This window comes from Hyperolius riggenbachi, chromosome 1, assembly GCF_040937935.1.
Source record: "Hyperolius riggenbachi isolate aHypRig1 chromosome 1, aHypRig1.pri, whole genome shotgun sequence".
NCBI classification, from domain to species: Eukaryota; Metazoa; Chordata; class Amphibia; order Anura; family Hyperoliidae; genus Hyperolius; species Hyperolius riggenbachi.
The window spans coordinates 470,487,381-470,631,039 of NC_090646.1; the positions used below are offsets into that span (position 1 = coordinate 470,487,381).

The 143,659-nt window shown below is 44.5% G+C and overlaps 1 protein-coding gene and 1 long non-coding RNA gene across 2 annotated transcripts in view; both read right to left on the reverse strand.

Moving 5' to 3' along the window:
* LOC137521346 (uncharacterized) overlaps positions 1-6,559 on the reverse strand; it is a 485,899-nt gene extending 479,340 nt beyond the window's left edge. Inside the window, exon 1 of the long non-coding RNA XR_011022104.1 lies at positions 6,406-6,559. This is a non-coding gene — a long non-coding RNA (uncharacterized lncRNA). The remainder of the gene's footprint in view (positions 1-6,405) is intronic.
* A 28,771-nt stretch (positions 6,560-35,330) lies between these two features.
* CASTOR1 (cytosolic arginine sensor for mTORC1 subunit 1) lies at positions 35,331-116,524 on the reverse strand. The gene is made up of 9 exons (XM_068240459.1): positions 116,335-116,524; positions 107,486-107,556; positions 75,032-75,210; positions 59,587-59,713; positions 48,245-48,368; positions 44,739-44,849; positions 43,000-43,082; positions 39,899-39,993; positions 35,331-37,186 (listed from the first exon to the last, which is right to left on the reverse strand). The coding sequence occupies exons 1-9, from the start codon at positions 116,445-116,447 to the stop codon at positions 37,121-37,123; spliced, it is 969 nt and encodes a 322-aa protein (XP_068096560.1). The 5' UTR covers positions 116,448-116,524; the 3' UTR covers positions 35,331-37,120.
* Between the last annotated feature and the right edge of the window lie 27,135 nt (positions 116,525-143,659).

A 143,659-nucleotide genomic window follows, 5' to 3' on the forward strand; every position in this document is an offset into this window, starting at 1 on the left:
GAGGTGAAAGTCTACTGAAGCAACATTTTTTATTAGAAATTTTCAATAATATTAATAAACAGTTTACAATAAATGGTTATCAAAGCATACAGAAACTTGTTGATTGGACAAGTGGATGACAAGAACATGTGACCAAGCGTAATATCCTTAACCACTTGAGGACCCACCCTTTACCCCCCCTTAAGGACCAGCGCTGTTTTAGCTGATCTGTGCTGGGTGGGCTGTGCAGCCCCCAGCACAGATCAGGGTGCAGGCAGAGCGACCAGATCGCCCCCCTTTTTTCCCCACTAGGGGGATGATGTGCTGGGGGGGTCTGATCGCTCCTGCCTGCCTGGGTGTTGCGGGGGGGGCACCTCAAAGCCCCCCTCCGCGGTGAAATTCCCCCCCTCCCTCTCATCCCTGTCCCCCCTGGCAATCTGGGCTGCACAGGACGCTATCCGTCCTGTGCAGCCAGTGACAGGCTGTCCCCTGTCACATGGCGGCGATCCCCGGCCGCTGATTGGCCGGGGATCGCCGATCTGCCTTATGGCGCTGCTGCGCAGCAGTGCCGTACAATGTAAACAAAGCGTATTATTTTCGCTTGTGTTTACATTTAGCCTGCGAGCCGCGATCGGCGGCCCGCAGGCTATTTACGGAGCCCCCCGCCGTGAATTGACAGGAAGCAGCCGCTCGTGCGAGCGGCTGCTTCCTGATTAATTAGCCTGCAGCCTGCGACGCAGAACTGCGTCGCTGGTCCTGCAGCTGCCACATTGCCGACGCGCGGTATGAGTGCGCGGTCGGCAAGTGGTTAAAGGGAAGGTCCAAGCAAAATAAAAAAATGAGTTTCACTTACCTGGGGCTTCTACCAGCCCCATGCAGCCATCCTGTGCCCTCGTAGTCACTCACTGCTGCTCCAGTCCCCCGCTGGCAGCGGGCCGCCTTGCGTACATTTTTACGCATTCCCGATAGTGCAGGAACATTAACACATACATTTTTACGCGTTACTGGTTCAATGCGTACATTTTTACGCATTGAACCAGTAACGCGTAAAAATGTATGTGTTAATGTTCCTGCACTATCGGGAATGCGTAAAAATGTACGCAATGGGGCCCGCCGACCTCCGAGGTCGGAAAGCTGCCAGCAAGGGACTGGAGCAGCAGTGAGTGACTACGAGGGCACAGGATGGCTGCATGGGGCTGGTAGAAGCCCCAGGTAAGTGAAACTCATTTTTTTATTTTGCTTGGACCTTCCCTTTAAACAACATTTACTCAAATCTCTGAATCAAAATCATATCTAGTGGTTATTATTATATGACTAAAAAAGAGATGAGAGAGTTTCACAGCTGGGCCCATGTTGACAAAGTCTAATGCGACCATATCTTAGTGAAGACATATAGTCTGGATTTCAGTTTATGAGAAATATACCGTATATCACTGCGGATAAGCCCACCTCCACTTTTGGCCTCTAAAATAGGCCAAATGCTGTGACTGGCTGATTAGCCGGTCAAAGCATTGGAGTGTGTTGGTTAAAGGACAACTGAAGCGAGAAGCCAACATTTTGTATGGAGGCTGCTATATTTATTTCCTTATAAGCAATACCATGGTGTGATTGAGACACTTCTGCAGCCAAATAGACCAGCAGGGCTGCCAGGGAACTGGTATTGTTTAAAAAGAAATAAATATGTCAGTCTCCATATCCCTCTCGTTACAGTTTTCTCTTAAAGCAATGGTATTTCTCCTCGGTACAGCTTGCATTCTCGCTTCTCCAGCAGCTACTTTACTTGCCACTAGAGCTCTAGGCTCACTATCATGTGACCAGAGTGAGCCTGGTGCTCTAGTGGCTAGTTAAGTGGCTTCCAGGAAGAATCAAGGATGCAAGCTGGAGCACATATCACCCACAGTACATCACCCACACACCCCCTTATACATACACTTTTAGCACAAAATTTGGGTGCAAAAATGTTGGCTTACATGCAAGGATATACAGTAAAGCTAATACTGGAGGCAGGGCTGATTTTAACCAATGGCATTCCAGGCTATTGCCTGGAGTGTCATTGGTCCTGGGGGGCTACAGAGAAGCCCCCTGTAGGTAAGTAAATGCTGCAGCTCCAAAAGCCCACTCAAATGATGTCACTGCTTTAGGGAAGGATCGTTTGACACATTTTTACAATACAGTGGCTTGCAAAAGTATTCGGCCCCCTTGAAGTTTTCCACATTTTGTCATATTACTACCACAAACATGAATCAATTTTATTGGAATTCCACGTGAAAGACCAATACAAAGTGGTGTACATGTGAGAAGTGGAACGAAAAACATACATGATTCCAAACATTTTTTACAAATAACTGCAAAGTGGGGTGTGCGTAATTATTCAGCCCCCTGAGTCAATACTTTATAGAACCACCTTTTGCTGCAATTACAGCTGCCAGTCTTTTAGTGTATGTCTCTACCAGCTTTGCACATCTAGAGACTGAAATCCTTGCCCATTCTCCTTTGCAAAACAGCTGCAGCTCAGTCAGATTAGATGGACAGAGTTTGTGAACAGCAGTTTTCAGATCTTGCAACAGATTCTCGATTGGATTTAGATCTGGACTTTGACTGGGCCATACTAACACATGGATATGTTTTGTTTTAAACCATTCCATTGCTGCCCTGGCTTTATGTTTAGGGTCGTTGTCCTGCTGGAAGGTGAACCTTCACCCCAGTCTCAAGTCTTTTGCAGACTACAAGAGGTTTTCTTCCAAGATTGCCCTGTATTTGGCTACATACATCTTTCCATCAACTCTGACCAGCTTCCCTGTCCCTGCTGAAAAGAAGCACCCCCAGAGCATGATGCTGCTGCCACCACAATATTTGACAGTGGGGATGGTGTGGTCAGAGTGATGTGCAGTGTTAGCTTTCCGCCACACATAGCGTTTTGCATTTTGGCCAAAAAGTTCCATTTTGGTCTCATCTGACCAGAGCACCTTCTTCCACATGTTTGCTGTGTCCCCCACATGGCTTGTGGCAAACTGCAAACGGGATTTCTTATGCTTTTCTGTTCACAATGGCTTTCTTCTTGCCACCCTTCCATAAAGGCCAACTTTGTGCAGTGCACGACTAATAGTTGTCCTATGGACAGATTCCCCCACCTGAGCTGTAGATCTCTGCAGCTCATCCAGAGTCACCATGGGCCTCTTGACTGCATTTCTGATCAGCGTTCTTCTTGTTTAGCCTGTGAGTTTAGGTGGACGGCCTTGGCTTGGTAGGTTTACAGTTGTGCCATACTCCTTCCATTTCTGAATGATCGCTTGAACAGTGCTCCATGGGATGTTCAAGGCTTTGGAAATCTTTTTGTAGCCTAAGCCTGCTTTAAATTTCTCAATAACTTTATCCCTGACCTGTCTGGTGTGTTCTTTGGACTTCATGGTGTTGTTGCTCCCAATATTCTCTTAGACAACCTCTGAGGCCGTCACAGAGCAGCTGTATTTGTACTGAAATTAGATTACACACAGGTGCACTCTATTTAGTCATTAGCACTCATCAGGCAATGTCTATGGGCAACTGACTGCACTCAGACCAAAGGGGGCTGAATAATTATGCACACCCCACTTTGCAGTTATTTATTTTTAAAAATGTTTGGAATCCTGTATGATTTTTGTTCCACTTCTCACCAGTACACTTTGTATTGGTCTTTCACGTGGGATTCCAATAAAATTGATTCATGTTTGTGGCAGTAATGTGACAAAATGTGGAAAACTTCAAGGGGGCCGAATACTTTTGCAATCCACTGTAATTTGCGCTACAATTGGTGATGGATCTGTCCATTTGTATATAATGCTCTGTGTATGTTCTTTAGTGTTTTTTAGTTTTTTTTTTTTTTTTTATTCAAGCAATTAATATCCAATCAGGTCAGCTGGCCAAATTGCTCCTTCTGGTGAATGGGGATACAGATCATGAGTACCGTTGCTGGGTTATATGGATGCTATAAGAGTTTGCCAAAGTAAGTTTGCCAAAGTGTACATGTAAGTTTCCTACTTACATGTACACTTTAAGACAGGTCCTTAGAATGACCCCTAACAATCTTGAGATGGTATACTCTTTCTCACAGCTTCCAGATGGATTGGATTCTATGACAAATTATGTTGTGGTATCAAAAGCATCCAACTCTTTCTCAGTCTATAACAAATAGAGATGGCCCGAACCTCCGATTTTCGGTTCGTGAACCGCGAATGCAAACTTCCGCAAAAGTTCGGTTCGCGCGAACTTCCGCAAACCGCAATAGACTTCAATGGGGAGGCGAACTTTGAAAACTACAAACATTTATGCTGGCCACAAAAGTGACGGAAAAGATGTTTTCGTTTGTATAAATATTTATGTTAATTTTTTTAAATAAAATGTACTATTTCTTTTTTCCCCCTGAAAACCCTCCCCACCCCCAGCCAGTGACGCCATCGGCTCTCATAGGCTTCAGCCTATGAGAGCCGATTGCTCTCCTGTGTGCCAGGGGGACAGCCGTGCCACACGGTTGTCCCCAGTACAACGCTGCTGCGGATCGCAGCGCTGTACTTAGTGAAAAGAAGGACGTTTAGCCGTCTAACAGTCCCCTGAGTGGCGATTGCCGCTCGGAGACTGAAGGCAGGGCGGAGCTCTGCCTCCCAAACAGGAGATGTGCGCGTGATCTCCTGCAGTAGCTGGCCCCAGGACTTGACGCCAATTGGCACTAGGCGGTCCTGGGGCTGCCGCTGTGGTCACGCCCCTGGGCGTGACACGGTCGTTAGGTAGTTAAAAAAAATGGTTGCTTGATCATAGATGATAATGTTACAAAGCTCGCCAATTCCGTCTAAACTGCTCCCGTTTCCATTTGGGGAATAGTTGCAACTGAAGGCTTGAAACACGGTGAACAGACTGATGCTAGAGATTAGTCGCACCACTGCCGACAATGTAAAAAGACAACCACCCGCCAATCCCATATTACTAGGCCACAGTTGCCATGCAGGTCTAAGATGGCGCCGGGTGCGGACGCCACGGCCACAGGGCTCCGGCCTTTTTTCCTTTTTTCTCTTTAATATCTCCCAACTGCTCTCACCTATAATTTCCATCTGCCTGGTGAGATGCAGGGGACACAGGCGTGCAGCGCAGGCTGCCATCGGCTGGTCGGGTGCTCCGCCGCGGGAGACCGACTGCAGGGGAAGCTCACCAGCATGTGGAGCATCCGCTGGGACCTGTGAGCGGGAGAGACGCGGGGAGAGACGCGCGCTGACGCCACCGGTCCGGCCTCCGCATTCCTTGCAGGCTGTGAGAGGTGCCACTGCACCGCCGTTGCCGGGAGACCTGGACGCCTCGTGGATGCTGAACGGGAGACCGCTGGGATGGACGGGATGTCGGGGGCCGGTCGCCCTCCTCCATTGGCCCATCTGCTCGAGCGGGAGCTCCCATCTGCCACTACAGCCCCGCAGCTGCATCATCATAGAGCCGAGCTTCCATCTGCCGCTACAGCTCCGCAGCTCCACCACCATAAAGCCGCAGCTCCACCACCATAGAGCCGCAGCTCCGTGATCTCTGCGCTCTCTACCCACGTGACTGCTAGGATAAGCTGAGCGGCCGCCGCCACCCACGTGGAGGGACAATAGGCCCAGGCACCTCACGGCTTCGCCCTGCCTCTGATCAACCACCGCTGCTGCCAGGCACAGGCAGGATGCCTCCCCATCCAGACCGCAGGGGAGATCACATCAACCCCTGGTGGCACATCACTGCTGCCCTGCCCAGGTGAGCCCGATATGCGTGTTGTTCCCCTAATGTCGGTCCTCTCATCTCTCTCTCCTGGTGGGATTCCTCCAGCTCGGCCACTAGCTCCATCGGCCTGTGCGGCCACTGGCTCCTTTCGCTCCCAGGCACTGGGTCCCCTCTGCCTGCAACCACCATAAATGGATTCCGGGCAGCATGCCAGGGCTTGGACTGATTGTCAGACTGTACCCAGGGTGTTTATTAAATCTGCAGCCCTAATAGGGACGCTCTCTCTCCTCCTGTTTTGGATCTCTCCTTCTTTCCTCATTCTCTCTTTAGCTATCCCTTCTCTCTCTCTCTCTTTCTCTATCACTCTTTTCCAGGATACACTGCGGGGCATCTGGAGCTGCTGTGGATCGAGCGAGCGCCGTCAGTAGTTGGCAGGCTGCTCCCCTCACATAGCACTCTAGACTTCCCCATGCGTCCTTCACTATAGCCATGTGCTGTCTGTACACATAGGTATATGTCTACTTTGTACTACTGTATATGATTGTATGTGTTGAAGATCGCAAGTATGTGTTTGTACCATCACCGACCCTGTATGAGCCAAAAACAATTCCGGGTACAACCCCCGTTGTACTTGGCGAAATAAATTATTCTGATTCTGATTCTGATGCACAAGAGAATTCTGGAGGCAAATCCACTGTGTGCACAGTAAACGTTTAACCACTTGAGGACCTAGGGCTTTCTACCCCTTAAGGACCGGCCACTTTTTTTCCATTCAGACCACTGCAGCTTTCACGGTTTATTGCTCGCTCATACAACCTACCACCTAAATGAATTTTGGCTCCTTTTCTTGTCACTAATAAAGCTTTCTTTTGGTGCTATTTGATTGCTCCTGCGATTTTTACTTTTTATTATATTCATCAAAAAAGACATGAATTTTGGCAAAAAAATGATTTTTTTAACTTTCTGTGCTGACATTTTTCAAATAAAGTAAAATTTCTGTATACATGCAGCGCGAAAAATGTTTAAAAACATGTTTTTGATTAAAAAAAAACCCATTCAGTGTATATTTATTGGTTTGGGTAAAAGTTATAGCGTTTACAAACTATGGTGCAAAAAGTGAATTTTCCCATTTTCAAGCATCTCTGACTTTTCTGACCCCCTGTCATGCTTCATGAGGGGCTAGAATTCCAGGATAGTATAAATACCCCCCAAATGACCCCATTTTGGAAAGAAGACATCCCAAAGTATTCACTGAGAGGCATAGTGAGTTCCTAGAATATATTATTTTTTGTCACAAGTAAGCGGAAAATGACACTTTGTGAGGAAAAAAAAAAAAAGTTTCAATTTCTTCTAACTTGCGACAAAAAAAAAATGAAATCTGCCACGGACTCACCATGCCCCTCTCTGAATACCTTGAAGGGTCTACTTTCCAAAATGGGGTCATTTGTGGGGTGTGTTTACTATCCTGACATTTTGGGGGGTGCTAAATTGTAAGCACCCCTGTAAAGCCTAAAGGTGCTCATTGGACTTTGGACCCCTTAGCGCAGTTAGGCTGCAAAAAAGTGACACACATGTGGTATTGCCGTACTCAGGAGAAGTAGTATAATGTGTTTTGGGGTGTATTTTTACACATACCCATGCTGGGTGGGAGAAATATCTCTGTAAATGACAATTTGTTAATTTTTTTTACACACAATTGTCCATTTACAGAGAGATTTCTCCCACTCAGCATGGGTATGTGTAAAAATACACCCCAAAACACATTATACTACTTCTCCTGAGTACGGCGATACCACATGTGTGGCACTTTTTTGCACCCTAACCGCGCTAAGGGGCCCAAAGTCCAATGAGTACTTTTAGGATTTCACAGGTCATTTTGCGACATTTGCTTTCAAGACGACTCCTCACGGTTTAGGGCCCCTAAAATGCCAGGGCAGTATAGGAACCCCACAAATGACCCCATTTTAGAAAGAAGACACCCCAAGGTATTCCGTTAGGAGTATAGTGAGTTCATAGAAGATTTAATTTTTTTGTCACAAGTTAGCGGAAATTGATTTGTATTGTTTTTTTTCACAAAGTGTCATTTTCCGCTAACTTGTGACAAAAAATAAAATCTTCTATGAACTCACCATAGTCCTAACAGAATACCTTGGGGTGTCTTCTTTCTAAAATGGGGTCATTTGTGGGGTTCCTATACTGCCCTGGCATTTTAGGGGCCCTAAACCGTGAGGAGTAGTCTTGAAAGCAAATGTCGCAAAATGACCTGTGAAATCCTAAAGGTACTCATTGGACGTTGGGCCCCTTAGCGCACTTAGGGTGTAAAAAAGTGCCACACATGTGGTACCGCCGTACTCAGGAGAAGTAGTATAATGTGTTTTGGGGTGTATTTTTACACATACCCATGCTGGGTGAAAGAAATATCTCTGTAAATGACAATCTTTTGATTTTTTTCACACACAATTGTCCATTTACAGAGAGATTTCTCCCACCCAGCATGGGTATGTGTAAAAATACACCCCAAAACACATTATACTACTTCTCCTGAGTACGGCGATACCACATGTGTGACACTTTTTTGCAGCCTAGGTGCGCTAAGGGGCCCAACGTCCTATTCACAGGTCATTTTGAGGCATTTGTTTTCTAGACTACTCCTCGCGGTTTAGGGCCCCTAAAATGCCAGGGCAGTATAGGAACCCCACAAGTGACCCCATTTTAGAAAGAAGACACCCCAAGGTATTCTGTTAGGTGTATGACGAGTTCATAGAAGATTTTATTTTTTGTCAAAAGTTAGCGGAAAGTGACACTTTGTGGAAAAAACCAATAAAAATCAATTTCCGCTAACTTTTGACAAAAAATAAAATCTTCTATGAACTCGTCATACACCTAACAGAATACCGTGGGGTGTCTTTTTTTCTAAAATGGGGACACTTGTGGGGTTCCTATACCGCCCTGGCATTTTACGGGCCCAAAACCGTGAGTAGTCTGGAAACCAAATGTCTCAAAATGACTGTTCAGGGGTATAAGCATCTGCAAATTTTGATGACAGGTGGTCTATGAGGGGGCGAATTTTGTGGAACCGGTCATAAGCAGGGTGGCCTTTTAGATGACAGGTTGTATTGGGCCTGATCTGATGGATAGGAGTGCTAGGGGGGTGACAGGAGGTGATTGATGAGTGTCTCAGGGGGTGGTTAGAGGGGAAAATAGATGCAATCAATGCACTGGGGAGGTGATCGGAAGGGGGTCTGATGGGGATCTGAGGGTTTGGCCGAGTGATCAGGAGCCCACACGGGGCAAATTAGGGCCTGATCTGATGGGTAGGTGTGCTAGGGGGTGACAGGAGGTGATTGATGGGTGTCTCAAGGTGTGATTAGAGGGGAGAATAGATGCAAGCAATGCACTGGCAAGGTGATCAGGGCTGGGGTCTGAGGGCATTCTGAGGGTGTGGGCGGGTGATTGAGTGCCCTAGGGGCAGATAGGGGTCTAATCTGATAGGTAGCAGTGACAGGGGGTGATTGATGGGTAATTAGTGGGTGTTTAGGGTAGAGAACAGATGTAAACACTGCACTTGGGAGGTGATCGGACGTCGGATCTGCGGGCGATCTATTGGTGTGGGTGGGTGATCAGATTGCCCGCAAGGGGCAGGTTAGGGGCTGATTGATGGGTGGCAGTGACAGCGGGTGATTGATGGGTGGCAGTGACAGATGATTGACAGGTAATCAGTGGGTTATTACAGGGGAGAACAGATGTAAATATTGCACTGGCGAATTGATAAGGGGGGGTCTGAGGGCAATCTGAGCGTGTAGGCGGGTGATTGGGTGCCCGCAAGGGGCAGATTAGGGTCTGATCTGATGGGTAACAGTGACAGGTGGTGATAGGGGGTGATTGATGGGTGATTGATGGGTAATTAGTGGGTGTTTAGAGGAGAGAATAGATGTAAACGCTGCGCTTGGGTGGTGATCTGATGTCGGATCTGCGGGCGATCTATTGGTGTGGGTGGGTAATCAGATTGCCCGCAAGGGGCAGGTTAGGGGCTGATTGTTGGGTGGCAGTGACAGGGGGTGACAGGGGGTGATTGATGGGTGATAGGTGATTGGCAGGTGATTGACAGGTGATCAGTGGGTTATTACAGGGAAGGATAGATGTAAATAATGCCCTGGCGAATTGATAAGGGGGGGTCTGAGGGTAATCTGAGCGTGTAGGCGGGTGATTGGGTGCCCGCAAGGGGCAGATTAGGGTCTGATCTGATAGGTAACTGTGATAGGGGGTGATTGATGGGTAATTAGTGGGTGTTTAGAGAAGATAACAGATGTAAACAATACATTTGGGCGGTAATCTGACGGCGGGTTTGCGGGCGATCTAATGGTGTGGGTGGGTGATCAGATTGCCCGCAAGGGGCAGGTTAGGGGCTGATTGATGGGTGGCAGTGACAGGGGGTGACAGGGGGTGATTGATGGGTGATAGGTGATTGGCAGGTGATTGACAGGTGATCAGTGGGTTATTACAGGGAAGAACAGATGTAATGAATGCACTGGTGAATTGATAAGGGGGGGTCTGAGGGCAATCTGAGCGTGTGGGTGGGTGATTGGGTGCCCGCAAGGGGCAGATTAGGGTCTGATCTGATAGGTAAAAGTGACAGGTGGTGATAGGGGGTGATTGATGGGTGATTGATGGGTAATTAGTGGGTGTTTAGAGGAGAGAATAGATGTAAACAATGGATTTGGGAGGTGATCTGATGTCGGATCTGCGGGCGATCTATTGGTGTGGGGGGGTGATCAGATTGCCCGCAAGGGGCAGGTTAGGGGCTGATTGATGGGTGGCAGTGACAGGGGGTGATTGATGGGTGATTGACAGGTGATTGACAGGTAATGAGTGGGTTATTACAGGGGAGAACAGATGTAAATATTGCACTGGCGAATTGATAAGGGGGGGTCTGAGGGCAATCTAAACGTGTAGGCGGGTGATTGGGTGGCCGCAAGGGGCAGATTAGGGTCTGATCTGATGGGTAACAGTGACAGGTGGTGATAGGGGGTGATTGATGGGTGATTGATGGGTAATTCGTGGGTGTTTAGAGGAGAGAATAGATGTAAACGCTGCGCTTGGGTGGTGATCTGATGTCGGATCTGCGGGCGATCTATTGGTGTGGGTGGGTAATCAGATTGCCCGCAAGGGGCAGGTTAGGGGCTGATTGTTGGGTGGCAGTGACAGGGGGTGACAGGGGGTGATTGATGGGTGATAGGTGATTGGCAGGTGATTGACAGGTGATCAGTGGGTTATTACAGGGATAGATGTAAATAATGCCCTGGCGAAATGATAAGGGGGGGTCTGAGGGTAATCTGAGCGTGTAGGCGGGTGATTGGGTGGCCGCAAGGGGCAGATTAGGGTCTGATCTGATGGGTAACAGTGACAGGTGGTGATAGGGGGTGATTGATGGGTGATTGATGGGTAATTCGTGGGTGTTTAGAGGAGAGAATAGATGTAAACGCTGCGCTTGGGTGGTGATCTGATGTCGGATCTGCGGGCGATCTATTGGTGTGGGTGGGTAATCAGATTGCCCGCAAGGGGCAGGTTAGGGGCTGATTGTTGGGTGGCAGTGACAGGGGGTGACAGGGGGTGATTGATGGGTGATAGGTGATTGGCAGGTGATTGACAGGTGATCAGTGGGTTATTACAGGGAAGGATAGATGTAAATAATGCCCTGGCGAAATGATAAGGGGGGGTCTGAGGGTAATCTGAGCGTGTAGGCGGGTGATTGGGTGCCCGCAAGGGGCAGATTAGGGTCTGATCTGATAGGTAACAGTGATAGGGGGTGATTGATGGGTAATTAGTGGGTGTTTAGAGAAGATAACAGATGTAAACAATACATTTGGGCGGTAATCTGACGGCAGGTTTGCGGGCGATCTAATGGTGTGGGTGGGTGATCAGATTGCCCGCAAGGGGCAGGTTAGGGGCTGATTGATGGGTGGCAGTGACAGGGGGTGACAGGGGGTGATTGATGGGTGATAGGTGATTGGCAGGTGATTGACAGGTGATCAGTAGGTTATTACAGGGAAGAACAGATGTAATGAATGCACTGGTGAATTGATAAGTGGGGGTCTGAGGGCAATCTGAGCGTGTGGGCGGGTGATTGGGTGCCCGCAAGGGGCAGATTAGGGTCTGATCTGATAGGTAAAAGTGACAGGTGGTGATAGGGGGTGATTGATGGGTGATTGATGGGTAATTAGTGGGTGTTTAGAGGAGAGAATAGATGTAAACAATGGATTTGGGAGGTGATCTGATGTCGGATCTGCGGGCGATCTATTGGTGTGGGGGGGTGATCAGATTGCCCGCAAGGGGCAGGTTAGGGGCTGATTGATGGGTGGCAGTGACAGGGGGTGATTGATGGGTGATTGACAGGTGATTGACAGGTGATTGACAGGTGATTGACAGGTGATCAGGGGGGATAGATGCATACAGTACATGGGGGGGGTCTGGGGGGGGGGGGTCTGGGGAGAATCTGAGGGGTGGGGGGGTGATCAGGAGGGAGCAGGGGGCAGGGGGGGGGTATATAAAAAAAATAGAGTTGACAGATAGTGACAGGGAGTGATTGATGGGTGATTAGGGGGGTGATTGGGTGCAAACAGGGGTCTGGGGGGTGGGCAGGGGGGGGTCTGATGGGTGCTGTGGGCGATCTGGGGCGGGGGGGGGGGGAAATCAGTGTGCTTGGTGCAGACTAGGGTGGCTGCAGCCTGCCCTGGTGGTCCCTCGGACACTGGGACCACCAGGGCAGGAGGCAGCCTGTATAATACACTTTGTAAACATTACAAAGTGTATTATACACTTTGTATGCGGCGATCGTCGGGTTAACATCCCGCCGGCGCTTCCGTATGGCCGGCGGGATGTTGCGGCGAGTGAGCGGCGACAGGCGGAGGCGGAGGATCGCGTCACGGATGACGCGATCGCTCCGCCCATGCCCAAACAAGGACCGCCGCATTTTGTCAATACGGCGGTCCTTGCGGCGTCTACTTCCCGGCCAGCATTTGTCTATACGGCGGTCGGGAAGTAGTTAAGATTGGTTGATTGTGCCCATACGTATACAATCGGTAAAATAAAAGTATACATTTCACGCTGGAAATGCCACCACTCTCTGAATTTGAAGGGGTGAAGAGACCCCCACTAGCAATTCCTAGAAGGAGGAAATGGAGATTTGCAGTAGTATGAATCTCCGGAAGGCAGATCCTTTGTAGCAACAATCAGAAACAAGCGCAAGACTGAATGATAAAATTGTTAGTTTCACTGCCACCACTCTTTGAATTTGAAGGGGTGAAGAGACCCCCACTAGCTATTCCTAGAAGGAGGAAATGGAGATTTGCAGTAGTATGACTCTCCGGAAGGCAGATCCTTTGTAGCAACAATCAGAAACAAGCGCAAGACTGAATGATAAAATTGTTAGTTTCTAAAACTATACACACAAATATATTTTACAACCAACAGGTAAATATACCTGTATAGGAGGAAGAAAAGTCGGAGCACCAACTCATGCAAATAGGGGTTTAATGGCAGTCGTATAGGCATACAGGCATTCCAGCAAAGTTACAAAGGAGAGATACCGGCCTTACAGCCGTTTCACGGCAACTGCCACTTCTTCAGAGACCTGTCACAACAGACTGGGTGATATAAATGAGTAGAGATTAAAAAGGAAATAGAATGTCTTATAATACAGTTCAAAATACCGTTCTTGATGATCCATGTGACAATCGAAAGTGGCAGATTGCCATGCGGCCAGAGGCCTTTGTGAGAAGTAATCCAAGTTGGTGATTTGCCAGTGTCCAGCTGGCCATTGATTGATGGTAATTCAACACCAGATTAAAGGTACAGGACCCTGAGCTCAGTGTGTCATTGTGTTTTAATCCTCACCGTAGTTGGGAGGGGTTATGACACCTCCAGGTCCAGCCCAGTGTAATTTGAATTGGGGCAGTTCCCCTTGCCTAGAGAGAAAATCCTGTTTTGCCTGGTCTCTCTGTGCCCATAGGTCACATCAAGAAACAGAATGCATATCCACATGCAGTGAAACTTTACAAATCCCCAGATATCAAATATGAGGGGTGTGTCAGGAGTAGTCACACAGTGGCACTTCAAATCCGTATTGCTACGTGATTTTAGGTCACAGGATTCTAGAAGTTTCCCAGAATGTTGGTTAACCTCTGAAAAATGGTGCTGCAAGCATCATCAGATCATCCTAAAAACTTAGGTTACAGTGAGGTCACTTCTTTTGGTAGAAACCAACTGTGTGATAAACCTCTTTCAGCTTCCTTTTGAAGGTCTTTGGAGGTGACAAAGCTGGAGACCGCTCTGCTCTCTTAGACTCGGTTTATGAGGTTTTGTCAAACTCATCTCTGATGGATGGGGCTATAAACCTTCAAGGGGTTGTTGTGGAGCTAGGAGAAAGCTTTTCACACCTGGGTGCTTGGAGGAACCTCCCCTAAGGTATTTCTAATTACCTTTGCAAGAAGAGGTTCCCCCAGCCATTTGGTGAAGGGGAAACAAAGTTGCATATAAATGTAATTTTTGTATTGCAATAGAATGTGCGCTTGCGACACAAATTACACATTCGCTGTTTTCTCAGGGACTGCATAAGCGTCACAACTATAACTATGTTTTAGATTTTGGACCCTTCTCATAGGGGGATGACTTCTCCGCAGTGGGAGGTACGAGTACTTAACAAGTTGCATGCAAGCTGTTACATGAAACCAACATCCTCCAGTGGTAGACAGGTTATGTGTATGCTAGGTGTGTATTTTATCCCACAAGTGGGCCTTGCACTCTCTTGCAGGTAGGCACTTATCTGTTTTTAAGTAGCACTGTTAATTTCTTTGCTATGTAATAATTTAATTCATTTTTGGTCAGCTGCTCCCACTTAGCAGCCTTGCTTTTGGTGTATATGCAGAGCTTCTGTTTGGGTTCAAGGTGCGTTTGCAGTTTCTGGGGGGGGGCTCACCGCACCTCTGATTGTAGGCCATTCGGAAGCGGCCTGGTGATGCGCTGATCCACCTTTTGCGCAACCTTCTCTGATTGAGTTTGACACCCCTGAACTATCAATGTTGTTCTGAAGGAACAGAGTTATAGGATATTGTAGGATCGGTTCAGAACTTCTGCACTGCTAGCCAAGAGGGGATTTATGCTTTTGGGGCTTCCAACTACCAGCTGACCAAGCTCAAGGTTGGTGGCATTGTCAATGTCCAGCTTTTGAGGAGCATGTTTTACTTTAGCTTCAGTCATCTTGAGAGTGCCAGTCCAGCCTGACCCATGGCTGATCCTGTTCCTGAGTAAATATCAGAATCACCTCGCATGCCACATATGGAATGCCACGAGGACCATTTTGGCCAAAACCTGGTGATTGTTCCTCCCCTTCCTCTAAAGCTGAACTGATCAATAATGTTCTCACAATTTATATCAGGGAAAACATAACCTCTTCTCTCAGAGACTTCATCCTCATTCAGTGAAGTCAGGGATCCCTGGTCTGCTTGGGCAACCCGCCAAATTCCTTAATTTGTCACTAATCCAGTCTCCTATCTGCAGCATAGGGGCACAGCCATGGGGTCAAATGTAGCCCCATCCTATGCCAACCTCTACATGAGACTCTGTAAAGAGGCATTTGTATATAAAAATGAGTTATTTGTGAGCCCTGGTTAGATGTTGGTGGCACTATAATGACTATATTTTTTTTGTATGTTGGTGGGGCCACATTGAACCCTGTTGGATTTTGTGCAAATCTCAGATGTCCTTATGTCAAATTATCTATGACAAGTAGTTTGAATGTTAAAATGTCTATGACAGCTAGTTTACTTCTTCGATACCCGCATATCTAAGGCAAATGGTAAGTTAGTATCCAACTTATTTGTGAAGAGTATAGGTAATTCCACGCCGCATTACAGCAGCTTACATTCCCGACATCAAGTTGACAACATCCCTAAGGCCAGAAACCCACTAGGAGTGTTTTTCTGAGCGCTTTGTGATTTGAAAAGCTTGTGCTAATGAAATGCTATGGGTGTGATCCCAATTAAGCGATGTGATTTTATAAAAATCCCCCAAAGCAATGCATTAGCAAGAGCTTCTTCAAATCGCTAGCGCTTAGAAAGAGCTCCGAGTGAGTTTCTGGCCTAAGAGTCAGTTTGATTATGGGACCAGGTTAGTGGAGGACCCGGCCATCAAGTGAGTTTGGACGAGATGTTGAGGGACTATCCCTCTAATAATCTCACTAGATACCACCAGAGAAAGCAACATACAAGACAGCGCCCTTATAACAGGGGACTGGCGGCATTAGTATCTACATATACCATTAGTAGTGATATAAAATATTATCTCCCAACACTGGCATATTTTAAAGCATTCCTTGCCATTTGATTTCCAGAATCCACCGTTCCCTATTTTTTTTTCGGTGGGGAACAAACTTGCCCATTCTGACATTTCCCCCAAAAACGCTCAATGTGGTACGTTTCCATATCTCAGCAGTCACTTTATCATAGCATTATTAAAGGTGGCCATACATGGAACAATTTTTCAATTAGATAATTTAGTTTGATTATTCCATTAGATCGAATATAAAGATTTTTCCAGCATGTCCGATCATTTTTCCAGAAAAAACAGTTCGAATTTCTTGATAGAAAAAAAAAACATTTTCAACTTTCATTCAATTCGATCAATTAGATCGAATAAACGGGAAAATCGAATGTTTTTATTGTACCGTGTATGGCCACCATAAGGGTGATTTTTTTTCCTACCCAACTAAGGGTAAGAACTAAAATATTCGAGCCAGGCATAACTGTGACATGAGAAGTAGATGGAGGATGCCATATTTATTATCTTATAAATATTACCAGTTACCTGGCTTCCCTGCTGATCTATTTGGCTCCAGTAGTGTCTGAGTCACACCAGAAACAAGCATGCAGCTAATCTTGCTAACACCTGATCTGCATATGCTTGTTCAGTGTCTATGGCTAAAAGTATTACAGGCAGAGAATCAGAAGGGCTGCCAGGCAACTGGTATTGCTTAAAAGGAAATATGGCAGCCTCCATTTCTCTCTCTCTTGTCCTTTAACCACCTGAGCGGTCTGGACGAGCTCAGCTCGTCCAACACCGCCGGAGGTCGCCGCTCAGGCCCTGCTGGGCCGATTTTCATCAAATAAAAAGCAGCACACGCAGCCGGCACTTTGCCAGCCGCGTGTGCTGCCTGATCGCCGCCGCTCTGCGGCGATCCGCCGCGAGCAGCGGCGAAAGAGGGTCCCCCCAGCCGCCTGAGCCCAGCGTAGCCGGAACAAAAAGTTCCGGCCAGCGCTAAGGGCTGGATCGGAGGCGGCTGACGTCAGGACGTCGGCTGACGTCGATGACGTCACTCCGCTCGTCGCTATGGCGACGATATAAGCAAAACAAGGAAGGCCGCTCATTGCGGCCTTCCTTGTTTATTCTGGGCGCCGGAGGCGATCGGAAGATCGCCTCCGGAGCGCCCTCTAGTGGGCTTTCATGCAGCCAACTTTCAGTTGGCTGCATGAAATAGTTTTTTTTTAATTTAAAAAAAACCCTCCCGCAGCCACCCTGGCGATTTAATCAGAACGGCAGGGTGGTTAAAAGACAACTGAAGTGATAGGTACAGTATATGGATGCTGTCAGATTTATTTCCTTTTAAAGGGGAACTGAAGAGAGAGGTATATGGAGGCTGTCATGTTTATTTCCTTTTAATCAATACCAGTTGCCTGGCAGCCCTGCTGGTCTATTTATCTGCAGTAGTATCTGATTAAAACCAGACACGAGCATGCAGCTAGTCTTGTCAGATCAGACTTATAAGTCTGAACCACTGAAACACCTGATCTGCTGCATGCTTGTTCAGGGGCTATGGCTAATAGTATTAGAGGCAGAGGATCAGCAGGGCTGCTATGCAACTGGTATTGTCTAAAAGGAAATAAACATGACAGTCTCCATATACCTCTCTCTTCAGTTCCCCTTTAAACAATACCGGTTGCCTGGCAGCCCAGCTGATCTATTTGGCTGCAGTAGTGTCTGAATAACACCAGAAACAAGCATGCAGCTAATCTTGTCAGATCTGACAATGTCAGAAACATCTGATATGCTGTATGCTTGTTCAGGGTCTATGGCTGAAAGTATTAGAGGCAGAGTAACAGAAGGACTGCCAGGTAACTGGTATTGCTTAAAAGGAAATATGGCAGCCTCATATCCCTCTTGTTACAGTTGTCCTTTAAATACCCATGTGGTAGCTGTTATTAGGAAAAAAAAAACATTCAAAAGCTCAAGGAACATATTTTGTCCCTGAAGACTGAAATCAGGGCTAGCAATACTAAACACGCAGTTTCCAAACGTCTTTGCTTAACCACCTTACGACCGTCTAACGCCGAAAGGCGGCTGCAAGGTGACTCCCCCAGGACCATCTAACGCCGATCGGCATGAAGTCCTGGGGGAGTGGTTTGCAGGGGATTGCGTCTACCAGTGGCGATTGCCGCCTCCCTTTTAAGTAGTTAAAAGGGAGGCCAGGTAGATCAGAGACCTTAAAGTGAACCGAGAAAGTGAGAAGGATATAGAGGTTGCCGTATTTATTTCCTTTTAAACAATGCTAGTTGCTTGGCTATCCTGTTGATTCTCTGCCTTTAATACTTTTAGCCATAGACCCTGAACAAGCATGCAAATCAGGTACTGACTGAAGTCTGACTGGATTAACTGCAAGTTTGTTTCAGGTGTATGATTCAGAAACTACTGCAGACAAAGACATCAGCAGGATAGCCAGGCAACTGGTATTTGTTGTTGTGTGTACAGCGCTCCCACGGTGGGAGCGCTGTACACACAACAACATATATCTATAGGGAGGTGATACCCCCCAGCTGTGTATAGCGATCCACCAGTGTGGATCATTGTTTTTTATATACAATTTTTGTTTTTTAGGGAGGAGCGCCGATACCACCTCTTTTGAGGCAACTAGTATTGCTCAAGAGGAAATAAATATGGAAATCTTGCTTTAGGTTCTCTTTTATACTATAGGGCTAGGAGGCCTCAATAGAGAGAGATTATGATCTCAGCTTGTGTGGTAGGTAATCTGGGCCTATTTTCTCCCTTCATGTATTATATTCTCATCTGTATAGATGACTACTTAATCTGATATTCCAGGAAACGGCAGGCAGCAGCCTTTTTACATCTTTTACATTAAGTCGGAATCTATGATCATCATTATTGGAGAGTGCAACCTTTTGTTATGTGACTCACCAGAGCAGGGGTCAGGAACCTTTTTGGCTGAGAGAGCCATAAACATCACATTTTAAAATGTAATTCCGTGAAAGCCATACAATATGTTTCAAAGTGGGACAGTAGGGCTCATGTTCCTGTTGCCCTGATGATGTGTATACAGTTTATCTGCTGGGCAGTGGAAGTGTTAGACACGTCTTCAGCTTCTCTTGGGTTTCAGCAACATCAGCAATTTCCCAAAGATCCAGACAGGAGAAATACCGACTAACAGCTCATTCAATTAGCTAGCTGACTTGGGGGTTTATTCACGTTGTAGGATGAGATCCTTGCACTTTGGCCCAATAGGCTGCCTGTCAAGTGACACTGACAGGCAGCCTATTGGGCCAAAGTGTGGGGATCTCATCCTACAAAGTTACTGGATTTGACAGGGCCCAGAGTGGGACAATTGGAACAGCCATTACGCCTGTAACCCACTACAAAACGCTTGTTTGAATTTGTAAGCGATTTCATAAGCGGTTTCTGGCAATTTTGGTAGCGATTTTAAAAAGTGTAAGCATTTTGCCAGCGATTGTGTAGCGATTAGCATTTTTAATTCGGATTGATCCTTTCAATTAATTTTAATTTTGCTTACAGTGTGCAGGAATTTAAAAACGGTAGCAAAATCGCTCTATGTAGGTTTTGACGAGCAATTACGCCATTTTAACATTTACGGTATATACTTTACATTGCAGAAACGCAAAAAATGCTGCATGTCTTGCGTTTGCAATTTTGGTAATCGCAATCGCTCCATTGGAATTAGGCCCATCCATTAACATTAGATGAGTGTTTAGGGAACTCACTGGCGTTTTGAATCGCTCTCTAAACGCTCAAATAAAATAAAATCGCTCTAGTGGGTTCCAGCCCTTAGTCTTGGGGTAGCACAAGTAAGTTAGTAGTGCATGTTACAGCAGTAGCATGCCTACTTTGAAACTGTTACTTGCCACTGCCATACTAAGCTGTGCTGTTTGAGCCGTGTAGCTTAGTGTATCAACCCCTACTGATTTGTATGTGAGCCAGATGTAGCCATCAAAAGAGCCGCATCTGGCTCCCGAGCCATAGGTTCCCTACCCCTGGACCAGAGGAAGCCAGAAACGGTTTGGAGCCGACGCTCACCTGGGATGCCGTGTCGCCCTGCTTGAGCACACGGGCAGGATTGTAAGAGGGCCTCTCCAGCTTACCCTTCATGCCGCCCGAGGTTCACCTTCGGCCACCACTGTACTGACGCGTGGCTCCTCCACCCTTGTCCACAGATGGCTGCTGACACGCTGCTGGAGGATGGAGCCCTGATCATCATCCAGGATATCTCCAACACCAGGAAGCCTTATGTCCAGTATCTGGGGCAGACCCAGTCTCTTCATGGTTGGGTGAGATTGTGCACACACACTGCTCCACTCATACTGGATTAGCTCAATGCATGAGGCTTTGACTGCTACCTCTGTTTATGCTGATCTGCATTACCTGGCTTCAGGACCTAAGTTGGCAATTATATTCCATCCTGGACTTTGGGGGTTGTGTGCTATACAGCCATTGTGTGCATGGAGGTGGTGAGTGTGTGATGCATGGTGGGGTGGCCATTCCATGTTATTTTAGCCTTCCTTTTTGCTATTAGTGCAACTTTTTCTATTCAATTATTTAAATAAATATATTCTGATATTTTTCTAATATACTGAAGTTTTGATGGTTTTGTTGTTAGCTGTGTTTATCTCACCAGACCCTTTTTACTTCCTCAATTGTGAATTGATTTGAAGAAAGTCAGAATGTTTTTCATTAATATAAACATCCCAGAATTAAAAGTTATCTGCAGGGACGGATGAGCAAAATTCTCTAAGACATGTGTGCCGCTGATAAAGGTCACGTTCATAAATATTTTGTGGCTTTTAATTACTATTTTCCATACCACATAACTAGCTTCCCCTGCTGACTAACATGGCTCTCTGTCATTCAAAAATATTAACAAAAAAACCATTACCAGCCTTTAGCTGCTCTGTAACAGACATAGTTTGCCCCTAAACCTACCACTTCCTCCTTCCTTATTACACCCAGCTGACACATGTAATGGGTTCCACCAGCAGCACCTGGCTTCCATTGAGTAGGACACGCATTCCCAGCATCTATAGATGCCGTACATATGTGTCTGGCCAATACTTCTAGGTATAACAGCAGTAAACCACATTTACAAGGTCCATTTTCATTTCATGTATTCAATGAAATGGTCAGTAAAACTCAGCAGCGTTCTTTACACAAACAAGAATTTTCATATTCAAAAGTGCATATGGATCTTGCTGTTAAACATTAATTATAGTCATCGTTTGTCTGCGGTTTATCCTTCTAGGGGTCATGGGAGAAGCAAGTAGTCAGTAACTCTAGACTTGCTTGTCTACAGATTTGATAAAGATGGAGGATGACTGGGAAACAATGACTGCTCATTTTAGGTGCTACAACTAACTGAATTTTTTCAGACCAGCACTCAGGTGAACCACCCAGCAGCAGATGGCATCACAGTGGCTCAGATGTCCCATTTCAGTTTAGGCTATGTTCACAAAGGGGCTATGCCTTACATTGCATATCCAGCAAAAGAAGGACCACAATGGACAATAATTATATGTGCGGTGTGACACATATGGTGAAGCATACAGTACATGCAAAAATATGCTTCACTGTACCTGTTAACATGCATGTTATGTGGCAACACACTCCATGCTGCACGTTATTCTGTCGGATTCCTCTAAACTACTAACGCACCATCGTGAACATCCTGATTATATTGTTCGTCACAATTAGCCTAAGTAGTGCGTCATGGATTGGATTAATCTGCTGGTGGAGTAGGACTATTTTGTTCCATGAAATGGCAAAAATGCTGCAGAACCCGAGAGGTTCTCTCAGTACCCCAGTTTTGAAATGCTGCTTTAAAGTATGTGTGTTTACATGTAATAAGTAACTGAACTTGTAATGCTTCTGTAAAAATTTTGTTACAAGTCTGCATCATTTGGTCAGGAGCTCAACAGCATTTTTTGCAGACTGTTGAAAGTATTAGAAATCACAGCTCTACTTCCAAAATGGTGTGAGGGTTGTGTCTGCTAATAAAAAAAAAAAAAACTGGTAGCAGATATCTCTGTGAGGATGGGTTTATGGTTTAGTTCATATTGTCTGGGATACCTCATTCATTTGGCAGGTACTTGGATTTAGGTCCTGTTGTAAAATCTTTGTGCAGGGTGAGGATGAAAGGGTTATTGTCACATGTTTGTTTCAATTTCAGATACAACTTATGGGCTAGCAGTGTGTTTTGAACACATTTCATTAAAAAGCAGTCCATTTGTAAGTTCTGTGTTTTGTTACCATCCCTTTTGTATTGTTAGTATCCTTTTTTGCTATAAACTTAATTCTTCTAGTAGTCTCAGGTCAGCTTCCTTATTCTTCTTAAGCACTTGAGGACCGTGGGCTTTACCCCCCTTAACCTCTTGAGGACCATGGTGGTAAACCCCCCTAGTGACCAGCCTAATTTTACATTAATTGGCCACTGCAGCTTTAAGGCCAAGCTGCAGGGCCGTATACCTCTGCACACAAGTGATCTCCCCCCCCCCTTTTCTCCCCACCAACAGAGCTCTCTGTTGGTGAGGTCTGATCGCCCCCCCTGTGTTTATTTTTTTTTAAATATTTGTTTGTTTGTTTTTTAAATATTTTTGGACATTTTCTTTTCTTTTTTTTTTCTAAATCCCCTCCCTCCCCCCAGCCGGCCAATCACGGCGATCGGCTGTCATAGGCTTCTGCCTATGAGAGCCGATCGCTCTCTTGTCCCCCATGGGGACAGCCGTGTCACACGGCTGTCCCCAGTGCAGCGCTGCTGCTGATCGCAGCGCTGCACATGTAAATACACGGCGGTTTCGCCGTGTAACAGTCTCCCGAGCGGCAATCGCCGCTCGGAGACTGAAGGCGGAGCTCGGCTCCACCCACCAAGCGGGAGATGCGCGCGCATCGTGCGCGCGATCTCCCGTAAACTGCTGCCCCAGGACTTTACGCCAATTGGCGTTAGCTGGTCCTGGGGCTGCCGCCGCGGCCACGCCTACTGGCGTGACGCGGGCGGCAAGCGGTTAAGGACCGGCCACTTTTTTTTTCCATTCAGACCACTGCAGCTTTCACGGTTTATTGCTCGCTCATACAACCTACCACCTAAATGAATTTTGGCTCCTTTTCTTGTCACTAATAAAGCTTTCTTTTGGTGCTATTTGATTGCTCCTGCAATTTTTACTTTTTATTATATTCATCAAAAAAGACATGAATTTTGGCAAAAAATGATTTTTTTTTAACTTTCTGTGCTGACATTTTTCAAATAAAGTAAAATTTCTGTATAGATGCAGCGCGAAAAATGTGGAAAAACATGTTTTTGATTAAAAAAAAAACCCATTCAGTGTATATTTATTGGTTTGGGTAAAAGTTATAGCGTTTACAAACTATGGTGCAAAAAGTGAATTTTCCCATTTTCAAGCATCTATGACTTTTCTGACTACCTGACATGTTTCATGAGGGGCTAGAATTTCAGGATAGTATAAATACCCCCAAATGACCCCATTTTGGAAAGAAGACATCCCAAAGTATTCACTGAGAGGCATAGTGAGTTCATAGAAGATATACATTTTTGTCACAAGTAAGTGGAAAATGACACTTTGTAAAAAAAAAAAAGTTTCCATTTCTTCTAACTTGCGACAAAAAAAAAATGAAATCTGCCACGGACTCACCATGCCCCTCTCTGAATACCTTGAAGTGTCTACTTTCCAAAATGGGGTCAGTTGTGGGGTGTGTTTACTGTCCTCGCATTTTGGGGGGTGCTAGTTCATAAGCACCCCTGTAAAGCCTAAAGGTGCTCATTGGACTTTGGGCCCCTTAGCGCAGTTGGGCTGCAAAAAGTGCCAATCATGTGGTATCGCCGTACTCGGGAGAAGTAGTATAATGTGTTTTGGGGTGTATTTTTACACATACCGATGCTGCGTGGGAGAAATATCTCTGTAAATGACAATTTTTTAATTTTTTTTACACACCATTGTCCATTTACAGAGATCTTTCTCCCACTCAGCATGGGTATGTGTAAAAATACACCCCAAAATACATTATACTACTTCTCCTGAGTACGGCGATACCACATGTGGCACTTTTTTGCACCCTAACTGCGCTAAGGGGCCCAAAGTCCAATGAGTACCTTTAGGATTTCACAGGCCATTTTGAGAAATTTAGTTTCAAGACTACTCCTCACGGTTTAGGGCCCCTAAAATGCCAGGACAGTATAGGAACCCCACAAATGACCCCATTTTAGAAAGAAGACACCCCAAGGTATTCCGTTAGTAGTACGGTGAGTTCATAGAAGATTTTATTTTTTGTCACAAGTTAGCGGAAAATGACACTTTGTGAAAAAAAACAATTAAAATCAATTTCCGCTAACTTGTGACAAAAAATAAAATCTTCTATGAACTCACCGTACTACTAACAGAATACCTTGGGGTGTCTTCTTTCTAAAATGGAGTCATTTGTGGGGTTCCTATACTGTCCTGGCATTTTAGGGGCCCTAAACCGTGAGGAGTAGTCTTGAAACAAAATTTCTCAAAATGACCTGTGAAATCCTAAAGGTACTCATTGGACTTTGGGCCCCTTAGCGCAGTTAGGGTGCAAAAAAGTGCCACACATGTGGTATTGCCGTACAAGGGAGAAGTAGTACAATGTGTTTTGGGGTGTATTTTTACACATACCCATGCTGGGTGGGAGAAATAACTCTGTAAATGGACAATTGTGTGTAAAAAAATCAAAAGATTGTCATTTACAGAGGTATTTCTCCCACCCAGCATGGGTATGTGTAAAAATACACCCCAAAACACATTATACTACTTCTCCCAAGTACGGCGATACCACATGGTTGGCACTTTTTGCAGCCTAACTGCACTAAGGGGCCCAAAGTCCAATGAGTACCTTTAGGATTTCACAGGTTATTTTTGTTTCAAGACTACTCCTCACGGTTTAGGGCCCCTAAAATGCCAGGGCAGTATAGGAACCCCACTAATGACCCCATTTTAGAAAGAAGACACCCCAAGGTATTCCGTTAGGAGTATGGTGAGTTCATAGAAGTTTTTATTTTTTTGTCACAAGTTAGCGGAAATTGATTTTAATTGTTTTTTTTTCACAAAGTGTCATTTTCCGCTAACTTGTGACAAAAAAAAATTCTTCTATGAACTCCCCATACTCCTAACGGAATACCTTTGGGTGTCTTCTTTCTAGAATGGGGTTATTTGTGGGGTTCCTATACTGCCCTGGCATTTTAGAGGCCCTAAACCGTGAGGAGTAGTCTTGAAACCAACAATGTCGCAAAATGACCTGTGAAATCCTAAAGGTACTCATTGGACTTTGGGCCCCTTAGCGACTTAGGGTGTAAAAAAAAGTGCCACATATGTGGTATCGCCGTACTCAGGAGTAGTATAATGTGTTTTGGGGTGTATTTTTACACATACCCATGCTGGGTGGGAGAAATATCTCTGTAAATGACAATTGTTTGATTTTTTTTACACACAATTGTCCATTTACAGAGAGATTTCTCCCACCCAGCATGGGTATGTGTAAAAATACACCCCAAAACACATTATACTACTTCTCCTGAGTACGGCGATACCACATGTGACACTTTTTTGCAGCCTAGGTGCGCTAAGGGGCCCAACGTCCTAATCACAGGTCATTTTGAGGCATTTGTTTTCTAGACTACTCCTCACGGTTTAGAGCCCCTAAAATGCCAGGGCAGTATAAGAACTCCACAAGTGACCCCATTTTAGAAGGAAGACACCCCAAGGTATTCCGTTAGGTGTATGGCGAGTTCATAGAAGATTTTATTTTTTGTCACAAGTTAGTGAAAAATTACACTTTGTGAAAAAAAAACAAAAATCAATTTCCGCTAACTTTTGACAAAAAATAAAATCTTTTATGAACTCTTCATACACCTAACAGAATACATTGGGGTGTCTTTTTTCTAAAATGGGGTCAGTTTGTGGGGTTCCTATACCGCCCTGGCATTTTACGGGCCCAAAACCTTGAGAAGTCTGGAAACCAAATGTCTCAAAATGACTGTTCAGGGGTATAAGCATCTGAAAATTTTGATGACAGGTGGTCTATGAGGGGGCGAATTTTGTGGAACCGGTCATAAGCAGGGTGGCCTTTTAGATGACCGGTTGTATTGGGCCTGATCTGATGGATAGGAGTGCTAGGGGGTGACAGGAGGTGATTGATGGGTGTCTCAGGGGGTGATTAGAGGGGAAAATAGATGCAAGCAATGCACTGGCGAGGTGATCAGGGCTGGGGTCTGAGGGCGTTCTGAGGGTATGGGCGGGTGATTGAGTGCCCTAGGGGCAGATAGGGGTCTAATCTGATGGGTAGCAGTGACAGGGGGTGATTGATGGGTAATTAGTGGGTGTTTGGAGGAGAGAACAGATATAAACACTGCACTTGGGAGGAGATCTGATGTCGGATCTGCGGGCGATCTATTGGTGTGGGTGGGTGATCAGATTGCCCGCAAGGGGCAGGTTAGGGGCTGATTGATGGGTGGCAGTGACAGGGGGTGATTGATGGGTGGCAGTGACAGGGGGTGATTGATGGGTGGCAGTGACAGGGGGTGATTGATGGGTGATTGACAGGTGATCAGTGGGTTATTACAGGGAAGGACAGATGTAAATAATGCCCTGGTGAATTGATAAGGGGGGGGTCTGAAGGCAATCTGAGCGTGTAGGCGGGTGATTGGGTGCCCGCAAGGGGCAGATTAGGGTCTGATCTGATGGGTAACAGTGACAGGTGGTGATAGGGGTGATTGATGGGTAATTAGTGGGTGTTTAGAGGAGAGAATAGATGTAAACACTGCGCTTGGGTGGTGATCTGATGTCAGATCTGCGGGCGATCTATCGGTGTGGGTGGGTGATCAGATTGCCCGCAAGGGGCAGGTTAGGGGCTGATTGATGGGTGGCAGTGACAGGGGGTGATTGACAGGTAATCAGGGGGGATAGATGCATATACAGTACACAGGGGGGGGGTCTGGGGAGAATCTAGGGGGTGGGGTGATCAGGAGGGGGCAGGGGGGGTAAAAAAAAATAGCGTTGATAGTGACAGGGAGTGATTGATGGGTGATTGGGTGCAAACAGGGGTCTGGGGGGTGGGCAGGGGGGGGGGTCTGGGGGGTGCTGTGGGCGAACTGGGGCAGGGGGGGGGAGAAATCAGTGTGCTTGGGTGCGACATAGGGTGGCTGCAGCCTACCCTGGTGGTCCCTCGGACACTGGGACCACCAGGGCAGGAGGCAGCCTGTATAATACACTTTGTAAACATTACAAAGTGTATTATACACTTTGTATGCAGCGATCGTCGGGTTAACATCCCGCCGGCGCTTCTGTATGGCCGGCGGGATGTTGCGGCGGGTGAGTGGAGACAGGCGCCGAAGACAGGCGCCCATGCCCCTACAAGAGCCGCCGCCATTTGTCAATACGGCGGTCCTTGCGGGGTCCACTTCCCGGCCGCCAATTGTCAATACGGCGGTCGGGAAGTGGTTAAGTATTCCAGTCTAGTTTAAGCGTTTTGAAAGTTTCTCACAGCTCGTGGCGTGTCAGTGAGTAGCTGTTTCTAGAAGTCAAATATAAACAGTAGAATCTCGTCACTGCTGCACCTACTGTTGCTTGCTCTAGCCTCACCTCCCTGCCGTGCATCCTCGAGTCCGGTGCTGTGTCTGGCCAGCTTGCCCCGAAGGCCTCCCACACGACACTGCAATGCCTCACCACTGCCCGCTGGAATCACACCGCCTCTCGCGCCGAGGCCCACTCACACCACTCCCTGCAACACGCACTACATACACCAGGGAGCAGCTCCTACAGTGGGAAGGGAACCATGTGGCCCCTCACCCCCTGTAGCCAGGCTTCTGACCAAGCTGGTCTGGGAACACATCAAACTGGTCTTGGATCCGGCTTTTGGCCCTCGTGCAGGCCAGAGAGGCTGCGGGGCAGGCGCCCGTATAAGACTTAGGAGGAGGGGTCTATGATCAGCTATCCCCTCAGTCCTCCTGGCGAATGTCCACTCCCTCCCCAACAAGCTGGACGAACTGTGCCTCCTCTGCGACAGGAGGGACCTTAGCAGGACGACGCCAGTCCTTTGCTTCACGGAAACTTGGCTACATTAAGACATAAACAGACCGAAAGTCAAAAGGTACCAGGGAAAAAGTACAAACACAATTGTCAATTTGACATGCCCTATGGGTACTGTATCAGGTCTTATAAGCCTGTTCATCATAATTTAAATAAATACAAAAAAGGGTACCATCTTCTATTGGTGCCTTTTTGGCAGCGATATCCAATATTGGATTTAATAGTCATGTGCTGTGGGGGTCTTTGCTGATCCCCCTCCACTTTAAACTATATATAAGTGGGGTGTAGCTATCCCACAGACTACGTGACAGGAATCACTGCTCGGGATGGTATGGATCGGAGTTGGTCGCTAGCTTATGATACAATGATTCACCCTAGCAGGCCACTCAGTAGTACTGATCCCATATACACATCCAGTGGGGGAGGCTATTTACAAGGTGCTAAACATTGTGCATAGTGCTGTACATAGAAAACCCTAATGAGATCACATTTCACCACATGAAGACATCCCTGAGAACACACTGCTTCTCCCAGGCTTCAGCCTCACCCATGCAGACCGAGGCCCTGTCCTCTCCGGGAAGAAAAGAGGGGGTGGTATCTGCTTCTATATCAGCTCCTCATGGTGCCCCACCTCATCAGTACTCACCAGAAAGTGCTCCCCTGACCTCGAGCTCATACTCATCAACTGCAGGCCGTCATACTCTCCACGTAAGTTTTCTCCTATGTCCTTGTCGGGGTGTACATTCCTCCTGACGCTGACGTCAAAGTTGCCTTACTGGAGCTCAGCGAAACCATCTCACAGTGGGAGACGTCCCTCCCAGACTCACTTTTCATTGTCATGGGCCACTTCAACAAGGCCAATCTTCGCCAAGAGATGCCACGATACCACCAGCATGTGGAGTGCCCCACCAGGGGCGTGAACACTCTCGACCACTGCTACACAGCACTGAAGGATGCTTACAAGGCAGTCCCAGGGGCGGCTCTTGGCTCCTCTGACCACTGTGTCATCCACCTGATACCCACCTACAAGAGACGCTTAGAATCTGCTAAACAGACTCTTAAAGAGAACCAGAGACGAAGCACCCTCATCTATTTTATTACATTTATCAGTGGGAACATGACAGTAAACACCTACCCTGCTTTTAGTTTCATTGTTATCTGCTTAATTGGTCTATTAGCAACTGTGATAAGAATCCACCGACTATTCAGTCGAAGTTTGACCTGGAATCATTATAGCTGAGTCACTCTTCTGTGTAGTCTTTTCAAGCCCAAGCCTTCCCCCTCCTGGCTTAGATTTCCTGCTTTGCATACTGAGAGCTGTGATGACATGGGAGGGGCTGCTGCTCCTTTGAGAGAAGCTCTGTGGCTGTAATATGATCCCTGTGTGCTCTGTGTGCACTAGATACTGATAATAACTGCGGTTTCATTCCTATGAGAGACACTTCCTACAGGCAGCTGTACATCATTCCAAAATGAGAGCACATAGATGAAAGGCTGCATTTAGCCTAGATAGCAGCATAGTCTCATATAGCCTAGACAGCACATCCAGAACAACTCATAACCCGAAAGGAGAAGGGATATGAGCCGGCGGCCATATTTGATTTTTCCTGTAGCAATAATGGATAAAAAAACACTAAAAAGGCACACCAGAGCGGCAAAATTATCAGGTAGAGCATTTATTCTTTACAAGCTATCAACTGGTATGTTTATTTTATGTGAAACGTTCATCTCTGGTTCCCTTTAAGTCCATCAAAGTATGGTCAGACTAGGCCAAGCTCCAACTCCAAGCCTGTCTTGACTGCACTGACTGGGAGGCCCTGGAAGCACCAAACAGACGAGTGGGCAGACAACGTTGCCTCATACATCAGTTTCTGTGAAGACACTTGCCTACCAACCAAAGTCTTCAAGGTCTACCCGAACAACAAGCCGTGGTTCAAAAACAAGCTACGGCAACTGCGGAGACTAAAGGAAGTCGCACACAAGACTGGCAACCAGGAGGACTACAGGAAAGAGAGGAATGACATTAACAGAACGGAGGACTGCCAAAAGAGACTATGCTGAGAGAATGAAACAAAATCTACGCTCAAATGACACTCGAGCTGTATGGAAGGGGCTCAGGGCTGCCACCAACTACAAGCCCCCCCCAACATGCACCACCCGGTCCAGAACTAGCCGAAGAACTCGGCAAGTTCTACTGCAGGTTTGAGAGGCAGGAAGAACCGAAGGTTCACCTGGAACCGCCCAATACCCCTTCCCGCCTCAAGGAGAACATCATGAGCCCACCTCCTTCTCTAGTGGTGAGCGAGGCTGAAGTCCTGCAACTCCTGGCAAGGCTAAACACCAGGAAAGCCCCTGGACCAGACGGCGTGTCTCCAGCCTGCCCGAAAACCTGCTCCACTCGCTCCCGTTCTCTCCGCCATCTTCACTTCACTAAGCAAAGGAACAGGCCCCAGATGCTTCCAGAGGTCGACCATCATACCTGTCCCAAAGAAACAGGGAGCCTCTGAGCTGAACAACTTTAGGCCGGTAACCCTTACGTCCATCATAATGAAATCTCTGGTCCTTTCCAACCTCAAGATCTCCACCCTGCCCTTTCTAGACCCCCATCAGTTCACGTATAGGGCGAACAGGTCCAGTGACGATGCAATAAACATCTGCCTGGAGTTCATCTATGACCACCTGGACAGACCAGACATGTACACCAGAATACTACTTCTGGACTTTAGCTCGGCGTTTAACATGATTTGTCTGTGCATCCTACAAGAAGAACTAGTCACACCTGGTGTGCACCCAAGCCTGCGCCTCTGGATCACAGACTTTCTCCCCAACAGGACCCAATCTGTCAGGCTGGGTGAGATCCACTCACAAATTATGACCACGAACACAGGGGCCCCTCAGGGCTGTGTCTTGTCTCCACTGCTGTTTTACCTCTACACAAACAATTGCAGATCCAAGGCAGATTCGGTCAAGGTCATTAAGTTCGCCGACAACACCACCATTGTCGGTCTCGTCACCAAGGACAACATCCAAGAGTACTGCCAGCAGGTAGAGAGAATCTCTCACTGGTGCAAGGAGTACAAGCTAGTGCTCAACACTGCAAAAACTGTCGAGCTAATCGTTGACTTCAGGAAATCCGCTCCCACCCCACCTCCAATTCACATTGATGGTACGGAAGTGGCCAGAGTGCTTTGCGCCCGTCTCCTGGGCACTACCATCTCCAGTGACCTCAGCTGGAGGCCCAACATCACCGCCACCCAAAGGAAAGCCAAACAGAGACTCTACCTCCTTTGTCAGCTGAGGAAGTTCGGCATGGCCCCAGAGATCTTGACCAGCTTCTACTCCGCCACCATTGAATTGATTATCTGCTCTTCCATCCTGGTCTGGTACTCCGGCACCACGGCCAGCGACAGGCTCACACTTCAGAGGGTCATCAGGGGAGCGGAGAAGGTCATTGGAAGACCTCTCCCTGCACTTGATCTCCTACACAAGAGAAGGCTGAGAGTGAGGGCGCTGAGGATTGCTAATGATCCCTCTCACCCGGGCCATCGCTACTTTTGTCAGCTCCCACTGGGACGGAGGCTTCGGGCCATCTCCACAAGGACTGCCAAACACAGTAACTCTTTCTTCCCCTCGGCCGTCAGCCTCCTTAATTCCCTTCACATACTCCCATCAGCAAACAAAAACAAATTTTTTTTTGGCCATTCTATGACTTTTGGAACTGTTACGGGTAATGTGAACTGCTGGCCTAGTATGTAATGCAAATGTATTACAATAATGTAGATGTAACTGCTTGTCCTCTGTGTATAGTGTTAAGTGTCAACTTTCTGTTCTTGCTGTTCTATACTACCTGTTCTTCTTGAGCTATTATGTACTGTGCCAAACCTAATTCCGGGCATGACCCAGTCATGCTTGGCGAAATAAAGAATTCCTGATTCCTAAATATCCGATATAGTCAACCTCTGGCTGTAGTAAACTCAGTCCCCTGGTCCCAACAATGCGAAGGAATATAGATGAACAATCCTAATATAGTAATCTTCAGATCTAATAAACTACTTGGCCAGGTTCCTTGAAGTTCACTATAAGGGGGATTTAGATGTAGCACCAAAATGAGTTATCGCCTCAGTTACATCTCAGATTCAGACATTACTGTGAATCCTATTTCCATGGTCGTCCCGCTTGCCTCATCTCCTTCAACTAGGCTCTTACTGTATATCACTTATGTCTGAAGGTGGCCATACAAGATGCAATCAAATCAATTTTCTTCAATAAAAAAATATATAATTTTGGGGGGATTGAGCAAACAGTTTTTTGTTTTTTCCCTATAAAAATTTGATTGGATGTGTTGAAAAAATAAATAAATAAAAGATATACACACACACACCAAAAACTTAAAATCAAGGTTTTTTTAAAATATTTTTTTTGGGAAAAAAATCATAACTGTAGGGTATATTGGTTTAATTTTTTTAATCATTTGTTTAAGCAGAAATATTGTTTGGTTTTATGGTCAAGGTAGAAAAAAAATTGATTCATGTATACTCACCCTTTTTTTCAACAGCTTGGGTCCCTCGCGACACTCCTTCAGTTTTTTATTTCCTGCAGCATCTCCATTTTAGGGCAGCAACAGACTAGGCAGAATTGCATATGCGTTTTGCACTATGTGCTACGTGATTCTGCCTAGTGTGTTTCTACCCAAAGTCTTTGCCCTACATTTGAATTAGTAGTTCTTATCAATCTATATAACTAAGCAAATAACTCCTTCAAGTCTTAAAGCGGATCCGAGATTAAAAACTAACTATAACAAGTAACTTGTCTATATATCTTATCTAAAGTTTAGATAGTTTACACAGCAAATCTAGCTGCAAACAGCTTTAATAGAATATGATTGATTATTCCTGCGATACAATGACAGCAGCCATGTTGTTTGTAAACATTACACAGAGGCAGGCTTATCTGCATCTTGAGCAAAAAACCTAATCCCCCCCCCTCCTCCTCCCGTCTGCCTCTGAAATCTCTGGCTTGTAATACCTCCCCCTCCTCCTGCCCAGACTGAGCTCTCATGAGCCCTTGCTACTGTCTGAAAGTGCCTTGGCTCTCTGAAAACCTGTGGGCGTGGCTGGTTTCGTTTATAGGGAATTAGAGTATTAAAACAAAAAAGTATTTGGCTTGCCCTATAAACAATAGGAAAGGAACAATTATGCAATGAGTAAAAGTTCATCTCGGATCCACTTTAAGTGGTGAGGTACTATACTGGATTACTGCTGCTACCCGCTTGCCTTTCTGGGTAAACGTGTAATCAACTGGCTTCTATATGGTTAGGGTGGAGTTTAAACTCATACTCATTGAGTTACAGCTCAGGATCTGAGGCGCTAAGCCTCCATGCAGCCACTACCACAGGCTTCACAAACATGCTGTTGTCTCAAAGCACCTGGGGATCACCTTTCTGTCCGTAAGTGCCCCTAGATTGTCAAAGTATTCCCATATCATGTATTCTGTTTCCACCAAGGAATAGCCACATGCGTTAAGTCACAAATACAGTATAATTTGTTATTCTATGACTGATCTACATTCGTTATTCTATGACTGATCTAATGGAAAAATCTGTCTGGTCTAAACGACATTTGACGTCAGAAGAATTTCAGTTACTTCTATCAGAAGCATCAATCTTTTGATTTTTTTTACATCAGATTACATGTTGCTATAAATAGGATTCTGCCATAAAAAACAGCAATGCAGTGATCAGGTTTTAAATCATTTTATTATCTAATGTAGTCAGGATGTAGCTCAAAATATGTACAAATATTCTTCTATGAACCCATATTATAATACTCAAAAAATAGTAACACATCGTATTGCAGAAATGTTGAACACTAAGGCAAGTGCAATGTTAAAATGTAGTAAAATACTGCAGGCTATTGCAAGAAAAGCAAGAAAGCTGCCAAGAATGCACTATGGAGTCCACTTTACTATAAGGCACTTAACTGATTATGTATACAAAACAGCTCTGATGTGCATTGTAACATTAAATGACTGGTCATGAGAAAATATGGAAATCTAATAGCTACTTATCACAGTGTTACAAGGTATGGCATAAGTAAATTGTATTAGACCTTAAGCAACTTGGAAAGGACAAAAAGCTGGTGGGAAACAGCTATTTAGCCTCCTGAGTAAAACAATTTACTAAAGCATATGATAAACAAAAGCTGTGTTTAACACAGTGCTGAAGTGTTTATTGATATGTTGCGGCTTCAGCATTCAAGACCTTTATTTTACACAAAATAAATATTAGTGTACTTACAGTAAAAAACTATTTCGAACGTTAGCTGCTCACATTGTAATGCCTGACATAGTATTTATGATGGAACAATAAGGTGCACGGCCCATGTGATCAGGAAAGTAGGTGTAGACATGAGACTTCTACTTGATGGAATGAGAGGATGACTCATCTTCGCAGCACCTGTTAAAGCCACTATATTTGGCAGGAAAACCATCCAATGTCAAGAAAGATTTGCAGCAGCTACAACACATTTGTGCAGCTACAAATCCACAACAGTGTGATATGATATATGATGTGATTAGCTGCTCTGGGTACAGGTAGGCATATGCTACAGGATATGTTTAAAAGATTATAAGCTAGATTAGACAAACATTAAAGGAAACATACTTAACGCAAAAAAAATACATTATGGCCAAACCTGTGGCTTCTTTCATTCACCCATAGCCTCGGTAGCCCCTCAAGTTAGAAAGCCTCTCCTCTAACTTGCACATGCTCTGCACACCCCCTTTGCGTGCCCGAATGGCTGAGTACAGCAGCCGTGACCTTTCTGCACATTTGGGGTTTGGATACATTGGTAAGAGCTCATGTGTAGGATTTCCAGCTGTGGCTGCTGTGCACAGCCGTTGGAGAACGCCCACTTGAGTGGACAGAGCATGTGTCCTTTACAGAAGAATGAGGGGGTGACATGGCAGCAAGACGAAAGGGAGGCCGGCGCAATGCAAGGGCTACAGAGTTTATGGGGTCATGAAAAAAGCCCCAGGTATGGCCACCTTGTACTTTTTTGGTCACTTAAGGCAGAGTTCCCCAACCCTGTCCTCAAGGCCCACCAACAGTACATGTTTTGCAGAAAACCACAAACATACACAGGTGAGGTAATTAGTTAATCAGCTCTGCTGAGACACTAATTACCTCACCTGTGTATGTTTGTGGTTTTCTGCAAAACATGTACTGTTGGTGGGCCTTGAGGACAGGGTTGGGAGACGCTGACTTAAGGTGTTTCAATCTAGAGAAAATAATAAAACTATGGAATTTAATATTGATGTTATGATCAAAATACTGATTATGAATGCCCTTTCTTTAGTCAGTATATCCCAGTAGGAAGAAGGGAAGGGGTACACGTTGGAGCAATTGGTAACACTTGCATAGCTTTGTCCTACATTGGGCAGCAGAAAACTAGCAGGTGTAGCAGTACAACCAGTATTGGAGCATATTTCTGCTGAAATCATGTCTAATAACTACTGGTGTAAGAATGTAGACAAAGAGGATAAGTAAACAATATCTAAAGTTGATTGTTTACCTAATTAACCTAAAAGTCTATAGTGTATGCCTGGCATAACACTGGTAAGTGAAGTAGGAGACTTTTGTAGGTACTAGAAATATTATAACACAACTTTGACTCGCCTCTTCTGTCACACATCAAACCTTTTTAGGTAACATCACTGTTAAAGTGATTGTTAAGCATAACGCACGATTCTGAGACACAAATATCTGAAAACGTAAGAAAAGCTGAAAAGTTTCACCGAGACCAGTGGTCATTTTTGCATAAGTTATAACTGAGTGTACATATTGGTCTGCCAACCGCAATACCTACAATGAAAAGAGTGGAAGCAATTTAGTCTTATTTAATCTGTGAATTGAAAGGAGTCAGATCAATGCTAAATACAAAGGTCCTGAATGATTAAGATTTCCTAGATCTAAGTAACCCAGGCAGCCTGATTTACTAACAGAAGAATCCCATAAAGTAAGAGTGGATTTGGTATGAAATCGAAACAAGATTTGTAATGGACAGTTAAATATTTTTATCCTTCAATAGTGGACTGCTGCAAACCATTTGATTATTCATAAGACTTAACCTTTAGTTGGCATTCTGCCTAATGCCTTCAAATTAGTTGGAGTGTTGTATTGTTTGACTGGCGGACCTAAAGATAGTTAAGTCACCTTGATGAACAATAGACTGTGCCTGGCAGTTACCACCTTATGGCAAAAAAAAATATAAAAAAAAAATATTATAATAGATATAAATCGATATCTCAAGGCCAGGTCTGTAGGACTACTCATATTCTCCAGTAACAAAGAGGTTTGTAATGTGTTTGTGATGTGCTTCTATCAGACATTGTAAAATTATATTTTCATTGGTCACTGCTTCCCATCGTCACTTGTGCTTTATAATAGAAATGCTGAAATTAAATTGAAGCCAGTGCACTGCTGGTTACCTTCTTCAGGCAAGTCTTTCCAATTCCTCTTTACTGGAATTCTGCCAGCAGTTACAGTAAGCAGTGCAAACAGGAGAGCAGGCCACGCTCAGCAGTATTTAAATGTGAAATCCTGCTATAAAATGACAAAATGAGGGCCACTTCCAAATTCAAAACTATGGCCGTCATTTGTAACTTTCAAGAAACAAAGAAAAATCCCAAATATCAAACCAAACTTGGCACAAACTAGAAAACTAAACTGCCAAATGGGCAGCTACAACAGCAGAACTACCTGCTTACTTCTGGTTATGTGGAAACCCGTATTAGCTAGACTGAGATCAAAACAGCTCATTAACGTTAGTAAACATTCGGTGTGCTGGCACTGAAGAGAGTTCCTGTAGCACCTTTCATTCAGAACAAGCTCTCTTCATTGTCAGTCATCTGCTTAGTCAATCGGTCACACCCAGATCTAAAGCAGAGTGTGCAGCCTGTGGTCTAACTTCCTCTGCATCTCCGCTCATCAGTCGGCTGCACCCAGTGGAACTGCAGGACATACGTTAACTTTTATTTTCCTGCCGCTGGTTAAGCAACTGAATGACACTGTCAATGTCTTCTTCTGGCACCTGTCCACAGAAAAAATATTTTATCAGGCAGAAAACTATACGGGTTATTAAGGGGGGAAAAACATAAAATTATGCATCAGATTATCTGCACAAAAAGTGCTATTATAGCTTTCAAGCCACCAATTGCATGTTAACTGCTAAACAGAAGTTATAAAACAATTTGTTGTACACAGAATGCGATAAAATGGCTATAAGCATACTCAGAAGCTTGCCTGTAATCACTTTTTTTTTTGCACTACAAGATTAACACTACCTCATTATGTGTGTGTAGGTTTTTCTCTTTGGAAAGGGGGGTGGTTACCGTTGTCCAATTACCGTTAGAGTAATTGATTACAAGATGCTTTGGCATTGTGACCACTCTGGCGTAGCCAGCATTATTTGTATGTTGACTTTTTTTTAAACAGGGATGTGGTTTTCTATTCCAGTGGCATCTGTACACATGTATATTGCAGTTGTGCATAAAGATGCATCATTAATGCCTGTAAAACTAATAGGCTCTAGTGTAAAAATGTGACCTCGTGTTAAAGTACTCTAACATTTAACAAACTCTTTTCTGGCTTAATGGGAACCTAAAGTCTAGTAAACAAAAAATCAGTTTTACTTACCTGGGGCTTCTACCAGACCCTTGCAGTTGCCCTGTGCCCACGTCACTACTCGCGATCCTCCGGTCCCCCGCCGCAGGACAGTTTCACTTTTGCCGAATGAGTCTGTCGCTGGCCACTGCGCCTTAGAGGCCCTGGCCATGTGCGTCCTCATCCGGGCTCCTGTTGCCGAGAGTATCCTGCGCAGCACGAGAAAATCTCTACTGCGTCTGGGCATCCCGGCGATGGGAGCATGAATGAGGACATGCGTGGCCAGGGCCTCGGAGGCACAGTGGCCAGCAACACTCATTTGGCAAAAGTGAAACTGAGCCGCCGCGGGTGATTGGAGGATCGCGAGCGACGGCGCGGGCATAGGGCAACTGTAGGGGGCCGGTAGAAGCCCCAGGTAGGTAAAACTGCCGTTTTAACTATTTATTACTAGATTTTAGGTTCTCTAACTTTTTTTTTGTATTTTAGGAATTTCCACCTGGAAAGTGGATTGATAACATTCAGAAGTCTATTTGGTCACCTCTGATTAAATTGTTCTAAACCTGAAAAAGATGTTGCGCAATCAATATCATATGTCATGATGAAGGTTAGGATTATTATTATTATATAAACAATTTATATACTATTATGATATAAACAATTCATAGATTGAATATTTAGCTTGTTGTGAAACAGAAACACGAGCATGTTACCACTATCTTTTATACATTGAAGGTTCTGCACCATCTCAGAGCACTGTTCAGATTATCTATACACTATAAAAATGCCCCCTGGAATCTAAATGGATGGCTAAAGCTGGCATTGCTTCAAGTCATTCCTATACATAAGCAACAGAGCTTCGTAGCAGGGTAGATAAATGTTATATATCAGACCATTTTATAAAGTAGCTTTATGATTAAAGTAAACCCAAGGTGAGAGGGATATGGAGGCTGCCATATTTATTTCCTTTTAAACAATACTAGTTGCCTGGCAGTCCTGCTGATCTATTTGGCTTCAGTAGTGAACTTAATTACACCAGAAACAAGCATGCAGCTAATCTTGTCAGTTCTGACAATCTTGTCAGAACCCACCCCGACCTACTGCATGCTTGTTCAGGGTCTATGGTTGAAAGTATTGGAGGCAGAGGGTCAGCAGGTCTGCCAGGCAACTGGTATTGCTTAACCACTTGAGGACTGCAGGGCTAAACCCCCCTAGTGACCAGGCCATTTTTAGCAAAATTGGCCACTGCAGCTTTAAGGCCAAGCTGCAGGGCCGCACAACTCAGCACACAAGTGATTTCCCATACCTTTTCTCCCCACCAACAGAGCTCTCTGTTGGTGGGATCTGATCGCTCCCCCCATGTTTATTTTTCTTTAAATAAATATTATTCTTTTGTTGTTTTTTTTTACTAAAAACCCATTTCTTTAAATGTATTCCCTCCCTCCCCACAGCCGGCCAATTATGGCGATCGGCTGTCATAGGCTTCTGCCTATGAGAGCCGATCGCTCTCTTGTCCCCCATGGGGACAGCCGTGTCACACGGCTGTCCCCAGTGCAGCGCTGCTGCTCATCGCAGCGCTGCACCAAGTAAATAGACGGCGTGATCGCCGTCTAACAGTCTCCCGAGCGGCAATAGCCGCTCGGAGACTGAAGGCGGGGCGGAGCTCCGCCCTCCGTGCATGAGATGCGCGCGCACCATGCGCGCGATCTCATGCAAAATAGAGCCCCAGGACTTTACGCCAATTGGCGTTAGGCGGTCCTGGGGCTGCCGCCGCGGCCACGCCTACTGGCGTGACGCGGGCGGCAGGAGGTTAAAGAAATTCCAACTATAAAACACTTTCCTAGCAGAAAATGGCTTCTGAGAGCAAGAAAGAGATAAAAAGGGGAATTTCTTATCAGTGAGGGTCACACTGTAGTCACTTCCTATCTGAGTCAGGACTGAGTCAGCCACTTACTAACCTGATCTTTAACTCTTTCAGGCAGAGAGAAAAAAAAAAAAAGGAACACAGCATAGTTATTTGGGTACTTGGCACTGTACATACACATTATCTCATCATGTCACATGTCACTTCGGGTATCCTTTAAAGCTCTACCATCCACCTCTCTCGCAACTAAACCAGAAACATATAAGGCTGTCTACTTACCAAAGCATGGTCAAAATTGAATGTGCTGATATAGTAAGCAGAAGTGTCTGCATCAGCTAAAGGCCCAGCTATTTGTGCCACTATTCCACATTCATCTGCAGGAACAAAAGTACATGTAAGCAAGTATAGACAGAGAGCATGCAGTAGTTTCTCTGAAAACTCAGCATGTGACAGAGAAATAAAAAGGGCCGCTATTACAAAAAAATGTTACATACATATGTACACACTTATAGGAAGTACTCATCTCCCCAATTAATTTATAGTGCATTTTATGTTTCTCCTGTGTTGCTGTTACCTACAGTCAGAAGTAATAATTTGACAAATCTGAATGATCATGAGGGATTCTTAATATATCATTCAATCTCTACAAAAGCAATCCCAGGAAAGGATCTATGGAAAGAAAACCCTGAGAATCGCCCATGAGTAGTGAAGGTCATGTCTAGGGGAAACAAACAACAATGGAAAGTCCACGGGCTTCAGACAGTATCCAATGTATCACGGTGAGTCACAGATTAAGGTAGGAGGTCCATCCAGCCTCCAATGCAATAAAGTCCACATACATACATACAATCCAATCTGGACTTAACCCTTCAGGACCAATCTTCAACTTTTTATTTGCATTTAAACAGGGGTTATACAGCAACAAGAAAGCACAATGTTTCGGGCTCCTGCCCTTTCTCAAGTGCTCACTAGTCTGAACACCATATCCCCTAGCAATTCTGTAAGTGAAGTAGTGGAGCACTCCTCTATAGAGTCAATGGATGTGCCTCGATGGAGACAGCTACACTCCGGATCACTTAGTAGCAAAAATCAAGAAGACCGGCACCATCCAGTAAAGTTTGCTCTTTTATTTTCTCGAAAATAGCATGACAGCAGTCAAAAGCAACGTTTCAGGGCAGCCGCCCCTTTATCAAGCTGTGCTGTCCAGGTCACATAGACAGCACAGCTTGATAAAGGGGCGGCTGCCCTGAAACGTTGCTGTTGACTGCTGTCATGATATTTTCAAGAAAATAAAAGGGCAAACTTTACTGGATGGTGCCAGTCTTCTTGATTTTCATATCCCCTAGCAAGGCATTTCATAGAGTGTGGCCACTCGGTGAGCCAGTTACGATGGCAGGTACTGGAGGTGGCCCAGCACCATGAAGGTAGAGAATTCTGAAATGCCTTGCTTAGACGTGGGGCATGGTGGATGGACAGGTTGGGTACGCTATCCCCCAACAGCCTTAACAAAGATTTTAGTTTGAAGTGCTTCTCATGATGATGTTAGCTTGTGTTGAGTACAAATAGGGTTAATTTGTTGGATGAAGTTTGTGCCCGCCCCCCAACTTGCAGGTGTGGGTGTGTCTATAATGCATTATCTATATGAGCATGGCTTGGTGTTCAGACTAGTGAGCATTTGAGAAAGGGCAGGAGCCAGAAACATTGTGCTTTCTTGTTGCTGTATAACCGCTGTTTAAATGCAAATAAAAAGTTAGACTATCGCTACCCATGAGGAGATGTACTAGTCCAAAACCTGTCCAAGTGTTCCAGTCTATTATAAGTGACAGAAAAGTGGGAGAAAGGTAATTTATAGTGCATTTTAATCTGGGAGAAATATACTTCTTATAACTAAGTATCTTACATTTTACAATATAGTGGTCATTACATAGCTCAAAGTGGTGTGGAAATACATTCCATACAAGGAACGGACTTGGCACAAAAATAGTGTCTTCTGCAAGGAGTAGAAAAAAATTCAGTGTCATAAACATTAAAGAAAATTATCAAAGCCTCAGTAAAGTAAATAAGCCCATAAATGTCAGTGATCCCGAACGACAACGATTGGGAGACCTAGTTTTATTCAGACTGCGCTGGCTGCACGCTTATTATTATTATTTAGTATTTATATAGAGCGAACATCTTCCGCATTGTTGTACATAGTATACTGTATTGTCACGTAACTGTCCCTCAGAGGAGCTCACAATCTAATCCCTACCATAGTCATATGTCTATGTGTGTATCATGTAGTGTATTGTACTCTAGGGCCAGCACGGTGGCGTAGTGGGTAGCGCTCTCGCCTTGCAACGCTGGGTCCCTGGTTCGAATCCCATCTGCAAGGAGTTTGTATGTTCTCCTGGTGTCTGCGTGGGTTTCCTCCGGGTACTCAGGTTTCCTCCCACATCCCCAAAACATACAGATAAGTTAATTGGCTTCCCCCTAAATTGGCCCTAGACTACAACACATACACTACAACACATATACTACACGATAAATACATAGACATAGGACTATGGTAGGGATTAGATTGTGAGCTCCTCAGAGGGACAGTTAAGTGACAAGACAATATACTCTGTACATCGCTGCGGAAGATGTCGGCGCTATATAAATACTTAATAATAATAATAATAGGGCCAATTTATGGGGAATCTAATTAACTGATCTGTATGTTTTTGGGATGTGGGAGGAAACCAGAGTGCCCGGATGAAACCCACACAGACATGGCAAGAACAAGCAAGAAGATAATGCCCTGACTGGGATTTGAACAGGGGACCCAGCACTGCAAGGCTAGAATGCTAATCACTATGCCACCTTGCGGCCCCAACTTAGACACACAGGCCTCAATTCACGGAGCATTATCAAACGTTTATCAAACACTTTATCAAACGTTTGATAATTTACCTCATGGGTAAAATCTCATTTTAAATTCACTAAGGTGTTATATACTTATGGAATGTTTTACCGATAAAACGTTCAACAAATATATAACACCTTAGTGAATTCAAAATGAGATTTTACCCATGAGGTAAATTATCAAACGTTTGATAAAGTGTTTGATAAACGTTTGATAATGCTCCGTGAATTGAGGCCTAAGGATCAACCAATGGGTGGAACAGCCAGGCAACGAGCATTTTTGTAAAGGCAATAAAGAAATCAGCCTCTAGTTTTCACTCATAACACATTTCTTCATAGGGCTGCTGAGAATTTCCTTTAGAATTGGTTTATATACAAACAGTACACAACACCTTGGAGTTGCACCATGGTGTCATAACATTTTCCACTGACTGCACCATTCTATGTGTCTACATTGATGTCATTGTATAAGTGATGAAAAGCAAGCAACTCACCGAAGCCTAAAGGCTGCCCACCAATTCTAACCATTCGCCAAAGCTCTCCAGAGGAACTTGTCAGAAGTAGGTCAACGGGGAACCTGAGGAAGTTGAAAAGATACTGACGTCAAAACAGTTACATACATCCTCTGCCCAAAACAACTCTGACCTTCTGACCCCCTCATATGACAGAATATCCACAACAAAATGCGCATGCAAGCTTCCTGTCTACAATGGGAAGGAAATGGATTTATGAAAAAGTCTAGAAACTTGCAGTAGGGAAATCTCTCTACATCAAGCAGAAGTAATGACAATTTGCTGTGCAGAAGAGATGTCTGCACTGTGCAACTTCACAAATACATTTGACTACAAAGGCACATTTTAGATTGCACCAAAGTCCCCACTTACACAAGATGGGTGTATAACCCCAAACAATTTTACCATTTCCATTACTTAAGTTATAATCCATCTCATTTGTAGAATCTGAATCACTGACACAAAGCAGATTCTGTGTGTGGGCAATACAGTACAAGGAGGAACTGCACAGACTTCAAACTTGAGTTGTGTGATTTTTACTGAGCATCCAAACAGTACATGTAACAGGTGCCCAGAACCTTCCTCAGGTGTTTGTGCACCAGAAGCATGTACTGTGTTTGTTAGCTCAATAAAAAAAAATCACAAACACTAGTTTGAACCCTGTGAAGTGCTTTCTTTTACTGTATTGCTTATGGACCATGGTTGCAGGAGTGGTGTACTGAAGAAGTGCACCAGCCTACGCTACCTTGCCAAGGTATTCATTATTGCAGATTCTGTGCATAGACTGAGGGATCAGGTTCACCACCATCAAAATGCATCAAAGTAATTTGAAATATTGAACTGCATGTAGTTTTATTGTGAATTAATAAGCAACTTTGCCCCATGTGCCCTCTACAGGGTGATTCCACCACACTTTCTCTCATAAATTCCCTAAGCGATACAATATTAAGTAGCGGCTTAGAAAGGGTTTTAATTTGTAGCAGAGTGCATCCTTCCATGACCTGTGAACAGTGACAAAAGTGTGCAGACATTGTAAGAGAAACACTTCTCTTCTTTTGCATACTACAAAAAAAAAAATAAAAAAATCCCAAATGCATATGAACAAAGCAAAACTGAACACAGCAGCGGCAGTAGGGAGGAACTATAGCTGCAGTGCTGACCACAAAGCAGAAAGGTCATTCAGCAGTGGAAAGAAGTGGGTGGGGAAAGGTGATGTGCTCCATGCTGGGGATGGAACCCCCACTAGGCTGACAAGAAGAAACCACAGGGGCCAACTAGGGAATATTGGCAAGGAATTTTAAAATACATTTAATACACAAATACAAATAATCTGATCATTTCTAATCAATGCAAATTTACAACCATATACATTTTTAAAAGTGGGAGGTTCAACTTGGGTTTTAATGGCTTCATGCCATGGGCTGAAGGGTTTAAATGCGTTATAGCACTATAACAGAATAGCAGGACTTTTATAAACATCCTTTTTGCAGTAATGGTGAACAAATAAAATGTCCATTTTGCAGGAAGTGGTTATAGAGGGTTAAAAGAGATCAGCACAACTGTGAGAAATCCTCCCCACCCCCATTCCATATTATCCCCACCTTCCCCTGGAATTGTATTTGTAATCCTTTGGCTTTAGTAAATCAGACTCAGTATTAACATGCAACATTTTCATTCCTTCATGGATAATAAGTATTCCAGCATGCAGAACTCATACATACTTTTTCTTTGTCTCTGTATCCATCACGATAGATATATATCCATCTATCAAGGAGAAGGCAAAGAAATTGAATGACTTTTCCTGAGAGACTGCAGGTACCCCATCTTGATATCTGGAAAACAAAAAGTTTTAAGTGTCAAGGAGAGACTGATCTATACACAACATTTGCCAAAGCTGCATATCCAGATGAAAAGAAACATGATAGAGCCATATTATAGGTTGCCATATTAACTACCTGACAACCGCTCCACGCCAATGGGCGTGGCAACAGCCCCAGGACCGCCTGACGGCAATTGGCATCAGGTCCTTTTAGTAAAAAATAGCCTGGTCTTTAGGGGGGTTTAGCACTATGGTCCTGAAGTGGTTAATTCAAAAATGCTCTTTGCTATACGAGGCAAAGAATTCCATTATCCCTCACCTTTTTTGAGAACATGTGCTTGAGAAATCTGTCTGGGCCTGGCTCAATTTCCGCGGTCTATTCTAAGATCTCACGCCCTGACTCTTCCAGATTACACACCTATATCCGGGGCTGGGAAAGAGAGCTCGGGCAACATAAGGATCAAGAGGATTGGGTTGACTGCTGGCAGCGGGTTGCAAGCTGCGCAACGAATGTTTTCGCTATGGAATCGGCATACAAAGTTTTAACTCGTTGGTATTTAGTCCCAGCTAGATAAAACAAACTATTACTCTTGATTCTAAATGCTTTAGAGGTTGTGGAAGGGAGGGTACGATGTTCCATATTTGGTGGCAATGTCCCCGGCTCACCCGTCTATGGAGAAGAACATTTGGTCTCTTACAGTCATTCTTTCATACCACTATACGTAAGGATCTGTGGATACCTCTCTTCCACGGTAAGATAAATGGCCTCAAAGAAAACCAAAACAAACTCGCCTCCTTCCTCTTTCTCTCTACTAAAATGACAATAGCAAAGAATTAGAAGAAGACGCCTGCTAACTTCTTAGAAGTTAAATCACGTATGTCAGAATTTATGGTTAACGAAAAACTGACTAGTGTTCTCTGGAATACACATAATAAGTTCCTTCGCATATGACAACCTTGGATAGACCTTGAATTCCCAGGTTTAGATGCTGATCTGTACACTACCTGTTGAGCCTTCTCACACTCCCTAGGACTCTTCTCTCCCTTTCTTTCTCCTCTCTCTTATTTCTACTTCTCTCCTTGCTTGCTCTTGGGCGAGAGGTGGGGGCATATTGAGAGAAGATGGAAAGAATTTCCTCTTCTCCCCTAACTAGCCCCTTCTGTGAATACTGGTTCTCGACTCTGGTTGTCTAGAAACCTTTCAGGTTTGAACGTATGTGTTATTTGCTTTGTTGTTCTGATTTGTACATGATCATTATCCTGGTTTTGACTTCCCGGGAACATGATGCCATGCACTGCCGGATTGTCTTCTAACTCTGGTTCAATTTGTCTGAGTGCCCCCCTGTGTGGGTCGCACTTACTGTTCTCCTACTTGTGTATAACTGTTTAAACTGTTATTGTTCTTTGAAAATGGAATAAAATATTGAAACCAAAAATGCTATTTGCCCAGCTGTACTGCCTTTAACACTTCCAGGGTCACAGACCTAAAAAACAAAAGTACGCACCACAAGTGATCTCTTTGCTGGCTGCATATGGTCCATGTGTAACTCAGATACTACTGAAGCTCAGTGGCGTAGCAATAGGGGTTGCAGAGGTAGCGACCGTATCGGGGCCCTTGGGCCAAAGGGGCCCCATGGGGATCTTCCACAACCAAAGAATTAGCTATTTATTGGTCCTGTGTTGGTAATCACGTCTATAGATGCTTTGACTAGTAGTAATCATTAACACACTGTTCCCCATCCCCTTCTTGCACTTCTGACACTGTGGTTGTCCTTGGCAGGTTTTGTTGTGCTGTATCAAGTGTTACACAATAGTGCTGGGGGGGGGGGGGCTATGTAAAACTCGCACCGGGGCCCATAGCGCCATAGTTACGCCACTGCTGAAGCCTCAAGCATGTTTGGGGGTAGTTCATACTGCAAGTGACACTTCCAAAACTCTAAAAAAATACTAGGACAATGCAGACTCACAATGAGACCAGTTCATACTACAAGCCTGGTGCTGATTGGCTTTGGCTTGGCAGATATTTTGGGGTCACTGACAATTGATTTAATTTCTAGAAGTGTTAATAGAAAATACTTGACAGTGAAAATGCTGAAGAGCGCAAACAACTTTCACTCTTCTTAGAACTAATACCAACTTATAAGTCATTTCCCAGAATGCATTACAAATAGTCAATGAACTTGTCAAGATCAGCACAGTTTAGAGTAATACAAATTCAGGTTATACGTAACCTACAGAAGAGATAACTGCTGACAGGCTGATAAAGACTGTCATTATTCACTACACTGAAACTAAAGAACAAGTGTGGAATACTGCAGACAATTCCCATAATGTTATTCAACAGGACTAGCCTGGGTATTAAAGGACAACTAAAGTGAGAGGTGTATGGAGGCTGCCATATTTATTTCCTTTTAAGCAATACCAGTTGCCTGGCTGTCCAGCTGATCATCTGCCTCTAATACGTTTAGCCATAGACAAGCATGCTACAGTGTTCTCCCCAGAATTTTTTTTCCAGCCGGGTGGCATGAAAAAGTAGCCAGGTGGGGCGAGATTAGAGACTGCAGGTCTGGTGCTTCTCTGCTTACAGCAGAGGAGGTGGTGAGCCGATGACAGGCAGGTGCTCACCAAAACTAGCCGGGTAGAGCACCTGGGTAAAAGAGCCTGGGGAGAACACTGATCAGCATATCAAGTGTCTAGTGTTATAGATCTGACAATATTAGCTTCATGCTTATTTCTGGTGTTATTCAGACAGGACTGCAGCCATATAGATCAGCAGAACTTCCAGACAACTGGTAGTGTTTAAAAGGAAATAAATATGGCATCTTCCATATTCTTCTCACTACAGTTGTCCTTTAAAGTGTACCTCAGACGAGATGCGTCTCAGGTACTATACTTACCTGGGGCTTCCTTAAGCCCTAGAGGCCACTAGTCCCTCGCTGTCTCATTTCACCCGCAATAGTGCCCGAAAGCCTGGCCGAGTTGCGCTTTATTGCGCATGCGTGGGCTGGCGTGCTCCCGCAGCTGGGGGCATTCTGTGTTTGCGATGTACTACTGCGCAGGCGCAGAACACTCCCAGGGATGGGAGAGTGTGCCTGGCTGAGCCACGCATGCATGGTGAAGTGAGACTGGCAAGGTATCAGGCACTATTGCGGGTGACAGGACGCACCCGGGGAGACGGCGAGGGAGGAGCGGCCTCAAGGAAGCCACAGGTAAGTACGGAACCTGAAACGCTTCTCATCTCAGGTTCTCTTTAAGGGCCAGTGTGGGAACTATAAGCCCTACTGCATAACTGGTCATATATCTTTACAGTGCGGCTTTACCAAATGTATTTCAACTACACCCAGCTAGACATATGTAAGGATCAGCAGTAGTTCTTCTGCAGAGGTAGGGACATTGGGACACACTTACGAACGAGAGTAGAAGAGAACATCTAAGAGAATGGTGGAGATGGATGGCAGAGTATCACGGTCCAGGGTCAGGATACAGAACCTGTTCTCAGGGCTCTGCACAGGATGGACTGTTAGGTCACACACTGCAAAACAAAACATGCTGGTTACTTAATAGCCAAGAAAAGCCACAAAGCCCAAAACAAAGATCCCATTGCACACGTTACACTAAATTAGCCATATTATGCCCTGATGCAGACCATGCACATATTAAGTTTCATAAGCTTTTTAAAAGCAGTCTTCTCAGGAACTAAGTAAAAAAACTATTTAAGACATTCACAGGAAAAAGTAATGTGCACCAGCTGCACATATCCAATGTAAACACACTGCTGTGCATAGAACTAAACCAACTGAAACACTGAAAGATACAGGGTTATAGTGCCACCTTGTGGTGAAAATTCACAGTGCAGCTCATACAGCAGGTGAGTACTGCACTAAAAGTGAACACCAGGAAAGAAAGAAATAAAATGAAAAATAAAACAGTACCAATGACTATAAATTAATGAGAAATCAGATAAATTATAACTGGCTTTTCTTGTTTTAGGTATTGATCGAAATGCGCTTCCCAGACTCCCATGTCAGATGGCGGACTACCATGCAAAATGTCAGTTGAAATGCATTTGAGAGCCTCCCCTCCCTATTGTTATGCCAGGCCCTGTGATAGGGCGACATGCATAGGTGGGCAAGCAGTGCGACTGCACAGCCCTGCAAGATAGCAGAAGTGAAGCCACTTGGTCCTGCTGGAATTAGATGTGGAGTCTACATGTACAGAGTATGTAGTGAGAGAATTGTATCCTGACACTGTGGGGAGTGGTGCTGTGTAGATATGGAGGAAGGCACAGGCTGGGATGTTTGATGCTGTCTAAGGGGGGCCACTAATGACACATTCTTGATTGTACAATCTTAGTAGAAGGGTGAAAGGGTAAACTGATTGAATACACTAAATAGATTGTTTAGGTAGTCCCTCATATTCCATAGAAGTGTTAAGATTATACCTTCAGGATTGTATCACTGATGGGCACTAAGTGTCAGGGGGGTTGAAGGAGAGTAAGATTCGGCTGGCCATGCCCTGCTATCGGGAGATGTCATGGTAAGAGCTCTGTAACAACCACCGCTTCTTCTTCTTCTTGCCGCTTGCCTTAGTTTTGAAGTAATGTGAGGCAAATTAACCACTTAAGCCCAAATGGTTTATTTTTTGCATCTGAGAAACATTCACCTCCCATTCATTTTCCAATAACTTTATCACTACTGATCACAATGAATTGGTCTATATCTTGTTTTTTCCGCTTTCTTTGGGTGGTACATTTTGCTAAGAATTATTTTATTCTAAATCCCTTTTAACAGGAGTATTAAGAAAGAAATAGAAAAAAAATATATTATTTCTCAATTTTTTGGTCATTATAGTTTGAAATTAATACATGCTACCGTAATTAAAACACATTTATTTTATTTGCCAATTTGTCCCGCTTTTTACACCATTTAAATTATGTCCCTATCACAATGTATGGCAATTGACAATGAAGAAAAGGTGGAGGCACAGTTGAAAAAATAGAAATACCTTTTAATCCACGGTGTACTGACACGCGGGGTACAGTGGGGGTGAGGGGATGCCTGACAGCTGTTTCGCTAAAAAAGCTTCCTCAGAGGCAAAGATTGGGAACAACATAACCCGAGTAGTATCCGACCATAAATAGTTTCAACTTACCGCCATACAGGCAGTGACAACGCCCCCATTCAGCCGCTACGGCATCCCGGCATATAGGCTCCGCCCACCGGAAGTTGCGCACACGCTGCTCTAACCAATTGGGGAGCGGCAAGTCTCCCCGCCCCGTGCGTGACGTCAGATCCTGAATACGGCGTCACAGCCTGCCTGTTCGCCAGCAGCTATGCGGGGCTAAATGTTGCCATGGTGATCATAAACAGAAGGTCATTGATACACAAGGGGACACAAACGTCAATAGACAATAAATGATGCACATTAATAGAGTATCAAATTATGAAAATAAGGAGTGAATAGCCACGCTATAGTCATATAAGGAAGGCAAGAACAAGAATATTAATATTTTGACAGAAAACAGTGGAGTTCATTACGTTCGTTCAACCCTAAGGGGCCGCAAGCTCCAGTTTCAGAGATCAGCTTAGCTTCACATTGGAGCAATAGCTTTTCCTGATTGCCCCCCCTGTGGGGTACAGGGACCTGTCTCAAGCCCAGAAACTGCAAAGAGTCAGTGTCTCCATTGTGGCCTTCGCGCATATGCTTGATAAATCTTCCTGCACCCACACCAGTCACAACGGAATGGACATGCTCCTGAAAGCGAGAGCAAATCATACGGGTGGTTTGCCCTACGTAGAAGCGATTGCATGAGCAGACGATCGCATAGACAGTATTCCTAGATCGGCAGTGCAAAAATTGGTTAAATCTGATCGTCTTGGCTCCCAGACGGGCACTCTTACCAGTTTTGAATTGTACACAATGATTGCAATTACCACATCTAAAATTACCAACCGGAATGTGTCTCTGCAACCAATTCTGCTCAGGCATCAGTCTAAACTCACTATTGGTGACAATGTCACCAATTGTCCTTGCTCGTCTAAAGGATATAAGTGGTTTATGACTAACAACATCAAGTGACCCCATACTGGTTTGAAACTCACACCAATGTTTTTGAATAATGGCCTTAATTCCACACCAATGTCCATCACTGTTTACAAGCCCATAATTAAAAAAAATTATATTAATATATTCCTTTGACATGCATATTTAAAAAGTTCAGACCCTTAGGTAACTATTTATGTTTTGTTTTGTTTTTTTAATTGTAATATTTTTTATTTTTTTGTATTAAAAAAAAATTGTATGTGGGTAATTTTTGGTATGGGAGGTAAACAGCTAATTATACAAGTAAAAAAAGTATTTATTAAAAAATGGATGTGTGTGTAGTTTTACTATTTGGCCACAAGATGGCCACAGTGAATGTTCGTCCAGTTGGCTTAAGTGGTTAACCATTTCTGCCGCCTGGACGTGATCCTCACGCTCACGTCCAGACGGCTGCTCTGCTGCGGTGCCGCGCTCCCGCACACGATCGTGGGCGCGCCCCTGTGCTGTCCCCTGGTAGCCCTGGGATCACCGATCCGTGTCCCCAGCAGAAAAACTGAAGCGCTCTTACTAGAGACTTCAGTCGTCCTGCTAAAAAAATTAAAAAAAAAAAACTCAAGGTGGCCATCTTGTGGCCAAATAGTAAAACTACATCTACATATTTTTTACACTAGCTGATTGCCCAGCGTTGCCCAGGTATGTGTTTGGCTGGTGTTGGCTCCGCCCACTTTTCTAACCCTAACACACAATGGGCCATATGCAATTCACTTTTTCACCTGAGTTTTCTCCTAGGTGATATTTTTTAAAATACTCAATAAAATGCATGCTAAGCCACCAGAAAGCAAGAAAATACTAAAAATAATTTTGATAATACTTTTGTACTTACTTCTCAGTACTTTTTCAGTTGAAAAGTGCTGGAAAGCTATTTTAAAAAAGAAGATGAAAAATTATCACCTAGGAGAAAACTCAGGAGAAAAAGTGAATTGCATTTGGGCCAATGACTCAATGACCTAGTTTGTGAGCTTTGCATTGTTTGGCATCAATAATTTGCATTGAAATGAAACAAATCTGATTGGCTGTGGCTCCACCCTCCTTTCTGAATTTGAACCCCAGTCACCCAATGACCAACTGTACCAGGTTTTAAGCTTGTGTTCTTAACAGTGTAAGAATTGCAGCAATTGAATATTCCCCTTGAAAAGCAATAAATGAATTTGGATGGGCTTTTGTAGGCTCCACCCTCTTTTATGAATATTAATCCGGGTCACCCAGTGACCAACTGTGCAAAGTTTGAGAACCATACCGTTAACAGTGTAAGAATGGCTGCAGTTTACATTTTCCCAGTGAAATTTGTATTTGTCTCCACCCACTGATGACCCAGCATTGCCTGGGTATGTATTTGGCTGGTGTTGGCTATGCCCACTTTTTGTAACAGCAACAGACAATTCCTTAATTACTCAATTACCAAATTTGTGAGCTTTTCAGTCTTTGGCATCAATAATTTGCATTGAAATGAAACAAATCTGATGGGCTGTTTGTGTCTCCACCCCTTTTCTGAATTTGAACCCCAGTCACCCAATGACCAACTGCACCAGGTTTGAGGCTTGTGCCATTAACAGTGCAAGAATGGCAGCAATTTAAATATTCCCCTTGAAAATCAACAGGTGAATTTTGATTTTCTTTTTAGGCTCCACTTTTCTGAATATTAATCCCAGTCAACCAGTGACCAAGTTTTAAGCTTTTGGATTTCTGCCATCAAAATTGTGTAAATGGAAGCAGTTTATCCAGTAAAGTAATCTGATTGGCTGTTTGTGGCTCCACCCCTTTAGTGGATTTGAACCCCAACCACTTCATGACCAACTGTAGCTGGTTTGAGGCTTCTGCCATTATTAGTGTAAGAGTGGCAGCAGTTTCAATATTTCCCTTAAAAATCAATAGGTGAATTTTGATTGGCTGTTGTAGGTTCCACCCGCTTTCCTGAATATTAATCCCAATCATCCATTGACCAACTGTGTCACGTTTGAGAACCCTGCCAATAACAACAAGGAGAGCACTGATCAGAAATGCAGTCAAGAGGCCCGTGGTGACTCTGTACGAGCTGCAGAGATCTACAGCTCAGGTGGGAGACTCTGTCCATAGGACAACTATTAGTCATGCACTGTACAAAGTTGGCCTTTATGGAAGGGTGGCAAGAAGAAAGCCATTGTTAACAGAAAGCATAAGAAGTCCAGTTTGCCACAAGCCATGTGGGGGACACAGCAACCATGTGGAAGAAGGTGCTCTGGTCAGATGAGACCAAAATGAACTTTTTGGCCAAAATGCAAAACGCTATGTGTGGCGGAGAACTAACACTGCACATCACTCTGAACACACCATCCCCACTGTCAAATATGGTGGTGGCAGCATCATGCTCGGGGGGTGCATCTCTTCAGCAGGGACAGGGAAGCTGGTCAGAGTTGATGGGAAGATGGATGGAGCCAAATACAGGGCAAACTTGGAAGAAAACCTCTTGGAGACTGCAAAAGACTTGAGACTGGGGCGGAGGTTCACCTTCCAGCAGGACAATGACCCTAAACATAAAGCCAGGGCAACAATGGAATGGTTTAAAACAAAACTTATCTATGGCCCAATGCACACCGAGCGGTTTTTGGAGCGATCCGCCGGCCGCATCCGCCTATAAAAACGCTTGGCTAATGTATTGCAATGGGATGGTGCACACCGGCGGTTTGAGGTTTTTGCCAAGCCGCAAACGCGCCTCCTGCTGCGCGTTTGCGGTTTTCGGAAGCGTTTCGTCCTCAATGTAAAGTATAGGAAAAACGCAAACCGCTCTGAAAAACGCTACTTCAGAGCGGTTTGCCAGGCATTTTTGTTACAGAAGCTGTTCAGTAACAGCTTTTACTGTAACAATATGTGTAATCTGCTACACAAAAACGCACCCAAAACCGCTAGGTAGGTTTAGAAAACCTCTCTAAACATACCTAGAATCGCTCTGAAATCAGCTCCTAAAACCGCTAGCGTATTGCGGATCTGCTAGCGGTTTTGGTGTGCACTGGGCCTATGTGTTAGAATGGCCCAGTCAAAGTCCAGATATAAATCCAATCGAGAATCTGTGGCAAGATCTGAAAACTGCTGTTCACAAACGCTGTCCATCTAATCTGACTGAGCTGGAGCTGTTTTGCAAAGAAGAATGGGCAAGGATTTCAGTCTCTAGATGTGCAAAGCTTGTAGAGACATTCCCTAAAAGACTGGCAGCTGTAATTGCAGCAAAAGGTGGTTCTACAAAGTATTGACTCAGGGGGCCGAATAATTACACACACCCCACTTTGCAGTTATTTATTTGTAAAAAATGTTTGGAATGATGTATGATTTTCGTTCCACTTCTCACGTGTACACCACTTTGTATTGGTCTTTCACGTGGAATTCCAATAAAATTGATGCATGTTTGTAGCAGTAATGTGACAAAATGTGGAAAACTTCAAGGGGGCCGAATACTTTTGCAACCCACTCTATGTATGCTATAAAGAATATTTTAGAGCAAAGCAGAAATGTTGAGTTTCACACCACTTTAAGAAGAATGATTTTTGATTCTACTGCTAGCTATAGCCTTGATGCCAGTTTCCCGTATGGATAAGCATGTATCTCATGCTAGCTGCATTAAGGTAATACATACATTCATTCGCCACTAATGAATGGCCTTTGAGTTTAAGTTCACAATATTTTCCATCTAGAGACTGCTATTCACTTTTTTTGGGCTAAGAGATTGCTCTCGGTTATGACCTATGTATGCATGCAGGATGAATTGATGTTCCAGTAGCAAGGACATGGTGAATGTGCTGTAGGCATGTGGGTGAACTGGCTCTGTATATGCTTGTGCATGGTCTTTATAGTTTTATTCTATGTGAGTGCATCAGTGGGAGCACCAAGAAACCAAACACTTCAGGGATTCAGCTTGCCATTTATACATAATGATCTGGTTTCAAAAACTGCTGTGGCCCATACCACCCTTTTTTCTTTTAGTTAAATGCTATACAGATTCAGTGGCATATTTATTTTATTTATGTATTTAAAAAGGAACCATAACCAAGGATTGAAGATTTTATAATGGGCTAACACTGACTAAATAATTTATAAATAACTAGCTGATGGCCCGGCGTTGCCCAGGTATGTATTTGACTGGTGTTGGCTCCGCCCACTTTTCTAACCCTAACATACAATTACTCAATGACCTACTTTGTGAGCTTTGCTGTCTTTGGCATCAATAATTTGCAATGAAATGAAACAAATCTCATTGGCTGTTTGTGGCTCCACCCCCTTTTCTGAATTTGAATCCCAGTCACCCAATGATCAACTGTACCAGATTTGAGGCTTGTGCCATTAACAGTGCAAGAATGGCAGCAATTAAATATTCCCCTTGAATATTAATAGGTGAATTTTGATTGACTTTTGTAGGCCCCACCCACTTTTCTGAATATTAATCCCAGTCACCCAGTGACCAACTGCGCAAAGTTTGAGAACCCTACCATTAAAGTGGATCCTCCTCCCCTATGCCTCTGAAATCTCTGGCTGGTAATACCTCCCCCCCCCTCCTGCCCAGACTGAGCTCCCATGAGCCTTTGGCTACTGTCTGAAAGTGCCTTGGCTCTCTGAAAACCTGTGGGCATGGCTTTAGTTTATAGGGAATTAGAGTATTAAAACAAAAAAGTATTTGGCTTGAGGAATGCCCTATAAACTATACCAAAGGAACACAATTATGCAATGAGTAAAAACTCATTGCATAATTGTGTTCCTTTGGTATAGTTTATAGGGCATTCCTCAAGCCAAATACTTTTTTGTTTTAATACTCTAATTCCCTATAAACTAAAGCCATGCCCACAGGTTTTCAGAGAGCCAAGGCACTTTCAGACAGTAGCAATGGCTCATGGGAGCTCAGTCTGGGCAGGAGGAGGGGGAGGTATTACCAGCCAGAGATTTCAGAGGCATAGGGGAGGGAGGGAGGGAGGAGGGGAATAGGTTTTTTGCTCAAGATGCAGATAAGCCTGCCTCTGTGTAAGGTTTACAAACAACATGGCTGCTGTCATTGTATCACAGGAAGAAATAATCATATTCTATTAAAGCTGTTTGCAGCTAGATTTGCTGTGCAAACTATCTAAACTTTAGATAAGATATATAGACAAGTTACTTGTTAGTTTTTCATCTCGGATCCGCTTCATACTGAGAATGGCAGCAGTTTACATTTTCCCAGTGAAATTTGTATTTTTCTCTGCCCACTTTTTGGTTATGGGAATAAAAAGTATCTTCTATGTTATTCCAGGTAATGTACTATGTGTGTGCCAAATTTCATTCAAATCCGTTCCGCCATTTTTGCGTGATCTAGTAACAAACATCAAAACTTTTGGATTTATAATATTAGTAAGATTATTGTAAAAATCAAGCACTTTTTCATTACATTATTTTCACTGCAGTTCATCTAAGTATTTATATAGCGCTGACATATTATGCAGCGCTGTACAGAGTATATGGTCTTGTCACTAACTGTCCCTCAGAGGGGCTCACAATCTATAAATGCAGCAGTCAGGAACCAATTTCATTGGGGCAAATCATAATGTTCACAAAGTAAAGAAAAAACGTCTTTGGTCCTTAACGTGGACCTTCAGTGTAATGAAAATTAGTGCCAGGGACACCATCTCTGTATACTATAATCTGTTTGAACAAAGACAATTGCATGTATTATCATATAAGGAGAAGACCCCCAACCCATTTGGAAAATGTGCCATGGCACTTGTTTGAAGTCGAAAGTTACATCTTCCACAGCCCATCCCTCAGGCTCTATGGACAGCCCCCAGCTCTGTGGCCACGGCGTAATTGTGTGAGGTTCTTCTTTGAGGAGAGAGAAAATCTTGTGCAATTACGCCGTGGCTACGGTGCTGGGGGCTTGGCTGTGTAAGAGGTAACCCAGCATTCAGAAAAGTGCCATGGCACCTTTTCCAATCAGGGCAGGGCCTTCTCCTTATATGGCATATAGTTGGCAAGTAAATGCAATTGTCTCTATCCAAATGCATTATAAGTATACAGAGATACTGTCCCCAACCCTAACTTTCAGCACACTGAATGTCTGCTTTAACCACTCTACGACCACATAACGCCAATTGGCGGCCGCAGAGTGGCTCCCCCAGGTCCGCATAATGCCAAATGGCGTCATCTCACGATGCGCAAGATTAGAAGGGAGCTCGTGCTCACATGAGCGTGAGCACCCAGTCACAAGGCAGAGCAGGGATCTGTGATCAGCCTGCCAGGCTAGGCTGTTTTTAACAGTAACAGAGGGGTAATAAATGTAAACTTAACAGGCCCTTGGATGGGCTCACAATCTAATCCCTGCCATAGTCCTATGCCATGTAAGCATAGGACTGTGTACCGATCGCAGTGCAAGGACAATTTAGGTGGGGAGAGGGGGGATTAAAGGAGAAAGGGTTTTTTTTGTTTTTCTTTTTCTAAAAAGATCATTTTAATTAATAAAAAATAAAACTAAAGACCGCAGCAGCTGGCAAGAAAAGGAGGTAAGATTCATTTGTGTGCCAAGTTGTATGGCCGTGCAGTAAACCATTAAAGCTGCGCAGTGCTGAATTGTAAAAAAAAAAAAAAAAATTGGCGGGGGTGTAAACCTGTGGTCCTCAACTGGTTAAAGCAAACCTGAAGTGAGAAAATGGACGCTAACATTTATTTCCTTTCAAACAATGGAAATTGTTTAAAATAAATCCACCTGTACTTGTTTTATACGTTCAATAAATAGAATTTGTTTTGTATAAGGGGGTGGACTGAACAGTGAAAGATTGAGTTTGACTGGTTGCTATTATTAAAGGGAACCAGAGATGAACGTTTCCCACAAAATAAACATATCAGTCGATAGCTTGTAAAGAATAAATGCTCTACCTGATAATTTTGCCGCTCTGGTGTGCCTTTTTTAGTGTTTTTTATCCATGATTGCTCCAGGAAAAATCAAATATGGCCGCCGGCTCATATCCCTTCTCCTTCCGGGTTATGAGTTGTTCTGGATGTGCTGTCTAGGCTATATGAGACTATGCTGCCATCTAGGCTAAATGCAGCCTTTCATCTATGTGCTTTCATTTTGGTATGATGTACAGCTGCCTGTAGGAAGTGTCTCTCATAGGAATGAAACTGCAGTCATCATCAGTACCTATAGTATGCAGACAGAGTGCACACAGAGCACACAGGGATCATATTGCAGCCACACTCTCTCAGCAGGAGCAGCCCCTCCCATGTCATCACAGCTCTCAGTATGCAAAGCAGGAAATCTAAGCCAGGAGGGGGAAGGCTTGGGCTTGAAAAGATTCCACAGAAGAGTGACTCAGCTATAATGATTCCAGGTCAAACCTCGACTGAATAGTCGGTGGATTCTTATCACAGTTGCTAATAGACTAATTAAGCAGATAACAAAAACTAAAAGCAGGGTAGGTGTTTACTGTCATGTTCCCACTGATAAATGTAATAAAATACATGAGGGTGCTTCGTCTCTGGTTCTCTTTAATATTAAAGGGGCACTGTAGTAGCATATAGTAGAGTGCAGTACATTTTTTCACAATACCAACTTTACATGAATTTTCCTGGTTTTAGCATTAGAAACACTTCCTATGTCTATATATTGGCAGGGATGAGCTTATGAGTAGCTACTACTAGTAGGGTCCGTAGCTACTTAGATTGAAAATTGTAATTAATACTGATTAAAGCAGGTGTGACCACAAGAGACCCGGGGTGGTATCTTACCCAGAAGTCCACTGGGTCCTGTAGGAGAAGCACATCCATGTATATTGGTATAGAACCCTGCGTTCGTATTATTCCACTGCCGGTGAGCCACTCAAGTTCCAAGCGGCTTTAAATACTATTCCTCCTCCAAGACGTAACAACTCGGAATGAGAAGTCATTTGGGATCTGGAGATTGCCGGAACCCCGAAATACCCTTGTGCGGGGTGAGTACTAGCGTATTAGTGCTATAGCTGTGCCCAGCTCAGGCGCTCTGCGCCAAAACCAACTGCTTCATGGAACCCCACTTTCCCAGTGATGTCACAGCCTCGGCTGTTTAGCTATACTAAATTCTCCTCTCAGAGCATTTTGCGAGACCAGGTATATTTTGTACTGGCTTCGGAGCTCTCAGTAAACATTCTACCAAAAAGCACCTGACCGGACTAAACATGTCGCCACCTGTGATAAATAATGGAAATGTAATGACAATCACTGACTAATGGGCAAACACTGACCAATTTATAAAAGAATATTGTAAAAAAAAAAAAAAATGTATTCATTACATTATTTTCAGGAAAGTTCCCTTTTAAAGTCAACCTGTATTGAAAATGAAAAAAATAGGTACTTACCAGAGTAGAGGAAAGCCTCATTATAATCCAGAGGCATGCTGGATCATCTTCTACCCCCAACATCCAGAGGCTTCCCTGTACTGTATTTTTACCCCCGACCCAATCTAGATAGGTGTGTGTTTTGATGCATATGTATAAGATAGGGGTGTGCTTGTGTGCATATGTATAAGGGGGAACACTATGACCTTGGATGGGTGGTTGCGTCTTATGGAGCGTAAAATACAGTATCTTTAAGCATAGACTAAATCTGTTCCTCCTTTATAGCCCATGTAAATAGACAGACTATTACGTTATAATGAGGTCGTTAAAGAGAGCTGGAAAATAACTTACAGTTTCTAGCCTTCACGCCATTTGTTTCCTCACTGCACATTGGTATGAGGTCTCCATCCTCTTCTTTATAAATGCTTACTTCTCCCGAAAGTGTGTGGAAAACCACTGGCAAATCATCTTCCCGCACCTGTGGTGTGCAAAAATAGATACTAGAATTACCTGGAAAACATGGAGACTATCAAAACAAAAATGCGCAGCTGGAATCAACAGCTACGGTACATACATTTATCTAATCTGTACTGAGAGGCAGGCAATGCACAACACAGCACATCTCAACAGAAAACCTTAACAAAACAGTTGTGTGTGTGTCCCTATATTGCAACTGCTGTCCTGCACATGCAATAAAAAAAGCATATATTTACTGAAACTTCATGTGGTGCCGATCCATCTTTGAAGTTTGATCTTTGAAGTCGGCCCTATATTGTGCGCACTGGTATACTGATTAGTAGAAAAGGTGGTCACTGTGGGGATACCACGGTCCCCTGCATGACAAGGAGAGACCAGGAGCCAAATGGTGCAGTATTGTGGGGTATTAGATGTTAGATTGTAGTACTAGAGTATTTATACTCACAAAGGTGGGAATTCAAAGCCCTCTCACTAAAATGGTATTTACAAAAAGAGCTCCCAGAAAATGTTGGCCACTGTCTTGTATTGTGACTATGGATACCCACTTTGCTGCATTTTTCACACAGGAAACAGAAAAGAATTATGGGAAACGCAGAAAGAAACGTACGCAAAAAACATAATAGTACGCATTTTTGATACTTGCCCATAGACTCATTGCGCCCGTTTTTGTGCGTGACACACAGAACTGCGTGCAGCAATGCGGATGAGAAATGTATGCGTCGCATACATGTGAATTAGGCCATTAGAAAACATTGGTAGCCGTTTCTATGCGCAAAGTCTGCCCGTGCGCGTTCTGGAAAAACTGCTAGGAACGCGCATAGTCTGAACAGGGCCTTAGAGAAAAGTAGAAATGCTGACTTTCAAGCCACTTTAAAAGACTGTTCTCACTCCTAGTGCATTTTACTGCTGCTGTGTTATGTGGGTACCTAGTTTTAACTTCTAATGTACAATTCATGAGAGGACCTGTTCAATTGTGAATTATCTATATCGTGTCATTGTTTTTGTAGCTGTGTTAACTATATATTCTCTATTGTACATCACCATGGAAGATGCTGGCGATCTGTAAACATATACTAATCACCGGCAAAGTAGCAAACAAGATGTTTGAGCAATACCCTACTTCTGCAATGAAGCCCATTGCATTCTTCACCTTTAAAGCAGCAAAGGACTATGAACCATCAAGCAGTTGTACAAGGCCATTTCCAGAAAGCAATTCTACACCTACTGCTGTGTCAAAGGTGAACAACTATTCCACTATTGTTCTTCAAAGAAAAGCCTGGTACACACACGAGACGGTTCTCGACCGAGGTAGGTTAGGGTCTCTGCATGTGTACAGCAGCCCCCTCAGCCAGTGATCACTCTGGCAGATCATCTCAGTCAACCGCTGGCTGGGAACATCATTCTCTTACCTTGTCCACTCTGTGCCGCTCCATCGTGTGCTGCTCCTCCTGCCCTCCGCTCCCCTCCATAGCAACAGAATTAATGTGTTGCTAGCCTGGAGGCTTGTGACGCGTCGGTACAGCTTTGCCCCTGCACTGTCCCCAAGGGATGGAGTCCTGAACCCCTGATGACAGTTCTCATACACATGTACAAGGCTTAACCCTTTCGGGACTGCCACATGCAAATCCTACGCTGCACTTGTGGCTGCCCTAGGCTGATGAGGCGTAGGCTTTACGACACCTGCCATTTCGGCTCCTGACGTGATCGTGCGCACCCGAGAGGGGAGATTAAGCTGTCATATGACAGCTGACATCTCCCCTCAGTGATCAGGGGCCATTGCGTATGGATCCTGATCAAGTGATCACTACGATCGCCTGCGGATCATAGTGATCACCATAAGAGCTGTGGCGGTAGGAGGGAGGATCCACTCACCTTCCTGCCGTTCCCCCGGCGTTCCCCTCCACTCTGGCCGGCATCCCCGATTCCTCTGACATAAGTGTTGGGTCCTGGCTTGATGACGTAATTGAGCTGCGACCCGGAACTTAACGTCAGTACGAGTGGGGATGCCGGTCAGACCGGAGGGGTCCACAGCTGCTCATCGCTGGAGCCTGGGAGGTGGGTAAAGGCTGCTGGCTATATGGGGGACGTCTGGCCACACAGGGGACAATAAACCTACCCAAAAAAGGTGGGATCAGCGCATCACCAGGCCGCCTCTGAATGGCCTCAGCTCAGAGATGAGCTGAGCCCCCCCAGAAACTACAAACGCACCTTGAACCCAAACAGAGGCTCTGCATATACACCAAAGGAAAACTATTAAGTGGGAGCAGCTGACCAGAAATAAATCAATCAAACATAGCAAAGAAATGAACAGCGCTACTTAAAAACAGATGAGTGCTTACCTGCAAAAAAGTGCACACCCCACTCATGGGATTCAAATACACAATGAGCATACACATGACCTGTCTACCACTTGGAGGATGTTAGTTTCACTAACAATTTGCAATTTGTTAGGTACTCGTCCCTCCCACTGTCGAAGAAGTCTTTCCTCCATGGGAGGGGACCTAACACTAACTAAATTCTACCTATGCATATGCATAGCCTGGGCGCGCTACCAGTAAAATTGAGAATTGCGCAAAAAAAGTGGGATCAGCGCATCACCAGGCCGCCTCTGAATGGCCTCAGCTCAGAGATGCGCTGAGCCCCCCCAGAAACTACAAACGCACCTTGAACCCAAACAGAGGCTCTGCATATACACCAAAGGAAAACTATTAAGTGGGAGCAGCTGACCAGAAATAAATCAATCAAACATAGCAAAGAAATGAACAGCGCTACTTAAAAACAGATGAGTGCTTACCTGCAAAAAAGTGCACACCCCACTCATGGGATTCAAATACACAATGAGCATACACATGACCCGTCTACCACTTGGAGGATGTTAGTTTCCACTAACAATTTGCAATTTGCATGCATTTGCATATGCATGAGTAGAATTTAGTTAGTGTTAGGTCCCCTCCCATGGAGGAAAGACTTCTTCGACAGTGGGAGGGACGAGTACCTAACAAATTGCAAATTGTTAGTGAAACTAACATCCTCCAAGTGGTAGACAGGTCATGTGTATGCTTATTGTGTATTTGAATCCCATGAGTGGGGTGTGCACTTTTTTGCAGGTAAGCACTCATCTGTTTTTAAGTAGCGCTGTTCATTTCTTTGCTATGTTTAATAAACCTACCCAGCCACACTGGGGATCCGACTGCCCGACCCCACAAATGCACCCCCCCCATGCAAAATCTCCTGGTCCTTAAAAGGGGGTTAGGCAGCCGGTCCCCAAAGGGTTAACATATCTCTGAACCTGTCAGTCAAGCGGCCTCTCAAATTGACTGACTAATCTACAGGCATTACTCAGAATGCGGAGAAAAATGGTGTGAACTCTGCAAAACAGGTTTTTTTTTTTTAACAAAAAACAATGAATGGCTATAATTAAATGTTATTCAAATTTAATTCCCAAACGAATGACACTTGGTGGAAATTCTCCATTAAATCTGTCTTAATTCTACACTTCTAGCCCTAGAGAAAGAAAAGCAGGGAAAGGGACAGAGAAGCTTATGCAAAATGTATCTAGAGAACAAGGATATAGACAATACAGACACATTTAAAGTAGTTCAGTGGATGTCCTGGGAAAACTAATAAAATACTAATAGAAAAAAAAAAAAAAAAAAAGGAGGAGGTCGAGTAGTTAGACTTGAAGCTAGTTCAAAATATTTCAGTACTACTAGAGAATAGTACTAATCCACAATGGCAATAAATATTCCTCCAAAACTGAACAAAAAGGAAATTTTGCCTTAAAGTGGACCAGAACTCTTGCACAGGACAGAGAGTTTAGTCTGTCTAATTCAGCCTCATCTGTGACTGAGCACAAGTTCTAATTTGATCCCTCAGCTGTGTCAGCTGACTGCCATGTCGGAGACCAAATTTGTAAACACAGCATGTTAACAATATGGCTGCTTCCATGAAACCAGGAAGTAGACAAACTGCAGATTTATTGCAGGATTTGTATGAGCTGTAACAAAAGAAAAAAGGGATTAATATCTTTTTTCTTTAAAGGTTAATATGCTGTTGCTTATCTTTTAGAGCAGAGAGGAAATTCTGAGTACAAGTCTGCTTTAACCACTTCAGGATCCTGGACACAAGTCATACATCCAGCAATTAAAGTCGCTGACGTGCACGCTCCTGTGCATGCACAGCACAAATGCTCGCACACGTGTATGTTCTCGCACGCCTGGTCAAAAGTGAACAATTGCTATATTTTATTTACTATTTTTTCCCCTTATTTACCATCTCCTATCATTTCAGGAGAGAAGAGTAGACTAGCTCCACCTGGTGGAACCAGATTGGTTCTGTGTGAATGAATAAAAAATATAAAAAGTGCCAACATCTTGTAGTGTCTTAAAATGATAGCAAATAATATTTTAATCTGAAACAAAACAATTAAGATCATGCTCTATGTGTAAACCCTCCATCTAATTCAAAGATACACTTGCTTTCTAACCATCTAAATAAAAGATCTCTATCCTGGTTACACTTTTGCTGTGCTTGCAAGGTTCAGAACTGGGCCAGTGCAGTTCTCAATTGCGAGATGCCAATGGGGGAAGTTCCAGGTTTTCTTCAGCTGCAAGATCCCGTCAAATACATTGAGAACTAGGGACAGGGGCGGGGACAACAAGCACCGCCAGCACACTCAGGATCATATAATCTTCATTCATTATTTTTTTTTGGGGGGGGGGGGGGGGGGGGGGGTAGTTGGAGTACTTTAAAGGGGAACTTCAGCCTACACAAACATACTGTCATTGAGTTACATCAGTTATGTTAATTAAAATAGATAGGCAATATAATCTCTTACCCACCCTGTTTTAAAAGAACAGGCAAATGTTTGTAATTTCATGGGGGCAGCCATCTTCTTGGTTGAAAGGAGGTAAAAGGGAGCACGAGACACAGTTCCAACTGTCCTCTGTCCTAATCACCCCTTCCGAGCTGCGCGTGTCTAGGCTTCAAATCTCAAATTTTAATTTAAAAAAAAAAAAACTGCGCCAAAACAGCATCAAGGGAAAAATGCCTGGGCAGTTTTCTTCTGTGCAGCTAAAAATGAGGCTTTGGTAAGAAAAACAAAGTTCTGATGCTGTGAAACACCATGCCTTTTTAGTGTTGATGTTTAGTCTGGAGGTTCACTTTAAGGATTTAATACATGAAAATGTTTCACTATACTTTTTGGTTGGCTTAACTTGGAAATTGTTGAACTCTTCATCTACCATACCAGAAATAAAGGACGGTTTGTTTTAGGCCACTAAAAAGTACCACTATTCCCAAACTTTAAGCTAATGTAAAAGTAGAGAGAGGTAGGTGTAGGGGTGTGTGTGTGTGTGTGTGTGTGTGTGTGTGTGTGTGTGTGTGTGTGTGTGTGTGTGTGTGTGTGTGTGTGTGTGTGTGTGTGTGTGTGTGTGTGTGTGTGTGTGTGTGTGTGTGTGTGTGTGTGTGTGTGTGTGTGTGTGTGTGTGTGTGTGTGTGTGTGTGTGTGTGTGTGTGTGTGTGTGTGTGTGTGTGTGTGTGTGTGTGTGTGTGTGTGTGTGTGTGTGTGTTATTTCTGAGCTGCATAGACTCTCCAGAATATGGCTTTAAAATGGTTGTCCAGGAAGAAGCTAACATTAAATTCAGCTAGCGTGGGACAAAAAAAACCAAAACAGATCTCAGATTTTCTATCAACAGAAAGTGAGCCTCCTTCACTTGCCGTCTATGGTTCCGATATACTGTATTGCACACAGGGAGCAAGAGAGCTGCGACTTGTGCAGGCTTGTGGAGGTTGAGCTCAGAATGATTGTACACTCACAGATTGCCTCACAGATTACCTGCCACTGCTGCTCCTCTCATCTGCAGCACCCACGTGGCCGAGTTTCTGCTTCTGCACCAGCACTGCTCGGCTCCTCTAGCAGCAAGGTAGGCCAGTTGCAAGCCCCCTACTCACCTCCAGCCAGTCTGTGGGGGTCAATCTGCACCCTGCCCTACTTCACAGGAGTCTTCAGAGGCCATCCAACATTAGAAGTCATCCCTGGCAACCTGCCAGACTACTGTACTTCTCGCAGAATGAGGAAACTGCTTGAGGCCAAGGCTATTGCTGGACCACTAGGCCTCAAATCTTCAAACATGCCCTGCCAGTTTTAAAATGTCCCTTCCCCCCACCCGTACCCTTTTTGGATGCTGAATGACCATCCTGAGACCCCTAAATCCAATTGCGGCCAGTCCTAGCATGTAAATGAGTCAGTGGCATCCTAAGAGGCATGTGTTGGAGGTAACGTTTGCCACATCTCATGTGTGGGAGGCAACTTCTGTCAGAACTGCGAGCAGAGGAGGCTGCTAATACTAGGGCACACCTGGCCTGTTAACTGCTTCACTCCTGTACTACTTCATTATTGTAGATAAAACACACACATTTTAATGTCCTGGTTATCACAACAATTAACTTATGTTCCTAGTACAATGTGTGGTGACAATTATTTAGAAATAAAGGTGTATTTTTCCAGTTTTTTTTCACCTCAATGTACCAATAATACATACATATTAAAATAGCCGAGTCACTAAGGTTTATGTATTTTTTTTTTAATGCTCACTTTGTTTTTTTTTTTTTTTTTTAAGTGTTTTATTTTAGTAAGTATGGGGTAGGGAGCAGAAGAGACAACTATAGCAGATGTATTTTGTAATGTTTATTTTACTTGTTGTCCACTAGATGGCGATACACACCGTACTGTGTTCACAGGAAGCGTTTGTGAATGGTGTAACTTTTTTTTTCTACTTTATTTTAATGAATAAACATGAATGAACTTCTAGCTAATGCCATGATCATTCATTCACATGCACTTTGATGAGTTCCTTGAACCAATGTTCCCGTTCAACAAATCACAGACAAGCAAGTGCCATCTGTAGCACTGTATAGCTGTGACTCAACACTGGTTAGTCTCCATGAATCCCCCACATGTCCTGCACCTGTATTTAGTCTGAAGAGAGAAAAAAAACAAAAAAAACAAGTAGTCACAGGACTTCAACTGTTATAGTGAACAAAGCTTAAAGGGGAGCTGAAGAGAGAGGTATATAGAGGCTGCCATGTTTATTTCCTTTTAAGCAATTCCAGTTGCCTGGCAGCCCTGCTGATCCTCTGCCTCTAATACTATTAGCCATAGCCCCTGAACAAGCATGCAGATCAGGTGTTTCAGACTTTAAAGTCAGATCTGACAAGACTAGCTGCATGCTTGTTTCTGGTGTTATTCAGATACTACTGCAGAGAAATAGACCAGCAGGGCTGCCAGGCAACTGGTATTGATTAAAAGGAAATAAATATGGCAGCCTCCGTATACCTCTTACTTCAGTTCCCCTTTAAATGAAAAAAATGTGTGTGGTGCTTCGGTAAGGTCATATTTTGTTTGCTGGCTGTGTGATTATTGCTAGCAATTTCCAGATCTGCTACATCTCTTGCAAGCATTGAATGCATGCCGCCCCACAGGGCCGGGACAAGGTTCTCTAGTACTAGAGGCAAAGATTCCAAGTTGCGCCCCCCCCCCAAAGAAAAAAAATTCCCACCCCAGTACAGGTAACACATTTGCCCTCAGTGTTAGGAATCCCCTAGCCCTAGACCCCCCCCCCCCCCCCCAGTAATAGCCAGATGTGCCCCTAGAATAAGGTTAGCCCCCACACCACACCACCAGTAAAAGCCAGTTGTGCTTCCAGAAGTAGCCACCCCCACCTACGTAATAGCCAGATATGCCCCCAGAATAATGTAGCATTCTCCCTCCCACCCCCCAATAGCCTGACATGCCCCTAAAATGAGAGAGCCTCCCCCTTTAAAAGCTGGATGTGCTTCCAGAGTAAGGTGACCTTCCGCCTCCACCCCAGTAAATGATAGACCCCCTCCAGAATAAGTTACCCCCCTCCCAGTAATAGCTACACATGCCCCCAGAATAAGCTAGCAACCCCCAGTAATAGCCACACCTGTCCCAGCACCCCACAATAGACCTTCACAGGACCTGCAGATCTGTTATTATGTACAGAAATAGTAATTATTATATATAATATAGAAAGAATTATATATTAGTTCCCCCCCCCCCCCCTCTAAGCTAAACTCTGAGCAGAGGATTAGAACACTGAAATTCCTGTGCAACCCCAATCCATAAGTAAACACTTCAATGCATGGCACAAGCACTTGTTGGTGTTGCCTCTGATCGCCTGTATACTGTTATTCACTGCAGTATACAAGCCCCCCTGCAGAGTACGGAGGAGTGTGCAGAGAGGATCAAGGCAGCAGCTTCACTCACTTCCCAGCTATAGAAGTCCGGAGCTCGTATGTCTCCTCTGCCTCTATATACTTCCTGTTCTGAGAGTCAGGAAGTATAGAGCATGAGACATAGATGGGCTCCGGTGCTCCTTGTCTATGCATATAGGCTGAATCGCGCACAGGCAGAAATGATGGTACACCAGACTTCGCTTGGATCCAGAAGGAGGCGAGTCAGGTTTCTGCTGCAATCCTTGCTGCTCGCCCACTGCACTCCATGCTCTGTCGGGGAGAACGGTGGTGGGAGGCACAGTGACATAAGGGGGCACGAAGAGAGGGAGGGAGAAGTCAGGAACCCCTCCCTGCGCCCTGACAGCCAATCGCCCTGAGGCTGTAGCCTTTTCAGCCTCTGCCTCGGCACAGCTCTGCCGTCCCAAACAGTGCTGGTATGTGCTAACTACAATGCACACCTTGGCTCTAATATTTGGCACTTCCTCTTTCACAAAAACATGAGGTGGAGTTTTCTTATATCGGTCTACCAGCCTTTGACGAACATGCTGGAAAAAATGTCGGTTGAAGTGCTTGATTGGGTGCACTGCAGTTACTCTATTTGATATTGCGATGACTGTCATACACGACAGACCTCTGGCTGTTGTCCCATGTGTAAAATGTCATCCCCCAATGAGTGTCACTTGTCCCGTTCCTGCATCTCCCAGCAAGTCAGAATTTTCAGCGCACCGGCACAGAGCACAGAGGGGGACATTTTACACTTGGAAGCGGCCCGGCAGGCGATATCAATAGGCTGGCTCCAATTCTATTTCATGCAGAAATCTATAGGGATTCACTCTGTTGTGTATGGGCAGGCACCAGATCTCTCTCTGATCAGATTCGATGACAGAGAATCTGCCTCATGGTCAAATTGCCCATACATTACTAGATAATTATTAGTCCTTAAGTGGACTAATAAGTAATCAAAAGGTTTACATGGTTAGATAAAACAAGCAAGGGAGGCTATCAAAAATCTGAATTGGAAGAATCTTTTTTTTCTTAGATACACATGGATCAGTGAAAAAGGTTTGCTACATGGTTTCAATTAAAGTTTAACTCCAGTCACAGAAATGTAACAGTGTAACTACAAGTATGCTCAAACTGAAATACAACAGTGTGTACTTATTTAACCCATTCGCGTTCCGTCGTTTTCACTTGAGCAATGTTCACCTCCCATTGATTAGCCTATAACTTTATCACTACTTATCACAATGAACTGATCTAGATCTTGTTTTTTCTGCCACCAATTAGGCTTTCTTTGGGGGGTACATTTTGCTAAGAGCCACTTTACTGTAAATGCATTTTAACAGGAAGAATAAGAAAGAAAAAAAAACAGAAAAAAATTCATTATTTCTCAGTTTTCAGCCATTATAGTTTTAAAATAATACATACCTCCATAATTAAAATTCACGTTTTGTATTTGCCCATATGTCCCGGTTATTACACCGTTAAAATTATGTCCCTATCACAATGTATGGCGACAATATTTTATTTGGAAATAAAGGTGCATTTTTTCCGTTTTGCATCTATCACTATTTACAAGTTTAAAATAAAAAATAGAAATATTTCATCTTTACATGGATATTTAAAAAGTTTAGACCCTTAGGTAAATATTTACAGGTTTTTTTATTGTAATTTTTTTTTTTTATATAAAACATTTTATTTGGGTATTTTTGGGAGGGTGGGATGTAAACAATAGTTTTATAATGTAAATGTGTCTTGAGTTTTTTTTTTAACTTAGTTGTAGTTTTACTTTTTGGCCACAAGATGGCGGCTATGAGTTTGTTTACATGACATCACTCTAAGCGTAACATACGCTTAGAGAGACGCCTGGGAGAGGCAACAGACAGAAAAAGGCGAAGCTTCAGAGAGAAGCTGTCGCTTTTTCAGCGGGGGAGAGGAATCAGTGATCGGGCACTATAGCCCGATTCACTGTTTGCCTGGCTAACGAACCGCAGGCCGGGAGCGCTCGTGCATGCGCGCGATCGGCCGCGGGAGCGCGCATGGTTCCTGGACGTAGTGTCTACGTCCAGGAAGTAAAATAGGTTAAAGAGGAACAGTCGCGAAAATCTTAAAATTTAAAACACAAATAAGAAGTACATTTCTCCCAGAGTAAAATGAGCCATAAATTACTTTTCTCCTATGTTGCTTCACTTATAGTAAGTAGTAGAAATCTGACATTACCGACAGGTTTTGGACTAGCCCATCTTCTCATAGGGGGAGATCTTAGTGTTTTCTTTATTTTTAAAAGCACTTATTGAATGGCAGTTGCTCCGTCCAACTGCCAAAATAGTATGCAGCGAGCAGGGAGGCTGGCCTGCATCTTTGTATTAATCATTTTCAGGGAATGTCTTTATAAATAATAAGGGCCATGCTGAGAATCCCCCATGAAGAGATGGACTAGCCCAAAATCTGTCGGTAATGTCAGATTTCTACTACCTACTGTAAGTGACAGCAACATAGGAGAAAAGTAATTTACGTCTCATTTTACTCTGGAAGAAATGTACTATGTGTTTTAAATGTTAAGCTTTTCGCAACAGTTCCTCTTTAAATCCCCACTTCAGACACAACAGCTTTCCCCACCATGCACAACAGACCTAAAGGTTGCTGTGCTTTATTTATTAAAAAAAAAAAAAGAAAAAAAAAAAGGGAATAATCATCTCATTAATGCATGCTAGTGGCCAATGAGTGTCCAAGCAATCATGTATTAGCTACACAGTGTAAAAATGTTGTGTGAGCAATTCCCTCGTGGAAAAACCTACATATTCCCACTTTGTCATAGTACATGCTTTTCAGCTTAAACAGGGTTTTAACATCCAAAAATAAAAAAAATTGCCAACAAGCAGTGCCCTAAAGATGTATGTAAAATCTATAAGTGTATGGCCAACTTTAAAGTGGCCACTAATGATACAATTTGCTGAAGGATCATTTACAAACGATTCTTCATATGAACGATTGGAAATAATCATTTGGGACAACTAATAGACAAAAATCTCCTAACCAATCCTAACAGGTTAACAGGATCAATCTGAAAATCAGATAGATTTCATTAATCTGATCGGATTGGTTAGGAGTTTATTTTTTTTTTATACTAGTAAAAAGGATATATGTAGCAAAAGACTGAAGAAACTTGAAGAGTTTATATGCAAAAATACAAAAGATTTTTATTGAAGACAACACTTGTGCAAAAATATGTATAAAAAGTATCCATCAGGGAACATTTTCCATAGCAGAGAATGGCAAAAATGCATCAGTTGTTGACATCAAGATTAGTGCAGTTGTGCAAATTAATCTTGATGTTAACAACTGATGCATTTTTGCCATTCTCTGCTATGGAAAATGTTCCCTGATGGATACTTTTTATACATATTTTTGCACAAGTGTTGTCTTCAATAAAAATCGTTTGTATTTTTGCATATAAACTCTTCAAGTTTCTTCAGTCTTTTGCTACATATATCCTTTTTACTAGTATAAAGTCTATGTAGGTGTTGTGGCACACCTGAGAGGATATCATCATCATTTCTTTTTCCCTGTATACAGAATATAGGAGTTTATTTTTTTCCCATTAGTGGTCCCAATGATCATTTCCCATCCGTCATACAAAGATGCGTTTGTAAATGATCGTTCAGCAAACTGTATCGTTAGTGGCACCTTAAAGAGACACTGAAGCGGAAAAAAAAATGATATTATTATTTGTATGTGTAGCACAGCTAAGAAATAAAACATTAAGATCAGATACATCAGTCTAATTGTTTCCAGTACAGGAAGAGTTGAGAAACTCCAGTTGTTATCTCTATGCAAACAAGCCATTAAGCTCTCCGACTAAGTTAGTCATGGAGAGGGCTGTTATCTGACTTTTATTATCTCAACTGTTCCTGGACTATTTACTTTTCCTCTGCTAGAGGAGAGGTCATTACTTCACAGACTGCTCTGAAAGACTCATTTTGAATGCTGAGTGTTGTGTAATCTGCACATATTATAGAATGATGCAATGTTAGAAAAAACACTATATACCTGAAAATAAAAGTATAAGAATATTTTCTTTGCTGCTAATCTTATAGTAATTATTCATAGTACACAACCAATTTACTATATCATATTTTTTTTTTCCGCTTCAGTGTCTCTTTAACTCAAAACCAGGGCTGTGGAGTCAGAGCAATTTTTGGGTACCTGGAGTTGGGAAAAAATGCACCAACTTCGACTCCTAATGACTTAACTGTAATTAAAAGAGAAAATATGATAAAAAGTTCTATTTCTCAGAAAATAGTCCTCATAAATGACATATACAGTAACAGCAGTACTTGGTCCACAAAAATGAAATAAAATCAATAAAAAAATACTTGTGCTGCTGCAATAAAGCAGTCACCGTATTTGTAAAGTCAGATATACATATCTGATTGTCACTGTACACAGGAATCTTTTATACTGTATATAATAAACAGCATTTCTCTTGTAAGAATAAAGCCTGATGTGCAGTTGTGTTACTAGTAGGGATAGTCAATGAGATGCAAATAGTTATGCGTTGATGCAGGTTTATGCAAATTATGTATGCAAACGTTTGTACATTAAATCAATTGATTCAATAGGTTGTTCTAGTACATGGGAAGCAAAAAAAAAAAAAAAAACTCAAACAGGAGGAGGCTTCGGAAGTCTTTGGGAGCCCGAGTGCTCCTAGAGATGGGCGGCTCCATACTGCACCCGCATAAGCGTGCTCTCTTCAGAGGAGCCAGGACTGGAACGCAGGGACAGTGAGAGGAACAGGAAGGCTCTATAGGACCCAGAGCCTTCCATCTCCTTAGGTATCCTTTTTTTTGCTTCCCACTTAACTTCAATATTGGGCTTCGTGACCCCGAATTAGGTTACATATGCACTCCCCACAGAGCTGCAGGGAATGCACTGAGAATGTTGTGCACATTGAACACAGAGGTGTTGTCTATCACCCATAAACCTGGTTCAGATTGTGCATGAAGAATGTGTAATAGAGGAAGAATCTCCCTATTCCCCTGCAGAGTAACTGCACATCACTCTTACATGTACCCACAGTTACATTGCCTAGGGCCTGATAGATGTTCTTTGTTCCTGTCTGTAACCTCTACAAGTACTCTTAAGGACTAGTTTTGATTTCTATTTAACAGATACTCTACAGCAATAACCTAAGTTTAGTTAAATTGCACCTCTGGTGTACGTAACCCCCCCCCCCCCCCCCCCCCCCCGAAAAAAAAACAAAAACCACAGAGGTACATTAATGTTTAAAAGTTAAAGTGTCCCAACACATTGGGCATGATTCACAAAGCTTTTTCACCTTATCTATGTTACATTTTTAAGCTTCCAAAGAGCAAAAATATAATTTGAATAAGGCAAGAAAAGTAATATTGAAATGAAGTTAATCAGGAACAACTTACTTTGAGTGATTATTTTGCTTGTAAATGTGCTGAAAGGTTATTTTTATCAATTCAGTGATAAATAAGTAATTTATGAGAAGCTTTGTGAATGGAGCCCTATGTCACTGGAACACCGTATCAACTTTGTTCCGAAGCATAGATCTGCCTCCTGCAGAAAATGGCCCTGGCCTTTTCTATATCAGATATAGAAGAGCTAGAGGCCTTTTTCTGCAGTTGACAGGACTACACAATGGAACCCAGCAGATATTGGGCTCCAACAAATATAATTTTACAGACAACGACAATGACAGCCGGGATGGCTGACCAGGTAAAGAGTCCGCTTCCCAGCCAGGAGCTTTTTGTTCCCAAAACCAGATGCCATCTTAAAATAGCTTTAAAATTCCTAAGTGTTGGCAGAGATGAAATGACTTATGTTACATACTTTCAATCAACAAGATTGTGATATGCAAATTAGAGGAGTCTGAGGATTTTTTAACTGACCCCACAGCCCTTCTCAGAACTGCAGTTCTTAAAAAGGTGTACATGGTGTTTAATGTAGATTATATGTATTACTATTGGCACTGCATTCCAAAATTTAAAAATCAGCTTTACACAACTTGCCAGTAACAGTACACTTATTCATACAAATGGACGAGTGCCAGCACAGGTTGGCTTCCTGTTTCAAAAATGGAGTCTTCAAATTCCCCTCCTACGAGCTGTAAGTCTACAGTAGTCTGAGTCAGCAAAGTGACTGACTAAAGATCCAGTCTGCCTCTAATGCATAAAAGTAATAATGGATGAGCAGTTAAAGAAAAACTCCGACCAAGAATTTAACTTTATCCCAATCAGTAGCTGATACCCCCTTTTACATGAGAAATCTATTCCTTTTCACAAACAGACCATCAGGGGGCGCTGTATGACTGATATTGTGGTGAAACCCCTCCCACAAGAAACTGAGGACCGTGGTACTCCTGGCAGTTTCATGTCTGTGAACCTTGTTGCATTGTGGGAAATAGCTGTTTACAGAGGTTTCCAACTGCCAACAGTAAAAATGTCACCATGTGATAAATTTCAGAATGTAAATCAGGGATTTAAAAGCTTTTACAACCGGCAAACACTGACTAAATCATTTATACATAAATGATTGTAAAAATGAAGCACTTTTTTTTTTATTACATTTTCACTGAAGTTCCTCTTTAAACAACTGTACAAACTATTTCAATGTTCCACCCTTCTCGATGCATCAGTCACCTCCCTTTGCCACCACTTTCAGCCACATTTTCAACTGTAATGCTGGGAAATGTAGCTTGGTGTCTATTTTTCCTCTTGCTTTTGGAGTTGCATGATCTCCCTTGATTGACCCAGCAACCTGCTGAATCTACAGAGGGCAGGAAGTAACGTGTTTTACAGTATGACAACTGTGTGTGTGACACATGAAAAGGGTATATTGACCATCACTTTCCTCCTATACGCCAATCACATTCACATATCAACTAGATTGCTATTAAAAATTTGCCTTGTTCAAATGTAAATTTAGTTGGGCTCTAAATATATGCATGGAGTTGGTAGTATATGCATGGAGTTGGTAGGGTATATGCATGGAGTTGGTCTTTCACACTGTGTAGGAATTTTCATGACTTACCAGAATGTAGTCAGTTTGATAGGTGGAAAGCATGAGCACAGACACATTGTGTTCAGCCAAGGGAGCAATGACAGATTTGGCAATCTTTGTAACACCTCCAGTCTGAATTCCATTAGACAACACATTCAGAACTCTCCAGGTATTCTCTGCCACGTGCAGAAAGTCAGACTGTGCAAGCTCTAAAAAATAAAAACAAAAAGGGTTAGAAAAAGACTGATATGAAAAAGATTTTAAAGTAAAAGTTAAACAAAACTACCCATTTCCTAAAGAAAAATGACTGGACAAGGGAAGGTAAGACGAAATGCACACTATGCCTGTATGGTATTATAAACACACTATGTAGATTGTATACAGGTGACATAACTAATGCTGCTCTTATTTCCTTATCTTAGTAGAAGTCAACGAGAGCTGCGGGAGGTCCCTGTCCGGTCCTCCGAGGGGCAAAACGGCTGTCAGGACGAGGCCAGCAGGTCACACGCACTCCTAGTAACGCCATCCACACAGCTACCTATTGCCAGCATGTCACTCCACACATGACACGCAAGTATCTCAGCCTGCACTGCTAGCTTTCGCTTCATGCCACCAAATGCTTGCTTGCTCTGCTGCATGCACGTTGCTCTGATGATATAGAATATGCTGTGAGGCTATGTCTGTGCAAAACTGCAAATACTCAAACCTTCTGATGATAGTTCCTGCAGCACAGTTGTAACAGTTTTTGGAATGGTGTATATTCGAAGTTCAAAGTAAATTAAGGGGCCCATACACTGGTCGATTTCAGCCATTGATCAATCGGTTCTATGGAATTGATTGTTTGATCAGAAATCATTCTATCAAATCTATTGATTGATTTCGGGCCGTTTTCGATCGATTTGATCGATCTGACAGGATGGAAAATCTAGGTCAATATGCTGCTGGCAGCAGATCGATGGCCCATAGAGCTGCATTGGATCCAATGGTCCAATAATGTATTTAGATCGATTTCCAATAGATTTCATTCTGAAATCTATTGGAAATCTGTTCCTAGTGTGTGGCACACAGATTCCTGTCAGATTCAACTTGACAGACATCTGACAGAAATCTATCTGATGGTTGAATCTGCAGCAAATCTATAAGTGTATGGCCACCTTAAGTGTCATATGTTTGTTGTCCGCCTGTTTCTTTCTATGACCTCATATTGGTTTAGCTAGGCGTCTGCTATTATATTTATAGCCGCTAGATTTATAGCAGCACTTTCTATAGTGGGCGGTCCTAATATTTTCGGGCAACTTCGGCGCCCAAATTTACTGTTATAGCAGATATTAGCAGTGTTTTATATGGGTGTCTATCAGGGCTGTGGAGTCGGAGTCGTGGAGTCGGGCAATTTTGGGTGCCTGGAGTCGGAGTCGGGAAAAAATGCACCGACTCCGACTCCTAATGAATTTGTAACTGTAATTAAAATAGAAAATATGATAAAATTTTCTATTTCTTAGATAATAGTCATTAAAAATAATGTATATATACAGTATATATACAGTAATAGCTGTGCTTAGTCCACAAAAATGAAATAAACCAATCAAAATTAGTTACTTGTGCTGCTTCAATAAAGCAGTCCCCGTATTTTTAAGGTCAGATATACATATTTGATTGTGACTGTATATATGATGTGTACACAGGAATCTCTTATATATACTAAATAACATCTATGCTGTAAGAATAAAGCCTGATGTGTAGCTGTGTCACTAATAGAGATGGTCAACGAGATGGAAATAATTCTGCATTGATGCTGATTTATGCAAATGTATGCACTCCCTTGGCTGATGAAATCAAATAATTTGATACGTTGTTAAAATTTGGTTTGGTGACAAATTAAATTAAAGGGTAACTGAGACGGATGAAAAGTAAAGTTTTATACATACCTGGGGCTTCCTCCAGCCCCCTTCAGGCTAATCAGTCCCTCGCTGTCCTCCACCACCCGGATCTTCTGCTATGAGTCCTGGTAATTCAGCCAGTCAGCGCTGTCCGGCCGCATGCCGCTCCCACAGCCAGGAACATTCTGCACCTGCGCAATAGTGCTGCACAGGTGTAGTATGCTCCTGGCGGCGGAGTGTGTGAATGCGCACTACGCCCGACTGGCTCAAGTACCTGGACTCATAGCAGAAGATCCAGGTGGTGGAGGAGGACAACGAGGGACTGATTATCCTGAAGGCGGCTGGAGGAAGCCCCAGGTATGTATAAAACTTTAATTTCATCTGTCTCAGGTTTACTTTGTTACACAGTAGTACTATACTCTACATATGCACTCCCCACAGAGCAGCAGGGAATCCACTGAGAATGCTGTGCACATTGAATACAGAGGTGTTGTCTGTTTACAATCTCCTCATTCCCCTGCAAAGTACCTGCACATCATTCTTACATGTACCCACACTTACATTGCCTAGGGCCTGATAGATGTACTTTGTTCCGGTTTGTACCTTTTACAAGTACTCTTACCAAGGACTAGTTTTAGTCTAAAGGGAATAAATATAGTAGTCTACATATCCTTCTCACTTCAGTTGTCTTGTAAAATTCCTAAGCGTTGGCAGTTAAGAGACGAATTTCATGTTACATACTTTTAATCAACAAAATTGTAATATGCAAATTAGAGGAGTTGGAGGAATCCTAAACTGAGGAGTCGGAGTCGGTGGATTTTTGGACCGACTCCACAGCCCTGGTGTCTATGGTGGCGCCTAAATGTATCAGTGCGCACTACACCCATATTTGTGTGACCCCTCACAGCAGTTCCCGGCACCCCAGATCCGAGGTAACACAGAGCGCTGCTGTGAGAGAGGCCACACTTGTGTCTGCGGAAAACACTGCCATTTTCCCATGGATAATTATTTACTTGGCTAGCGCCTACTAGCAGTCTATGGGAGTCGTGTGCCCATTGCCATTTCATGTGTTCTTTTCCTCACTGTACATACTGCTATTATCTTTCCAAGTGTCAGTGACTCAGTCCACCACAGTCGGGGTGTCTGTTAGGCAACTGGTAGAGAAAGAGGAACGAAAGGAAAATTATCAGCTAGCACTTTTATATGGTTCAGTAAAACTTTATCATTTTTGTTTGTAAAGCAGTGTTTTTAAATGTATGTGTAGAATTTCAAGAACATAAAAGGGATAGTTTGCAGGTTTACTGACTGACCTGAAGTGATCAGTTATAGGAGTAACTATGCAGACAGCATACACATTACTTGCAACTGATAAAGACTAAATAGGTAAAGTTGTCATAATTTATATTGGTTTTCTCTGTGTTCTTAATAATACAAAACACTGAAAAAGATTACCCATTACTGAGATTCCAAAAGCATTTAGAATGCAGATATGAAGAAGGGAAAAAATAAACCCTAACCAATTGGTTTTGGACATCCATGGTAGCACAATCCTAAATCAAAGTTCTGAGTCAGATTTAAGAGCTAAAAACAGACACCTTGGGTCATATGCAATTAACTTTTTCTCCTAAGTTTTCTCATCCTATACTATAAAACCCCTGTGTTGCTGCTTCCAGCGTTTGTCCCTGTCATTTGCTAGTGCGCATGTGTGTAGTAACGGACATGGACAGCTGGACGGGACCAGGGAGCGAAGTGGGAGGGCGGTTGCGTGCGCAGCGGGAGAGCGCGGCAGTGCGGGCGCGGGCATGCGCACTGACTAACTGGCGGCGGCAGAAAAACAGACCTAGAGCTCGTTTTTAAACAGGCTTGGGCCAACTAGTTGGTGATAATTTTAAACTTGTCAATAAAATGCCCTTAAAGCCACCAGAAAGCAAAAAAATTCTCAATATATGTTTGATAGTATCTTTTCACCTACTTTTCAGTACTTTTGCAGTTGAAAAGTTTTTTAACCACTTTACCCCCGCGCGTACGTATTTCTCCGCCCCTTTTTCCATCCTTTAAAAACCAGGGACGGAGAAACACGTACTTTCCGCGTTCCCGACGCTGCCCGCGCTCCCGCTCGTAAACACGCCGCCCGCCGCTAGTAAACACGCCGCCGCCCGCTCGCCCAGAGATCAATGAACGGGAAAATCCATTCCCGTTCGTTGATCTAAGCCCCGCAATGATCAGCTGCTCTCCTATGGGCAGCGCGATCATTGTGAGAAAAAAACTCACGTGTCCAGCCTCCTTATTCTTCCTCCAAGCTTCCGGAAGGAAGCTTGGAGGTCGCATTAAAACAAAAAGTTACTGTGGCCATCTTGTGGCCAAATAGTAAACTACACCCTACACATTTTTTCACATACAAATAAATGACTTTTACACATAAAATTAACTCATTACCTCCCACACTCCCCATTTTTTTTTTTTTGTAATTAAAAATTAAAAAATTTACAATTAAAAAAAATACATAAATAGTTACCTTAGGGACTGAACTTTTTAAATATTTATGTCAAGAGGGTATAACACTGTTACTTTATAAACTATGGGCTTGTAATTAGGGATGGACGCAAAACTGAAAAAAATGCACCTTTATTTCCAAATAAAATATTGGCGCCAAACATTGTGATAGGGACATAATTTAAATGGTTTTATAACCGGGACAAAAGGGCAAATACGTTTCATGGGTTTTAATTACAGTAGCATGCATTATTTAAAAACTATAATGGCCGAAAACTGAAAAATAATTATTTTTTTCCCCACATTTTTCCTATTTTACCATTAAAACACATTTAGAAAAAAATAATTCTTGGCATAATGTCCCACCTAAAGAAAGCCTAATTGGTGGCGAAAAAAACAAGATATAGTTCATTTCATTACGATAAGTAATAATAAAGTTATAGACGAATGAATGGAAGGAGCGCTGAAAGGTGAAAATTGCTCTGGTGCTCAGGGGGTAAAACCCCTCAGTGGTGAAGTGGTTAAATACAAGATGAAAAACGATCTCCCAGGAGAAAATGCAGGTGAAAAAGTGAATTGCATATGGCCTCTTGGCCTATAAGCAACTGACTTTTGCTCCTGACTTCTCTCCTTGGAGATAACTAAACATTAGCTTACCTGGTAATTTTATTTTAGGTAACCCTTCAGGACAGGTATACATCGAGATCTGGCCCCTCCCAGGAAACAGGAAACATCCACAAGCCTCTCTATAAGTAAAAAGATTTGTCAGGTATCCGGCAGTATATAACCAAGAAACAACCACCAACAGGTCTCAACTCCTGACACCTAACCAATAGCGTATTACAAATACACATAATTATTATTATTATTACTATTAACACTTGCCAACCTCTTTCATAGTGCACAAAATTAACATATCTTCATATATACATAAACAATATATACATAGCTTATGAACAATACGGGTGGGTTACCCCACCTGTCCTGGAGGGTTACCTAAAATAAAATTACCAGGTAAGCTAATGTTTAGTTTTTTCCATTAACCCTCCAGGACAGGTATACATCGAGATGATACTCAAGAAAACACTAACCTTAGGGTGGGCTGACCGCATGTAAGACTTTTCTTCCAAAGTCTTGGTCTGATGAAGATATCCGATCTAGTCTGTAGTGCCGCATAAACGTTCCCAAATTCTTCCACGTTGCTGCCTTACAGATTTCCAGAGGAGAAGCACCAGCTCTGAAGGCCCAAGTTGTTGCTGTCCCTCTCGTAGAGTGAGCTTTAAGATTCTTTGGGGGTACAACCTCCATAATTTTATATGCTTCCAAAATGCATAACTTAATCCAGTTAGCTATCGTTCTTTTTGAAGCTTTCTGCCTACTAATTTACCTGTGAAATTTACAAATAATGCTTCAGTCTTTCTTAAATTTTCCACTCTTTCCAAATAATCTTTAAGTATTTGTCTCACATCTAATAAATGTCGTTCCTTTTCCTTGTCATTTGTCGGAATCGGATAGAAAGTTGGCAGTATAATTTCCTGAGATCTGTAAAAAATATCTCCAACCTTTGGAATAAACTCTGAACTTGCTCTAAGGACTACTCTGTCCTTATAAAAAATACAATAGGGTTTCCTACAGGATAATGCCTCTAATTCACTAACTCTTCTTGCAGAGGTAATTGCTATCAAAAAAATAGTTTTAAATGTTAACAAACGCAAGTCCATTTCTTTGTGGGAATCAAAAGGAGGCCTAGTTAATGCCTTCAGTACTAAGGATAAATCCCACTTCGGAAATGGTTTAACCGCAATAGGTCTATTCCTTTCTATTGATCTCACAAAACGAGCAATCAAAGGATGGGTGGCCAATTGTCTGTCCAAAAAAACAGAAAGTGCTGAAATTTGTACTCTAATCGTGCTTAGAGCCAATTTCTTCTCTACTCCACTCTGGAGAAACTCTAATACTGTAGCAATCTCATTCGACTTAAATCCTGATTGTTCCTTCCATAAATTATATGTCTTCCAATACTTCAGATATATAGCCCTCGTATTCCTCTTCCGACTCTTAATGAGTGTGTCTATCACTTTGTCTGATAGGCCATAGCTTTTTAGAATCCGCTCCTCAGTAACCAAGCTGTTAACTTCCATTTGTTGATGTCTGGGACCAGCTGCCTCTGAATTAATACTAAATTGTCCTGAACAGGCAGAGGTAATGGATCTGCTACTTTTAACTTCAGCAGCAGAGGATACCATCTTCGCGGCCAATTCGGGGCGACCAGAATTACTTTCGCTTTGGATGCTGCAATCTTTCTCAAAACCAGAGGTAGAAGGTTCAATGGTGGGAATGCAAATGCCAGACTGAAGTCCCATGTTTGAGAAAGAGCATCCACTGCCGTCGGATTGTCTTTGGCGTTCAGGGAGAAAAACTGACGACATTTGGTATTCTCTCGATTGGCGAACAGATCTATGACTGGAGTTCCCCAAACGGATGTTATCCATTGGTATACATCGTTGTTCAATTGCCACTCCATATTCGATAGCTGTTTGCGACTGAGTAGATCTGCTAGTAAATTCATAGAACCCTTTAGATGAATTGCTGTAAGCGACAACAGAGTCTGTTCTGCTATGTTCAAGATTTCCAAAGCTAGTGTCAATAGTTTGTGTGATCTCGTTCCTCCTTGGCGATTTATGTAGGCTACGACTGTGGAGTTGTCTGTCCTTAGCTGCACATGCTTTGCCGTTATCAAATGCTGAGTTGCTATAAGGGCTAACTTGACCGCCATTAATTCCCTGTAATTTGAGGACTGACTCCTCATATGCTGCTGCCAAAGACCCTGTACTTTGAAACCCTGCACATGGGCCCCCCATCCTGACAGACTTGCATCCGTAGTCAGAATTACTTGTGTAGGGAACTGCCAAGCTCTGCCCTGAGATAACGAGTGGGGGACTGTCCACCATTCTAAGCTCTCTTTCACTGTCTCCGGAATTTCTATCAATCGGTCCAGAGACTGGATTGTCTTGTCCCAATTTCTCAACACCCAGGACTGCAGTATACGTGCATGTTTCATGGCCCACTGCACTGCTGGAGCTACTGAGTTTAACAGCCCCAACAGCCTCATTGCATTTCGGATCGAAATTACATTGCTTTTCCTGAAATCTTCCGTCTGTTGCACGAGTTTCGCAACTTTTTGTTCTGGTAGGAACATTTTCTGTTCTATTGAATCTATCATAAATCCTAGAAAGAGAATCTTCTGAGTGGGTTCTAATTGTGATTTCTCCAGACTTATAATCCATCCCGCTTGCTGAAGCTCCTTCACAACTATCTCCCTGTGTAGTAATAATGTTTGTCTCGAATCTGACATTATCAATAGGTCGTCCAAGTAAGGAACAATCATTATTCCCTTCTTGTGTAAGTGGGACACTAGCTCGGCAATCACCTTGGTGAAAATTCTTGGAGCGGACTTTATGCCAAAGGGGAGGCAGCGGAACTGATAATGGGTTATCATTGGACCCTCTTTTACCGCAAACCGGAGAAATCTTTGAGATTTCGCTTCTATTGGGACATGCCAATAGGCGTCCTTCAAGTCAATGCTGAGCATGAAACAATTGGCTGTTAGCAACGTTCTGAGAGAATAAATCGATTCCATTCTGAACTTCTGATGTTTTATAAAGGGGTTCAGAGGTTTGAGATTTAAAATTAGTCGATACTTTCCCGACGGTTTTTTTACCAGGAATATCTTTGAATAAAATCCTCTCTTTTGCTCCAGGATTGGCACCAAAGTGACTACCTTCCTTGTTAACATGTCTTGCAGAATGTAGGACATGGCTGCCTGTTCCTCGACTGACCTTAAATTTTTGGTCACACTGAATTTCACTGGGGGTTTTTGCTGAAATACTATGTGGTACCCCAGTTTGACCAGATTGAGGATAAATGGGCTGGTTGCGAATTTCTGCCACTGTGGGAAAAAGGCGCCCAACCTCCCCCCCACAGCCTGTTCGCTGTCACTGCTGTCTCTTAGCAGCGGGGTCTGAACTGCCAAACAATGCGTTTGGTCTGTTCTGCTCACGTGAAAAAGACCAGGGCTTACGTCTATTTTGGGGTTTGACTTTATTTTCTTGACGGTTCTTACGAAAAAACTTCTTCCCCTGTCTAAATGGTCTCTTTCTGGGGAACCCTTTCTTTCTGTCTGATGTTCGTTCCAATATTTCATCCAACTGTGGACCGAACAACAGATCACCAGAAAAAGGAATAGTACATAACTTGTTTTTAGATATATTACTACCCTCCCAGGTCTTGATCCAGATATTTCTCCTGGCTACATTAGACAAAGCTGCAGCCCTTGCTGTAAGGCGAATGGACTCTGTTGCAGCGTCAATAATAAAATTTATGGCTTTGAACATCACGGTAAAGGAATTTAAGATTATTTCTTTACTGGATCCCATCTTAATGTGACGCATTACCTGATGCATCCACAGATCTAAGGTGCGGCCCACACACGTAGTTGCAGCCGCTGGGCGGAAATTTGCACATATAGCAGACCAAGTCTTTTTTAGAGCAAACTCTGCCTTTTTATCTGATTGGTCTTTAAGAAAACCTAAATCCTCAAAGGATAACTCATTTTCCTTTTGTACCTGTGAAAAGGCTGCATCCAGCTTAGGACATTTGTCCCACAGCTTACAGTCTTCCTCTGCAAAAGGGAATCTCCTTTTAAACCCCCTAGATAAAAACACTTTCCTATCCGGGTTTCTCCACTGGCTATCAATCAATTGCTTAGTTGATGAATGTACAGGGAAAACCATTGGTTTCTCCCCCTCCATTCCTGCGTACAATGCATCATGTGTAGATACTGATGAAGGCGTTTCATCTTTTAACCCTAATGAATCATAGATTGCCTTTAATAACTCATCTGTCTCGCTGGCAGAGAACCTAAATTTAGACGGTTTATCCTGATCTTTCTCTGATAATTCTTCCTCAGAATCACACTCAGAAATCTCATCTGAGTATTCTTCTGGTTCAGAATCTGATAAAACAGGACGATCCGTTTTTGCAGTTGCTTTCTTATGTGTCTCAGAAGGTAATGTCTCTCCTATAGAGACATCAGTAGATTTCCCAGTAGGTATAGCCGTTTGATCTATAGGATAACCAGTCGGAAATTGTTGCGGGCTTGTGTCTATAACAATAGGAGACTGAGCAATGACCACAGGCTGCTGTATAACCGGCTGCGCAGCAGGAGCAGCAGAAGGTACAGTTCCAGAACCAGTCGGTATTTGTACAGGTGGTTGATTAATAACAGCTTGAGCAGACATGGATTCTCTAAAGACCTTCATAGATTCTGACATTTCTTTGCGGACCATTCTCAAAAAATCTTTATAAGCCACAGCAGATTCTTCATTCAAAACTCTAGAAGAACATTGCTGACATAATAGCTTATTCCAATGCACTGGCAGCTTCACATTACAAGAAGGACAGCGTTTTTTAGGCCTAACAGCTTCTGATGCTTCAGTAGCAGTGGTAACAGTTGTAGCAGTTGAAGCTGAAGATGAAGCGGCAGCGCTCTGAAAAACAGATAAAGTACCACTATTGAAAACAGCCTTAGCCTATTATCAAAACACACAACCATGTGAGCAACTTCCCACCGAAAGCTATGTCACCAGCCAAATCCCCAAAAACACAGTACTAGCAAAGAGCCACCACAGAAGCCTTCACATAAACAACTGTTTGTATGTGTATAAATGATACCTTAGTATCCGGCTTTGGCTCTTGCGTCTTGGATTTCTCCTGAGCAGCCTGCTGGCCCACGCTCAGAGCAGACGCCGACTGTGTCTCCATTTTGCGTCCTGCACGAGTGCAGAGACGCTGGGGACGCTGCCCACTCTTCTATCCGGCGGGCGGAAGTGACGACACCGGAACCGGAAGTACTCCGGACGCCATCTTGGATTATGGCACGCTATGCCCCACTCAGCCTCCGCTTTCCGCATAGCGTGCAGTCGCCATTCCAGCCGGCGGCGCCTGCCAGTAAGAAGCTGCAGCAGCCCTCTCTCCTTTCAGACCATCCACAAAGGCAATATGGAGAGGTAAGCGGACAACACAGGATAACAAACCTAATGCTCCTGGACATGCCTCCGCCGCACCAACAGCCCTTAGCCCCCCAAGCTCTCCAGGACTGCAGCGCAGGTATAGAGAGACCTGTCCCTGGACAGGAAACATCCATACTGCCGGATACCTGACAAATCTTTTTACTTATAGAGAGGCTTGTGGATGTTTCCTGTTTCCTGGGAGGGGCCAGATCTCGATGTATACCTGTCCTGGAGGGTTAATGGAAAAAATTTGTTTGCTTGCTGGGAATGTAAAACGCATTTTATTTGAAAGTTGTGAAAATATCACCTAGAAAACTCAGGAGAAAAAGTGAATTGTATATGGCTCCTTTGCCCAATTCAGTATTCTCCTAGGTGATATCTTCACACATGGTCAATAAAAAGCCTGTAAAAGCATAAAGCACTTTTTTATCTCTCTTTGGTAATTTTTTAATAGCTGAGTGTTGAAACAGAAGTTGAAAAATGAACTCCTAGGAGAAGCGATTTGAATAAGGGGCTAGGATTCATGGTTAATACACTTTTTTTAAACAGAGCAAGGTGGCATGGATTTTTGTAAACAATCCCTTATGTTGGAATCTTAACTTCTTATTCTTGTCTGTAAAAAAAGTTATGTGCAAGACAATGTTATTTCCTTAATGCAACTCATTCACAGTGATGGCGAAAAGGCGATCCACTGATCTGAAAACAGAACACAGATAAAAGTAACCCATGCATGGAGAATGAACACAAACAAACACACACCTGCAACAAAGATGGCTTCCAGAACAATGGATAGGTAGCGTGACAGCCAGGCACTTAACTTTAGAGTACAATGCGATTTCCTTGCTATTCTGAAAGTAAGGGCTGACAATTCCCTTGCGACCTGTAATACTACCTGATGTAGAAAGGTTATTACCCAACAGTCTAGTGAGAGTTCCCACTGGGTCACGCTACAGCACACTACTTCTTGTATGAAACAAGCCCCATCCTGCAAACACCTCCAAGGTGCAACTTACGACACTGGCACTCAGTGCCTTATGGTAATTACAGTCCAGGAAGTAGCTCATTTTTCCAGCAAATAAGATTACCACGCTACTGTGTACAGATCAACCTGACCTACTAATGCTATACTGTAGCAGCAAGAACAGATTCGAAATCTCAACATAATCTCAAGTTCTTACACCTGAATCAGTAGGTCTACACAGGCAAGTTATGAATTCATGGAAAGGCCATCAGAATGGAACACAATTCCACCGGAATTGGAATTACTGGTGGTTCAGACTCTGGTAAAGTGCACATGAATATGCTGCAGCAAGATCTCAATGCAAAGACAATAAAAAGGAAAAAACAAAACAAAAAACAAATAATGGATTTTTGGTGTTAAAGGGAACCCAAGGCGAGAGGGATATGGAAGCTGCCATGATTATTTCCTTTTAACCTCCTTAGCAGTAATCCCGATTCAGGCTCTGGACAGAAAGCTGCAGAACAGGGTGGTAATCCCATGCCTGAGTGATTTTCATGCAGGAGCTGCTGCAGACCTCTTTGAGGAATGTTTTTCTTTTTTTTAGGGTCTAAAAGCTTGTGAAAAAAAATGCATGGCTTTTAGACCTTAAATCTGAAAATAATAATAACGCCAGGGATGTTAAACAATACTAGTTGCCTAGCAGTCCTCCTGATCCTGTGTTTTGAATACTTTTAGCCATAGATCCTGAACAAGCATATGCAGATCGGGTACTCTGACTAAGATGGATTAGCCATATGCTTGTTCCAGGTTGTGACTCAAACACTACTTATGCCAAAATATCAAACAGGACTGCCAGGCAACTGGCATTGCTTGCAAGGTAATAAATATGGCAGCCTCCATATCCCTCTCACACTGAGTTCCCTTTTAAAGTGCATCCAGTTTAAGGTGATGGGGTTTGATGTATTATTGTGGTGAGTACAGTTCTGCTGTAAAGACAGCATATTTATGTAAAATCCAAGTTAATGGATAAAGCAAAGAGCGTTTAATAAGAAGTAAAACTCAACAGGGTGTATAACCTGACATTCAGTGCAAAGTTTATCTTTTGCAGGGTAAAAAAGGAAGAAGGCCTGCCAAGTGCAGTACAAAGTTTGCAAACTGAAAATATATGCGTGTATAGAGCATCACTTGATGAGATGTGGCTGCTAAAGGAAGGAAGCCTATCACAACCAAAATGCAGCTAAGCATGCTTGCATAGTGCAACTGCTGATGCTTTGTAACACTGAGTGACTGGCCTGGAACAGGGGGGTATTTTAGGAAAGTCAACTCAAAATGCTACATGCTCATTCCTAGATAATGGGCATGAAATCACTATTACTGGTAATGCGATTGTCAGCATTGTCTCCACATCAGGGGAAGCCACAGCAGATTTTAATTTGAATCCCCTATCTCTCCATTCCTCAATCTTGGAAAAACACATACGGTATATTGCATCAGGGAATCTCTCAGGGTCTACTCTAGTGAAATGAAAAATCTGCAAAGCACAGCATTCCCCTAGTGGAAAAAGATCCAGTGAAGGCAGATCTCACCTGGCACAAATCTACTAAAAATGTTTCATCAGTGACACCAATCTCCATCTCAAAATCTGGAGACTAAGGTAGCCTGACGACACATTTTGGAATCTGTCAAGATAGGCAGTCGTCAAGAAGTTCAAATTTTTCCCCACTCCAAATAGAAGGGATACAAAGTGAACATGTACAAATGCATGGTCCATCCAAACTGTTGCTCTCGGTTGCATTATATAGTCTTAGGGAGCAATTTTTGGGTACCTGGAGTTCTATTGCCTAGGGCCCAATCGATGTTCTTTGTTCCTGTCTACCTGTACACTAACCAAGGCCTAGTTTTGATTTCAACAGCTACAGTGGGATGTGAAAGTTTGGGCAACCTTGGTAAACGTCATGATTTTCCTGTATAAATCGTTGGTTGTTACGATAAAAAAGTCAGTTAAATGCATCATATAGGAGACACACAGTGATATTTGAGAAGTGAAATGAAGTTTATTGGATTTACAGAAAGTGTGCAAGATTTCTGTATCCTTCCCCTAAACCATGATGGTGAACAATCTTTGTCTTCAGGTCAATTGAGAGTTGTTTTGAGACCCCCATGTTGCTACTCTTCAGAGAAAATTAAAAAAGATGGAAACTTACAATTGACCCCCTTAAATACTCTCTCATATTTGGATTCCTCTGTGTATGTAGGTCAGGGGTCACTGAGCTTACCAAGCCAATTTGAGTTCCAATAATTCGTTATAAAAGTTTTGGAATCAATAAAATGACATCAGTGCCCAAATTTATGCACCTGCCTAATTTTATTTAAACAATTATCGCACACTTTATGTAAATCCAATAAACTTCATTTCACTTCTCAAAATATCCTTGTGTGTCTCCTATATGATATATTTAACTGACATCTTTTATCGTCACAACCAACGATTTATACAGGAAAATCATGACAATTAACAAGGTTGCACAAACTTTCACATCCCACTGTATATCCTACATTTAGTTAAATTGCATCTCTGGCGTATATAAAAAACAAAACACAGATATGCTAATGCTTAAATGTTAGAAAGTCTCAACACACTGTCTGTTTAATAGACTTCATTGAAACCTCATATCAGTTAGGTCCCAGTGCATAGATCTGCACCCTTGCAGAAAATGGTCCTAACCTTTTCTATATGAAAAAAAAAAAAAAAGGCAGAGGCCTTTTTCTGCAAGGTGGTAGGGCTACACACCAGAACCAGGCTAATATGGGGCTCCATTGAATCTTATACAGACGATGTGCGAGAGCCTTCACATTGGGAATGAAAGGCTGGGATGGCTAACAAGGAAGAGTGTCAGCTTTCTGACACTCCTAAAAGCATCTTAATATAGCTTTAAAATTCCTAAGACTTGGCAGTGATGAAATGCCTTTTATGTTACATACTTTCAATCAACAAGATTCTTATTTGTTAATTAGAGTCGTCGTAGTCCAGGAGTTGGAGTCAGTGGTATCATAAACTGAGGAACCAGATGAAACTGTTCTGAATGTTCTGTAGGCAGATCCAGAAAGCCACATCTTAGCATTACAAGCCTCCTGTGTATTACCCAAGGTCCTACCACTAGTGTCCCTAACTGTTAGGCATAAAATCAATTATTTATTTTTATCTGGTAAACAAGTAATAAAACCGCTAATCAGGACATCCAAAAGTAAAAAAAATAAATAAATTACTTTTCTTGGTGATGCATGATCATTCCCCAGTTTACCTGACTCTTATTTGGTACATTGCCACACAAAGGAAGTTGCAGGGCATGCTGGGTTGTCTTTTGCTTCTTTACTTTCCTCTTAAGGTGCATACACACATCAGACTATAGTCTTTGAAAAATGAAAGATCACAGACCAATCTTACCACCCTTCATGTAGTATGAGAGCCATACTCTACACAGTCTTTTCTATGGAGCTGAATTCCACATCAGAAAAAAATCTTTGCAAGATGCTGCACACACAGATGCTGTACAGACACAAAAGATCAGTATCTGCAAAAGATCTGTTCCTGCCAAAAATCCATTCCTGCAAATTGCAATGATAGTCTATGAGATCTGCAGATCATCATACACACATGATTTAACTGACATTCATCTGCAGATCAAGCAATCATCTGCAGATCTGAAATTCCATCCTGGTGGATCTGTTCTGCAGATGAATGTCAGTTAAATCATGTGTGTATGATGATCTGCAGATCTCATAGACTATCATTGCAATTTGCAGGAATGGATTTTTGGCAGGAACAGATCTTTTGCAGCTACAGATCTTTTGCAGCTACAGATCTTTTGAGTGTGTGCAGCATGTTTGTGTGCAGCATCTTGCAAAGATTTTTTTCTGATGGGGAGTTCAGCTCCATAGAAAAGACTGTGAAGGTATGGCTTTCATACTACATGAAGGGTGGTAAGATTGGTCTGTGATCTTTCATTTTCCAAAGACTATAGTCTGATGTGTGTATGCACCTTTAGGCCACATACAGACATCAGACCATAGTCTTTGGAAAATGAAAGATCACAGACCAATCTTACCCCCTTCCATGTAGTATGAGAGCCATGCTCTACACAGTCTTTTCTATGGAGCTGACCTCCAGATCAGGAAAAAATCTTTGCAAGATGCTGCACACACAGATGCTGTACAGACATAAAAGATCAGTATCTGCAAAAGATCTGTTTCTGCCAAAAATCCATTCCTGCAAATTGCAATGATAGTCTATGAGATCTGCAGATCATCATACACACATGATTTAACTGACATCCATCTGCAGATCAGATCCACCAGGATGGATTTTCAGATCTGCAGATCTGCAGATGAATGTCAGTTAAATCATGTGTGTATGATGATCTGCAGATCTCATAGACTATCATTGCAATTTGCAGGAATGGATTTTTGGCAGGAACAGATCTTTTGCAGATACTGATCTGTTGTGTCTGTACAGCATCTGTGTGTGCAGCATCTTGCAAAGATTTTTTCCTGATGGGGGAGTTCAGCTCCATAGAAAAGACTGTGTAAAGTATGGCTCTTATACTACAGGAAGGGTGGTAAGATTGGTCTGTGATCTTTCATTTTCCAAAGACTATGGTCTGATGTCTGTATGTGGCCTTAGACTTAACAAATGCAGCCTGGTTGGCTGAAGCATCTTTCCCTCCTGCTTTCCCCTCCCACACCTCTGTTCCTCTCTGATTGGCCAATATTTCTTATGCTGAGACAATGCACTTTCTATTGCAGAGCTGTGTGGGAGTGTCTGAAGACTGGGGAAGGGGGGGGGGATGGAATGCATACACAATCAGGCAGAGGAGAGTAAAGGAGGAAATGAAATCAGGATTGGCTTCAAGATAACAAGATCACAGTTAAAATGAAGAATCCTAAGAAGGATTTTCTCTTTTTGTACTATAGAAAAATCACTAAAATCAAAATGTGGACAATGCAATACATATGTTATGTGGGTAGAGCAATTATTGATCTACATATATATGTGTTTTTTTCCCTGAGATAGTTTGGCTGACAGCTCCTCTTTAATAAAAGGATGTGCATTTTAGATAAGCATGGCAGAAAATTATCAGGGGCCGCCAGATCACTCCTGGCCCTGCCACAGCCAGCTGCAAAACGCAAATGAATACTAGAAACATTGCTAATTTCAAGACATGTTTACGAACCAGACTGAGGGCTGCATCCAGATCAGGCATCAGAAGCAACCAAACAGTACAGTACATGGAATACAATGTGAAAATCTACAGAAGGGAAAAATAATATATATGTTGAGCAGTGAGAAGATTGCTACTGTGCAAACAAATGACAGCAATAGATGCAATACAATTTTTGGGGGAGGTGTAGGGAAGCCGTCACTGAAGTGGAGTGAGTGGGAAAAGAGCTAGAGGGACATAAGTGAGATGGAAGTGGAGGAAGCACTAGGGTGTCTCAGGGGCGAGTGCTGAGGTGGGCAGGTGTGCGGTGGCGAGTGTTACACAGCTCCACAGTCTCCATGTCCTGTGGAGGAAATGAGTCATAAGGAATGTTCTGACTACAGTAGGGTTAGAAAAAGGAGTAAAACCTTTTCAGCCTCTGGTCCAGGATGCGAAGATGGACTAACATCAAAATGAGAATAAGGAAATACAATTTTTTAAATGCACTGTCTATCTAAAGAATACCCATTACTGGAGCAGAAAGTGAGGGGAAAATTCACCAAATAGGCACAGCAATGAAAGTTAAAGGAATACTTAACCACCCTGGCGTTCTATTAAGATCGCCAGGGCGGCTGCGGGAGGGTTTTTTTTAAACTTTCAGTTGGCTGCATGAAAGCCCACTAGAGGGCGCTCCGAAAGCGTAACTCTGATCGCCTCCGGCGATCAGAATTAACAAGGAAGGCCGCAATGAGCAGCCTTCCTTGTTTCACTTACCTCGGTGCCATAGCGACGAGCGGAGTGACGTCATGGACGTCAGCCGACGTCCTGACGTCAGCCGCCTCCGATCCAGCCCTTAGCGCTGGCCGGAACTGTTTGTTCCGGCTACACTGGGCTCGGGCGGCTGGGGGGACCCTCTTTCGCCGCTGCACGCGGTGGATCGCCGCGCTGCGGCGGCGATCAGGTAGCACACGCGGCTGTCAAAGTGCCGGCTGCGTGTGCTGCTTTTTATTTCATTAAAATCGGCCCAGCAGGGCCTGAGCGGCACTCTCCGGCGGTAATGGACGAGCTGAGCTCGTCCAGACCGCTCAGGGAGGTTAAGTCAAAATAAAAAAATGATTTTTACTCACCTGGGGCATCCCTCAGCCCCCTGAAGCTGTATGGTGCCCTCGCAGCCTGCCTCTGATCCTCCTGTCCCCGCCGGCGGCTACTGCCGGGTTCGGCGACAGCCGCCGACAGGCTGGGAATGCGAGTGATTCTCCGCGTTCCCAGCCGCTATATCACCCTCTATGCTGCTATAGCGTATATGTTATACGCTATAGCAGCATAGAGGGTGATATAGCGGCTGGGAACGCGGAGAATCACTCGCGTTCCCAGCCTATCGGCGGCTGTCGCCGAACCCGGAAGTAGCCGCCGGCGGGGACAGGAGGATCGGAGCCAGGCTGCGAGGGCACCATACAGCTTCAGGGGGCTGAGGGATGCCCCAGCTGAGTAAAAATCATTTTTTTATTTTGACTTAAGTATTCCTTTAATCTCAGGATAACCATTCAGCACCAGCCAAAACTAAAAGAAAAAAACTCAGTCCTTTAAAATTAGAAACATTTGTAAATACTGGACCGCTTTGCAAAAGGTGGTGGCTAAATCCTACAAATACGCTGACTACACAGAAGCATCTTTCTGTAAAAACAACAAGAGGCGGTCATGAGTGAACAGATAGCTGAGGCCTTTATGCTGCTGGTGCATTGTCACACAGTGAATATTTAGAAACGGTCACACAATCTGCTGAAATGTACATTCATTTCTTTAAAGGGAACCAGAGACGAAGAATAGCTAAAAAATGAAAAAAGATGTTATACATACCTGGGGCTTCCTCCAGCCCCATCCGCATGGATCGCTCCCACGCCGCCGTCTTCCGCTGCCTCCATTGCCGGTACCGGGTCATGTCACTTCTGCCGGATGCGATCAGTCTTCCGCATGCGCAGGGGCTCCCTCCGGCTCTTTACACATGTGCCTGCGCAGTACGGAGGGAGCGCACTGCGTTTGCGTCAACTGGCCGAAATGACGGGACCCGGTACCGGCGGACAGAGGCAGCGGAGAAAGGCGGTGTGGGATCGATCCAGGCTGATGGGGAAAGAGGAAGCCCCAGGTATGTATAAATCTGTTACGCTCTTCGTATCTGGTTCTCTTTAAGCAAGTGAAGAGTGTGCTTTTCACTTTATACACCTAAACCTCCAGCAGGTGAAAAATATCTACAGCTGGTAACCTGTTGGTTGATTCCATGGATGGCCACAAACGCATGAGACTATGTTGCACCTCATCGTTCAGCATGTACACACTTACCATTAAAGGATGGGGTATATTTAGTATACATGTTTGTTATCGATAATTAGTATATCGGTAATATCTCTGAATTCTACTATTCTAAATCTGATCTTCCCCCTTTCTACTCGATTGGCTAGATTTTATTTTTTTCGATTCAGAAAAGATTTGCCTGTGTTTCTGCTTATTACTGCTAACCACTCTGCTATCCCAATCTGAAAGCACAAATGATGGATGAACTTGTGGTGGGCTAGGTTCTCACAATAAAAAAAAATAAATAAAAATAAAAAAGTTCTGTTCCCGCATCAGAAAAAAACGGGCAAGATCCTTTGTTATTTATAGGATCCATGTACTCTCCTCAGTCTGCAACAGATCCTATTTGTCAGGAACCGGCCCGCGGCACGCCTGCGTATACGGTTCCCGACTGCGGGTTTGACCAGGTCAAGCGGGGAGCAGCCTTGTTCAAGCTACAAACAAGGCTGTGACCCCTCAGAACACTTCTCACTGCCACCACTAGCGGTTTGCTAGACACGTCCACTCTGCTGTCGAGTGCTCAGCGCAATCCGCGTTTTCGTATTCGGGTCAGTTTTGCGCTTTAGGCCGAATACGGGAACGCCGCGCGCACACACACACACACACACACACACACACACAATCTTACACTGTAGTGAAGCAAAACCACTAACAGTCGTTCCGAACGATACAGTTAGCCACTCTGCTGTCGAACTACTCGCACTGGTGTTTTCGTACGTTGGGTCAGCTGCTATTGGCCTTATTTGCCATCTCCTAATTAGGAGCTAGGTAGACAGTCCCTAATTGCAGAGATTTCCCATCTCCCAATAGATGTAATTTACAGGATATAGTTTGCACCTCCACCAATAATTTAATTTCCTCACAATGAAATAGTGTTTAGCACACGTCAAACGTTTGGTGAGGAATCTCTTCCTGGCTAGTCTAGAGTTCTTCACAATGCTTTAACAGCCTTCATCAACAGAAGTGTAAATGTTTCAGTTGTCAATGACTTCAAAGCTTCAACTCCAGATAAGGTGGGACAAAACCCTTCACTTCTGCCATTGTCTGATTAATCATGTCCTTGCTGGAGGCTAACACCCCAGCTCTATTCACTGAAGTCCGCTTTAGATGCAAATGTAGTACAGCCAGATGACAATCGCCGCAAAGCAGAATACACATGAGACATAGCAGACAAACAAGATGGCAGTTACCTCTAATATGACAATATCATAAATAGTCGCCATGTCCTGCGTATTACTGTACATATCGTCATCACCACATACATCATCCATATCCTCACACTATTGATCCCTTCCGGTTAGCAGAACGCAAATTTGGAGCCTGCAAGATTTTCCCTGGACAAAGCGGATGCCAATGGAATCAATGCTAGCATATAAGAAATGCTCTACTCACCTGCCTTCTGTGTCTTCAGTCATCTCAGGTCCTCTGCCGCTGCCACAGGGGCGCGGCTTCACCACATGGGACAAGTCCAGGCACAACAGGTTCCCATTGGATTGCAAAATACCAATGGGAATCCTCTCTAGAAAGGAGGATTATCATTGGTCCACCACTCCGTGAACGAATGTGAATCCTTTCGGTTGCTAGGGAAGATTACCATTGGTCTTTTGCAATCCAATGGGAGCTTGATGCTTCTCCAGGGACACCAATCTATACACTGGCGCTTGTTCCGTGCAGTGGAGTTGGGTGACTGTGGAAGCAGGTACACAGGAACATGGTGGCTGAATCCCAAACAGCAGAGGCGACAGTGGGATGGATGCCCAACACCACGTAAATGTGAATAGGTTGACGGACATGCCACCGGACACAGTGTATCCGCTCATGAATGAGGACGCACCGAGCTCACAGTTATGCATCCTGTGTAGTGGGAACCCAGGGCAGCAAGGCAAAAACAATGTAAAACCCTGTCCTTTTTCCTTGGAGCCAGGGCTTAAGGGCCAGCCACTTTATGAAGAGTTCCTAGTCTGCAGGAGACAACATGATAAAAGCCCTCACAGCTAATGTAACCATTCCACACATTACCTTTTATTGCTGTCAAATGTTGAGATGTAACCTTGTGAACACCTGTTACTGCGACAGAAGAGGGAGGAGATCTCACAAATGGACACAGAGAGCAATAAAATATCAATTACAATGTAAAAGACTGCTCCAGAAGAGCTACAAATCAAACCTCTAGGGACAAAGTGCCACTTCAAAGTGCATAGCATATCTGCTGTAAAAATTAACAACTCCACTACAAAGCTTTACATTTTAGATCCTACTGGAAAGATTTCCTCTCCCTGGGAAATCCACGAGGAGAAATATTTTTGATGTGTTAATACTTCATCCTACTACCAAGAGAGCCTAAGGGCTTTGAGTCCTATGGGAGAAAAGCGCTATAGAAATGTTATTGTTTGATTTGCTGCTTTTATTAGTATTTATACAGTGCCAACATCTTCTGCAGTGTTGTACAGAGTACAGTATATAGTCTTGTCACATAACTGTCCCTCAGAGGGGCTCACAATCTAATCCCGACCATAGTCATATGTCTATATCGTGTAGTGTGTTGTAGTCTAGAGCCCATTTTTAGGGGTAAGCCAATTAACTTATCTGCGTGTTTTTGGGATGTGGGAGGAAACCGGAGTGCCCAGAGGAAACATACACAGACATGGGGAGAACATACAAACTCCATCCAGATACTGCTAGATAGTAATCTAGGCTCTAGGAAATGATTAGCAGCAATAAAGGACTAGTGCAACTTTTGCAGTCTGTGTCTCTCCTTAGTAAGTTCCCCACTTACTAGCTGGGCAGGAAGTGACAGATATTCTCAGGAAATAGGACACAGGGAAGCAATGGAGAGGTTCTAATCCCTTGTCACAATATCAAACTATTTTTTTTTCTTATGCAGCATATAATGGCAATGCTGGCATGGCATGCTTGGCTTTACAGATCCCATGCACACAGGCAGCTATGGGCTGTGCCCTACTTTGTGACGTCTGTGAAGAGTTTTAGGAGGACGTGATACATGAGAATATGCTGTTCACATTACCCAAGGCAGCCAGATTCTGTCACAATCCAAAGGAGAAAAAAATCCAAAATCATTTAGACATAGAATAAATTCCCTGAAGCTTCTCAGAATATGTGAAAGTAGCAGTTTTATGGGAATAATTATCAGATTAAGAATGAATCAGAGCATTACCACAATGCAGCGAAGCAGGACTAAATGTGTCTGGAATACAGATAGGTGCCTCTCTAGCTAACATATGCTTAGTCACTCCAGAGATGTGTATGTTCATGTTCACTGAGCAATAGGAAAAGGTAGCTCCCTGCTAGCTTCTGAACAGGACAGGGCGTCTGCCTTCCTTCCTGCGCTAATTTCCTTTCCTGTTCTGCCAAAGAGATCCAACCAAGTTCAATTTCAATGCTGTTCTGTGTAAAACATCGCTAAAATAGAACCATTTCAGGTCTTTGCACACAGAGATTTCTTAAGGCATCTGTCAATACATCAGAATATTTTCACTGAACTGCAATAAAGAAAACATACGTAAAGTCTTACGCGTGGAGTAGAACCTAAAGCAATACATTACATGCAACGCATTGCGCCCTACTCATCCTACATAATACTTTATGTATGTTATTCTCATTACTGCAGTTTAGTGACTATACCCCATCATCACACTCAGCACTTTCACAACTAAAAAGTGTACATTTGTGTGTCTATAGCATGCCGTTGATAGCAATTTTCAATACAAGTTGTTAGGTGTCCTGTCAGCTTTTGACAGTTGGCATCAGTTTTGTATGTGTTTTTATGGCTGTGTTGACACAAAAAGGGTGCACATTTCCAGTCCAGTGAGACAAAACTAATGCAACCAGACATAACTGGACAAGTACAGATTTATGTGTAAGCCAAGCCTTATGCACAAACATGATGTATGCTAAAGCCCACTGTATCAGTGAAAGAATAGGGGGAACAGCCTCCTTGGGTTGACCATATCAATATCAAAGGAGTGAGGTGGGAAATAAGATCAGTACATCTTCCAGTGTACATGGTCATCATACAATCATTTGCAAAGTTCTTTGCTAAATCAGTATATTTGGTTTGATCCCTAAAAGATCCTACAGATTAAACCTAATGTAGACAAACACAGCAATAATAAGATGGATTACATGATGGAATCAACCTGTAATCATAGGTTTCCCTTGAAAATGGCTGCCCAGGTTAGATTAACTTCAATATATAGATTGTGGCAGCGATGAAGAGTGCTGGAAATATGACCATTAATCACCAGCGGAGGAAACAGTGCTAAGTGGGCAGCGGCCTGGCTCAGAATCATACTACAGCATGATGGTCATAGGCAGGCATGCACAAGTATGAGTGCGCCTGTGCAGTAACCCAGAGCTGTGACTATTGCGCGGTTGTGTTCGTCCTTGCCAAGGTGCAGCACGGCTGCACTCCTGCATAAAAAGGAGCGCAGTTGTGATCTTCAGGAGGGTCCCGTGCAGGTGTTGTGGTGAGGAGGGCGGCGTTGGAAGCCTCTGCAGGATCTAGAGGCTTCCCTTCTTCATAAGCAGAGTACACACATCAGATAAAAATCTTTGCAAACTGAGGAATTAATCTGTCGCATAGGATTGAAAGACTGATCGTTCTAAAGATGCTGTATGCATGCAAAAGATCAGTCTATACAAAACACCCCAAAAATGCTTTCGTAGTCTTGTCTACTTAATGCCTTCTTTTTCACTAAAGGCCCATACACACATCGGATTTTTGCGAACGACCCGTCGTTTGAACGTTCCGTCGTTCCGACGTCAAATCCGGCGTGTGTACAGACTATCGTTCAGGTGATAAGACTGGTTTTCAGCGATCCGACCGGCGGATCGCTGAAAACCAGTCTTATCACCCGAACGATAGTCTGTACACACGCCAGATTTGATGTGCGAACGACGGAACGTTCAAACGACGGGTCGTTCGCAAAAATCCGACGTGTGTATGGGCCTTAAGGCTTGCGCGCACAGAAGTTAAGAAATATCTGGAGATCTCATACACACCTTGTTTAATGAACAATCATCTGCAGATCAGATCCCCCAGGATGAATCTGAAAGACAGATATAAATATCTTTCATCTGCATCTTTTGAAAAAAATTTTTTTACAAAGATTATCAGCAGATAATCTTTGATCTTTATTTTCCAAAGACTTCTCATGTGTGTACCCAGCTTTAGGCAAGCATCTGACCTGAGGTTTGCCTCATAGCTCTAGAGACCTTATGTTTGTATGGATAGGTGCAAAGCTGCAGTCAAGCAGTGGTATATACTGGTAATGCAATTTTGAAACACATGACATCTTTGCCTGGAGCTCGAGTTTATCGTGAGTGTAGTTAGCAGCAGTTTTTATTCAATACTTCTTGAATATAAAACACATAAATGTATTTCTACACATGGGAAAAGTAGGAATGAAATGTTTAGTCTTTAGTTACCTGCTTCGCCACCAACCAAATGCCATATAGTCTCACTGGCAACACCTTTGAAAATTCACACAGGCGTGATGAGACAACACTTGCAGTACACAGGCATGAGCAGACCCCCAGGAGGCTCATAAGCTCAAAAGCAAAGCTGTTTGGTACTAGTGATATCCACACATTCACTCCACCAAGTGCAAAACTCATAAAACAATTATCGTCTTACATCTCTTAAATACAGAAAATGTCTAAAATGTGACTTCAGTAACCCCCAGAAGCTAGATTTTACATACAGTATACTGAGTGAGTTCCATCAGTAAGACAAGAATTCTGATCTGTTGCTGTCAGACAATGACCTTTTCCCTACCGCGTACAAACACCCCCACCCCTCAGGCACACACAATTCAGCATTTCAGATAAATTCAATCCCATGGATTATATCTGCTGTAAATGTCTTCATGTCTAATATTAAATAAATCTGAGACTGCAGTGAACCAGCATCAAATGAATGGTGGGTATATAACTCGAAACTGCATAAAGCAGAACAAACCATAGAAGTGAAATGTGGAAGACAAACTCTGTGGAAATTAGGTCAGTGCTGGAAGTGCAGCAAAACCCCCTAAAATTGGAGAGTATTGATCACCCAAGGTGAACGTACAGTTACCACAAAATAGCATGGAAGTAGCTATGTAATTATACGGTCTGTGCAATGTGAAAGTACAATAGCCTTAAAGTAAACCCGAGGCGATGGGGGGGGGGGAGAAGAAGAAGAAGAAAAAAAAAAAAGGGTACACTTACCTAGGTAGAGGGAAGCCTGTGTATAGTCGCTTCCCATTCCCATCTCCTTCTCGACCCCACACTGTCACGCATGGACCGAGAGATATAATGGGATAGTGTTGTTTTTCATGTAGCTGTGCCAAAATCCAGTAGTCTAAGGCCTCTTTTCCATGGGCAGTTGATAGGCAGTAAAATGCCTCTCAAATTCTCAAAACTGCTTGCTGCTGCCTGGTAGCTGCTCACTGCTGCCTGGCAACTGCTCACTGAGCACACAGTTCAACTGCCTGTGGAAAAGAGACCTTATCTTTTTCAAAAGAGTGATTACGGGGACCAGGGGCCACAAGGAAAGGAATGGACAAAGCATAGAACCTCTGTGCTTACCTTAGGTAGTTTCAGCTTGGGTCAGGTATACCTTACAGTGGATTTATAGACTATAATGTAAGACTATGAACATCCTTTTAAAAAGGTAAACAGGCACATCGATAGTTGCCCAATTATACTGTACAACTGAAAACTCCCCGATTTAAAAAAAAAAAAAAAAAAAATAATAATTAAAGAGTGACTACTCTGCAGTTTTCTATCCCGATCAGAAATCAACAGGTACGGTAAATGAGATGCAAATAATTCAAAGTTCATGCAAAATTAAACACATTTCGTATTCAAATTTATGAAGCATGAAAATGCACCAACGTAATTCCATCAAGGTGGAATTTGATAGGTACCTTTTCAAAATGGATACATTTGCATAAATGGATACATTTGCTTAATTCTGCACCAACTTGGAATTATTTGCTATTCATTGAACATCCCTAGACTCCAATTCAAGTACGAAACTAAAACTGATCACACCTCAGGCCTGCTGGGTCAGGCCTCTTTTCCATGGACTGTTGATAGGCAGTGAAATGCCTCTCAAACTCTCACAACTGCTTGCTGCTGCCTGCCAACTCCTTGCTGCTGCCTGCCAACTGCTTGCTGCGGCCTGCCAACTGCTTGCTGCGGCCTGCCAACTGCTTGCTGCGGCCTGCCAACTGCTTGCTGCGGCCTGCCAACTGCTTGCTGCGGCCTGCCAACTGCTTGCTGCTGCCTGCCAACTGCTTGCTGCTGCCTGCCAACTGCTTGCTGCTGCCTGCCAACTGCTTGCTGCTGCCTGCCAACTGCTTGCTGCTGCCTGCCAACTGCTTGCTGCTGCCTGCCAACTGCTTGCTGCTGCCTGCCAACTGCTTGCTGCTGCCTGCCAACTGCTTGCTGCTGCCTGCCAACTGCTTGCTGCTGCCTGCCAACTGCTTGCTGCTGCCTGCCAACTGCTTGCTGCTGCCTGCCAACTGCTTGCTGCTGCCTGCCAACTGCTTGCTGCTGCCTGCCAACTGCTTGCTGCTGCCTGCCAACTGCTTGCTGCTGCCAGCCAACTGCTTGCTGCTGCCAGCCAACTGCTTGCTGCTGCCAGCCAACTGCTTGCTGCTGCCAGCCAACTGCTTGCTGCTGCCAGCCAACTGCTTGCTGCTGCCAGCCAACTGCTTGCTGCTGCCTGCCAACTGCTTGCTGCTGCCTGCCAACTGCTTGCTGCTGCCTGCCAACTGCTTGCTGCTGCCAGCCAACTGCTTGCTGCTGCCAGCCAACTGCTTGCTGCTGCCTGCCAACTGCTTGCTGCTGCCTGCCAACTGCTTGCTGCTGCCTGCCAACTGCTTGCTGCTGCCTGCCAACTGCTTGCTGCTGCCAGCCAACTGCTTGCTGCTGCCAGCCAACTGCTTGCTGCTGCCAGCCAACTGCTTGCTGCTGCCTGCCAACTGCTTGCTGCTGCCTGCCAACTGCTTGCTGCTGCCTGCCAACTGCTTGCTGCTGCCTGCCAACTGCTTGCTGCTGCCTGCCAACTGCTTGCTGCTGCCCGCCAACTGCTTGCTGAGCACAAAGTTCAACTGTTCATGGAAAAAAGGCCTCAGTAGTAATACATAAATTCCTAAACTATGCAGCCGAATATCAACCCACGGCCAGATCAAGGAACATTTACCACAGTTTCCAATTGTACCAAATGATAAACAGTCTTAAATCCAGCAGAAGTTTATTGAACAGTAGGATGGTAGTTATCAGATTTCCAAATGATTTTGGGCCCATTTCCACGGGCAGTTGAACTGTGTGCTCAGTGAGCAGTTACCAGGCAGCAGTGAGCAGTTACCAGGCAGCAGCGAGCAGTTGTGAGAGTTATTTCACTGCCTATCAACTGCCCATGGAAAAAAGACCTAATCTGTTGGAATAATTGACCCAGCATACAAACCTGGGCGCTAGTCTACTTTAGGGGACCCACCGCAAATCCCCATAGACACTTTCAGCTGGGCTGCAAAACGGAACAAATGGCTTCCGTTTGCTTGATGAAACCCCCACAAGCCTTATATCCCCGGGTAGCTACGCATGTCCTCTAACGAATTTTGCGGGTTTCGGTAAAAAAAAAAAAGTTTGAACTGACTGTGTAGGAGCCTCGGAACGACCGCAATTTCGGGTCCGTCGGCCATCTTGGTTTTGCTCTGCAGGTCGTTTCTTCCTCCTCATTGGAGGGATTGTTAGGTGGGGGCGTGCCAGCTAACAAACCCTCCAATGAGGAGGAAGAAAGAGACCTGCACAGCAGAATTAAGATGGCCGACGGAACCGAGATTTAGGCCGTTCGGTGGCTCCTACACGGCCAATTTAAACTTTCTGTTACCGAAAACCTCCCAATTCGTTACAGGGCATGCTTACCTATCCATGGGTATATGGCTTGTGGGGGTTTCAACAAGCAAACGGAAGCCATTTGTTCCGTTTTGCAGCCCAGCTGAAAGTGTCTATGGGGATTTGCGGTGGGTCCCCTAAAGTAGACTAGCGCCCAAACCTGTGAGGTATGGAAAAAAAAGGTAGGTCTCTTTTCCATGAGCAGTTTATAGGACCGAGAGATATAATGGGATAGTGTTTTTCATGTAGCTGTGCCAAAATCCAGTAGTCTAAGGCCTCTTTTCCATGGGCAGTTGATAGGCAGTGAAATGCCTCTCAAACTCTCACAACTGCTCACTGCTGCCTGGTAACTGCTCACTGCTGCTTGGCAACTGCTTTCTGAGCCCACAGTTCAACTACCTAAGGAAAAAAAAGGCCTTAGATACTTACCTATGTAATGGGAAGCCTGTGAATATTACATAGGCTTCCCAGATCCTCCCAGGTCCCAAAACTGATGTCCAGGACTCTTCTTGTGGCCACACTCCCATCTAAAAACATGCTTCTCCACAGTGGGCATATGTGAGTTTGCTCCACGCACACCCCAATAGAACAAAAGTGCACAGGTGGCTTTGTTCCACTGGGAAAGCACAGACCTTACTTGCACAAGCCCAGTACAGAAAAGCTCAGATTCGGACGACAGCACGGCCACAAGACTTTACTCAACAAGCCGTTGTCAAATATGTTCAGAGGGAGCCAGCATTAGACCAGTGGTGTTTAAGAGGCTTAGCCAGAGGCTTCACTCTGAGTTAAGTAATTTTAATAAAAAATTTGCTTCAGAAGGCTGGTCATCTGTCATGAAGATCCTTGGCTATGAATGTCAGGAGACTGCAGAACCAAGTGCTCTGAAGTTTAGACTGCATAAACTGCAAGCATGTTCCAGGTATAGCTAAGATTACAGCCAAACAACTCATTTTTTGTTTTTAAGACTAAGGTTAGTAATGTCACCTTCCATAATCTCTCAGCAGCAATCTGCTGTAAACGAACCAGATCTTCACTACACATTTCCTACAGTTAATCACTCAGTGAGGACAGTGCATTAAAGTGTGTGAAGGATCATTTGGTTGTCTGCCTGATTCTAAATACAAGTGTTATCTATGAGCATACAAAGTGTAAGCCATAAAGTCTGTACTTGGCAAGCTTACAGCAGTGATTAAGAGACAACTGGAAGCTACTGTATCCCTCTTCGGCCTGGTTATAAACACTTGCTGCAGACAGCAAAGATAAATATACTTTAGCACACACCATCTATAGAAACTAGGAACATAGCTATAGTAAATGACAGTCGTTCTCATTAATGGTCAGCCGTACTTTACCTCTGCTCACATTATGTCCCAGCATTTGGACGGCATTAACCTGATGGTTGGGTACTTGATGCAGAAACTAACAGCTGAAAAAGTGTTGGCTAAATGTCTGCATATAAAAAGGCATTCAGCACATGTAAAATACATTTTTGCACACAAAAACAGAGAACCAATGGTAATGTTTCCTCTGATCTCCGGGTGTTTCTGTGCACTGCTGTAGAAGATCTCCTGACCCGCAACTATTTCATGTTCGATGGCATCTTCTACTTCCAGAGGTGTGGGGCTTCCATGGGAGCAAAATGTTCTCCGTCCCTGGCAAAACTCTATATGAGGTGGTGGGAAGAGTTCCACATCTTTGGGGGTGGGGGGCGTCTCTTGGATTGTGTTTCGTGGTATGGGAGATTTGTAGATATATTGATCATCTGGATAGGTGATCCAGCCCAGCTTAACCCCTTTATGGAGGATTTAAATAATAATGGCTGCAATCTTAAAGAGAATCTGTATTGTTAAAATCGCTCAAAAGTAAACATACCAGTGCGTTAGGGGACATCTATTACCCTCTGTCACAATTTCGCCGCTCCTCGCCGCATTAAAAGTGGTTAAAAACAGTTTTAAAAAGTTTGTTTGTAAACAAACAAAATGGCCACCAAAACAGGAAGTAGGATGATGTAGTACAGTATGTCCACACATAGAAAATACATCCATACATAAGCAGGCTGTATACAGCATTCCTTTTGAATCTCAAGAGATCATTTGTGTGTTTCTTTCCCCCATGCACTGAAGTTTCAGGCTGCTCTTTTCTTCTTGCAAACAGCTTTGCCCTTGTTTGTAATTCCTCAGTATGTGAAAGCCCAGCCAGCTCAGAGGACGATTTATCCAGCTGATTAGAGCAGCTTCTCTCTTCTCTCTTATCTAAATAACACACAGGCAGTGTGCATAGAGGGGCCAGAAAGGATGAGTTCATAGCAGAACCACAACACTGAAGAACTTGGCAGCCTTCCAGACACAGGCCGACAAGTCTGACAGGGGAAAGATACATTGATTTATTACAGAGACTGTCATAGTAGAAAGTGCTGCAGTTAGCCAGAACACATTAGAATAGCTTTTGGAACATGTAGGATGATAAAAAACAGGATGCAATTTTTGTTACGGAGTCTCTTTAAGTTTAACCATGATTGGCAGCAGAATTCCATCGACTATCTGGACTTAACCCTGGTGGATAATGTGGCTTCTGGGTCGATTTTTGCACCAGAACATTTAGGAAATCCTGTGCCGGAAATTCTACCTTGCGGGCCAACAGTTGCCATTCCACCCATACCATTGCAGGAATATTATATAGTGGAGAAGCAACTGTTGGAGATGGGATATTCCAGATGGACTATTGAAAAGAGCAAGCAAAGGGCGAGTTCTATTACTAGGAACCAGCTAGTAAGGCACGCTGTGTCCAAACCTAAGTCTGGTGAAAAGCCAGTTTTCGTTACCACCATCAGCGGCTCGATTGATGAGAAAAAAAAACGCACCGTCTATGCCCAGCATTAGGTTTTAATTGTGTTAATTCATAGATTGGTCGAAGGAGTGGCAACTTGTGGAGGTGTGGACCTTTTTGTTTTACCCGCCCAGTTTGGGTGGGCTGGTCCAAATTCCTCTCTCGTTTTGCCTCTCCTCTATTTAAACCTCTTGTGAGCTGTGACATAGCTATGATTGAGGACCATGACGGTCCGAAACATGTCAGCTGTATGCACATTTTACGGTGTCGGGACATGTCCTGAATAAACTTGTTTCGAGGAGACATTGTGCGGACTTTTGTCTACATTGGTTATATTTGGGCTGGGCAGCCTCTGTTCCAGCACCGTCTCCCCTGTGGAGTGAAGCGGTACTTTCTTCCTAGTTTTGTTATTCAATGGGCTAGCTCACATTTGAAGGATACATGAGGCAGGTTTAAATATAAATAAACTCACCTGGGGCTTCTTCCAGCCCCTCGTAGTCTCTGTGTCCCTTGCCACAGCTGCGCAGTTAGCCATTCATCAGCTGTTCTCACTGTAATGGTCCACAACGTTGTCATGACGACTTCTTCTGCAAATGCGCTCCTGTCGTCGGGAGCGTTCTGTGCAGGTGTAATGTCTGATTGCGCTGCCCAGAAGCTTCCTTCCATACTGAGTATCACGCATGCTCAGTGTGAAGTTAATGATGCTGCTGGAGGTAAAATACGAAATCTCTTCAATTCCACACCTCTTACACTCCCCAAATTTTCAGGGTAGGGAGGGGACCCCCCGAACTACCTCTCTACAAAATTGCAGCCCCCGAGACCCGCTGGTTCAGAAGGCTGATTACAGAAACCTATCTAGGGAACTAGCGGGTCTCGGGGGCTGCAATTAGGCACAGAGGTCGTTCTGGGGGTTCCCTCCATACCCTGAAAATTTGGAGAGTGTAAGAGGTGTGGGAGCTGAGATATTTAGTATTTTACCACCAGCAGCATCATTCAATAGGAAATGTGGCCGCACAGTCTCCTACTGCGCATGCGGGGCAGCGCAAATCCACAGGCAGCATAATCAGACACAACACCGGCACACTACTGCACAAAATGCTCCTGGTGAAGGGTGCAGAAGAAGCCGACCCAGCAGGGTTGTGGACCACTACAGTGAGAACGGCTGACGAATGGCTGACGAATGGCTGACAGCTTTTGTGCAGCTGCACAAAACATGTTCGCACGAGTTTCTACAATTGCATGCATTTTGCAAGAGCTTGCATTTTCTCATAGGAAACACATTTTAGCGTTCTCAATGTTTTTGCATGAGCTGTGTTTTTCAAACGCGCTACTGTATACATATTTGTGCAGAAATAAGCACAGTTAACATAAATAAATGTGTGACCCAATGAAAACATAACACAAAAGCATAGAAAAACCAAGCACCAAAAATGCATGCATTTTTAATTTGCACAAGCAAGTGGTAAACAATACCTAAAAGGCAACAAACGCTTAAGTGTACTGTCCCATTGAGTGATACGGAAGCTGTTTTCCTGGCAGTAAAGCAATGTTATCAAGATGGGTAAAACCACGGCTGTGGAGTCGGTACAAAAATCACCCGAATCCAACTCAGTTTATGAAACCGACTCCAGGTACCCAAAATTGCTCTGACTCCTCGACTCAGACTCCACAGCCCTGGAAAAAAACAGCACCAAAGTGTCTCTGAATGAGCCCTAAATAGTTCTAAGAACTCTTTAGAAGTTGGCACTATAACTATAATAGGAACACATAAAATAGTTATAGGACAAACAACGCCTTACGTGTACCTTGAAATCCTTCTTCATCCAGCATCAACGTATAGTCTTCCGGAGTTTCTGTTAAGCTGAAAAACTTGCATCTGATAAAGAAAGCAAACAAATAAGAGAAATCAAAAAGGTAAAGAAAGGTGTTAAAGACATTTTGATCATTAAAACAGTTCTTTATCTCACAGTCTGCACTGTAAGTACGACAGCAGAAAATTACACAGTAACCAAGGGCTAGAAAGAAAAGCATCAATCATGCCATTTACAGGTGATGCACTTCACATAGTTCTATCAAATGTATGATATACTTTATGAGCTCCAACAGGAAGCATTTCTAAACATTACATCATGTACCCGGCATAGCAGCAACCTCATATCCAGATTGAGACATTCTCTAAGCAGCCACTGGCAGTGAAGAGAACAGAATATAACTAACCTAAAAGCAAAACTCTAGGTATCACACTGAAAACAGCCCCAGGTTGCATGAAAAACAAATACTATTACAGTTTAACAACAAAATGAATCCCTTTAGGATTTTTTTTTTTCAGATGAGGATGAGCAATTCCTTCACTGATAGTTTTCAGATTCTGCATTATGAGGAGTAGGACTTATATCCTGCTGTTTTGCCTTGACTAAGGCACTTGTGGGGTGGAGAAACCTCACCCCAATCCCACACACCTAACGTTCACAGCTAGATTCACACTGGCATCAGTGATAGGAAAAACAACAAAAAGCAGCTGAATCAATATAACCATATGTTTCACTGCAAGATCAACTCACATGATCACACGCAAAACACACAAACACATGAAAGACGGTGCATGCAGACATGGTCACCAGACATAAAGCCGACCAAATGCAGAGCATGCATGTCAGTGTGAATCCAGTCATAAAATGTTTCCAGCGCAGAACAAACACTAACATACGCCATTTACAATAACACACACACAAACACTCACTAAATTTAAAAAAAGCAAGACAGTTTATCTTTCGCTGGAAGCTGGGCTTCTACATTTTCAGGGACTCCTTTAGATTACACATGAACATACTTTCTCCTCCCCTTTGTTTGTCTGATCAGCATATACAAGTATTGGTATAGGCCAGGGTTTCTCAACCAGGGTTCCTTGATGTCTTTTGCAGGGGTTCCCTGGCATTTTCCCCTCCCGTGTCAGTGGCGGGCTGAGAAGGTTTTACAAAGTACTTCTTTGGCTCCTCTGTGTGCTCTTTATTCATATGCTCAACTCTAAATGTGGTGGGAGTGGGGGGTTGAGTAGAATAAAGCACACAATAATAGGTGGTACTGTTTAAGAAGAACTCTAAATTTGATGTCAGAATAATAAGAAGCACATAAATAAAAAGCAGTAGAAGAGAGGCAGTATAATGAGTAGCACCATAAGGGGTAGTGTAATGAAGAGTATTGTCAATTAGGGGAGCACTATAATTTTTGGGTCCATTGCAAGAAACACGGCACTAGTCTACTTAGTCTAGACTAGAGGACCCAGTCTAAAACCTTATAGGAAAATTCAGCTAACGCGATTGGGTGGATGGCAACCTCTCGAACTGCTAAGTTTCCAATAGGTTGTACTAAACTACACCCACACTATTTGGCCAATCACAATGCTTTGTTCTGTAAGAGGGTACTGTGATTGGAGAACTGTTCCCTATGAGAATTCCTGCTGGATTCCCTAAAGTAGACTACAGCCAGAAACACTAACATGCGCTACTACAATTGGTAATGTAGAAACGTAATGGGGGCTAAACAACGACGAACATCCACACCACACCCACTTTTAAAGACCATATGCCCTGCAAAATAATTTCTCTTCCCCCCCCATGCAAGGGTTTCTTGTGATCCACAAATTATTTGATGGGTTCCTCCTGGGTAAAAAAAAAAATATAATAAAAAAAAAAAGCTTGAGAAAGTCTGGTATAGGCTAATAAAAGTATGGAAGTACTACTTATAGCACCAACATTTTATTTTTCAAGAGGTAGTGGACTGGACCCTATATACACCGAGGAATATATCACTGGATGTTATGCTTATGCAAGACTGGATTTAAGTAAATAGTACTTCATTGTGGGATATTGTAAGTATTGCACATTTCACCAGTATTTTAATCAGGGCTGTGGAGTCGGAGTAATGTTTGAGTACCTGGAGTCGGATTCGGAAGAAAATGCACCAAATTCTAATTAACTTAAACTGATTAAAAAATAGAAAATATGATAAAATGTTCTATTTCTCAGATAATAGTGTATATATATATATATATATATATATATATATATATATATATATATATATATATATATATATATATATATATATATATATATATATATATATATATATATATATATATATATATATATATATATATATATATATATATATATATATATATATATATATATATTAATCAATGTGCTTAGTACCGTACACAAAAATGAAATAAACCACTCAAAAAATAGTTACTTGTGCTGCTTCAATAAGGCAGTCCCCGTATTTTTAAAGTCTGATATACATATGTGATTGTGATTGTACAGTATATATGATGAGTACACAGGAATCTTTTATATACAGGGTTTGGACAAAGTGGAAACACCTTGATCAACAAAATATATTTTAATATGGTTTAGGTCCACCTTTTGCGGCAATTACAGCCTCAATTCTCTGAGGTATTGATTCATACAAATTGTGAATTGTTTCCAAAGGAATTTTAGCCCATTCTTCAGTTAAAACACCCTCCAATTCTTTTAGAGATGATGGCAGCAGAAATCAACTTCTTACATGAATCTCTAATATGCTCAATAATGTTGAGGTCTGGGGACTGTGGTGGCCAGATGAGATGCTCAACTTCATCAGAATGTTCCTCGTGTCATTCTTTAACAATTCTAGCTGTATGGATTGGGACATTAGCATCTTGAAAGATGGCATTCCCCTCCGGAAACAGTTCTTGAACCATAGGATGAACTTGGTCGCCCAAAATTCCTAAATAGTCTCGGTTGTTAATTCTTCCATGAAGGGAAATAATTGGCCCGGTGGATTTCCAAGAAATAGCACCCAAGATCATCACAGAACCCCCACCATGTTTTACAGTTGGGAGAAGGCAGTCTGGATGAAATGTTTCTTTCGGCTGTCTCCAAACGTACGTCGGAAATAAGGTAAACGATGATTCGGCAGAGAAAAATCACATTTTTTCACTGCTCGAGGGATCAATTCTGGTGGTTTCTACACCACTCAACGCTTTGAAACATTTGTCTTTGAGAGCAGAGGTTTTCTAATTGCAGTTCTTCCATGGAATCCAGATTTGTGCAGCTCCAGACTAACAGTTTTTGTAGAAACTGGGTTCTGTAGGTGTTCATTCAGCTCTACAGTGATTTTAGGAGCCGTGGTCTTGCGAGCTTTTCTAACAATTCGATTTAGAGTCCGACGGTTTTTCTCAGACAACCTCGACTTTCGGCCACAACTGTGCTTTGCCAAGGACGTTTTCCTTCTCTTTCAAAGGCAGTCATTACTTTTGAGATAGTACCTCTTGAAATGCCAAGCATTCAGGCAGTTTCTGCTACAGTAGCACCTGCCATACGAGCACCAACAATTTGGCCTCTTTAAAAGTCTGAGATATGCTATTTTTATAAATTATAACCAACTTTGGTTTAAATATCTGTAAAAAAAACATTTTAATTAAACATATCAAATAACAAAAAAAAAAAAAAAAAATTTTTTTTTTACATATGTCAACTTTTGATTGCTTAAAACATGTTCAAAGATTATGACGCCAAAATGTTAGGCGTCTCCATTATCTTGTCCAATTCGGCTAGCCAGGTAACTGGTATTGTTTAAAAGGGAATAAATATGGCAGCCTCCACATCCCTCTCACTTGAGTTGTATTTTACAATTCCTAAAGCGTTGCCAGTTAAGAGATGCATTTCATGTTACATACTTTCAATCAACAAAATTATAATATGCAAATTAGAGGAGTCGAAGTCGGTGGATTTTTGTACCGAATCCACAGCCCTGATTTTAATTTTAACACTTGGTTCAGTGCGGATACTTTTAATCCATATCCCCTCTCCAAGCTCCATCAATGGCCAGAAGTCAGTGCTCCAAAAGCTGACAGCTATAAATCACTCTGCAAACACTTGGAGTTGAGCTGATTGCACTTGGTTGCTATATTGCTAAAATGAGAGGTGTGTGTGTGTGTGTGTGTGTGTGTGTGTGTGTGTGTGTGTGTGTGTGTGTGTGTGTGTGTGTGTGTGTGTGTGTGTGTGTGTGTGTGTGTGTGTGTGTGTGTGTGTGTGTGTGTGTGTGTGTGTGTGTGTGTGTGTGTGTGTGTGTGTGTGTGTGTGTGTGTGTGTGTGTGTGTGTGTGTGTGTGTGTGTGTGTGTGTGTGTGTATTGTTTACATCAGTCGTACCTGCTAAAGCAGTGTTTTTCTCAACCTGGGGTCCGTGGATTCCTGGGGGTACATTGGCACCTGTCATGGGTCCCCCCAGGGACCGCAGACAAAATTGCTGATCTTGCCGCCAGGCATGTAGATGAAGTGGTGGCGCGGTGTCCACCAGACATTGCGCCAGTTCACCAGCTGCAGCTCACAGTTTCCACAGCTAAGGAAGTTTTGGTGGCAGTCCGGCAGAAGGGCTATGGGGAAACGCTAATTATGTATATTTTGAGGGGCAACCAGTGTCTCATGTGTATTTTTGGGGGAACACTGCTGCATTATGTGTATTTTGCGGGGATAAATGCTTCCAAATTATGTATAGTTTGGGGAAAACTGCTGCCTAATTATTTGTGTTTTTTAAGGGGAAAAGGCTGCCAACTATGTGTATTTCTGGGTCAACCGCTGCCTAATAATATATTGGCTTATATAAAAAAAACATAAGGGGTACATTGGCTCAGGGATGTCTCACAAATGGGGTACATGCGCTGGAAAGGTCGAGAACCACTGGAAGTATACTTTAAAGCGGAATGTCAAGCATAAATATTTGGGGGGGGGGGGGGGGTAGGGGTGTCTATGGAGAGGATGAGCACCTCCTCCATAATCAATTTCATGATCAAGCAGCACTGACCACTGCTTAAAACTGCAGGCTTAGGGGCTGCAATGGACTTAACCTTCCTGGCGGTAAGCCCGAACTGAGTTCGGGCTATGCCGCCGGAAGGCACCGCTCAGGCCCCGCTGGGCCGATTTGCATAATTTTTTTTTTGCTGCACGCAGCTAGCACTTTGCTAGCTGCGTGCAGTGCCCGATCGCCGCCGCTACCCGCCGATCCGCCGCAATTCCTCTCGCCGCGGCCGCCCCCCCCCCCCCAGACCCCGTGCGCTGCCTGGCCAATCAGTGCCAGGCAGCGCTATGGGGCAGATCGGAGTCCCCTCTGACGTCACGACGTCGATGACGTCGGTGACGTCATCCCGCCCGTCGCCATGGCGACGGGGGAAGCCCTCCAGGAGATCCCGTTCTTTGAACGGGATCTCCGGATCTCCGATCGCCGGCGGCGATCGGAGGGGCTGGGGGGATGCCGCTGAGCAGCGGCTATCATGTAGCGAGACTTTGTCTCGCTACATGAAAAAAAAAAAAAAAAAAATTTAAAAAAAAAGATTTGCTGCCCCCTGGCGATTTTTTTGCAAACCGCCAGGAGGGTTAAAGGATACCCGAACTGACATATGACATGATGAGGTAGACATGTGTATGTACAGTGCCTAGCACAGAAATAACTATGCTGTGTTCCCTTTTTTCTTTCTCTGCCTGAAAAAGTTAAATATCAGGTATGTAAGTGGCTGACTCAGTCCTGACAGGAAGTGACTACAGTGTGACCCTCACTGATAAGAAATTTCCCTTTTTATTTCTTTCTTGCTCTCAGAAGCCATTTTCTGCTAGGAAAGTGTTTTATAGTTGGAATTTCTTATCAGTGAGGGTCACACTGTAGTCACTTCCTGTCTGAGTCAGGACTGAGTCAGTCACTTACATACCTGATATTTAACTATTTAAGGCAGAGAAAGAAAGAAAAAAAAGGAACACCAGTTATTTGTGTGCTAGGCACTGTACATACACATGTCTACCTCATGTCACATGTCAGTTCAGGTATCCTTTAAATGTGTCAATTGCAACTTCTTTTTTTAGCATGTAGAAAATTCATTTTGAATTTGGCCATGAACAGTAGCAGAGTTTTGCTGGCCACAAGGATCATTCATGATCAGTTCAGCCAACTACCACTACAGAGAGAAGAAGCAGGAGGTTCCCTGTGGCTCCTTTGATACATTCATCAGCCAAGAAGATCTAGCTTGTTAAATTGCTTTTTTAACCTCCCTAGCGGTATGGACAGAAATGTCCGTTCAAAAAAACATGCTGTGAACAGTATAAACATGCATACACATCAATACTCTCCTGCACTGTATACTAGACCCTTGCTTGACACATTTTAGCAAGTTACAGGAAAAAAAAAGTTTAAAAAATAAATTTTATCACTGTTTGCACAGAAATCCTGGGGAAATTGAACGCTGGGAAGGTTAAAGGATACCCGAGGTGAGATGGAAATGAGACTCCCATATTTTTTTCCCTTTTGAACAATGCTAATTGCCTGGCTGTCCTGCTAATTCTCTTCCTCTATTATTATTATTATTATTATTATTTAGTATTTATAATACTAATACGTTCTAATACGTTTAGCCATACACCCTGAACAACTCCATTCCCCTCTCACTTTGGGCCCGTTCACACTGCACGCGTTTCCAGCCGCGTTTTGGAAACGCGTGCAGGTGGCCAAAACGCACGACATCAGACATTGCATAGAGTGCAATGTCTGATGTTCACACAGCATGCGTTCCGGACCTGTGCGGTCCGGGAACGCATGCTGCACGCAGATTTTACAAAAACGCGCGGCTGTCCCATTCACTTTTCAGTGATGGGATCAGCCACGCAACGCATACGAACGCGGACATGCGTGCGTTCGTACGCGTTGCGGTCCGCATGCGTTGCGGTCCGCATTTTGTAGTCTGAACGGGCCCTTTAGGTGCATTTTATGTCAGGGAGGAAGACAGGAAATACCTGCACAGATAAAAAGTTGATGGTTGAAACGATTGTGAAAAGTTGCTTTGACCATCAAATGTTTGAGGTCTGTGCATACCTTTACAGGCAGTCAATAGGCTGGTGACCTGATGCAGGAATTGTAATCTGTCAGTACATTACATTCACTCACTCAAAGTTAACACTTTAAAGCAGACTATGCAAACCACCATTTAGATTTTTTTTTAAAGTAAAACAAGATCCTCGCATGACAACTGTTCTGATCCACTGACCCATAATAGGGATGAGTAGCACAGTGTATAGGCATAGTGGGCCATTATTGACCTTTGTACAGCTAGCATTAGAGACATACAATTATTATTGTTTGGCTAATGTTTATGTTCAGCGTGAACCACAACAGTTTACCTGTACCAGGCTTTCTCAACCAGGGTTCCCTGGAACTCCAGGGTTCCTTGAGTACTCTGCAGGGATTCCTTTGCATTTTCCCCCATCGTGGGGGAAGTATGATAGAGCACATTATAATAGGGGGTACTGTAAAAAGAAGCACTAAGTTGGGGGTAAGGAGACAGTACAATGAGTGGCAGTGTAATATGGGGTATTATTATTATTATTTATTTAGTGAAACAAACAGCCAAACCCACTTGTCAAGAACATTCACCTTGCTAAATAAATGCAAACATTGTTTGCAGGGGGTTCCTTGAGATACAAAAGTTATTTGCACGGTTCCTCCAAGGTAAAATGGTTGACAAAGGTCCTGTACAGAACTGTCTCCTAATAATATCTGAAGTAGCAGTAGAATATTTTACGTGTTGGGAATCCTGATTCAAAACTTTTTGCTAATATCTGAAGCTGACCTTGTTGTAGGAAATAGCCTTCAACTTTTTTAGCTTTATCTTGCTTGATAGCATTATCCCCACATCATTATGTTCTCCTCCTCTTTATGAACATGTATGCTTGTCAAGCCATCCATGCACGCTCAAATGCACTGACGTTGTACATCCATCTCTAAGCTGTGTACGCAGCAGACTTGTACAGGATACTATAAATAGTTGATTACATCTGTAAATAACTATATCTATTAAAGAGTGAGGCTATCGTTTGAATTTAATCAGGGGCGTAGCAATAGGGGTTGCAGAGGTAGCGACCGCATCGGGGCCCTTGGGCCAGAGGGGCCCCTAGGGGCCCTCCCTCAACCACAGTATTAGCTCTCTATTGGTCCTGTGCTCATAATAATAACTTCAATAGATACTTTGAATAGTGGTAATCCTTAACAAACTGTTTCCCATCCTTTTCTTGCACCTCTGACACTGTAGTTGCCCTTGGCAGGTTTTGGTGCGCCGTATCAATTGTTACGTATAGAGTGCTTCGGGGGGCCCCATTGTAAAACTTGCATCGGGGCCCACAGCTCCTTAGCTACGCCACTAATTCAGCTGATGAAAACACTTCATGTTTCAGAAGCACCCATAGAGGTGCATGCACTCTTGATGATGGAACTATTGTTACACACATTGGTGGTGTTGGCTTGGCTACAGAAAATACTTTTATTACACACCATGCCATGCAGGAAAAGTCCATGCTCCGAACTTCCAATCTGACACGGCATATGCTGTCACAGCTTTTGCAAACGCGCACCTGTAGTAGTTAGCGCTATAGTCACAAGTACTAAGGCACATAGCTTACTGTACTGTACTGTAACCATTACAATAGAGAAGATGGTCCATCCCTTCTGGATAGCATGTGTAAACATGACAGAAGCTGGCTATGCAAATAAAGCCACCAGGCTGGCCAGCATCAGATGAGTGCAGCCCCCTCCATGGCGAGAATAGTATCCCCCAGCAAGGGGCGGACACATTACCTCGTCCTGTGGCGGAGGAACAGTAGCTTGGCCAGCGGGTGAGTGTAGAACCAGAGGCCGGACTTGTCAATGCTGGTGACCCGCACGCGATGCTCCAGCAGCTGCAGATCCATGGCTGGGAAAGCTGTACAGCCAGCATGAGTGCTGAGGAGGAAAGGGACAGGCGTGCAGGGGGTGTGTCCTCCGTGCAATGGCTGCATCTCCAGCACAGGGCGGAGCTAGCAGTGACACATGCTGGAGCGCGTAGTCTGTGGCTGGGAGTGGGAAAAGCGTGTCAGCGCAGCCTGTGCTAGGAATGGGAATGGCAGCATCGCGATGTGTCTGTATTCTGGGCACACGATACGTGCATTGTTCCCTTCACGGGCATTGTTCCCTTCACTTCTTCTGCATAAACAACTTGCAGGTTGATCATTATTTTAGATTTTATAGCGTCAGAATCTTCTGGCACTTTACAATAGAGATTGCATAGTGCAGACAGTTACAAAGCAGTGAGTGGGCTACTGATAAATGGCTTGGACAGGTCAGCGATGTGCATCATACACTACACGCTGCGATTTGGCTTATCAATCGAGCCGCTGATGCGGCTCGATTGATAAGATCCGACAGGTCCGATCTTGCCGCCACCGATTCCCTGCTCGTTCCCCCAGGAGCGGACAATGGCAGGGAATCGAGCGGAAGATAAGCGGCGCCGGCGGGGACGAGCGAGTATCGAATCCGACGCATGCGCAAATGAGCGGGTTCGTGCGGGGATGCGGAAGAGGCGATCCAGCGTCTAATTGAGCCACTGGATCGCTATATGTAGACCCAGCTTTAGGGGCCCATACACTGGTCGATTTCAGCCATCGATCGATTATAGAATCTATATCGACTATAGAATCGATCGATCAGAAATTGATTCTTTCAAATCGATCGATTAATTTGAGGCTGATTTCGATGGATTTTATCTATCTGACAGGATGGAAAATCTAGATCGATCTGCTGCTGGTAGCAGATCCATGGCCCATAGAGTTGCATTGGAGCAATGGTCAAATAATGCATTTAGATTTCATTCTGAAATCTATTGGAAATCTGTACCTAGTGTGTGGAACACATCAGATTCCTGTCAGATTCGACTTGACCGGCATCTGACAGAATCTATCTGATGGTCAAATCTGCTGCAAATCTACTGTATAAGTGTATGGCCACCTCAACAGGTAGTACTTACACATAAGGGCATAGAACCCTGCCAAGTGGTCGGTGCGGTTTAAAGGTGGCCATACACTCAGCCGATTTTCGGCCGATTGATCGATCGGTTTGCGGCCGATTTCAATCGATCTGACATGATGGAATATCTAGGTTTATCTGAAGAGATTGCTTATCAATTTGCATGGGACCTAATGGAAATCTGATGGCAAAAAAATGCCATCAGATCGATTTTCAATAGATTTCATTTCATACTGAAATCTATTGGAAATCTGTTCCTACTAAAAAATGTTCCTGAGCACATCAGATAGATCAGAAAATCTATCTGATTATCTATCTGCTTCTAATCTAACGAGTGTATGACCACCATTAGACTTTTCGATGCCTGAGGAAAACTTGTGAGGATGACCCCCCCCCCCCCATTACACAGCACCCGACAATTTACTCATTTAAATACTTATTTAATGTTCTCACATGAGTTGCTGCAGTTCAACACCATAGCACACTGGCTGGCTGTGAGTCTGTGACAAACAAACTGCTCACCCTCAGCGGCTCCATTCCTCCTCACTCACTGTCAGACTCCTCACACAGCACAACAAGCTTCTTTTCCCTAATGATGACCTCTTCTGCTGTTGATGACTGCATGCTGTTAGTTTAAAGGGATACTGTAGGGGGGTCGGGGGAAAATGAGCTGAACTTACTCGGGGCTTCTAATGGTCCCCCGCAGACATCCTGTGTTGGCGCAACCACTTCCCGATGCTCCGGCCCCGCCTCCGGTTCACTTCTGGAATTTCTGACTTTAAAGTCAGAAAACCACTCCGCCTGCGTTGCGTGTCCTCGATCCCGCTGATGGCACCAGGAGCATACTGTGCAGACACAGACCATACTGGGCTTCTGCTATACACTCCTGGTGGACATCGGCGGGAGAGAGGACACGGCAACGCAGGCGCAGTGGTTTTCTGACTTTAAAGTCAGAAATTCCAGAAGTGACCCGGAGGCGGGGCCGGAGCATCGGTGAGTGGCTGCGCCAAAACAGGATGTCTGCGGGGGACCATTAGAAGCCCCGGGTAAGTTCAGCTCATTTTCCCCCGACCCCCCCTACAGTATCCCTTTAAACACAATACAAACATGCTGCCCCTGTTAGGGCCTGTTTCCACTTGTGCCGCACACGTCAGCGAGACGCATGCCGGCACTTCCGGGTCTGCAGGTACGCAGACAAATCCCATCACAGCCTCCCGCACCATTTCGGATGGAGATGCCGACTGAATCGCTAGCGCAAGCGATTCGGCCGGCAGTGCTATTCTTCCCTATGGCAGAGTTTCCCCGCACGATTTGTCTGTCGGGGAAAGTCTGCGAATTCAGTGCGGGTTCCGCGCCAGTGGAAACGGGCCCTAATCTTTTCCACCTGATGAAAATGTTTCACCTTGCTTCATGAGAGAACCAGCCCTGCGAGTGGTCTTACATTCTACAGGATGGATGAAAGTATTTGAACTCCAGGTAGAAAATTAAATTTGAAGGAGTACAAAGCGTTTTTGGACGCTGACGGCGAATGTAATCATTGCTGGCCAGTAATAGGGATGGTCAATGAGATGCAAATAATTCCAAGTTGATGCAGGATTATATTAATATATGCTAATTTATGCCTCTTGAACATGGACCAATCAAGTCCCAGCAAGGTTTTATTTAAATGGTGTATTTTCAAAGCACAGAAGTTTTCATACAAAATGTACACAATCCTGCATCAACTCAGAATTATTTGCATCTCATGGACCATCCCTAGCCAGTAGCTGATTTGATGATGGATTATGCAAATATATGCATCTTGAGGTGGACCAATCAAATCCAGCTAAGCTGGAATTCCATTGGTCCATTTTCTACATATATTTGCATATACATTTTGCATAATCCTGTATCAACGTGGAATTTTTTTGCATTTCATTGCAAAAAAGTCATTGACCATTTCTATTCCCCAGAATATGTTATCTGCCTTTTCTCTTTACTCTGCTGGACTTTCCCTACTTGCGGATGCATATGTTGGCTTTGTACACATGATAGATGGTTCTGAGCAAGTCAGGGTCCCTGTTCAGGGCCTGCTCTACCATGAACATAGGGTATACAGGTGCCTCAATGTGCCGCCAATCATCATTGTTAATGGGCTCAGTGGCGTAGCAATAAGGGGTGCAGAGGTAGCGACCGCATCGGGGCCCTTGGGCAAGAGGGGCTCCAAAGGGCCTGCCCTTCAAACACAGTTTCTTTATTGGTTCTGTGCTGATAATATTCACTTCTATAGTTGATTTGAATAGCAGTGATCATTAGCACACAGTTTCCCATCCCCTTCTTGCACCTCTGACACTGTGGTTGTCCTTGATTGATTTTGGTGTGTTGTATAAATTGTTATCTATAGCATGCTTGAGGGGCCCCTATGCTAAACTTGCACTGGGGCCCACGGCTTCTTAGCTACGCCATTGCCTGTACACACAGGCAATGGTGGATACCCTTTATGACCTGGCATGGGGGAGCGGGGTGCTGGTTCACCATTTCATGCATGGAAGTTTGCACAGGCTCATACTGTAGAGGCGCCAATCCAGGAACCATTTAAAGGACAACCGAGGTGACATGTGACATGATGAGATAGACATGTGTATGTACAGTGCCAAGCACACAAATAATTAGGCTGTGTTTCTTTTTTTTCTTTCCATGCCTGAAATAGTTAAACATCAGCTATGCATGTGAGAGTTTCTGCTTGGGTCGGGACTGGGTCGGACCAGGTCACACTATAGTATAACCTTCCCTGATAAGTAATTGCAGCCATACAACACTTTCCTTGCAGAAAATGGCTTCTGAGAACAGGAAAGAGATAAAAAAGGGCCAATAATTCATAGATTTGCGCTCCGGCATAGTTCATTAAAGGTGTCATTGAGCAGAGACAATGAAATATAATTATTTTTATATAATTATAATTATATTGAAATATAAAATAAAACTGTTGGATATCTAAAAAAGTAATGAGAATTAGGATATATACAATTGTTTTTCTCATCAGTTTATTTTCACCTCGGATGTCCTTTAAAGGAAGCCTGTAACGAAAAAAACCTCCCCTGGGGGGTACTCACCTCGGGTGGGGGAAGCCTCCGGATCCTATTGAGGCTTCCCCCGTCCTCCTCGGTCCCACGGCGGCAGAGATAAAGCTCCTCGAACAGTAGGGATGTACCTTTCCGGCTCCAGCGCAGGCTCAACTCTCCACTTCGGAGATAGGCGGAAATAGTCAATCGCTTTCGGGCTGCTCTACTGCACAGGCGCAAGTCTCCTGGAGCCAGGAAAGGTAAATAAATTGGCGCTTATCAGCGCTTGTCAGGCTTGTCGAGGGAGGATTCCGGGACACTTCGGGGGAGCCAGCGCTGGACTGCCTGCTGCTACAGGGGTGGGGGAAGCCTCATTGGGACCCCGAGGCTTCCCCCTTCCGAGGTGAGTACCCCCCAGGGGAACTTTTTTTTTGTTACAGGTTCTTTTTTGACAGGGCCCTGTGTTGCTAGATCTCCAATAATGTATTATTGTGCGTTATTGTAATGTGTTGTGACCTTGGCCTGTCTGATCACCCTGCAGTCTTCCATTTGGCTCGTTCACATTGCATTCCGCTCGCGTTCACGTTGGGCTTTTTTTGTCGCAATTTTTTCCCCGATTTCTGGCACTTGGGTGAGTGTTCTATTTTTGTGAAAAGCACTTTTCTAAGCGCTTTTCCTGAGCGTTTATTTAATTCACTCCCTGACGCAAGTCAGGAAGTGAACTCTTTGACCCGGAAAAGAATAAATACAATGTCTTTATTCATAAAAACGCGAATGCAATCACTGCACAAAACGAACCTCGCTGATATGAACCTTCTTATAGAGATTCATTGCACAAGCGTTTTAGTCCAATAACGCTCCTAGTGTGAACGAGCCCTTCCTGTTATGAGTCTTCCATATCTCCATCTCCTATTGATGACCCAAATGGTTTGACTACACTTGATCATCTATTCAGATACTGCACTTAGCTTGGGATCTGACATCGCCTGCCTGCCAACATTTGTAAGGGAAGGGATAGCACAGAGTTAATTCTTGATAGTCATGCCAAGGTAAAGTTGAGTGGGAGGGTCTAAAGGACTCCAGTGTCTGCAACTGTAAGGGCTCTTTTGCACTATGAAATGCGATCGCGATTACAATCGCGTTTCAATTTCCACCATGCGATTGAGCTACTATACTAATTATAGTACAGCTCAATCGCATACAAAACGCGGCAGGACGACTATTGCGCTTTGACCAAAATCGCATTGCATTTGGATCGCACTAATGGAAATTGCTGCTGCAGTTTCCATTAGTTTAATGTACCTTGCGATTAGAATCAAATCGCAAGGTAGTGGAAAAGGGCCCATTTTCCGCAAAAGGTTGAAGTGCGCACTTGCCAGGAAGTTCAGTCTTCTGGCTGCAATTTTATGCAGTTAAAGCGGAACTGTAGTAAGAGGTATACGGAGGCTGCCATATTTATTTCCTTTTAATCAATACCAGTTGCCTGGCAGCCCTGCTGGTCTATTTCTCTGCAGTAGTATCTGAATAACACCAGAAACAAGCATGCAGCTAGTCTTGTCAGATCTGACTTTAAAGTCTGAAACACCTGATCTGCATGCTTGTGCAGGGCTGCCAGGCAACTGGTATTGCTTAAAAGTAAATAAACATGGCAGCCTTCATATACCTCTCTCTTCAGTTCCCCTTTAAAAGCAGCATTTGCAACATCACGTGTCATCGCGTTGTGTTGTCTGGAAGCAAAAATTGCAACATGCCATGTCTGAGGATGGCCGTACTCAGATTTAACTCCATGGGGGGCCGACTTTCAAACACTCATGCTAAGCTCTAGCAAGCCCCTGGCCGGTGCAGGTCCCCTGCACTAAATTCACCGCTCCTTCAGTCTCCCGTGGGAAAGGGACCCAAATAGTGTCACATATTCTCATTCAGAATATTAAAGTTCTGGAGAAATCCCTGGTGCTTACTTATGTTGTTCATGGTGAAAAATCTCCCAAGCCTGATCCAGTCCATGCTACTGCACACTTGCAAACCATCTGCAGTCATGCTCGTCTCTTTCCGCCTAAGCCCGAGATGGGCCGTGCTGCTGTGCAGACGAAGTGTGGCAGCATACCCATGCTTTTCGGGGGTCTCAGTGCTGGAAAGGCTTGGCAGAGTAGGACGAAAGAACCCTCTCCCGAGGTAAGTATTTAACTTTTTAGATTGCAAACTTAATAGGTTTGCTTTAAAGGGAACCTAAACTGAGAAAGATATGGATTTTTCCTTTTAAAATAATACCAGTTGCCTGACTCTCCTGCTGATCCTGTGTCTCTAATACTTTTAGCCACAGCCCCTCAACAGGCATGCAGATCAGGTGCTCTGAGGGCCCGTTTCCACTCTCGCGGAAACGTCCGCGAATCCGCAGAGTTTCCCCGCAGGCAAATCGCGCGGGGAAACTCTGCCATAGAGGATAACGGCGCCGCCGGCCGAATCGCTTGCAGTAGCGATTCGGCCGGAAACCCCCACAGAATTCGCGGCGGAGGCTGCGATTCCTGCACGGCTGATGGGAATCGCCTGCGATCCCGCCCACCCGCTCAGTGCCGGCGTGCGTCTACGAGACGCACGCCGCACTAGTGGAAACGAGCCCTGACTGAAGTAAGGCCCAGTGCACACCAAAAACCTCTAGCAGATCTGCAAAACGCTATAGGTTTTTGAAGCAGATTTCAGAGCAATTCTAGGAGTTTTTTAGAGCGTTTTTGTGTAGCAGATTACAAATATTGTTGCAGTAAAAGCTGTTACTGAACAGCTTTTGTAACAAAAACGCCTGGAAAACTGCTTTGATCTAGCGTTTTTCAGAGCGGTTTTCCACTTTCCTATACTTAACATTGAGGCAGAAACGCCTCAGAAATCTAAAAAATGCTGAAGCCCCTGAGTGTGTTTGTGGAAAAAACAAACCGCTCTGGTGAGCACCATCCCATTTACTTTCATTAGCCAAGCGGTTTTCCCCCTGCAAGCGTTTTAAAAAACGCTTCAGAACCGCTCTGGTGTGCACCAGCCCTTAAGGTGCGTACACACATGCGACTATAGTCGTTTGTAACGATCGTTCCCCGATCTTTACCAACGACGATCGTTACAAAAAACGAACCAACGACTATTAAGGCAAACGACGAACGAGGCAAATCGCTACAAAACAAAGTTCTGTCTTGGCGGATTTTTACCACTGACGATCGTTAGCAAAAGTGGTACATCGTTGGAAACGATCGTTTGTACCAGGCTGGACCTTTACAATTTTATGCGCAGGCGCATTAAGTGCTTTTACGTGGTGTAACGTTCGTTCTAACGATGTGATCGTTACACACTTTTCACAACTAACTTTACTTCGGTCGTTCTTTCGTCAATTAAAAGATCGTTCGTCGTTGACAACGAACGATCGTTGTCGCATGTGTGTACGTAGCATAAGACTGGATTAGCTGCATGCTTGTTTCAGGTGTGTGATTCAGCCACTACTGTAGGCAAAGAGATCAGCAGGATTGCCAGGCAACTGGCATTGTTTAAAAGGAAACATCCATATCCCATCTCAGTTTGGGTTCCCTTTAAAGTATACCACAGCCCAAAGGCTGTGGTAAAATACATGCTGCAATGCGTAGGGGAAAAAAAAGGGCATACTTACCGCTTCCCTCGTTCCCTGCTGCCGGTCCCCGGCCGACTCTCCTGACCCTTCACCGGGACATACTGTGCTGCGCATGCGCAGTATGTCCTATTGTCTTCCCTTCTGCCGTTGCATCATGACGGCAGAAGTACGGACACTCCCCCGCCTCCTCCTTTCCAGCATGTGCGCTCCACTATAAAGGTAGCGTGAGATGCTAGCTGGAGTAGCGCTGGGAGCGGCGATTTGGAGAAAGTGGGAGGGGGAGTAAGTTTGGATGGACAGACGGGCGGGGGGGGGGGGGGTTGGGGGTGATGGGAAGCATCTTTTGGAGCATTTGTACTTAGATGCAATGACATAAATCGCCACATTTATACAATGCTAATATACGCTGGAAAGGAGGAGGCGGCGGAGTGTCCGTACTTCTGCCGTCATGATGCGACTGCAGAAGGGAAGATTATAGGACATACTGCCCATGCGCAGCGCACTGCACTATGTCCAGGTGAAGGGTCAGGAGAGTCGGCCTGGTACCGGCAGCTGTAGGAGACAAGCGGGCACCAGCAGCAGGGAACGAGGGAAGCAGTAAGTATGCCCTTTTCTTTCCCTACGCATTGCAGCATGTATTTTACCACAGCCTTTGGGCTGTGGTATCCTTTAAAGAGAACCCGAGGTGGGTTCTAAGAATCCTATTAGCACACAGAGGCTGGGTCTGCATATAATGCTCAACCTGTTGCTATACTGTCTCCCCCCAGGCCCCCCCCTGCGCTCTGCTGTCCCCCATAAATCAAACACCATGCTAGCGACATTGCTAGCATTCTGTTTACATCTGCACTGTCACTCTCGCCGATCCCCCGCTTCCTCTATGTCGCCTCTCCCCGCCTGCGTCCCTTCCCTCCCCGCTGTTTGGAGGGAAGGGACGCAGGCAGGGAGCGGAGATATAGAGGAGGCGGGGGAGCGGCGAGAGTGACAGTGCAGAGGTAAACAGCCTATCGGCACACTGCGTGTCCCTAGCACGGCGTTTGATTCATGGGGGACAGCAGAGCGCAGGGGGGGGGGGGGGGCTGGGGGCTGGGGGGAGACAGTATAGCAACAGAGGCTGGGCATCATATGCAGACACAGCCTCTGTGTGCTAATAGGTTTCTTAGAACCCACCTCAGGTTCTCTTTAACCACCCTGGTGTTCTATTAACTGCGCCAGGGTGGCGGTGCAGTAGTTTATTTTTTAAAATCATGTAGCTAGCCTAGCACTAGCTACATGATGCCCCCCTCCCTGCAGCGTGCGCCTATAACTTCGATCGCCGCCGCCACGTACTCTCCTAAGGAAATCCCGTTCTGAACGGGATTTCCATGAGGGCTTCTGTCAGGAACCGGCCCGCGGCACGCCTGCGTATACGGTTCCCGACTGCGGGTTTGACCAGATTAAGCGGGGAACAGCCTTATTTAAGCTACAAACAAGGCTGGAACCCCTCAAAACACCTCTCACTGCCACCACTAGCGTTGCTAGACACTTCCACTCTGCTGTCGAGTCCTCAGCGCGCACTCCGCGTTTTCGTATTTGGGTCAGCTTTGCGCTTAGGCCAAATACGGGAACGCCACGCACCCACACACACACACAGTTGCAATCTTACACTGTCGTGAAGCAAAGACCCACTAACAGTCGTTCCGAACGATACTGTTAGCTACTCGCACTGGCGTTGTTCGTACGTTGGGTCAGCTGCGCGCTTAGGCCAACGTATGACAAACGCCCCCACACACAATGCAATTACAATTTCCTACGGTAGTGTTGCTCAAGCGTACAATTAGGCATGAACTTATACACGGTTACACTTCAGTCTCTTCTAGGCTATGAGGGTTAGTTTAGTACGGCAGAAGTCAAACTTATTAAATAATAATTTAATATTCTAGAAAAACATAGAACAGTGCAAAACTGAAGATATACAAAGAGATTACAAAAAAAACAAGTAAAAATAGTTACAAGATAAAATGTACAAAGATAACACACAAAGCGATTTTGCTTACCAAAATAAAGGGATCCCGATAGAAGAATCGTGGACTTTGGTGTGGACGGACACAGTCTGGCTAGACCAGGAGTTCACTAGCTTGGGCCAGGAGACCGGCTGCCACTACCGTCAGAAGAGAACTGCTTTGAGGTAGCTGTCCCCTGGTTTTTATAATGAAATATTCGCCTCGAGGCTGTAAGCCTGTGTGGACGGGGGGGGAAGCTGGATTTAATTACATCCTCAGTCATAATTGGATTTCCAGAGATCCAACATCCACTATAGTCCACACACCCAACAAAAGACTTCCTTAGCCCAATTTCCCCAGGTTACAATGTCTTTACATCAAGAGATTGTTAAATGAGGCTTTTCAACTCCACCAATAATTCAATTTCCACAGGTAGAAAATGGTATCAAAAGGACTTCACCTCTTCAATAATTTCCAGTAGGCTGTCAAATACATTTCAAACATTCAGGTGTCAGCTTCCCCCTGCCCCCAAGACTCTAGCAGGCTTGCCTTGTCCCAATGGCTGACACCAGACTCAAAAGCCATGCCGACCAGCCTATTCTTCCTCAATTGGCAGGTAATTAGCAGTAGACACAGTTTCCCCTGCTGGACAATGGGGCAGAGGTAATGGACATCTACATACAGAATTACATTAGACAGACTTCAGTTTACTCTGGCCAGGTGACCAATTACTCCCAAGCCCAATACACATCTGAGGCATTATTCAGACAACATGGTCTGACCACCTGTATAGGCTTCACAGCAACTGTCTAATTAAGGGTTTCCTCATTAGAAGCAGACAATGATAGGTAATTTACACTTTATACGGAATTCCAGGAAGACTGGCTAACAGACAATCCCATATGTTACAGTCAAAAAATGAAGGAAATATGTTCCTGTTATCCTTAATATCATCAGCACCTCAATATATCTCCACACCTCCGCCGTTAACTTGGTGCAAGGCAGATGATCTTCCCAGATCATCCTGCCTGCACCTACACTGTTGGTTCTGCTTGACGGGACAGCCCATCAGCATTCCCATGATTGCTCCCCTTCCCGATAGCGCTGGCAGGTGATTCTAACGAATCATCCTGCCAAAGCCTACATTGACGGCCTGGCCGGGTGGGGAAACCCTTTAGCATCCTCAGGAGGGTTCCCCACCTGTCAGTTAGCTCCAAGCTACACGACTGGAAAGCTAGGTCAGGTTGCTGCAATGTGTCGTTGCCCTTGGCAACCTGACGTAACCAACCAGGGGAATGTGGGTCAGTGGCGACCGTGAATTCGCAACCATAGAGACTGTGCTGCAACTGGGGAAGGGTTCCAACCGTCGCTACACGCACTCTCTCTATAGTGGCAGGAGCTATCTCTCGGTCCCTTTGGGGAACGAGTATCTGCCGGTCTGCCTCCTCCACTTCGGACAGCTCCGAGGGAATAACTTCCCAGAACCCTCTCAACCTGCCCCTCCCAGCTGGTGACCTGCTGGCTAGCCCCCTGAGCTCTTCCAGGCTGCTGTCAAATCGAACAGCCCCAGAGAGCTCAGTGCTGCCTGTCACACATTCTAGGAAGGCTGCAGACGGAGAGGCTCCTGGGCCATCCGGGCCAGGTTCCGAATTGGATGTGGCTGACCCAGCAACATTTGCCACTTCGGTGGACAGTCCCTCTGCTGTAGACCCGCTAGCACTGCGGGTTACCACTGCAGCGGAGGGAGTGCCCACCTTACACACATCATAAATCACGTCACATTTTGTCTTAAAACCATCTGAAGGGGAAAGATCTGGCCTGGTGCCGTCTGCCCCTTCAGTGGACAGTCCATCTGCTGCAGCCCAGCGAGCGCCGCTGGTTACTCCGGCAGCTGACGGAGTGTCCACATGACACACAGCATTATGTAGCACAACACATATGCCATCAGCATTATCATCCCTACATATATTGTCATTTGGGACATCACATAAAACCTCCACATTATCTGTATCATTACACACATTGCTACTCAGCACTTCACAATTATCATCAACAGTTCCTGCATCGATCGCCTCGATAGTCCGTGCGTCATAAATGACATCATCAGTTTCTGCATTCTCTGTGTCAACAGGTCCCACTCCAGGCCTAGGCACTGGAGACTCACTAGGGCTGGCTCCTAGCACACAGTCCATAGCCCCTGGGGCCTCTCCAGCACTCCCCACTTGCACAGCATTATCAAACAGTACCTTGCAAGAGTCCAAAACTTCTGCTGGGGATGCAGGCTCCACAGGGTTTGGAGTAGGCTCATACCGGGCCACTAACCGTCCCAGGTCAGTACCCAGCAAAACGTTGGTGGGGATTTTGTCAGTTACCCCAACTTCTTTCAGTCCGCTGCCGGCCCCCCAATTCAGGTGGACCAAGGCGGTGGGTATGGCTGGGGTGACACCCCCAATTCCTCTGACAGCAATCATTTTCCCAGGTATGTACTGCTCCGGGTTCACAAGCTGGGGATGTATGAGAGTCACTTCTGCTCCAGTGTCTCTCAGCCCAGTGGCAACTGTACCCCCAACCGTGACAAGCTGCAGATTCTCTGCATAGCCAGTAGCATTCCTGGTAGCACACAAAGCCGTTGGGACTTCACTGGCGTTTGAGGCCTCACTGGATTTTGGGGCCTCCCTCTTCCTCTCTGGGCAAGTCGTGCTGATATGACCCACCCTGTCACATACAAAGCATTTCCGAGTGTCAGGTTGCTTGAATCCAGGAGACAGCGGTGCTTGCCTCCTCTGGGTGCTGGGTGAAACAGGTTTAGCAATCTGTTCTCCTCTCCAGCTGGGCGTAGTAGTCCTCCGGGACTCAGGTGCTCTATGGGCGGTGTAGGCATCGGCCATTTCCGCAGCCTCATCCACTGTCTTTGGTTCTCGATCCAGCACAAACAGCCGGACCTCAACAGGACAGGTGTGTAGGAACTGGTCTTTTATCATCAGCTCCTGCAGGGCATCCAAGGTTTCAACAGCCAGTCCTTTTACCCACTGCTGGAAGGCAGTGCGCAGGTTGCACGCATGATCCAGGTAACTGTCATTAGGACCTCGCTGCACTGTCCTGAAACGTTTGCGATACACCTCTGGCGTGAGGTGGTATCGTGCAATGATGGCTTTCTTAATTGCCTCAAAGTCTGTTTCTTCCTCCTGGGGGAGACTCACAAACGCCTCCAGGGCCTTGCCTCTCAGCCCTGGTGTGAGGTATCTTGCCCACTGCTCACGGGGCACCCCATACTGCCGACAAGTCCTTTCAAACCCCTGTAGGAAAGTGTCTATGTCAGAGTCCTTGTCCATAGCGGGGAACTTATCCAGGGGGATTCTGTGGACTCGCTCACCTTCGCGTTCTGCGGGTCCAGCAGACCGGTTCTGCTGCTGAAGTTTAGCCAGCTCCAGCTGGTGTTGCCGTTCAGCACTTTCCCTCTCGGCCTGGTGTCGCTGTGCCGCTTGTTCCCTCTCGGCCTGGAGTCGCTGTGCCGCTTGTTCCTTCTCTGCTTGTCGGTGCAGTAGGATCAGCTTTAGGCGCAGTTCAGGATCAGCCGAGTTCAGTAGCTGTAGATCAGCTTCCAGAGATGTCATCTCCGTGTTCGGTGGATCATCCAGGACATCGTCTCCACTCGCATCCTGTAGCGGGAGCGATTCCTCCTCTGGCATGTCGTGAGCTGCATCCGCTGACGTTGAAGCACGGGCTTGCTCTGCCTCATCATGCTCCTCGAGGGCACGAACCAACTGCTCCTTAGTCTGGCCGCTCACCGTCTCGATGCCTTTGTGCTCACACAGGTGGAGTAGCATCTCTTTATTTTGCCTTGCATAGCTGGATGCTTTCTGAGCCATCGTGTTGCAAAAAATAAAAAGAAAAAAAAAAAGGGGGGGGGGAGGGAAAGCAAACACCAAGTGTGTATCTTTGAACAAAAAAAAAAAAAAACGTATATAGTTTCTGCACTGAGTAGACTTCTGTAGGCTAGTTGCTTCTAGCAAGCTTCCAGCCTTTAGTACTCAGAATAGCGAGCTAAACTGCGTACTAATGTACTAAACGATGCCACCACTGCCAGCCAATTATGTCAGGAACCGGCCCGCGGCACGCCTGCGTATACGGTTCCCGACTGCGGGTTTGACCAGATTAAGCGGGGAACAGCCTTATTTAAGCTACAAACAAGGCTGGAACCCCTCAAAACACCTCTCACTGCCACCACTAGCGTTGCTAGACACTTCCACTCTGCTGTCGAGTCCTCAGCGCGCACTCCGCGTTTTCGTATTTGGGTCAGCTTTGCGCTTAGGCCAAATACGGGAACGCCACGCACCCACACACACACACAGTTGCAATCTTACACTGTCGTGAAGCAAAGACCCACTAACAGTCGTTCCGAACGATACTGTTAGCTACTCGCACTGGCGTTGTTCGTACGTTGGGTCAGCTGCGCGCTTAGGCCAACGTATGACAAACGCCCCCACACACAATGCAATTACAATTTCCTACGGTAGTGTTGCTCAAGCGTACAATTAGGCATGAACTTATACACGGTTACACTTCAGTCTCTTCTAGGCTATGAGGGTTAGTTTAGTACGGCAGAAGTCAAACTTATTAAATAATAATTTAATATTCTAGAAAAACATAGAACAGTGCAAAACTGAAGATATACAAAGAGATTACAAAAAAAACAAGTAAAAATAGTTACAAGATAAAATGTACAAAGATAACACACAAAGCGATTTTGCTTACCAAAATAAAGGGATCCCGATAGAAGAATCGTGGACTTTGGTGTGGACGGACACAGTCTGGCTAGACCAGGAGTTCACTAGCTTGGGCCAGGAGACCGGCTGCCACTACCGTCAGAAGAGAACTGCTTTGAGGTAGCTGTCCCCTGGTTTTTATAATGAAATATTCGCCTCGAGGCTGTAAGCCTGTGTGGACGGGGGGGGAAGCTGGATTTAATTACATCCTCAGTCATAATTGGATTTCCAGAGATCCAACATCCACTATAGTCCACACACCCAACAAAAGACTTCCTTAGCCCAATTTCCCCAGGTTACAATGTCTTTACATCAAGAGATTGTTAAATGAGGCTTTTCAACTCCACCAATAATTCAATTTCCACAGGTAGAAAATGGTATCAAAAGGACTTCACCTCTTCAATAATTTCCAGTAGGCTGTCAAATACATTTCAAACATTCAGGTGTCAGCTTCCCCCTGCCCCCAAGACTCTAGCAGGCTTGCCTTGTCCCAATGGCTGACACCAGACTCAAAAGCCATGCCGACCAGCCTATTCTTCCTCAATTGGCAGGTAATTAGCAGTAGACACAGTTTCCCCTGCTGGACAATGGGGCAGAGGTAATGGACATCTACATACAGAATTACATTAGACAGACTTCAGTTTACTCTGGCCAGGTGACCAATTACTCCCAAGCCCAATACACATCTGAGGCATTATTCAGACAACATGGTCTGACCACCTGTATAGGCTTCACAGCAACTGTCTAATTAAGGGTTTCCTCATTAGAAGCAGACAATGATAGGTAATTTACACTTTATACGGAATTCCAGGAAGACTGGCTAACAGACAATCCCATATGTTACAGTCAAAAAATGAAGGAAATATGTTCCTGTTATCCTTAATATCATCAGCACCTCAATATATCTCCACAGCTTCCCTCGTCGCCATGACGACGATCGCGACGTCAGACGGAGTCCCGATCCACCCTAAGCGCTGCCTGGCACTGGTTGGCCAGGCTGCGCAGGGGTCTCGGCGGGGAAGGGGCGTTACGTGACGGTGATCGTCACCAATACGCAGCAAGCAAAGTGCTTGCTGCGTGTTTTTAAAAAAATTGTGAAAATCGGCCCAGCGGGGCCTGAGCGGCACCCTACGGCGGGCATGGACGAGCTGAGCTCGTCCATACCGCCAAGGAGGTTAATACAGGTAAAGGTCAACTATGTCAACCTACCGTAGCAAATCCATATTTTAAGAGGAATAGTCTTTGAAATAACTTATCAGCAACAAGCAATGCCATTTTTCATTCTTTAACTAGGGGTTCAACAGTTTTCTGAAGAAAAGCAGACTAAGGACATTGATATTTACTGGAACAATGTCCTGTGGTCTGATGAGACCAAGATAAACTTATTTGGTTCAGATGGTGTCAAGCGTGTGTGGCTGGTGGAGAAGTACAAGATCTCTAACATCCATCAGCTTCATGATGTCATCATGGAGGAGTGGAAAAGAATTCCAGTGGGAACCTGTGATGCTCTAGTTAACCACTTGAGGATCCACCCTTTACCCCCCCTTAAGGACCAGCGCTGTTTTAGCTGATCTGTGCAGCCCCCAGCACAGATCAGGGTGCAGGCAGAGCGACCAGATCGCCCCCCTTTTTCCCCACTAGGGGGATGATGTGCTGGGGGGGTCTGATCGCTCCTGCCTGTCTGGGTGTTGCGGGGGGGCACCTCAAAGCCCCCCTCCGCGGCTAAATTCCCCCCCTCCACCTTCTCCCTCCCTTCCCCGGAGATCCGAGGCTGCACAGGAACGGATCTGTCCTGTGCAGCCTCTAACAGGCTCCTGCCTGTCATGTGACAGCGATCCCCGGCCGCTGATTGACCGGGGATCGCTGATCTGGTACAACGCTGCTACTGTTAGCAGCGTTGTACGAATGTAAACAAAGCGGATTATTTCCGCTTGTGTTTACATTTAGCCTGCGAGCCACGATCGGCGACCCGCAGGCTATTCACGGAGCCCCCCCGCCGTGAATTGACAGGAAGCAGCCGCTCGCGCGAGCGGCTGCTTCCTGATTAATTAGCCTGCAGCCGGCGACACAGAACTGCGTCGCTGGTCCTGCAGCTGCCACTTTGCCGACGCGCGGTATGAGTGCGCGGTCGGCAAGTGGTTAACTCCATGCCCAAGAGTTAAAGAGGCTGAGTCTGCCTATAGAGCCCAGCCTCTGTTGCTATTTAGCTTCCCCCAAAGCCCCCCCTGCGTGCTGCGAGACCCCATAAAACACAGCAACGCTATACGGCTGTGTTTACCTCACTAATGTCAGTCTCGGCTACTCCCCCGCCTCCTGAATCGTTCCGGTCCCCGCCCGCGTCCCTTCCCTCCAATCAGCGAGGGAAGGGACGTGGGCGAGACTGGCATTAGTGAGGTAAACACAGCGCGCTGCGACACGCTGCGTGTCGACAGCGCGGCTGTGATTAATGGGGTCTCACAGAGCGCAGGGGGTGCTACATAGCAACGGAGGCTGGGCTCTATAGGCAGACCCAGCCTCTGTATGGGGATTGCGATGTAAGAACCCCACCTCGGGTTCTCTTTAAGGCAGTGATGGAAAATAATGTTAGTTACACAGAATACACAGAATATTGACACTTGGGCCACTTATGGCAAATGTAAGTAATTCGTGCTCTACTGTAAGTATTTGGCCCAGTGCACACTGGGCGGATCCGCCGGCCGCATCCGCTTAAAAATCTGCATGGCTAATGTATCTCTATGGCCTGGAGCACACCGGCGGTTTGAGGTTTTTAGCAAGCCGCAAACGTGCCTCTTGCTGCACCTTTGCGGTTTGCTTAAAACCTCAAACCGCCGGTATGCATGAGCCCATAGAGATACATTAGCCACGCGGATGCTGATGCGGATGCGGCCGGCGGATCGCATACAAAATCCGCTCGGTGTGCACCCGGCAAATATCGGCTCTCTGCTCCCAAAACCGCTAGCGTTTTGACGATCTGCTAGCGGTTTTGGTGTGCACTGAGCCTTAGGGCCTTTTTCCACTAGCCTGCGATTTGCGATTTGCTTCTGATCGCAAATCGCAAGGTACATTCAACTAATGGAAACTGCAGCAGCAATTTCCATTAGTGCGATCCGATTGCGATGCGATTTTGGTCAAAGCGCAATCGTCGTCCTGCCGCGTTTTGTATGCGATTGAGCTGGACTATAATGAGTATAGTAGCTCAATCGCAATCGCAATCGCATGGTGGAAATTGAAACGCGATCGCAATCGCGATCGCAATCGCGATCGCATTTCATAGTGGAAAAGAGCCCTTAGGCTTATCCCCTTGTGCAGCTATAATGACATCTAAACATTTGTGGTAAGGGCCTTTTTCCACTACCCTGCGATTTGCGAATCGCAAGGTATATTAAACTAATGGAAACTGCAGCAGCAATTTCCATTAGTGCGATCCGATTGCGATGCGATTTTGGTCAAAGCGCAATCATCGTCCTGCTGTGTTTTGTATGCGATTGAGCTGTACTATAATGAGTATAGTAGCTCAATCGCAATCGCATGGTGGAAATTGAAACGCGATCGCATTTCATAGTGGAAAAGAGCCCTAACTGCTGATCATTCCGGCACATCAACTCAGAGAAATATTACACCATTCCCTCACACAGAACAGCTTTACCTCTTCAAGTGTACCTGTAGGGGAAAAAGTGCCCAAAGGGGTTTTCACCTCAATAGAGGGAAGCCTCTGGATACTGCAGAAGCTTCTTCTAGCCTCCTTCAGCAGACAGTTCCTGCGCTGCATCCCTCAAGACATTGTCGGCGACGGCAAGCCCTTGTCAGTGGCTCATGCATGCACAGTAGTATATTTCCACTCAATCATCATAAAAAAAAAAAAAAAAACAATAGGGCCCATGTTACTGTGCATGTGAGAGCCATCTGTGCCTGAGCAGTAGCACGGACCACCTGATTGGGATTGGCTTTTTCCACTGCACCCGTGAGCTTCAGGGGTTTCAGTGCCTGGCAGAGGTTGTGTGAATGCTCTGGAAGGTCCAGAGCCTTCCCTCTCCTGAGGTAAGTATTGTAAATTGACTTGTCACAGCTATTAGGTTTGTACACACATTTGCTTAAAGAGACACTGAAGCGAAAAAAAAATTATGATATTATGATTTGTATGTGTAGTACAGCTAAGAAATAAAACATTAAGATCGGATACATCAGTCTAATTGTTTCCAGTACAGGAAGAGTTAAGAAACTCCAGCTGTTATCTCTATGTAAACAAGCCATTAACTCTCCGACTAAGTTAAGCTGGCCATACACTGGCCCGATTTGCCGCCGTTTCGACAGCAGATTTGATCACTGGGATCGAATCTGCTGCCAATCGTTCGCACTACACACCGAATTTCGATCCATTTCGTCCGATCCCGTCGATCGCTCCGTGCCGAAAATTACCGTCGATCGCCCGCGGGTAGGGAGCGCGTCGCTAGCAGCATTCGAGTACCCGACGACCGACGCAATAGAGCCGCATACATTACCTGCTCCGCCGGCACGACTACCCCCAGTCACCGCTGCTCTGTTTCCGCGCTGGTCTCCGGCATGCTTCAGTTCCTCCTGCCCGGCAGGAAGTTTAAACAGTAGAGGGCGCTCTACTGTTTAAACTTCCTGCCGGGCAGGAAGAAGTAAAGCATGCTGGACCTGGAGACCAGAGCGGAGACGGAGCAGCGGAGACCTGGGGACTGGAGTCGCGCCGGCGGAGCAGGTAATGTATGCGGGCATGCGGGCGGGGCGAGCGGTGGCAGCACCACCACCACAACAGATTGTGAACGGTTTCAGGCTGAAATCGGTTCACAATCTGTTTGCAGTAAAGGTAGCCATACGATCCCTCTCTGATCAGATTCGATCAGAGAGGGATCTATCTGTTGGTTGAATCTGATGGCAAATCGGCCAGTGTATGGCTACCTTTAGTCGTGGAGAGGGCTGTTATCTGACTTTTATTATCTCAACTGTAATTGAACTGTTTACTTTTCCTCTGCTAGAGGAGAGTTCATTACTTCACAGACTGCTCTGAAAGACTCATTTTGAATGCTGAGTGTTGTGTAATCTGCACATAATATAGAATGATGCAATGTTAGAAAAAACACTATATACCTGAAAATAAAAAGATGAGAATATTTTCTTTGCTGCTAATCTTCTAGTAATTATTCATAGTACACAACCAATTCACTATATCATATCTTTTTTTTCGCTTCAGTGTCTCTTTAAACTCTGCCAAAAATCTAGTGTGTACAGAAGCCCCCCTTATTTCCAATATGGACCAACACCATTGTTCTCCCGCCTTATCGCTCGCGCTATGTCATGAGCCGTTAATCGTCCCTCTGCCCCCATCCATAGTAACAACACATCACTGGCCTGGAGACTAGTCACACTTCTGTACAGCATCGTTCCCCAAACTGTTGCTCGACGAATCAGTTCCTGAGCCCTTCCAAGCAACTGTGGTCACAGGTGTGTAACTTATGGTGGAGTCTGCAATTGGGGATTGATAGCTTTAGGTAACATTGAAAAAAAAGCATACTTCGAAAAAGAGGCTAAATATGCCAGGTGTTTTCTTCATACTGTGCACAATGCACCTTTTAAGCCTTTGAGGGTCCTACTTCAGCCTTATCAGATGATCTATTTTGCACAGTTGCACAGGGTACTTTACAGTAAATCCTTGGATTGAGAGTAACTTGGATAAAGCAAGATGGGAGGAGGCATCCCAATTGTGATAGAATATGTAGAGCAGGGGTCTCAAACTCGCGGCCCGCGGGCCATTTGCGGCCCTCGATACAATATTTTGTGGCCCTCGCCGGCAAAAGCTTCCTTATAGTTTGCTTCAGTGCTCCCAATTAATCCGCTGCATCCCCGCCACTAAACAAGGGCTGCAGAGCCCCCAAATCGCCCGGGGGGCAATCCGCTGGCATTTCCTGGAAGGGGCAGAGCTTTCAGCTTCAGCTCTGCCCCTCCTGACGTCAATCGCCGCACGGATCGCCGCCTCTCCCCGCCCCTCTCTGTGAAGGAAGAGTGAGAGGGGCGGGCAGAGGCGGCGATGCGCCGCGATTGTGAAATTCCTTATGCGGCCCAGCCTCATCCTGACTTTGCCTCCTGCGGCCCCCCAGGTAAATTGCGTTTGAGACCCCTGATGTAGAGGATAGATCCCAGTTGTGATACAATATGTAGTGAGTCGAGGTAAGTAATAAGAACAGACTTACCTCTTGATAAGAGGTTAAGATTTTTATTGTTAGACACCAATAACATTAAAAAAAATCTCTTATCACAAGGTAAGACTGTTCCTATTACTTACCTCCACTCACTACATATTGTATCACAACTGGGATGCCTCCTTCCCTGTCCCAGGGGCTACCCCTACAACTACATCCAGTGGTCCTTTTTTTTTCTGCAACGTGACCCATGTTGACCCAACGGTGTTATCATAACGACGTAGAGACAGTCTTTCTCCGCATTAAATTATGGAAGCCTATAGCAGCCCACGTTTGTGAGTAGTTTTCCCTATGCCTCCATGGCAGCACTACGGGTATTGGCCCCACCCCTCAATACCCCACAGGACAATTAACTATAAAGGTGTAACTGACCCTCCAATGCCTGTCTTTTTTTTCCTGTCCCTCACCGTCACAGGACTGTCGCAGGAGATTCCTGCAGATTACTTTAATTTTTTCCCCTTACCGGCTGCATCAGGTAGCCATCCGCACAGGTTGCCTCCCCTGTAGCGATGCCACCTCATAGGTCTGTAAATCAGGCTGGCTGGTGGGGACCCCGTTCTGCTGGTCTTGGGGGTCCGTTTTCCTTGTGCTCCCCCGTTCGTCCGCACTAAATCGTGCGGTGGGATGTCAGAGAGCACCTACTATTGTTTCGCCGCTCTCCTGGGTGGCTGGCGAGGGCATCCTTCCTCCCTCTCTTTCTCTGTCCCGGCCGGAGTCGGCGTGCGCTCCAAGGAACGCTCCCTGTGCGTTCCTCTGACAGGAACTGGTATGGCCGCTCTTCCACTTCCGGTGGACGAGGCCGTCTGATAGGCTCTGCCGCGGTGGAACGCGGAAGAGTATCGGAAGAGTGTCGGGGGGGCGTGGCTTGTCTGCGCCGGCGCTATTTAAAGCGCTGTGGTTTGAACCTCGCCGGCTGTCACTTTTCTGAGGCTGCGGGCGAGCTGGATGCTAAGGCTGGAGTTCCTGGCCCACCAAAATAGATATAGATTTCTCAAGTGATTTCTAGGTGAATATTAAAAAAAAAAATTAAGAAAAAGAAATTAAGGGGGAAAGGAGTTAGAATGAGGGTGTATGTATATATATTATATATATATATATATATATATATATATATATATATATATACATATAGTTTTTTTTTGTTGTTGGTCTTCCTCCTTTATATCTATATTACTGTTACTATTCTCTCCTTTTCTAGCGTGTGGCTGCTTAGCCGCCTCTATGGATGCCCCACTGCCCTTCACAGATCAGCGATCTTTATCATGGTAAGGGGATAATAGGTAAGTTCTTCCTAAACATGGTATAACTTTGGAGTGCTTACAAGATATTCTTCTGCTCTGTTTTTCTTCAGCCCTACTTGGAGAAGAAACGAGAGATCCTATCGCTCCGCCTCCCGCGACTACTATAGAAGGCGTTCCAGGAGCAGATCACCACATTACAGACCAAGAGATAGGTCAAGATCTCGGTCACCGGAACATCGTAGGAAAGAATATATGTAAAAGAGAAACCGAGAGCCCAATAGTGCAATATGTTAAAACAACTGGATAATAGAAGAGTATAAAATTATACTCACAAACCAGGGTTACCAACAGGCAACCACTGAATAGGCAGGTGAGGAGATTTTCCCGTCCCCACTCAGGAATAAGAAGTCGCTCTCTGTAGAAGTAGAAAAAGGGGTATCCCCCTCCACCAAGGGTGGATATCTATGACCAAGCAATTAGACCAGAGGCGCCAAAAGTATAAAATCAGATCATTAAAATTATTAAAAATGCTTTGGAGGCAGTGGTGGACTTACCTCCTGCAAGCAGACCCAAGAGGCTGTATTAATTCAACAAAGTATTTATTAAGTACACTCCAGGGGGATTTCGCAACGCGTTTCACGGGCTTTGTACCCGCTTCTTCAGGCAATAAACAAAGGAGCATACATCAGCAACTGGTCAGGGACACACCTGGCACCTAGGTGTGTCCCTGACCAGTTGCTGATGTATGCTCCTTTGTTTATTGCCTGAAGAAGCGGGTACAAAGCCCATGAAACGCGTTGCGAAATCCCCCTGGAGTGTACTTAATAAATACTTTGTTGAATTAATACAGCCTCTTGGGTCTGCTTGCAGGAGGTAAGTCCACCACTGCCTCCAAAGCATTTTTAATAATTTTAATGATCTGATTTTATACTTTTGGCGCCTCTGGTCTAATTGCTTGATCGTAGGAAAGAAAAACTTTGCTGGGCGTGTGGAAAACCGGTGATGCCTGGGAAGATGGTGTGTGCCAAGTGTTTCCAGGAGATTGGAAAAGAGCCATCATCAGATCCGATTGACGTCACAAATATCATACAAAAAGCCGTGCAAGAATCAGTCAGCAATTATATAGCTAGTCTTCCCACTCATCCCTTGCAAGATCAACCGTCAACTTCTGCAAGTAAACCCACGTCGGAGGACGTTGACGTAGGATTCGATTTTACGCTAGTGGAGCCTTTCATTAAAGCTATACGAGAAGCTCTGGAATGGGAGGACTCGGATGAGGAAGAGGAGACGACTAGAAAGAAGCCTAAAAAGACTTATTATAAACACTTGGACAAAACGAAACTTACTTTTCCCGTTATGGACGAAATAATGAATATTATCCAAGAGGAGTGGCAAAAAGTTGAAAAAAAGCCTCCCTTAGGCAACAGACTCACAAAATTGTATCCTCTGCCACAACCCCAGACAAGGCTATTAGACACTGCCCCAAGTGTGGACGCAGCTGTGACTAGACTAGCGAAGCACGTCACTTTGCCCATCGAGGATTCAGTCAGCTTTATTGATTCACTAGATCGCAAAATGGATCAAGATTACAAGAAGATATATACATCTGCAGGGGGTGCCTGCAGGCCCGCCATAGCCCTTACAGCAGTAGGGAAGGCCATTAGAGTATGGGTAGACAAGATTGAGCAGGCAATCCTAGAGGACATGAACAAAGAGGAGTTGATTATAAAGCTGGAAGATCTTAAGGTTTCGAGAGACTTCGTTGGCGAAGCGGCAATTGATGTGGTTCGCGGCACAGCAAGATCCATGCTGTATTCAGTTACAGGGAAGAGGGCCTTATGGTTAAAATCCTGGTCGGCCGACCCTACCTCCCGACAATTATGGTGCAAAATCCCATACGATGGGAAGGCACTTTTTGGCGAAAAATTAGATACAGCAATAAACAGAGTTACCGGCGGAAAGTCAGGTCTGCTACCACAGGACAGACGTCCCAAGAAGCAAGGCAACTATTCACAAGGAAAGCCACAGACCTCAAGATATAGGAACGCCAGGTCCTACCGACCGGGGCGTAATTTTCGCAACAATTGGCAATCAACACAGGCCTCAATCAATAAAACGTCAAAACAAAGAGCACCTCAGCCCACGCAGAGCAATAAAAAGTCTTTTTGACAAAACGACTGTACAAGAGGGCCCAGTAGGGAGCAGACTAAGTTTCTTCAGCAGCATATGGAGACAACACATAAAGTCACCCTGGATTCTAAGAACAGTAACCTCTGGTCACTTTTGGACATTCAAGGAGAATCCTCCAAAGGACTACTTCATACCGACAAATATCCCGTCCTCACAGGAGAAGATAGACATGCTGGAGAAATATCTACAAGAGCTACTAATCAAACGAGCTATAGTTTCAGTTTCCCCTTCGGAAAGGTATCAGGGCTTTTACTCCAAGCTCTTCTTTGTGCAGAAAAAAACGGGCGATCTGCACCCGGTTTTAGATCTAAAGAAACTGAACTCATACATCATCAGTCTCGAAAAATTCAAAATGGAGTCACTAAACACCATAATCATGGCAGTAAAACCTCACGATTTCATGCTTTCGATCGACTTAGAAGACGCATATCTGCATGTCCCAATACAGAAGAGTCTTCAAAAGTACCTCAGATTTTCAGTAGGGGAACTACATTTCCAATTTTTGTGCCTGCCTTTCGGCATCTGTACAGCCCCCAGGACGTTTTCAAAGTTACTATTAGAAATAGCGATCGTAAGACTCCAGGAAGTTCGAACACATCACTATCTGGACGACATCTTACTATTGGCAGATACGGCCGAGAAGTGCCTAGTGCACAGGGAGGTTCTGATAAACACCTTAAAAGATTTTGGCTGGCTAATAAATTATGCAAAAAGTCATCTCCAACCAACGCAAGATCTAGTCTATCTAGGGGCCCGGTTCAAGACAAAAAGCAACGAAGTTTGTCTTCCCCGAGAAAAAATTCCGATCATACAGGGAAGAATACTTCAACTACTCCTTTCATCACGAACACAAGCAAGGTCTTGTCTACAAGTACTGGGTACCATGTCATCTACAATACCCATGATCCCATGGGCACACTGGCATCTCAGATGCCTACAAACCGGGTTTCTGGCCCAATGGAACGGAGAGGACTTGTTCCAGACTATAGCAGTGACTCCTCTTATGAAGAAACAGCTGAACTAGTGGCTGAAAACAGAGAACTTGGAAAAGAGTCTACCATTATATCCGAAACAACCGTTAGTGATCAATACGGATGCCAGCACGAAAGGCTGGGGGGCAGTCTGTGGTACTCAAGTCATACAGGGGACTTGGGCCCCATTTATGAAGTACTGGCCTGCCAACAAGCTGGAGATGAGGGCTGCCTTCTGCGCACTCCGTCATTTTCAGGATCTGATAGTGGGGAAGCCAGTTTTATTAAAAATGGACAACAAAACGGCAGTGGCCTACGTCCAGAATCAAGGGGGGTCACACAGTCGTTCTCTCATGGAGGAAGCGGATTTAATCTTCAGTCTCGCAATACCAAGAGTGGAGTCCTTGGCGGCAGTTTACATTCCGGGGTACACGAATTTAGTCCCAGACTTTCTCAGCAGGACAGAACTTTCAAACAACGAATGGGAACTAGAGGAAGCTGCATTCAAGACAATATGTGCTCATTGGGAGATACCGGAATTAGACTTGATGGCTACCAAAAAGAACCGGAAATGTCCACGATACATCAGTCGGTATCCCGAAAAAGATGCGGAGGCATGCGACGCTTTGACAGCTCAATGGACGTTTCAGACGGGATACGTCTTTCCTCCTGTCCCTCTAATCCTCAGACTCCTCAGACGATTGATGTCGGAATCAGTAACATTAATAGCAATCCTCCCTTGGTGGCCCAAACGACCTTGGTTCTCTATGATTCATCAGATGGCAACGGACCAACCTCTATCGATCCCAGTCACCAGAACACTACTTTCACAAGGGCCGGTGCTACACCCCGATCCATCTCGCCTCAAGCTGACGGCATGGAGGTTGAGAGGAGGAGACTACAAACTTTAGGGTGTTCAGACTCAGTGATTTCCACTCTACTTAAGTCAAGAAAATCGACTACTAATCTAACTTACCATAGAATCTGGAAGATTTTCTTAGAGTTTGCAAATTTAAATGGGTTTGATCCCACACAACCACCAGTACATCAGGTCTTAGCCTTTCTACAATCCGGAATAGACAAGGGACTCTCGTTCCATTCCATTAAGGTACAAATCTCTGCGATTTCCGCCCTTTCAGGTCATAAATGGGCCTTTGACCCTCTAATTAAACAGTTTGTGGCTGGAGTTATGAGAATGCGTCCACCTTCAAGGCCTATATTTCCGAAATGGGACCTCCCGTTAGTTCTACAATATTTATCTGGAACTCCGTTTGAACCTATCCAAGAATGTTCATTATGGTTCAAAACCTTGAAGGTAGTCTTCTTGGTTGCTATAACTTCTGCGAGAAGAGTGTCCGAATTACACGCCTTGAGCCATAAGGAGCCCTATTTAACTTTCTTCCCAGACAGAGTTCAGATAAGGCCAGTCCAGGGATTTTTACCTAAAGTCCCCACTTTTCTACATATCAATCAGGAGTGGTCACTGCCTACATTTAGTGAAGAGGATTCTGTAGCAACGCACCCGCTGGACGTGGCCAGAGCACTAAAAGATTACATCACAACTACAGAAGATATTAGGAAGTCAGATAGACTCTTTATAGTTCCGGCAGGGTACAGGAGGGGAGAGGCAGCTTCTTCGAGAACCATTGCCTCCTGGCTGACCAGAACCATCCGGGATGCCTATAAAGCTAAAAATATGGAACCCCCAGAAGATATAAATGCACACTCGACCAGAGGGGTCGCAGCATCATGGGCGGCTCACGCCAACGTCTCAGCGGCCAAGATATGTCAGGCCGCCAATTGGAGTACTATAAACACTTTCATTAAGCATTATCAAGTTGATACTTCTACTTTGACTAGTCTAGAGTTTGGAAGAGCAGTATTATCTTCCTGTAATGCATCCTCTGTCATTTGAAAAAAGGAATAATTAAACTTGTAATCTAGTTTTACCTGCTCCAGTTGCCCTCCCTTCTCTTTTTGTTCTAGTTAAATCCCGTAGTGCTGCCATGGAGGCTTAGGGAAAGCGGAAAATTGAATACTCACCTAACGGTAATTTTCCTTTCCCGATGCATCCATGGCAGCACGAGGGACCCACCCACTGTTCGGTGAGGT

Bases quoted from the DNA above. Each gene is read 5' to 3' on its own strand.
- CASTOR1 (XM_068240459.1), bottom strand. From the start codon at position 116,447: ATGGATCTGCAGCTGCTGGAGCATCGCGTGCGGGTCACCAGCATTGAC. The intron at 75,211-107,485 runs GTACACGTAAGG...TTTATTTTTTAG, and splicing joins GGATGAAGAAGGATTTCAAG to AGCTTGCACAGTCTGACTTT. The intron at 44,850-48,244 runs GTAAGTGTGTCC...TTTGTTTTCCAG, and splicing joins GTTCTCTTCTACTCTCGTTC to ATATCAAGATGGGGTACCTG.